This window comes from Heterodontus francisci, chromosome 42 (assembly GCF_036365525.1).
Source record: "Heterodontus francisci isolate sHetFra1 chromosome 42, sHetFra1.hap1, whole genome shotgun sequence".
NCBI lineage: Eukaryota > Metazoa > Chordata > Chondrichthyes > Heterodontiformes > Heterodontidae > Heterodontus > Heterodontus francisci.
In genome coordinates, this window is record NC_090412.1 from 15633823 (window position 1) to 15755718 (window position 121896).

A 121896-nucleotide genomic window follows, 5' to 3' on the forward strand; every position below is an offset into this window, starting at 1 on the left:
TTATTACATTAAAGGTGCTATATAAATATAAGTTGTTGTTGGATTTCTGGAGATCCCCTTAACTTGGTGCCTGATTCAGATTCATGTCAGGAAAGGTGAAATTCACATCAGAGATTGCTTGGTCTTTGTGGGCAACCTTCATCGAGGTCAGCAAAGCATGCCATTCGCTTTGCCACTGACTGTAAAATCTACCAAGATTCAGTAGCTTTTTGTCTCATTAAAACGCTGGTGTCTAATTATAACATACACTGTATTGAAATATTAACAAATAGATAAATTATTCCACTTTTCGCCTTGCAATCTTCAGATATTTAATGCAAATTTCTCCTTTTCCAATCCTTCCAACTTTCACATCCTGGACCAACTAAAAATGATGGAAGAGAGAAAGGTCGAATTGATTGGGAAGCCAATCAGGTTCGGTAGTTGGTATCCAGAGCAGATAATATAGGCAATTTGTTAGCTAGGGAAAGGCAGGATAATTATTTAACTAAACAGGTAATTCAAGTTTAAATAAGGAAGTTGTCAAAAGTGTGCTATGATGGATGCTTTTTAAGAACATTATTTATCACTTATTTCCTGGTTAGGTGCACACAACCTCCACATATTGCAACTTGTACACGTTGCAAATTGTCTGAGTTTAAGGTTCCTGTGGCAGTCACCTGACAACTGTTCCAATCAAGTGACTGTAACAATGTAGTCTTTAATCAGGTTGTTATCACTGCCTTTGTATGCAATCTTAGATTGTTTCTTGTAGTTTCTCATTAAAGCAGAATATGACAAGTCAGTCTTAAACTAAGCATTATAGGCCAGCAAGTATTTGTAGCTAAGCATGTTATTTCATTTAGAGAATTTAAATCTGTGTAGGAATATAAAGTAAGTTTTGAATGTTCCACATCCTTCTCCAACCTGAACCAGTCTACAACTTATCAAACAAGTTGCAATTATGACTTAGTATGCTTGGGAGAACCAGAACTCAACCTCAAGGCGATTAAGAAACTTGGATTTAAGATGATTATTGTGGATGTGTTTTGAAGGATGATACTTAAAATAATTAGTCCCCATTTTGCCAGCGACCTTTAAAGATTACAAATTAAACAAGATTTGCTCGTGGCACAAACAAGTTGATATCACACATCTACAATGTTATGAAGTATTTTGAATAACTGAAGAAAACTGAACCAAGTTAGATCAGACTATTTTTCCTGTCCAGGTTGTTCTGAACCTTGTTCTACCTTTTTAATTCAATTCAGGATTCAGAGAACTTGATGGGGTAGATGCTGAGAGGCTGCTTCCCTGGCTGGAGAGTCCAGAACTCTGGAGCATAGTCTCAAGATAAGTGGTCAGCCATTTAGAATTGAGTTGAGAAATTTCTTTACTCAGAGGGTTGTGAATCTTTGGAATTCTCTACCCAGAGGGCTATAGATGCTCAAGGCTGAAATTGATAGATTTTGGATTGCAAGGGAATCAAGGGATATGGGGATCACACAAGAAAGTGGAGTTGATGGCGAAGATCAGCCATGATCTTACTGAATTGGGGGAGCAGGCTTGAGGGGCTGTATGGCTTACTCCTGCTCCTATTTCTTATGTTCTTATAACTTTTTCCCAATGCAGGTAGCTGCAGACTGCTTTAAAACAATGCAAACACAATTTGTGTTAATCATCATGAAAGTTTGAGAACTTTTGTATAAATGCTGATGATTTTTCACGCGCGCGCTCTCCTCGCACCCACTGTGATCATGCCCTACTCACATTTGTTGTGACAATTGTGTTCTTAAAACCTTTTTTTTGTATTCATCTTGGGTGAATTTTCATATTCCTCTTAAAATATAATTTTTGCACATACTGGAAGAATATTATAATTTTTTTTAATCAGAAAATAATTCAAATATGTGCTTGCTGTGACCATAGGGAATGTGTTATTAATGATGGGGATAACATTAGCAATTGCGTATTTTTTTCAGCAGTTGATAATAGAGGTTCACAAGCCATCTAACCAATACAGCAGTTCTGAAGTGGGAAGGGGACAAGTAGCGTTAAAAAGACGAGCCTTAAGGCTTTGTGCCTTAACACGCGGAGCATTCGCAATAAAGTGGATGAATTAATTGCGCAAATACATGTAAACGGGTATGATATAGTCGGGATTACGGAGATATGGCTGCAAGGTGACAAGGGATGGGAAATGAACATTTAGGGATATTCAGTATTTAGGAAGGACAGACAAAAAGCAAAAGGCGGTGGAGTTGCATTGCTGGTTAAAGAGGAAATTAACGCAATAGTGAGGAAGGATATTAGCTCTGACGATGTGGAATCTGTATGAGTAGAGCTGAGAAACACTAAGGGGCAAAAACATTAGTGGGGGTTGTATATAGACTCCCAAACTGTAGTGGTGATGTTGGGAATGGCATTAAACAGGAAGTTAGAGATGCATGCGATAAAGGAACATCTGTAATTATGGGTGACTTTCATCTGCATATAGATTGGGCAAATCAAATTAGTCACAATACCGTAGAGGAGGAATTCTTGGAGTGTATACGGGATGGTTTTCTGGACCAATACGTTGAGGAACCAACTGGAGAACAGGCCATCCTAGACTGGGTATTGTGTAATGAGAGAGGAATAATTGACAATGTAGTGGTGCGAGACCCCTTGGGGACGAGCGACCATAATATGATAGAATTCTACATCAAGTTGGAGAGTGGTGTAGTTGATTCTGAGACTAGGGTCCTGAATCTTAGTAAAGGAAACTACCGAAGGTATGGGGCGCGAGTTGTCTATGACGGATTGGGAGACGTTACTTAAAGGGATGACGGTGGATAGGCAATGGCAAACATTTAAAGAGCGCATGGATGAACTGCAACAATTGTTTATCCCTGTCTGGCGCAAAAGTAAAAGGGGAAAGGTAGCCAAACTATGGCTTACAAGGGAAATTAGAGACAGCATTAGATCCAAGGAAGAGGCATATAAATTTGCCAGGAAAAACAACAGACCTGAGGATTGGGAGCAGTTTAGAATTCAGCAAAGGAAGACCAAGGGATTGATTAAGAAGGGGAAAATAGAGTACGAGAGCAAGCTTGCGGGGAACATAAAAACTGACTGTAAAAGTTTCTATAGGTATGTGAAGAGAAAAAGATTGGTGAAGACAAATATAGATCCCTTACAGTCAGAAACAGGGGCGTTTATTATGGGGAACAAAGAAATGGTTGACCAACTAAATGCATACTTTTGTGTTCTCTTCACAAAGGAGGACACAAATATCATACCAGAAATGTTGAGGAACACAGGGCTTAGTGAGAGAGAGGAACTGAAGGAAATCAGTATTAGTAGCGAAAAGGTGTTGGGGAAATTGATGGGATTGAAGACCGATAAATCCTCAGGACCTGATGGTATGCATCCCAGGGTACTTAAGGAAGTGGCCCTAGAAATAGTGGATGCATTGGGGTCATCTTCCAAGATTCTATAGACCCTGGAACAGTTCCTACAGATTGGAGGGTAGCTACTGTAACCCCACTATTTAAAAAGGGAGGTAGAGAGACAGCAGGGAATTATAGACCAGTCAGCCTGACGTCGGTAGTGGGGAAAATTCTAGAGTCCATTATCAAAGATTTTATAGCAGAGCACTTAGAGAACAGTAGTAGAATTGGGCAGAGTCAGCATGGATTTACGAAAGGGAAATCATGCTTGACAAATTTACTAGAATTCTTCGAGGATGTAACTAGTAGAGTTGATGAGGGGGAGCCAGTGGTTGTGGTTTATTTGGACTTTCAGAAGGCTTTCGACAAAGTCCCACATAAGAGATTAGCATGTAAAATTAAAGCGCATGGGATTGGGGGTAGTGTATTGCGATGGATAGAAAATTGGTTGGCAGACAGGAAGCAAAGAGTAGGGATAAATGGGTCTTTTTCCGAATGGCAGGCAGTGACTAGTGGGGTACCGCAGGGATCGGTGCTAGGACCCCAGCTATTCACTATATACATTAATGATTTAGATGAGGGAACTAAATGTAATGTCTCCAAATTTGCAGGTGACACAAAACTGGGTGGGAGGGTGAGTTGTGAGGAGGATGCAGAGAGGCTTCAGGGTGATTTGGACAAGTTGAGTGAGTGGGCTGATGCATGGCAGATGCAGTATAATGTGGATAAATGTGAGGTTATCCACTTTGGTAGCAAAAACAGGAAGGCAGATTATTATCTGAACGGCTATAAACTGAGAGAGGGGAATACGCAGCGAGACCTGGGTGTGCTTATACACCAGTCGCTGAAGGTAAGCATGCAGGTGCAACAGGTGGTTTAAAAAACGGTAAATGGTATGTTGGCCTTCATAGCGAGAGGATTCAAGTACAGGAGCAGGGATGTCTTGCTGCAATTATACAGGGCCTTAGTGAGGCCACACCTGGAATATTGTGTGCAGTTTTTGTCTCCTTGTTTGAGGAAGGCTGTTCTTGCTATAGAGGGAGTGCAGCGAAGGTTCACCAGACTGATTCCTGGGCTGGCGGGACTGACGTATGAGCAAAGATTGAGTCAATTAGGATTATATTCGCTGGAGTTCAGAAGAGTGAGGGAGGATCTCCTAGAAACCTATAAAATTCTAACAGGACTTGACAGGGTAGATGCAGGAAGGATGTCCCCGATGGTGGGGGAGTGCAGAACCAGGGGTCATAATCTTAGGATATGGGGTAAACCTTTCAGGACTGAGATGAGGAGAAATTTCTTCACCCAGAGAGTGGTGAGCCTATGGAATTCGCTACCACAGAAAGCAGTTGAGGCCAAAATATTGTATGTTTTCAAGAAGGTTAGATATAGCTCTTGGCTCTAAAGGGATCAAAGGGTATGGGGCAAAAGCGGGAACAGGTTACTGAGTTGGATGATCAGCCAAGATCATAATGAATGGTGGAGCAGGCTCAAAGGGCCAAATGGCCTACTCCTCCTATTTTCTATGTTTCTATGAAACCAAGATGTAAGTGATGACTTTAGTAGAACTTTTCACCTCCACCCCATTTAATACTGGGATTTATGGTGATCCCGATATACAAATTCTCTGCAGTAGAAGAGTTGAAGTTAGATATGCATATATCAGCTGAAGATATGGGCTTGGAATTGTTGGTGACTGCCCATATGCCCTGTGTTTCACCAGAGTATCATGCGTGGAGCATTTGCTCTAAGAAATGGAATAGATTAATAGTAATCCTTATTGTGACAGTGATAGGAACAGCATTACCAACTTCTTCATATCCTGGAACAGATATTTATGTGTGTATTTCCTCTCTGATTCCCAGGATTATCATTTGATACATTTGCCCTTTCAGGTGGACGCGAAAGATCCCATGGCACTATTTTGAAGAAGAGCAGGGGAGTTCACCTCAGTGTCCGGCCAATATTTATCTTTCAACCAACATTACTAAGTTCGATTATCTGGTCAATTTCTCATTGCTGTTTGTGGGACCTTGCTTTGTGCAAATTAGCTGCAGAATTTCCTACATTATAACAGTAACAGTGAAGAACACTTCAAAAATTGTTCATTGGCTATAAAGCACTTTGGGATATTCTGAGGTCATAAAAAAAACACTGCAAGTTGTTCTTTCTTTACTAAAATTCCACATGTCTAAGGTCTACTATTATAAGTGATTACATGAAATTTTAAACCTGATTCCAGAAAAGAGGATAAGATATTCTGCATTCGTAGAACTGCCAGTCATGATCGTATCCTTCATAGCTAGTGTCATAGCCATACTGGTAATTAATTATTAATTCAGTAAGGATCAACTGGGAAACCTTTGGTTAAAAATATAATTTGAGATATAATTTCAGAAATAAAGTTCTAGATTTGAGAAGGGTTGTGTAAAATAGGCCTGCACCTAATGTAAGATTGCTGCTAAAAACCTGAATTAGACTTAAGTCTCATGTTGCTCGAGCTGAAATACTAGATAATGTACACTCTCTCCTGGGCCTGAGACTAAGTTTGTAATGTAGCTCTTAACGTGGAAAACTGTCATTCTGATTGCAGTTACATCAGCAGTTTGATTGAATTGACTGTATGTATGGTGGCTGATCTCCATTATCTCATTTAACATGAGAACAACATTGGACCAAGTCCAGTATTTCTGCTTAAGATGATACCTGAACTAAATGTGCTCCAATAGATCATAGTCATCAGATATAATTCTGAATTGGAATGCCAGGAGAGTTTTCTGTATGTCACTAAAATAACAAAAAAAATCAGGTAATTCATTGAAGTGTTGGCACCCTCTGGGCATAAAACTTGATGAGAGAAGAAAAGACTTGCATTTATATAGTGCCTTTCATGACCTAAGGGTGGTCCAAAACGCTTGTCAAGCAATTTTGAAGCGTAGACACTGTTGTATTAAAGGAAGTGTGGTAGCCAATTTGCATACAGCAATGTCCCACAAACAACAGTACAATAATGATCAGATAATCTGTTTTTCGTCATGTTGGATTATTATTGGCCAAGACACTGGGAGAACTCCCTTCCTCTTCTTTGAATAGTGCCATAGGATCTTTTACGTCCACCTGGAAAGGGGAACAGGGCTTCGGTTTAATATCTCATCCAGAAAACAGCACGTCAGATAGTGTAGCGCACTCTCAGTGATAAACAGACTCAGAAGCGAGAGTACTACCACTGAACCAAGGCTGGACATCTACATTGGTACTAGAAAAAAATCCTGTTGACAATGTTAAATAGCATTCCATTTCTGCAGTAGCTACAGTGCAGGGTAATTTCAACTATATTACACTAGCATTTTCACAAACTCTATCTGAAATAATTCGCACTTCATTAAAATTGTGCTATACAATTTGACAGCTATAGCTTTAATTGAAGGCAGAGGAGTCTCCCTCTTCCTTACTTTGTGGCATTATCCTCCACAAGCCATAGATAAATAAAGAAGTGTTTTTTTTATTAATTTTTCTTTCCCCATTGATGTTTTGAATTTTGAAAGTTTTTGCTTTCATGTGCCCTTAGTTAGGCCAAGTGCAAGTTGAGGCCAGCAGGTTTCCTTGTTTAATTGTCTACATTTGACTCTTTATAAAACAAATGTCTGAAGGTAACATTGCTGGGTGTCATATGCAGTGCAACCAAAGGGTTGCATGTTCAAGAACTAGGGATTCCTAGTGATTTTCCTGTGGATAAGTTGACCTTACCCATATCAAGTGGATGTTAATTTAATTTGCAAAACGAAGACTGCACATAAAAGGTACGTAATCTTTCCTTCCACCTTTTGGTGCAAGTGTAACAAAGTCTGCTTGTTTTGTAAAACATTTATTATTTGAATCCGTCTAATAAAGTGGAGTGCAATTCATGTAGCACCAAGGTGCAATAATTCTCTGCTGTACATTGATCATAAGCAAAATATGTTAAATGGTTTTAAATTTTAAATTACTCTGCTGCACTGTGTTTAAATTTTGCTTATTTCTAGAGCAGCACAACATTTACACCTTAAATTGATCTCACTAACTATTGGATGTTAGTTTGAATTTTACCTTCATTTATGTCTTGTACAAAATATAACCCCTTAAACATTTGTAAATGTTAAACATGCCTGAGGTGCATTTCAGAGGAGGCTGCTATGCACACCACGCTTTTCTAAGGAGTGTGTTCTTAGATTGCTGTATTGAAAAATTAACTTGAATGGATTTTATGACCTGGATAAACCTTGTGCATTAACAGTTTGTCAAAGAGCAGAGATGACAACTTTGGTTTGATTGAAAACAACAGTAACAGATTGTCATATATCATTGTTATTAACAATCAGCGTTTGCCTAGATTAGTGTGACATTTTGCAAGGACAGTGGTAGGTGACATGTGTTGTCTGCATCAGCAGTGCACTGACAAACTAGGTCTATTTCTCCTTCCCTCAGGAAAAGCTTTGCCAACAGAAGTACAATGTCTCCTGCATAATGATTATGCCCCAGTACCAAAGGCAAGGCTTTGGAAGGTTCCTGATTGATTTCAGTAAGTGTTCTGTTTTGTTTGAAGTCGTGTTTCAATGATCTTTGTCAGAGAGTTGGGGGTGTTCTTGTAAGTAATGGGCTACAGAAATTGGTAAATGCATGCATTGTAAACTTGATGAGAATGCTTTGATTTGTGCATCATTAAGTAATAGAATATTGTCACTTATTTTAGGGCTTGATACTCATTCAGGTATGAAATTTTACCCTTCTGATTCCTCTCAGCTTGAATTAAGAATACAACTGTCAGAGCATGTGCCAGCACACAAAGCCAGTAGGCTGAAACAAATTGTTAAAGGTTGAAATGAAACAGAATGTAGTCAGTTTAATCAGTATATTCTGTAGATCAAGCAGTTGGGAACAAGAAAAATGCAAAATATTTCAAAAGCTTTTGCAAATATGATTATATTCAAACAATAGGAAATTAAATGAAGCACAGATGATGCATTTTGAAAATTACTTTTGATACGTTCAGGAAGTGATCATTGATCTCTTTCAAAGTCTTAATGAAAGAACGTCCCTTGCGTTATACACAAAGCAGTCTCAAGTTCTGTAAGATTGAAACAATGGCATTAAAGATGCAGTGTATACTGGCCATCTTCCCAGGCTGCCTTTTCTGTGTCCTAGGAACACATAACTCAGCATGCAAATATGTATGCCCATTACAAAGTAATGGGGAGTGAAAAAACTTGCTTTATGAGATCCTCTGTTATGAGCTCCAGGGTTGTTCTCATGGGCCTCTGAAGGGCTGCAGGAGGTCTCAAAACATTTGAGTAGAAACATTCCAACTCTGACCTCTTCATTGCTGTCACTTGACTTGCATTCACAGCAACCAAGCCACTATCGGTCTCTTAGAATATCAGTTTAGTAATGAGACTGGCAAAATTTAACTGTTCATATCACATCATGCATAAAATAAAATATGAAGGCTGGGATTTTGCTTTGCACGATAAATTTGTACTGTTCGTTTTTGCCAAAATATAGCCCCTCCGTTGCAGCAGGGAGGGCCCACAGTGCTCTGAGAGATTTGCATTAGATAAGCTGTTTCCAAGTTTTTGCAGAATTTGGTTTAATTGTAACTTTTTCTGTAGAGGGCTTTCAACAGGGTGCCAGGATGTAGAATCTCATAGGGCATTTAACTGTCTCGTTGTAACAAATCATTTTGGAAGAATGCTGGGATTCTATTAATATTAAGACCTGTGTAAGAATTTCCCATGTTCTCTGTTTTGTTTCAAATTTACAACAGAAGGAGTATAAAGCTTTGGGTAGCTCAGGTCAACTAGTCTGCATTGCTTGATTCTATTTTATTTTTTGTGTGCTTTTTCTTCTATATAGTTATTGGGAGTAGTATGTTCAATGTTTGCATAATGGTCTTTTCATAAAGGCCATTATAAGGGTTTGGATGCAGTCTTACTAGATTGAGTGTGTATTTATAATGTGTACAGTGCATTGTAACATAAGCTGATTTAAGTACAGCTATATTTGGTACAGGGAAAAGTGCTTTGACACTGCAAAAATTGGTGCGTTATTTTGTTTATTAAAAAATTGGCAGATTCCTATAGGGTATTTATATTCCCTCAACAGACTTGTACTTACATTTTCTGTACAGTTTGAAATGGTTGTTTCAAAAAAGCATTATTACAGGTCTTTAAAAATCATATGTTGTGTGAATATTAACAACTCTAATATTTTAAAGTCACTGCAGCTAATTGCTTGTTCCCAAAAAGAGAGGTTTCAGAACTGAATCTGGCTGATACAATTGTGCAATCAGTGATATAATGCTGCCTCATTCAAAATGGTTGCAGCATTTTGTCAGCATTTCATAGTTTACTGGTTGTTCTCTCAATTTCTGCTTGCTAACAGTTGCATTGCTTTTTTTGCTCATTATCTTGTTCTGTTTATCCCATAGCAACATTTTCAGTTAAGATGTTAAGATATGATCAAAATATTTCTGCTTCTTCACCTGTATCCTTTCATTCTGCATTCCCATCCCCAAAATATGTTTCCATTTCCACTCCAATGTTTTTACCCAGTTTCTTGCTATAATTCAATTGCGAACGGAAAAAGAAAGCTAAAGAGCATAAAAAAAGAGTAAGTTAATACAATGGAGAGTAAAAATGTTAAATAAATGGAAAGGAAAAGGAAAAATAGTCACAAAGTGAAATGAATGGAAAGAGAAAATTGACTTGAAAGCAGGAGAGAGGCTTCTTCAGCACCTCCCAAACCCCACGACCTCCACCACCTAGAAGGATAAGTGCAGCAGGTGCATGGGAACAGCATCAACTTCAAGTTCTCCTATTCACACACCATTTTAATTTAGACATATGTCCCCTTTCCTTTATTGCCACTGAGTCAAAATCCTGGAACATCATATCTAACAGAATTATGGGAGTACCTTCACCATGCAGACTGCAGTGGGTCAAGAAGAAGGCTCACCACCACCTTCACAAGGACAACTAGGGATATGCAATAAATGCCAGCCTTTCCTGCAACACCCATGTGTCTCTTACATGTGAACGCTACGAAAAGATTAAATCATGCCTTGTGTTAGAAGTTCTGAGCATGTTGATTTTAACCTGGTGTGGTAATTGTATTGATGTGCACAGAAAACAATAAAACATATGTCTTTAGCTAAATGTTAGTAAACATCTTCCAGCCAATTTCTTATTATTTCCTCTAAAATTTTACCATTTATATTTCTCTCTGCTTCCTCCTGTATCCTTCAGCTGGGACACTCTTGGATGGTGCTTCACTTTCAGCAGTGTTTAATAGGAGTGTTTTTTTTTTTGCTCATCCCCAACACGCTCTAATTGCAATCTTTCCTCTAGCTGAGACCGTAGAGTGGTTTGTTTTACTGCGCTCCACAAATTTATTTAATGCCACTGAATGATTAGTCATTAGGATGACTGATTTACTTGAAGTTCAGCTGTATTTCATACACAACAATGAGTGTAGTTGATAGTAAAACTGGAAAATACATTGTTCTACAACATTTAGAATTATTGTAAAAAGAGTAGTTCTGTTTCTTTCTCCCCCATCCCATTTTTAAAATCTTTTCTCCCATCTTTTTCGGACATGCAATATTCTGTTGGAAAAGGGCCAAGAAACTTACTCGAGTTTGCAATTTCATTGAAAGGCGCTGACCGAAATTTCTCCCACCCCCCCCAAAAGGTGTTAAATTCAACATCTGGTTTATGTGGATTACCTCAGACTATGAGAAAATAGTCTGAGTTGCTCCAATATATGAATCAAAGTGATACAATGACTTAAATTGGCTAAATGTTCTTTTGTTTCTGTGGCATTTTCTGTGGTGTATATAGGCTACTTACTTTCAAGACAAGAGGGACAGGCAGGATCACCTGAAAAGCCCCTGTCTGACCTGGGACGGCTTTCGTACCTGGCATACTGGAAGAGTGTAATTCTAGAATACCTGCAGCGACATCAGGACAAGCATATCAGTATAAAGGGTATTAGCAGGGAAACGGGAATGTGTCCACATGACATTGCAATGACTCTACAGCAGCTAAAGATGATTGACAAACAACATTGCAAGTAGGTATAATATGTAAGGTATAAACAAATTCAAGGCCTTAGTTTCAACAAACTGTACATGATTGCATCATTTCACTAGAATCATTCTTCAGATGCCATAATTAACATCATCTCTGTAAATTACATATCGTTCAATTGCGATCCTTTCAGTAAAGCCTGCAGCCTTTAACATCTTAGTCAGGTTTCATATGGAACTTGCCCCGTTTTGCACTGTTCCCTAATGAGATGTTAAAGAGTATTCCCGACTACCTATTCTGGTGGTTCAAATCGGTGCTGTGAATTGTATGGTGGTTAAAAACTGACCTTAGTGAATCCTGGCAATTTTCTTTCTGGCTACAGCATGATACCTGGGCAACATGAGCCTGCACTACAAGTATGCTCTGAGTGCAGTATAAAAACATTATCTGTGAAGTGCGTTGAGGTGTTTCAGAAAGAACTGACCAGTCAATTTCCCACTTGCCCAGTAATGTACTTTTTAAGGAAGCAACTAGATATTCCTTGTGAACTGTCATAACCAGATGTGAAGGCTCTTCACACCTGATGGAGATCTGATAAAAGGTCATCAACCTGAAACATTAACTATATGTACATACAAATTAGGAGCTGGAGTAGGCCACTCAAGCCTGCTCCGCCATTCAGTAAGTTCATAGCTGAACTGATTACTCCACATTTCCACCTACCCCCGATAACCTTCCGCCCACTTGCTTATCAAGAATCTATCTACCTCTGCCTTAAAAATATTCAAAGATTCTGCTTCCACTGCCTTTTGAGGAAGAAAATTCCAAAGACTCACAACCCTTGGAGAGAAAAAATTTCTCCTCATCTCTGTCTTAAATGGGCGACCCCTTATTTTTAAACTGTGATCCCTAGTTCAAGATTCTCCCACAAGACGAAACATCCTTTCCACATCCACCCTGTCAAGACCCCTCAGGATCTTATATGATTCAATCAAGTCACCTCTTGCTCTTCTAAATTTCTAGCCTGTCCAATCTTTCCTCGTAAGACAGCCCACCCATTCCAGGTATCAATCTAGTAAACCTTCTCTGTACTGCCTCCAACACATTTGCATCCTTCCTTAAATAAGGAGACCAGTACTGTACACAGTACTCCAGATGTGGTCTCACTAGTGCCCTGTATAGCTGAAGCATAACCTCCCTACTTTTGTATTCCCAATTCCCCTCGCGATAAACGATAACATTCTATTAGCTTTCCTAATTACATGCTGTACCTGCATACTAACCTTTTGCGATTCATGCACTAGGACACTCCGATCCCTCTGCATCTTCGAGCTCTGCAATCTCTCATCATTTAGATAATATGCTTTTTTATTCTTCCTGCCAAAGTGGACAATTTCACACTTTCCCACATTATACTCCATTTGCCAGGTGTTTGCCCCCTCACTTAACCTATCTATATCCCTTTGTAGCCTCCTTATATCCTCTTCACAAGTTATTTTCCTGCCTATCTTTGTGTCATCAGCAAATTTAGCAACCATACCTAAATTGTAAAAAGTTGAGGCTCCAGCACAGATCCCTGTGGCATATCACTCATTACATCTTGCCAGCTATGTTGCTCTCTCCAGAGATGTTGCCTGACCAGCTGAGTGTTTCCAGCATTTTCTGTTTTTATTACCCTTGATAGTGCCCATTTATTATTATAAAATTAAATTTCAGATATTAAGTCATTTATATGTTACAATCAGTTATTGGATTAAATGGTTGTCTTTAATGGAAAGCTTATTTCACGGATCATCATGAATAGTCGTTATTATTAATTTTTTTAAGGAAAGAAAAGTAGAATTACAATTGGTTAGGCACTTAAACTTTCAATTTTTAAACATTACTAGACTGCAAAGTTGTATTGCAGCTCATCACAAAAGCATTTATAGTCGAGGACATTTTCTTAAGAATGAGCTAAGGAATCTGCATAATTGCAATAATGCTGTTGTTTGTCTCACAGATTGCTATTTTAGTAATGGAGCGAAATGCTCACCACTAAGTATTTTTACAAAAGCAGTCCCCGATCAGATGAGGACTTTCCTGACAACAAAATGAGACACTTATTTGGTGAATCCTCTGAAGAGTCAAAGCAAAATTAAGATCAATGATACAAAATGCATTTTGTCTTGTAGATTTGTTATAATTCGAAGGCATAAACTAATTCAGGAACACGTAGGAAAGTTGCATTCCAATCCACGTGTTAATGATGTGGACCAAGAAAGCCTACGGTGGACTCCATTGGTAGTGTCCAGTGCTGCTGTTTCAGAAGAGGAGATGGAGGCCGAAAAAGAGGTAAGTTTTTTTTTCAAACCGTTTGGATGCTGTCACTGAATTAGATTTGGTTGCTACTCTTGTCTAGTTGTATTTTGAAAGATTTTATTTTACTTTGTACTTGGGATTTTCAATGACTATAGTTATTTTGCCTGACCTCTAACATGCTGTAGTGATATAAATATGAATTTTAAATATAAACATTTTTTTTAAATCACAGAATAAATAAAATTTTGTTAACAGCGAGCAATCATGGATGTAAAATTTATGGTTGAGTGCAGCATCAAGCTCTGGATACAAACATGAAGAGGCTAATAAAAGCAGAAAAAGCCTAAGATCAGGTCAGGCAGCATGTGTGGAAAGAGAAAGAGTTAGCAGGCCTGATTTTAACCCATTCAAAACCCAGCCACTTGCACAGTTAAAATCGAGCCCATTGTTTCACGTTGATGACTTTTCATCAGAAAGAGGCTATGCTCCTTATTTAATAGGGGGAGAGGAAGTAAAATATCCTCTGTCTTTATCTCCACCCAAGAGACCAGAATAACTAAATGCACAGGCAAAAGATACCAAGATAGGTTTAAAAAAACACAAGATCGTGCCAGTGTCCAGTCTTAGCAGTCATAAGGTACGATCAATGGATGTAAGGTGCATTCTAGGTGGGAAGGAGGAAACAAGATTCTTGGATTGAATGTATCCCACTCACAGTCCTGACAGTGAGACACCAGCAGGGCTTGTGTGACAAAAGCAGGTGTCACATGGGAAAACATTTTGATGCATTATAAGCTGACACTTTAGACAGTCCAAAATATTATGAATGTAAAAATGGCTTGAGTTTGCTGTATTCTTAAAAGATTTCCTTTGTATTTGTTGGTAAAAGACACAATATACAAATACTGTCCAAGATATATATCTATTTTTATGGGGCTTATGTTACTCCAAGAAAAGTAATTACATATAGTTATTGTATCAGAAATTCTGTTCGGTCTTTGAAAGATTAAATTCATGTAAAACTTGTGGATGTCTGTCAGACTCTGATTGCTCTCAGAGCCAAGCTGTTTGATTTACAAATAATGTGTCACAAGTAATCATGACCCACCAGAATGACCAAACACTTATGATATTTGCAAGAATGTCAACATTAATACTATGATTACATGTGTAGTGATAAAGGACTGCTTTTATATGGAGTTTGAAAGCCCACTTAGAACAGAATAAGCTATTATTTTTGAACCAGTTGAACTATTGTATAAGTCAAGCACTCGTATTTGCTGTATTCTCTTGCTTATGTGTCATTATTATTCTTGTAAATAAATTTCACTAGTGTTACGACCAAAGTGGGAGGAGTGCACTGTTAATTCAGTCCCACTTCTCCACAGGTCACAGCATATCAATAAATTTTCCCACTTACCAAAACAGCCAATTAGATAGTCTGTTTGTTCCCACAATAAAGCACACCAACCAGGTTTCTTTAATTAACGAAAAAATTAATCGTTTATTATAAAACTAAATCTTAACCAATAATGAAGTAAATTTATATACGAATTGAGATATTAAAGCTCCTTACTTTTTCCTAGCCCTCATGCGCGCGCACACACAGATGCAAAAACCGGTTAACCGGGAAAAAAAGGGAATTTGGTTTACAACTGTTTCATAGGAATAAAAGGAATAAAAAAACTTAGACTGCCATGATTTTGGAAGGAAGTTCTTCGGATTGGCGAGGTGTCCCAAAGTCGAATATTTGGATGCCACCCGAAGTCTTTCCAGGCGAGGTTGATGAACAGTGTGTGATGGGTATGTGTTCAAAGAACTTTCAGCGGTAGAAGGCTTTATATAGGTCTTCCATCAGGGGTGTAGCAACAGGTGTCAGTTCTCACCTTCGATGCAAAAGTCCTTTTTAAAGATGCAAGATTTCTGCAAATTAAGGGTTTCATCGAAAATGCAGGAGGCAACAGTACCACATCATACAAGCTTTTGCTTTTCAACAGCAAGGATTCTTTACAGAGAGGTAATACTTTTCTGGTTCTTCTTATCTCCAGGCAGGTCAAAATCAAATTCCAATTGCCTGCTTTAGTCCAAACCCACTAGCTTTTAAACAGTTCAAAAATGAAACCAAAACCTTCCAGAAACAAGTCACATGCCAAGTCATAAATTCTCTCTTGTCACTCAATTGGTAGCTCTGAGGTAAATCTCTTGCTGGTTTCCTTGAAATTCCTGGTTTCCAGTATTTGTTTACTGGTCAAAATAGGAACCTCTCGTTGACCCTATATTACAACCAGGTGAGAAAGTTGTCTAGGGGTCTTTTGCTGTCTTAGAACATAGAACATTACAGCGCAGTACAGGCCCTTCGGCCTTCGATGTTGCGCCGACCTGTGAAACCATCTGACCTAAACTATTCCATTTTCATCCATATGTCTATCCATTGACCACTTAAATGCCCTTAAAGTTGGCGAGTCTACTACTGTTGCAGGCAGGGCGTTCCACGCCTCGACTACTCTCTGAGTAAAGAAACTACCTCTCACATCTGTCCTATATCTATCACCCTTCAACTTAAAGCTATGTCCCCTCGTGTTTGCCATCACCATCCGAGGAAAAAGACTCTCACTATCCACCCTATCTAACCCTCTGATTATCTTATATGTCTCTATTAAGTCACCTCTCCTCCTCCTCTCCAACGAAAACAACCTCAAGTCCCTCAGCCTTTCCTCGTAAGACCTTCCCTCCATACCAGGCAACATCCTAGTAAATCTCCTCTGCACCCTTTCCAAAGCTTCCACATCCTTCCTATAATGCGGTGACCAGAACTGCACGCAATACTCCAGGTGCGGCCGCACCAGAGTTTTGTACAGCTGCAGCATAACCTCGTGGCTCCGAAACTCGATCCCCCTACTAATAAAAGCTAACACACCATATGCCTTCTTAACAGCCCTATTAACCTGGGTGGCAACTTTCAGGGATTTATGTACCTGGACACCAAGATCTCTCTGCTCATCTACACTACCAAGAATCTTCCCATTAGCCCAGTACTCTGCATTCCTGTTACTCCTTCCAAAGTGAATCACCTCATACTTTTCCGCATTAAACTCCATTTGCCATCTCTCAGCCCAGCTATGCAGCCTATCTATGTCCCTCTGTAACCTACAACATCCTTCGGCACTATCCACAACTCCACCGACCTTCGTGTCATCCGCAAATTTACTAACCCACCCTTCTACACCCTCATCCAGGTCATTTATAAAAATGACAAACAGCAGTGGCCCCAAAACAGATCCTTGCGGTACACCACTAGTAAAATTGCTAACACTTTCTCCTTGTGAACCTCAATCCCATCTAGCCTAGTAGTCTGTATCTCAGTATTCTCCTCGACAACATTTTCTTTCTCTACTGTAAATACTAATGAAAAATATTCATTTAACGCTTCCCCTATCTCCTCTGATTCCACACACAACTTCCCACTACTATCCTTGATTGGCCCTAATCTAACTCTAGTCATTCTTTTATTCCTGATATACCTATAGAAAGCCTTAGGGTTTTCCTTGATCCTATCCGCCAATGACTTCTCGTGTCCTCTCCTCGCTCTTCTAAGCTCTCCCTTTAGATCCTTCCTGGCTAGCTTGTAACTCTCAAGCGCCCTAACTGAGCCTTCACGTCTCATCCTAACATAAGCCGCCTTCTACCTCTTGACAAGCGCTTCAACTTCTTTAGTAAACCACGGCTCCCTCGCTCGACAACTTCCTGCCTGCCTGACAGGTACATACTTATCAAGAACACGCAGTAGCTGCTCCTTGAATAAGCCCCACATTTCGATTGTGCACATCCCCTGCAGTTTCCTTCCCCATCCTACGCATCCTACATCTTGCCTAATCACATCATAATTTCCTTTCCCCCAGCTATAATTCTTGCCCTGCGGTATATACCTGTCCCTGCCCATCACTAAGGTAAACCTAACCGAATTGTGATCACTATCACCAAAGTGCTCACCTACATCTAAATCTAACACCTGGCCGGGTTCATTACCCAGTACCAAATCCAATGTGGCATCGCCCCTGGTTGGCCTGTCTACATACTGTGTCAGAAAACCCTCCTGCACACACTGGACAAAACCTGACCCATCTAAAGTACTCGAACTATAGTATTTCCAGTCAATATTTGGAAAGTTAAAGTCCCCCATAACAACTACCCTGTTACTCTCGCTCCTGTCGAGAATCATCTTCGCTATCCTTTCCTCTACATCTCTGGAACTATTCGGAGGTCTATAGAAAACTCCCAACAGGGTGACCTCTCCTCTCCTGTTTCTAACCTCTGCCCATACTACCTCAGTAGACGAGTCCTCAAACGTCCTTTCTGCCGCCGTAATACTCTCCTTGATTAACAATGCCACACCCCTCCCCTCTTTTACCATCTTCCCTGTTCTTACTGAAACATCTAAATCCCGGAACCTGCAACATCCATTCCTGCCCCTGCTCTACCCATGTCTCCGAAATGGCCACAACATCGAGATCCCAGGTACCAACCATGCTGCAAGCTCACCCACCTTATTCCGGATGCTCCTGGCGTTGAGGTAGACACACTTTAAACCAAGTTCTTGCTTGCCAGTGCCCTCTTGCGTCCTTGTAACCTTATCCCTGACCTCACTACTCTCAACATCCTGTACACTGGAACTACAATTTAGGTTCCCATCCCCCTGCTGAATTAGTTTAAACCCCCCCCCCGAAGAGCACTAGCAAATCTCCCCCCCCCAGGATATTGGTACCCCTCTGGTCCAGGTGAAGACCATCCTGTTTGTAGAGGTCCCACCTACCCCAGAAAAAGCCCCAATTATCCAGGAAACCAGAACCCTCCCTCCTACACCATCCCTGCAGCCACGTGTTCAACTCCTCTCTCTCCCTATTCCTCGCTTCGCTAGCACGTGGCACGGGCAACAACCCAGAGATAACAACTCTGTTTGTTCTTGCTCTAAGCTTCCACCCCAGCTCCCTGAATTTCTGCCTTAAATCCCCATCTCTCTTCCTTCTCTTCCTACCTATGTCGTTGGTGCCTATGTGGACCACGACTTGGGGCTGCTCCCCCTCCCCCTTAAGGATCCCAAAAACACTATCCGAGACATCACGAAACCTGGCACCTGGGAGGCAACATACCAACCGTGAGTCTCTCGTTCCCACAGAACCTCCTATCTGTTCCCCTAACTATGGAGTCCCCAATGACTAATGCTCTACTCCTCTTCCCCCTTCCCTTCTGAGCAACAGGGTCAGACTCTGTGCCAGAGACCTGTACCCCATTGCTTACCCCTGGTAAGTCGTCCCCCCCCCAACAGTATCCAAAACAGTATACCTGTTGTTGAGGGAAACGGTCACAGGGGATCCCTGCACTGCCTGCTGGTTCCCTCTCCTTCCCCTGACGGTAACCCATCTACCTACTTCTTTTACCTGAGGTGTGACTACCTCCCTATAACTCCTCTCAATAACCCCCTCCGCCTCCCGAATGATCCAAAGTTCATCCAGCTCCAGTTCTCTAACGCGGTTCTCGAGGAGCTGGGGTTGGGTGGTTTTCCCGCAGATGCAGTCAGCAGGGACACTCTTGGCGACCACTACCTCCCACATTCTGCAGTAGGAACATTCAACTGCCTTAACCTCCGTTCCCACTATTCTAAATTCCCAACAAATCTACTGAAAACCAAAAGAAAAGTCAAAACTTGTTAGCTTCGCAATCCGACGGACAGAACTTTTTTTTGGTTAGAGGAGGAGGATGGGTGGGAGTCACTACCCGAGTAGTGTTTCGGGTAAAGCAACTGCCCAAATATGTAACCTCACTTACCCAGTAGTCCCGCGTGCGCTCTGCCTATACACGAGAAATGGCTTCCGATTTCTTGGCGCACTTTTCAAAGTTCTGCTCCCGCTGTTCTCTCTCTCTCTCTCTGTAACAGGGTTTAATTTCTAAACACACTGGGCTGGATTTTATCTTAGGCGGACGGGAATTTATCACCGACGTAAAAATAGGTGGCGCTTCCGCCTAACCCAGGGATCTGTCCTGCATTTCACGGGTCCCCGGGCTTTAATTGTCCCGAGGTGGGACTTCCACCTGCTTGAGGGAGGAGATTCCGCCTCAGTGAGTTTCCGGTCAATCAGCGGGCTGGCAGCTCTTAGTCCTAGCAGCGCCACTGGGAGCGGTGGCCACTGCTGGGACTGCAGCCCAGCTGACACCATGGAGCCAGGTCGGAAGGTAAGTTGGGCATGCCTCACCAGTGAGATCGGTCGTGCCCTGGTGAGGCTAGAGTGGTCGCTTGGGGGGAGGGGCGGCATCTTGCTCCCAGGGGCGGCCCTCAATCAGGCACTCTATGCCCGACTGCCATGTCCCCCCCCACCCCCACCAGCGCGCGGAAAGATCGGCAGTTATCGCTGGGCGGCCTTTCACATCCCCAGCCTGCCCACGTGCCACATGAAATACCTGTGAGGTGGGTAAGGGCCCTTAAGTGACTACTTAAGGGCCTTGATTGGTCTCAGGTGGGACATTCCCCTCCCCCCCCGCCTGACCACTGTAAAGTTGACCGGAGGTGGGAGTAGGGCGGGTATGCCTCCCGGAGCCTCCTGCTCAATTTTACGCCACCCCCATCCTCCCCCACTCAACCACCCAACTCGCTGGGGCGGCAGAAAATTCAGCCAACTGTGTTTTGAACTCCCCCTTTGTGAATCCTTGTTCCAATTATAAGGCAAAGAAATGAGCTTAAACAGGCTTCCTTAGCTTTAAAGAAAGAAAGTGAAATTTCTTAAACCTTAAACTTAAACTCTAATATGGTTCACACGTACAGATATACGATGTGCCCACACTAGCATGCACACGCGATACACATATGCAAATAGGAACAGAAAAGAGCAAAAGACAAATAAAATGGAGAGGTTTCAGGCAGCCTCTAGAGGAGGTTTCTTTTTACTGTTTCTGTGTTTCCAGCTCACCATAGAGTCCTTGATTGTAGACAGTTCTTGCTTTTCGTTGGGTCCCAGTATTCTTCTTAAACCTTGTTCACTGTAGGAGACTTTTCTCTCTTGGTGTTCATCTATCTTCAGTTGTTTCTGAAGCTGGTGAGAGCGAGATGAGAGCAGACAGAAGAGAGGTGTTCTCAGTCCAGGAGCAAAGTGCCTTCTGATTTCTTTTCCTGTTGGAAGCTCAAATGCAAAAAAAACTCGATCAGTCAGTCATGTGACTAAAACTGACCTGACCAATTCTTATGTCAATTGGGGGAAGCAATGACTGGGTACCCTTGTTCCAACACTGTCTGTTACTGTGAAAATGTCTTTCCAGTCAGGGGCTTGCAATTTTAAGTTTTAATGTTCATGTGGCGAAATAATGTGTGCCTCAGTCTTGGCAGGTGAGGGCCTTGCCTGACACCTGCCTTCCTTCCAAAAGCATCCATAAAGTTCAGCTATCTCCAAATGTCTCAATGTCCACTGAAATTCTTTTCAGTTTTTAAAATTATAGAATCCCAAGTTTTAATACAAAAAATAGAAATCCTCGTAACACTAGTTTTAGCCCAAATGCTATGGTCTAGCAATGTGGTGTTTTCTGTATTTTGGAGTGGGCAGTGACATGTGGTAGGCAACTTGGATGTCTTTCTTTACTTAACACTGTAAAAAGGCTAATTTCTGGTCCTCTGGCAAGCTGTTCCATTTACAGCACATATAAAATCTATGACTGGTTCTGCACAGCATGAATTGGCCAAATGGTTGGGCGAATTGTTACAACCAGTTTTGAGCAAGTTCTCCACATACACGGTGAAGGATTCCTTCTCATTTGCGAAGACCATACAGGACTTGCATATCGATAGCAATGCTGTGACCATGTGCTCATTTGACATTACTAGCCTATTAACCAATGTACCGTTTAAAGAAGCCATCAATATTTGCGCTGCAGCACTATATCATGGCGATCTTGACCCGCCACCATTGCATGAATTAGTTTTCATTGAACTTATGAACTCGCAACTCGCGCAGTTGAGTTCAGTTTTAATGACACCATATATGCCCAAATAGATGTGTTGCCACGGGATCCTCTCTCGGCCCAGCTCTCACAAACATCTTCGTTGAGTTCCATGCGAAACGTGTCTTGACGGGAATGACACCTAACTTCCTAACTCTTGCATACTTCTGATATGTAGATGATACATTTGCTATATTTGAATCCGCAGCTGCATATGATAATTTCCATACATGTCTTAATGGCCTCCATCCTGCGCTCAAATTCACCTTTGAAATAGAGCAGTCAAATGAGCTCCCTTTCCTTGATGTACTAATTGAAAAATCTTTTAAGGGGTTCTCTACCACAAGCCTACCTTCGCTGGTCAGTATACACATTGGGATTCTTACAGTTCCATGCGCTATAAGATTGGTCTTATCGGCAACCTCGTAAATAGGGCCCAAGCCATTTGCTCACCATGCAAGCTTGATGCTGAAATAGGGTGAATCAAAGGCATCCTGCGTGACCACGGATACCCTGATGAGCTCATTTTTCGCTGTATATCGCGCAAAATTATGAACGGGCCTAAGGCTGTCATTTTCGGCCCTGAAAAGTGCCCAGTCTACCTCAGATTACCCTGAAAGGGTAATGAATCCCAAATATTAGAGCAACAGGTGAAGCTAGCTGTTTCACGCTGCTTCTATGCAGTAGCATCACGTGTGGTGTTTGCCACTAACAGGGTGCTGCCGTCAAGCCAAAAAGACCTTCTGCCTATCACACAAATGACTAATGTGATATATGAATTTCAATGCCAGTGTGATGCTAGGTATATAAGCTATACGTCCCAAAGACTGGCGGATCATATCAAACAACATGTCCCTTCTGCTGTTGGTAATGGGCAAAGTACAGGCCGTACCCAACCAGCCCGTGCTTGCAAAACTCAAAACATAGTGTCCAGCATTAGATGTGATTTCACGATTGGACAATATTTGCTAAATAATCCTCAGTGTGCTAAGAATTACGCTGACAACAATTTAAGATTGTCAGTCAGGGTCGCATTGTGGCACATTTACGCATACTGGAAGTTACATATATTAATACACAGGGCCCTGTTCTTTGCAGACAGAAAGAACATGTGCACACATTATGCCTGTTTCAGCTAAACATGCCATGTAACCAGGATGCATCATTGTACATTATAAAGTGAGAGGCTAATAAGATAGCCATCTTCCAAGATCTGTTGGCTGTCTACTGGAAGTAGTAAGTGACAATGAAAGGATTGGGATGCTATTACCAGGCCTAGTCACTGTCAGCATCATTGCCTCATGTGGTTGAAGGTGAGAGTAGATCCAAGATATGTGAAAAGACTGATGGCTTTTTTTTGTAACTTCCCAACTTCCTCAGAGTTCCAGTCAACCAATGCCTTGATTTTTTTTAAAAATCACCTTTTGTTTCCAAATTATTCTATGGTCACCCCTCCCTATCTCTGTAATCTCCACCAGCCCTACAACTCCCCCCCAGATGTATGTGCTCCACCAATTCTGGCCTCTTGTGCAGTCCTGATTTTAATTACTGCACCATTGGCGGTCATGTCTTCAGCTGCCTAGACCCTAAGCTCTGGAATTCCCTCCCCAAACTCCTCCGCCTCTTTCCTCTCTTCCCTCCTTTAAGACAATCCTTAAAACCTACTTATATCATCAGGTTTTTGGCGATCTGGTCTGTTAGCTCCTTACGTGGCTTGGTGACAGATGTTCCATAACATTCCTATAAAGCGTCTTGGGATAGTTTATTACGTTAAAGATGCTATATTAATGCAAGTTGTTGTAGTATTGCAAAATTGAAGGCATACTGTAAGCTGTGTTAAGAAAGTGCTTCTATTAATATTTTTTGAGGACTCGTGTTTTAGAATTGTGGAGATGGATTCATTGGAGGACTGAGGGCGGCACAGTGGCGCTGTAGTTAGCACTGCAGCCTCACAGCTCAAGTGACCCGGGTTCAATTCTGGGTACTGCCTGTGTGGAGTTTGCAAGTTCTCCCTGTGTCTGCATGGGTTTTCGCCAGGTGCTCCGGTTTCCTCCCACCACCAAAAGACTTGCAGGTTGATAGGTAAATTGGCCATTATAAATTGCCCCTAGTACAGGTAGGTGGTAGGGGAATAAAGGGACAGGTGGGGATGTAGTAGGAATATAGGATTAGAGTAGGATTAGTATAAATGGGTGGTTGATGGTCGGCGCAGACTCGGTGGGCCGAAGGGCCTGTTTCAGTGCTGTATCTCTAAATAAATAAAAATCTAAAAAAAAATAAAGTAATTGTTGGACTTTTTTTTAAAGGGTCATTGAAAGGACTCTGTTTAAAAACATTTACTGGATGTCACATGTCTTCAGCTAAGTAAACAACAGGTGCCTTCTGACTATGGAAGTTGTTTACAAGAGAAGTGACATGTCAGGATTGATGGTGCTCAAGAATGGGTTTCATTTTTGAATACTATTTTGAGTCAGTTGGTTTTGTAGCCTGCTGAAAGAAAAACCCAGCTCATCTTTTCTCCACCTCTCTGAGAAACCCTCCAAAAAAAATGCAGTGTGCGATAGCTGTAATGCTTGATGCCGCATTTCTCCTGAGAAGCTTTTGGAAGACTTCCTCTCAATAGCTCCTGAACAAACTGCTTCTGAAAAGATCCCAGTGACCCTTCTACGTGTACTCGGATGCCAGACAGTATGCCATCTGGAATATAACATTTTATTCTTTTTCTTCAAGAATTACCAAGTACTTTGGCCAAAGCATCGTTATTTTTTCCCCTAACCAGTGTGTGTGTGTGTTGGTTATTTAGAAGACAATATATATTCTTCTTCTTCTTTGTCCTCCTTATCTCGAGAGACAATGGGTAAGCGCCTGGAGGTGCTCAGTGGTGTGTGGAGCAGCGCCTGGAGTGGCTATAAAGGCCAATTCTAGAGTGACCGGCTCTTCCACAGGTGCTGCAGAAAAATTTGATTGTCGGGGCTGTTACACAGTTGGCTCTTCCCTTGCGCCTCTGTCTTTTTTCCTGCCAACTGCTAAGTATCTTCGACTCGCCACACTTTAGCCCCGCCTTTATGGCTGTCCGCCAGCTCTGGCGAACGCTGGCAACTGACTCCCACGACTTGTGATCAATGTCACAGGATTTCATGTCGCGTTTGCAGACGTCTTTAAAGCAGAGACATGGACGACCGATGGCTCTGATACCAGTGGCGAGCTCGCTGTACAATGTGTCTTTGGGGATCCTGCTGTCTTCCATGCGGCTCACATGGCCAAGCCATCTCAAGCGCCGCTAACTCAGTAGTGTGTATAAGCTGGGGATGTTGGCTGCCTCGAGGACTTCTGTGTTGGAGATACGGTCCTGCCACCTGATGCCAAGTATTCTCCGGAGGCAGCGAAGATGGAATGAATTGAGACTTCGCTCTTGGCTGACATACGTTGTCCAGGCCTCGCTGCCATAGAGCAAGGTACTGAGGACACAGGCTTGATACACTCGGACTTTTGTGTTCCCTGTCAGTGCGCCATTTTCCCACACTCTCTTGGCCAGTCTGGACATAGCAGTGGAAGCCTTTCCCATGTGCTTGTTGATTTCTGCATCTAGAGACAGGTTACTGGTGATAGTTGAGCCTAGGTAGGTGAACTCTTGAACCACTTCCAGAGCGTGGTCGCCAATATTGATGGATGGAGCATATCTGACGTCCTGCCCCATGATATTGGTTTTCTTGAGGCTGATGGTTAGGCCAAATTCATTGCAGGCAGCTGCAAACCTGTCGATGAGACTCTGCAGGCACTCTTCCGTGTGAGATGTTAAAGCAGCATCGTCAGCAAAGAGGAGTTCCCTGATGAGGACTTTCCGTACTTTGGACTTCGCTCTTAGACGGGCAAGGTTGAACAACCTGCCCCCTGATCTTGTGTGGAGGAAAATTCCTTCTTCAGAGGACTTGAACGCATGTGAAAGCAGCAGGGAGAAGAAAATCCCAAAAAGTGTGGGTGCGAGAACACAGCCCTGTTTCACGCCACTCAGGATAGGAAAGGGGTCTGATGAGGAGCCACCATGTTGAATTGTGCCTTTCATATTGTCATGGAATGAGGTGATGATACTTAGTAGCTTTGGTGGGCATCCAATCTTTTCTAGTAGTCTGAAGAGACCACGTCTGCTGACGAGGTCAAAGGCTTTGGTGAGATCAATGAAAGCAATGTAGAGGGGCATCTGTTGTTCGCGGCATTTCTCCTGTATCTGACAAAGGGAGAACAGCATGTCAACGGTCGATCTCTCTGCACGAAAGCCACACTGTGCCTCAGGGTCGACGCGCTCGGCCAGCTTCTGGAGCCTGTTTAGAGCGACTCAAGCAAAGATCTTCCCCACTCTGCTGAGCAGGGAGATTCCACGGTAGTTGTTGCAGTCACCTCGGTCACCTCTGTTTTTATAGAGGGTGATGATATTGGCATCGCGCAAGTCCTGAGGTACTGCTCCCTCGTCCCAGCACAGGCATAGCAGTTCATGTAGTGCTGAGAGTATAGCAGGCTTGGCACTCTTGATTATTTCAGGGGTAATGCTGTCCTTCAACAGGGGCTTTTCCGCTGGCTAGAGAATCAATGGCATCACTGAGTTCCGATTTGGTTGGCTGTATGTCCAGCTCATCCATGACTGGTAGAGGCTGGGCTGCATTGAGGGCAGTCTCAGTGACAACATTCTCCCTGGAGTACTGTTCTAGGTCGTGCTCAACCCAGCGGTCCATTTGTTTGCGTTGGTCAGTGATTATGTCCCCTGATTTAGATTTGAGGGGGGCGATCTTCTTGATGGTTGGCCCAAGAGCTCTCTTAATGGCATCATACATTCCTCTGATGTTTCCGGTGACTGAGACCAGCTGAATATGACTGCATAGGTGTTGCCAGTAGTCGTTTGTGCAGCGCCTGGCTGTTCTTTGTGCAGTGCTTCTGGCAGCTTTAAGTGCTACGGATGTTAACTTGCTGGGGGCTTTCTTGTAGTTCAACAGTGCAATGCGCTTTGCGGCTATGACAGGTTCTAGCTCTTCATATATTTATTTACTGTCATATTTCAAACTGTGTTAAAGCTTTGCATCTTTATTGACTATGTGATATTTTATAATTTTATATTTTTGTTGTTTATTTAAGAAACCTGGTTGGTGGATTTTATTCTGAAATAAAAATAGCGTATATAATTGTCCGTATCAGTAACTGGGTAAACGTTTAAATATATGTTGTAACCCCTGAAGAAGTGGAACTAGAGAAAGACAGTGCACTCCTCCAGCCTCGGTCGTAACAGCTGTATGATTTTTGAATCATCCCCCTTCAGGCAGCTGTTAATAGAAATGTTAAGGAAATAGAGCAAATATGTTCGCTACTTTGGAGGTTATTTACCAATAGATTAGCTCTCTAGCTGACAGTTAGTTGTATGACTCAAGCACTGTTGATACTTACCTGCTATTACTCTGTTCTGCTGCTGCAGTTTCAGCCAGAACAACCTTTTTAAAGGATGCACTCTAATTTCCATACAATTCAGCAGATTGCACTCATTTCACACAGGATTTACTAATCCTATGGATATGCAAATGAACTGAGCTGGATCCCTTGTTTAAATGCCTCTCAAGACCACTGATGGGCACAAATTATTTTATATTGGTCTAAGAGTGGTGCAACTCACTGGTGCAGAAATTCTCCCCATTCCACCGCCCCTCCCCCCCCACTCCCCATATGTGAATGAAAGAATGTTGACCTGCATATATATCATTGTTCAAAGTCAAGCAGAACCTTGATTTTAAAATTTTCTTTGTTTTCAAGTCTCTCCATGGCCTGTTCCTTCCCTACCTCTGTAGTTTCCTTCAGTCCTACAACCCACCCCCCCCCGCCCGCCCGCCCGCCCGCCCGCCCGCCCGCCACTAGACTTCTGTGCTCTTCCAGTTCTGGCCTCTTGAGCATTCCTGATTTTAATCACTCCACCAGTGGAGGAGGCTATGCCTTCAGCTGCCTGGGTCCTAAGCTCTAAAATTCCCTCCCTATTTATCTCTGCCTTTCTTCCTCTCTTTCCTCCTTTAAGACACACCTTAAAACCAACCTCTTTGACCAACCTATTGGTCATCTAGCCTAAATCTCCTTATGTAGCTTGGTGTCAAATTTTGTTCCATAATGCTTCTGTATGGCACCTTGTTTTTTTTAATTATTATGTTAAAGGTGCTAGATAAATGCAAGTTGCTGTTGATCATATACTAACTGCTTGATAGCAAGAGCAAATGCAGGAATTTTCTAAGACACATTGCAAACCCATAGAATACAGAGACACGTCCACGTGCTGTTTAAACAGACATGTTATGCACAGCCCTAATCTGTCTCCGACTAATAAAATGTATTATTATACCAAACAGCAATAGGAAGAGTGAAGGGGGTGCAAAAGAAACTAAAGGCAGAACTCCTGATTTATGGTGACAACTCAAATTCCATTTTTATTATGAGATTTAAGGATTTTTACTAATGTTTTGTGATAAGGTTCTGCAGTTCTGTCAGTTTATAATTAGAGTTATTGGTATATAGTAATTGAACAAGTTAAATTCCATATTATATTGGATATTTTTGCTGCTAATTTGTTGATTGATTGATTGATTTAGTCCATTTTTCTGTGAAAACCACAAATCGGTGGCCTTACTTATAGATGAAGATTGAGGTGAATAATTGTTGCCAAGATAGGTTCATATGAAGGTACTTTAGCCAATTTGATCTGCTGCTACACCACCAGCCATATCATCATCCCATTACAGCAGCTGGGTGTATAATATCCACCCTCACCAGTGATTCCAGCTGTTGAGCACCTTCTATGTATATACATATTTTATGACCAACAAATAAGATATTTCTGTCCTTATTTCATACAGTTCTTAAGATAACTAGATTTAAGATAGAATCTGTTATCCCTGATTGAAACTGAAAATGTAGGACTGCAGCCAGTGTCTGTGGAAAGCAGCAATTCTTTGTTCAAAAACCAATCAAGCTGAAAGTTGCTTTGGTGGCTAGAATTGCTTTTTTGAAACACTTAATATATGCAGAATGACGGTGACATGGTAGACCATTCTGTTATGTCAGAATACTGAACCATTTGGGGAATATTATCGGAGCAAAATGTCATCTGGGGCAATGACAATATCCAGACATTAACACATCACCTCACAAAGTGACAGATCTGTTAATCATTCAATGTGTTTACTTGAAAAGAAATGGGTTTAACATGAAAGAAATCTCATTACATAAATCACAGTTCAGTTGCTAAGCTTTAATTCTGGCAAAGGTATCTGCAAGCCACTGATGAATTAGAATTCACATCGTCCAAGTCCATCAACAGACAAAACTGTTTCATCCAAACCTCTGGTTGCTTATTGGGTTCTGCATGATTTGTTGTACTTTTAGCCTGTACACGGTGGTCTATTGACAAATGAGCTTTTGCCTGCATAAGGAGTGGGATAATGTACACATTTCATGTGTTCTCTAGTAAAGTATAAACAATTAAGGGTTGTTGTTAAACCTGAGCATGCTAATCATACACATCATGTGTAAATAATTGCATGTTTCATTTCATTGGTGTATTATTCTGCTTAAGAAAATCACTGTTTATCGATGAACAAAACAAAATGTTCGGGAAATGCCCAAACTTTAACACTGTCACCTGTTCTAAATTTGCCCTTCATAACTCTTAAGCTTTGCTTCTTTGTCCAGCTGCTCCAACAGCACTGAAAGTATTGTTTCAAGTTCACTTGCTCTGTCCTGTTATGTGTCTTATATAGTTCGAGTCCTTCTGAGACCTCTCTCTTAGTCTTGCAAAGCTGTAACTTACCAAGTAATTCCTCACAGACCTTTTCTCTAACAGTAGAGGTCAGCTTCCTTTGCACTCCTGAGGACAGGATGGTCCTCTTATGTGCAATACTCCCATGTATGTAATGGCCTGAGCATGATGCAGTTTTGGCACATCTTTCACAAATTTTAGCTCCAACTGATTTGGCAATATAACCAACCCAACATCCTATTTCCATTTTTAATTGTTTCCTGACACTGTTTTGGGCTCAGTGAGCCAAAGCTAACTGTCCTAGGTCTCAACTTCCCCACTGGCAAGTTCTAGTTCCTATTTTTAATTCCGTTATGCAATACCTCGTGTTTTTCTGTGTTAAAGTTTTTGTCATTGATACCTTCTGTTGAAAAATCGTTTAAGGTTATCTCAGATTTTAAGAAAGTTTTAGAGTTTAAACTATATTTTTCCTAGTTTAGTAGTGATCGTTGATGCTCTCCTTCCTCCCACCGCACATTCTTAATGGAAGAAAGCATTTCAAAGAGGTATTGAGAAGTTATTACACACTATCAACTCTCAAAATAGGATCAATATCGTAGGGCTAAGCTACAGTACAGTCTCTTAGATTTTAAGCAGGGATTCTGACATGGTGATCTTCACACCCAATTTGGAGGCTGAACTGATAACCAATACCTTTTTCAAATACCATACAAATGCATGGTAATTGGTCTCATGCTGATTTGTTTTTCTTTCGTTCTTGGGATGTGGGCATTGCTGGCTAGGCCAGATTTGTTGTCCATCCCTAATTGCCATTCAGAAGGTGGTGGTCAGCCACCTTCTTGAACCACTACAGTCCAAGGGGTGTAGGAACACCAACAATGCTGTTAGGAAGGGAGTTCCAGGATTTTGACCCAGTGACGGTGAAGGAACAGCAATATAGTTGCAAGTCAGGATGGTGTGTGGCTTGGAGGGGAACTGACAGGTGATGGTGTTCCCATGCATCTGTTGCCCTTGTCCTTCTAGGCAGTAGAGGTCACTGGTTTGGAAGATGCTGTCAAAGGAGGTGTGGTAAGTTGAAGATGGTACACACTGCTGCCACTGTGCGTCGGTGGGGAAGGAAATGAATGTTGAAGGTGGTGGATAGTAAGCCAGTCAAGTGGATTGCTTTGTCCTGGATGGTGGTATTGTGGGAAATTTTTGAACCACTCTTGAGTCCAGAGAATTCAAGCAAGTAAAGATTTTATTCGAGCATATGCATGGGAGAAGATCTCAGTTACCCCAAGAGCCTTCTCAATGATACAGTTTACAGCACACATTTATAGGTCACAATAGTCATTGATCATGCTATCCCCAGCACATACAAGGTTTAAACTTGATTAATAAACTAGATTGTTTAGGCCCAGCAGATGTTTCCTGGTATCTCAGCCTCCAACCTTGAGTCTGTTAATTTCTATGGTACATTGTTGTCTGTCTGGCCTGCAGTTCCCCTTATCTCTCACCTTTCTGTGGCAAGGACCAGTATGTTTACACAGGCAACAGTTGAGCTAAACATTCCCACAGCAGTGGTCAAGTATCCCATTATCCAAAGGGTCCCTCACAACTGCAGTGTTTATTCTAAGATTATTAATGCATTCTAATGCTAACTGCTAAATTTTGAATGCTGACCCTTTTGGTCCCACTTCAGTGTCGAACTTCTTAAGTTATGTCGGAGCTGCACCCATCCAGGCAAGTGGAGAGTATTCCATCGCACTCCTGACTTGTGCCTTGTAGATGGTGGACAGGCATTGGGGAGACAGGAGGTGAGTTACTCGCCGTAGAATTCCTAGCCTCTGATCTGCTCTTGCAGCCACAGTATTTATGTGGCTGCTCTTGTTCAGTTTCTAGTCAATGGTAACCCCCAGGATTCAGCGATGGTAATGCCATTGAAATTAATGGAGGATGGTTAAATTCTCTCTCGTTTGAGATGGTCATTGTCTGGCACTTGTGTGGCGTGAATGTTACCTGCCACTTATCAGCCCAAGCCTGGATGTTGTCCAGGTCTTGCTACATTTGGACTCAGGCTGCTTCAGTATCTGAGGAGTTGCAAATGGTGCTGAACATTGTGCATCATCAGCGAACATCCCCACTTCTGACCTTATGATGGAGGGAAGGTCATTGATGAAGCAGCTCAAGATGGTTGGACTTAGGACACTACCCTGAGAAACTCCTGCAGTGATGTCCTGGCACTGAGAAGATCGACCTCCGATTCCCATTGACTCCAGTTTTCCTGGGGCTCCTTGATGCCATACCTGGTCAAATGCTGCTTTGATGTTAAGGGCAATCACTCTCACCTCACCTCTGGATTTCAGCTCTTTTGTCCATGTTTGGATCAAGGCTGTAATGAGGTCGGGAACAGAGTGGCCCTGGCAGAACACAAGCTGAGCATCAGTGAGCAGGTTATTGCTGAGCAAGTGCAGCTTGATAGCACTGTCAATGACCCCTTCCATCATTTGCTGATGATCGAGAGTAGACTGATAGGGTAATTGGTTGGGTTGGATTTGTCCTGCTTTTTTTTGTGCACAGGACATACTTGGGCAGTTTTCCACATTGCTGGGTAGATGCCAGTGTTGTAGCTGTACTGGAACAGCTTCACTAGGGGCACGGGCTAGTTCTGGAGCATTAATCTTCAGTGCTACTGCCGGAATGTTTGCAATATCCACTGCCTTCAGCTGTTTCTTTATTACGTGGAGTGAATCAGATTGGCTAAAGACTGGCATCTGTGATTCTGGGGACCTTAGGAGGAGGCCAAGATGGATCATCCACTTGGCACTTCTGGCTGAAGATGGATGCAAATGCTTCAGCCTTGTCTTTTGCACTGATGTGCTGGGCTCCCCCATCATTGAGGATGGGGATATTTTTGGAACCTCCGTCTTCTGTTAGTTGTTTAATTGTTCAACACCATTGATGATTGGATTTGGAAGAGACTTTGTTTCCCATATTGCTGCTTGCCCATATAAAATGGTTCTAAGTTTGTCTGGATGACTTAGCTTCATGTTGGGTCAAATGTTTGTTTACTTTTCTCACTGTATTCGCTTTCTCTGTATTTTCATTGTAATATTTTTTGTTGCTGTTTAGACTTGATTTTTTTGCATTGTAAAACTTTTGTTTTACAATTCTTTTTCCGAGAATAGTTTTGTTTCCACTTGCAGCAAGTGAAGTGGCCAGTATGTAAATGTTCAGTATCCACTTTTCCCCCCTTGTAAAGCACTCTGAGATAGTGATAATTTGCTTGAGGCAAGAATGAACAAAATAACAGAAGAGGGAAGGGATGGGGTATGAGTAAATTTTATTGAGTCTAGCAAAGGATTTTACAGATTTAGTTTGATCTTGTCTTGTATATGATGATAACTATACAGGTGCTGTTTTTCATGTCTTGGGTTGAAACCTACTGGCTTCAACACAGGATCGAATTATTTAATCCTTTCCCTATTATTTTTGCCGAGTCTTGTTAGTGCACTTTATGCACTTTTTTTTAACTTGTTCCAAATGTGGATGTCTCCCCCATATGGGAACAGTCCACTGTACCTAAAGGATTAATGTTTTCTTAGAATACTGCTTCCAACATTACTTCCAGTCTGATGGAGTTGAACGACTTCTTTAAATTAATTAAATGATCCTTCTGTCATTCTTGATGACAAACAGCCATTCTCAATGTATATCTTTCAAAATGTGATGTTACGTATGGGAAATGTGAACCTCAAATACCCATGACTTAGCAGAACAAAAGACTGGTATTCAGAAATAAGCTATTAATCCTCTGAATCCTCTTTGATGTAAAGACTTTTCATTGAAGGAGTCAAGGAAGCGAAATCTAAAGCTTCCTCAAATCTCCAGGCAATGGGATAATAGTCCACAACAGTTGTTTTTCTTGTCTACTATTTTCACCAAACTATTTTCGCACGTGACCACAACCAGAAGTTATTTATCAGTCCGATGAATGTTCCATGCATTAACATCTTAATTAGCTATCAGCTAACTTTTAGACAACAACAGCTTTGTTCATGTAGATAGGTGTCCCTGGAAAATTGTTTTGGACATAATGAAAAGAACAACTTCCATTTCAAATCTTAGCTATTTGAATTCTCCAGAAATTTTCACTTTTGTCAGCTTTATTGAAATAAAATCAAGCTACTAATAAACTGAAGTGCCCACGATGCATTCCTTGGAATATGATATTAAAACTAAATCTCACTCACCCAGTCATTCTGCAGTTTGATCAGTTTAGTCAAGTTCCACAATGTTCCAAACCACTTCAAAGCTAGTGATGTGCTTTTAAAGTCACTGTTGTCACGTTAAGAAAAACGGCAGCGTCCTAGCGGGGTCATGGGGCCCTCCTTTGTGGGCAATCCAGGGCCCTGGAGGGCCCCTTGGCAGCGATTGTTGACCCCCCCCCCCACCCCACTCATCACACCTGTCACCTGGGCCTGCCTGTATGGTCCCAGCGTCCCCAACCCCACTCACCTTTCCCGAGGTCTCCAGATTCTTTGGTACTGCAGGGCCTCCTTAAAGGGACTGAGTCCCTGACAGGCAATTAATTGCCTGCCTGTTGTGGAATTGCAGTGGGGGTCCGATGGAAGGCTGAGGCGGAGTGCCTGTCCCCCACCATCAGGGCCAGCACCGGCACTCCCATCTTAAGAACAAAATCTAGCCCCTCACTTCAGAAATGACACCTCCAACAGGGAGGCACTGCCTCACCATCCAGAACAAAGCAGCCCACTTGATCGGCACCCGTCCACCACCTTAAACATTTACTCCCTCCACCACCAACACATCATAATAGCAGTGTGTACTATCTACAAGATGCACTGCAGTAACTCACCAAGGCTCCTTTGACAGCACCTTCCAAACCCGTGACCTCTTTCACCTAGAAGAACAAGGGCAACAGACGCATGGAAACACCACCACCTCCAAGTCACACACCATCCTGACTTGGAAATATATTGCTATTTCTTCACTATCACTGAATCAAAATCCTGGAACTCCATTCCTAACAGCACTGTGGGTGTACCCACACCAGATGGACTGCAGCGGTTCAAGAAGGCGGCTCATCACCTTCTCGAGGGTGATTAGGGATGGGCAACAAATGCTGGCCAAGCCAGCAACACCCACATACCATGAAAGAATGAAAAAAAAGTATTTCACTTGTTTTAAGTGTCAGCCTAGCTTATGTGATCAAATCTCTGGATTGGAACTTGAACATACAGCCTTCTGTCTCCCTTGTAATGTGCCTTTACTTATATGAGCTATGAAAAGAAGAACAACAAACTGCTTTTAATTGAATGTGTTTGAGGAGTCCTACAAGATTGGTCCATGTCAATGAACATGTACTACAGTGCAAAACAACCTAAAACAATTCACTTTATAATGAATAGTTCTAAACGTTCCATAAAAAGTTCTCTAGTTGCACATTGTATCTATTATGAACAAGCTACTACTTGATTCAGCTTGGAACAATTTCATTAGATAGTAAATAATGGTATTTGACTAAACTGTCAATTTATAAGCAGCTGATGTAGGTTAATAATTGCTGAATTTATGTAGTGTTTGTCTGCTTCCAATTTTAGGCTGAGCAACTGATGGAACAAGCTATTTGCTGGGAAAAAGAGCAAGAGCAGTATGCTGAAATGCAAGCTAGTATGCACTCAGTTGCTAATGCACCATGTAAAAATAGATTAATGCAATCTGAGTGTCTACCTGCCAATAGTGAATCGATAATGGAACATTCAAATGAAACCAGTGAAGAAGAGAATGAGGATGAGAATGATGAAACCCAACCCAGCTTATCACCAGGCATAGCAAAGTCACTATTAAGAGGGGCTAAGAGGAAGGTGAGTTAATATGGAGAAGCTAGTTTTCCATTAATCTGAATTGAATTGAACTTTATTGTACCTGTCAGAATGTTTATTTTGAGATTGGAAACTGATCAAATAAATTAGTGTCAACCAAGCAATGTTTTAGAAGCTTAAATCAAAAAATGACAACGTGACTCATTTGTTACTTTTGTGCCATGAGTCAGAAGGTTGTGAATTTGAACATGTAATCTGGCAAATGCTCCCTTGCATCACCCAGAGGTGTCATCCTTTATTTGTGAGGTTAAACCAAAACCTGTTCAGGTAGACATTATAGATTACATGGCACTCCACTAGGAGTATCAAAAATGCATTAATTGAAAACTTCGCTCACTGTGGTTTATGGAAGCCTTCTGTCTGCCAATTGGCAGCAGTATTTACTGACAAAGCAACAGACTGCACTTCAGAGTAATTGTATAAGAAGCACTTTGAGACATTTTTGAAAATCACATTAAGGTTCCAAAAGAGCTCAGTATTATTTGTGGCCTTATTGAAGTGCCTTAGATCAATATGAGGTCATTATTCTCAGTTTTCAAAACTAGAAATAAATTTTAAACTATATTACTAGGGCATGCTCCAGTTAGAATTAAATGCAATTTACTTTTCTTTTGCAAGTCATTTCAAGAAATAGAATTTTATTGACTCTCAAATGTTAAATAATATTTCTGATGAGGCCACTTTTCACATGGTGCATATATTTTAAAAAAGACTTGAAAATGGAGGAGTCAGTCATGAAGTGACAGTTTGATGGTGCTAATGTTGATTATAGAGTGTACAAATTGTATCATTACTACAACGACAACTTATATTTATAAAGCGCCTTTAGCACAGGAGCATTATAAAGCAAAATTAGACACCAAGTCACATAATACTGTTGAATAATCACAAGAAACTACACACCACCACTGTTCATCCATTCTTTATTTGCATGTTTTCTACATTCCATTATTTCAATGACTGCTAAAACTCATTAGCAAATCATGTCCTCTGAATTTTGTCTAAGAATAATTGACATTATACTTCTTGTTCTCTTGAAGCCAGTGCAATACTGCCCTCTGGTGTATTTTTCTCCTCAATTTGAGTATAGTTATAGTAAAAACCGAACATTCCTCACCAAAAAATGTCTCTTTCTCAAACAACAAAGTAACAAATTCACCTTCTCAGAAGTCGCACTTTAGAAACCATCACATTTCCGTGATTTAGTTTGCAGGCTTTAATTTGGGAAAACATCAAGAATTCTCACATTTGCCCCATCCACCTGCCTCTCAGGTGGACATAAAAGATCTAATGACTCTATTTTGAAGAATTCCATATTTTTAATTTTAAAAATTCAATCTTTATGAAAGTTTCAAATCATCCAGCATCCCACAGCCTTTTGTGAGAGAGTGTACAGATTTCTGTTATCCTTTGTATGAATAACCTGACTCTAATTTTAAGATTATGCCCACTTGTTCTGAATTCCTGCTGCAGAGGAAATAGTTTCTCTGTACGTACTTTATCAAATCCTTTTATCACATTAACACTTCGATTAGATCATCCCTCAATCTCCTATACTCAAGAGAATACAAGCCAAGTTTATGCAATCTGTATTCATAAATTAACCTTTTAATCTGTGGTATGATTCTGGTGAATTTGCCCTTCAAGGCCAGTACATCCTTTTTGTGATGCAGTGCCCACAACACAACACATTAGTCCAGGTGGGGTCTGACCAAGGTTTTGAAGCATAACTTCCTCCCCTGTATATTCCAGTCCTTGACATAAAGACCAACATTCCATTTGCCTTTTGATTGCTTTTTCTACCTGTCCACGAGCTTTTACTGATTAGTGTGCATGGACATCCAAATCTCTTGCTCCTCCACAATTTACAAAATACTTTGTTTTGTCTTCCTTGAATCCAAAGTGGATGACCTCACACTTCCCCACATTGAATTTCATTTTCCACAGTTTTCCTCACTCACTTAATTTGTTTATGCCAACCAATCTGGTTGTAAACACGCCAGTCACATTATAATGTGGCCTGGGAGCTAAAATACCCTGGGCCTGTTCTCAGCAGGAACAGGTGCGTTTTAAACTTGCCTCATTTCTGACTACGCAAAACCCACCCAGAGTTGAGTTCCCAGCCATTGATGTTTCCCGTATTTGTTTTCCATGCTCTTTTGTTATGAAAATGTGAAAAGGCCGCAAATGAAATTATTTTAATAGTTTATTTTGTTTTACTCTTTCAGAGGCCACTCATACACAGAAAGAAGAGGGGCCGCAAGCGCCGGAGACATAACAGCAGTGTTACCACCGAGACTATTTCTGAAACAACTGAGGTACTGCACGAAGCCTTTGAGGACTCTGATAACGAGGGTCAAATGCCCTGTTTGGAACCTACTTGTGAAGAAGAGGAGAACGATGAATATGATGATGAAATAAAGAATTATTTCAAGCATCACTGCAGCAGTTTGGACTTAAAGAAGAATCAATCAGATGAGGGAGACGATTTCTGCAAAAGTGCAGATGAAACTCCTGAGAAAGAACAGCATACAGGTACAAAACTATCATGACTATGTGTTAACATAATTCTCCATAATCGGATTATTAATAAAGACTTTAGATTAATCAAAAGATTTAAAAGCTTTGAAGTAGCTTGCGGCAGTGAGGGACAGGGCTGGGAAGGTCAGACTGTATCTGGCACTTGGGACTTAAATGAAAAGGAAAGTGATCACTTTCCCCTATTTATTTCATGTTTATAAAGCAAACTTCTGCAAGACATTCTAACTTTTCACTTCTGTTTTTGAACTGTATAGAAGCCTACTATTTTGGGTCTCTTTGTTTAGCTGATGTCAGCAAGCAGCTGTATATGGAATTCTACGTATCAACATCCAAGCCAGTCCTGGTAAATTGGGAAACAATCCAATGAAAATCAATGCCAACTGAATGCATAGGAAATCTTGGTGTACATTTGGTGTTAGGAAAAGCACCCTTCATACTTACTTTATACATACACACATATATCTATACATACATACATAGACACACAATATATAGTAGCTTTCCTTAACCATTAATAATCTATTACTATTTCCATCTGCAGCAAATTAAAATCAACCTCTGGACATACCATACCCCTTGCTGCCAGCACAAATATGACCTTGAACCCTCTGCAGTTTGCTAAAGAGATTGCAGTTTGGTGGGGCGGGGGTGCAATTTTTCACATTTTCTGATGGTGCACAAAAATCTAGCCCTATTGGAATCTAAAAGATCATCCAACAGTCATTTGAAGCGAGGCTAAATACACTGTCTGTTGTGCCATAGTGGTCTTCCTGGAACCAGATATCGTCAACATCTCCATGAAATAAAACTTGATGCACCATAGCACAGGCAATATACACGAGGAACATGCCCCAACCCACTTCCTCATGGAAATTCACAAACTAAAACGATACAGGCAAGATCCAATGATCTTTAATGTAGCTGCCAGAGAAGTATACCCCTAAAGCAACACCATTCAACAGAACGAGCCCCCTGGGCCACCCATAAGCCACCATGTTAGGCTCACTCCCCACTTCTGTGCATCTTAGCGTGCACAGTGTATACTGTACAAACAATGTATATATGAAATGCAGTGTACACTGTACTCAATGTATAGATGTATGACAGTGCACACTGAGTGTTAAATGTGTGACCATGTACATTGTACTAACATGTATAAATGTATAATCATGTACACTGTGCTAACAATGTAGAGATGTATGGAAGTGTGTACTGTGCTAACAATGTATAAATGTATGTATGACTGAATTGCAACTGAGAGTAGTTACAATGTTAAAAAATAATGGAATTTGTAAAGGCCAAAATGATGGTCTGGAGAACAGTGCAGAACTGCAAGAAATGCAGTCAGGTACATTGTTTTAAAAAAAATCTGCAAAAATATTTTTTATAGAATTGATTTTTACATGCCATAATTTTGTTCTTTTATTGGGTTTTTCCCTTTTTTTCTCTACCTCTGGCAGTTTTGTGTTGGTGTTTTTAGAGATCAAGTACATGGTGGAGCCGATTGCAGTGCACTGCCAGTGATAGGACATGACTTTTTTATGTGGTTCCCTCACTATCTGCATTCTAACTCTTAGTTTTGCCACTGTGGAAAGGTGCTAAGCAGAGACAAAGTGCTTCCCCAGTGAGAAAGGAAAAATTGAAGCAAGAATCATTCTGGGCCACCATTGTCCACTTTCAAGCCAGTTAAAAGAGGCATTAGAGACCTTCTGTTTCATACAGGGATGGTATGATGTGGGAGAAAGTGAAGAAAATACCTTTCTTTTAAAAAAGGTATTTTCTTCAACTAAATAAATATGCATCCATATCCAAATATGTACAGTTTGAAATATCTTGTTTAGTTTAGTGGCATTGTCTGTGCCTTGTCCTTATCCACAGCAGGTGTATGGATCCCTGGAGCCCAGAGGAATCAAAAGAAAATAGAGGAATTCATACGTTTTCCAAATGATTATTTTGATAGCTTAAATTTAACAAAGAATATAGAAGGAATGGACCAAGAAATACTATCAAAATGTATCAGAAATAAACTCATGGCTGTTATTTAGTCAGAGAAGACAAAATAATAGTGACTGAACATATGATTTTGTACATTCTTTATATAAAGAAATTGGTACAAACGTCAACTCCTGTTGGATGATATTCTTGGATGCTTTTAAAATGTTTATTAGAGCTTGCATAATTGGCTACATGTGCATCTTAAAAGAGAATTATTGTACACATTGTAACAAGTCAAGCATCTGCAATCATTAGGTGGTGTTATTTTTATCTTGTCCTACTTAACAAAATAGACTAATTTGCAGCTGCATTGTATAGTACAGCACTGTTAATTATATGTAAGTATTCACCTCAGCAAAATAAGACCTTGAGAAACCCAGGCAGAATAATTACATTTGCATGTAATGCCAATGAGCAAAAATATTTTTCTGCTTTCTTTTTCCCCTACCCTGCATCTCTCACAAAGGTTTTGATCTGTTGTTGAGGTATGGTTTCTTGGGCACTGAGCAGCCTCTGATACCTCATCCAAGTGAGCCTAGATGATATCTATCGACAGGCTACCTAAGCACAGCGGAGGGCATCACAACCAAGTGAATCCTGTCTTAACCCACGTCCACACCACACTTCCAGTAGAAGTCACTAGTGACCAGAAGCAGGACCATGGCGAGTCTTTTTTACCTTCCCTAAGTTGGGGGTCCTGAGCATAGAATTGGTGGTCCCATGATGTGGTCAACAAAACAGATATTGAACAACCAAAATGGACAAATTCTTTGTAACTGATTTCAAAAGGTCTGAATGGAGAGATTGCCGTATTTAGTTTACTCCTAACCTAAATCAATGAAATCATTTAGCAATAGCAGAAGCACAAAGAATTTAGTGAGCTGTTTGTTAAACTTGTACTCCATTAGGTTAAACTGTTAGTCCAATTTTATGTAAGCCATATATAAAAATTTATTCCTACGTGAAGCATAAGACTTCACAAACAGTTATGGTATACTTTCAACTGAGCATGAAGTACTTTTTCTGACAGTGGATTGTGGATTGTCTTTGTTGTTTCTACAAGTAATGCTTTATTTTAACTTCTTATGTTAACATGAACTGTAGATATTTTAAGCACCAATGTTATTCAACTGGATAGCAGTAAACACTTAAAACAAGTTTCTTTTTTTCTTGCCCAGATAAAGCAAATACAGATCTCTCTTCAAAAGAGAACACTGAGGAAAACTCTGTTGATTCTGAGCCTATAGCAAGAGTTGTGAAACGCAAAAAAGGTTGGCCAAAAGGAGTGAAGCGTGGTCCAGCTAAATGGAGACGCAAAGCCGAGAATAAAACTGGTTTTAAACTCAACCTGTACACGCCACCAGAAACTCCCCTGGAGCCTGACCAACCAGTCACAACAGAGGAGAGGCAAGTTGTGACTGAGCAGCAGGTTATAGTTGAGAAGCACAATAATGAAGCCCCAGCAATAACTGAGGAGGATGAATTTGAAAATGAGGAAAGGCCAGAATCCCCAGATAAATCTACCTGCAGATTGAGTGAGGAGAAGGAACCTTTGGAAGAACCAACTGAAAAACAGTATGACCATGTCAGTGGAGTTCCTGAAGATGAAACTGGTAATCGTGAACATGAGGAAGAAGATGATGATGAAGCAAATCAAAATGAGGATCATGATGCAGATGATGAAGACGACAGTCACATGGAGTGTACTGAGGTAGAAAAAGAAAATCAACAGGAAGTATTCAAGGAAGAATCCCAAAGCCAAGAACCATTCTTAGAGTTAAATGTTCCAAGCAATAATACCGAGCAGAAAGATGAGATAGATCACAGTGATGACCCTGTGCCTGATTCTAATGAAGACCAAAACAATGATCATGAAAGGAATTCAGAAAATCCACCAGATTCCGATGAAGATCACACCAGTAACCAGGATCATAAGGACAATGGCAAGCAGACCCTAGAATTTAGAGAGGAAAATGTCAATGCAGAACCTGATACAGAGACTGTGCAAGCTGTTCAATCATTAACACAAGAAAATAGTGAACAAGAAAATAGTGAGCAAGTAAATACATACCAGGACTGTGCAGAAACCATGGAGGCCTGTAGGAACTTACAGAGTTACACTCATACAGAACAGAGCCCACAAATGAATGACTGCCATCAGTCAGACCATAGCAGTCCTCTTTCATCTGTTCATTCTCATCCTAGCCAATCAGTTCGTTCTGTAAACAGCCCCAGTGTGCCTCCCATTGAGAACAATTATACTCAGATCAGCCCTGATCAGAGTGGTATTTCTGCACCATCTTTACAGAATGTAGAGACCAGTCCAATAATGGATGTCCCTTCAGTTTCTGACCATTCACAACAAGTTGTGGACAGTGGCTTCAGTGACCTAGGCAGCATTGAGAGCACAACTGAAAACTATGAGAATCCAAGCAGCTATGATTCGACTATGGGAAGCAGCATTTGTGGCAACAACTCAACACAGAATAGTTGCTCTTACAATAACATATCTTCCAGTAGCCTTACTCAGAGTAGTTGTGCAGTGACTCAGCAGATGACTAACATTAATGGTAGTTGCAGTATGATGCAGCAAAATATCAGCTCTCCACCAAACTGCAGTGTTAAATCTCCCCAAAACTGTATAATTGAAAGATCTCCCAGCAACAATCAACAGCAGCAACTGTCACAATGCAGCATGACCACCAGTTTCACACCAGCAATACAAATGACGGACATTCCAGAAACTGGAAACTCAACCATCAGCATCTATGAAAGGATGGGCCAGGGTGACTTTGGAACTGGGGGTTATCCCCAGCCATCTGCCAATTTCAGCTTAGCCAAACTACAACAGCTAACTAATACTATCATGGATCATCCATTGCCTTATAATCATTCAGCTGCTGTTACTTCCTATGCAACTAGTGTCTCCCTGTCCACCCCCCACACGGGCCTTGTCCAACTTCCGCAGTCGCCTCATTCCTTATCTGGGGGAGTCCAAGCACAACCTACAATGACTCCCCCACCTAATCTTACCCCTCCACCAATGAATCTGGCATCACCACTTCTACAGCGCAATATGGCAGCCCCAAATATTGGAATCCCTCATACCCAAAGATTGCCAACACAAATGGCAGCCAAAGGCCATGTTGCCATACGTTCCAAGTCTGTGTCCGTACCACCTGTTGCTGCTCACCAGCAGCAGATCTATAGCCGTGCCTCACCATCTGTCGCCATGCAGCCAGCACCTCGACCTCTGACCATGCAGCGGGGCATGAACATGGGTCTAATGCCAGCACCAACTTATAATGTCAATTCTATGAACATGAATATGAATACATTGAATGCTATGAATGGGTACAGGATGACTCAATCCATGATGAACAGTGGTTACCATGGAAATCCTGCTTACATGAATCAAACTGCCCAGTACCCCATGCAAATGCAAATGAGCATGATGGGAAGTCAGCCATACACCCAGCAGCCAATGCAAAGTAGTCCACATGGTAACATGATGTACACACCACCAGCTCACTACAGTCACATGAACGCTGGCATGTCTAAACAGCCTTTGAATGGCTCCTATATGAGGAGGTAGATTTTGCTGAGCATATAAGGTACTAAAAGGAAAACCTGCATACCCAGAAGCAAATCCAACATATAAATAACAGGGTGTAGGGTGATCTACTTTGAAGACCAGCTATTTGGCTGAACTGTCATGATAAAATAATAATGAAGAAATGGCACTTTGCATTCAATCTGTTGACAGAAGGAAGCCTTATTTATTTATTTTTTTTTAAGTCCAGTTGGGTGGGGATTGTTTTCATCTTTGTACATTCATATTTTTCCTTTCTGAGTCTGGCTTGGACAGAGCACATCTTCGAAAGAAGTATGGAAACTGAGGTAGTACAGCCATGCAATAGAAACTTTAAATGTGCCTATTTGCCCATGGAAAGGATTTTGCAAGTTAGAACATAGCGAAGATAAAAGCCCAAGCGGCAGTCAGCTTAACCACACCTGGGGCTGGAGCTGGGGATTCTTTTGTTCCTTGGACTTCTGTTGTTATCAATACATGTATATTTGATTTTGTGAAGCTGATGCCTAATTCAGCATGCAGCAGAACATCATTGGAGAGTTGTTTGTGACAGTGTGCCCTTTAGTAAAACAAATATGTGTTGTGTTTAACAGCAAGCCATTTGTTATGTTTTGCCTTTATTAGGTTTTACTAGCTTTGAAGTAAAATGAAAACTATATTTTTGTTAATTCTGAGACTGTAAAAAAACAAAATGTAAAAGCGAGACCTTGAGTTCATTTGGCAGTTTTGAAAGGGTTACTTGTGTATAATTGAAACATTTCTTTTTGTAACTAATTTCTTTCCTTCGGTGAGGCAGCTTTCTGTTTTATAAATGCAAAGTATTCTGTTTGACAAATGAAGATGCGTTCTGTTAACAGCGTATCAGAATATTTGTACCTGTCAATTTCATATAAAGCGTAGCTTTTTCTCATAATATCAGTCAGCAGCAAAAGTGCTGTCTATGAGTAACTGTTCAGTTATGTTGGCCCAATGATAAACACCTTTAACTATTCACTGGCATTCCATCAGTAGACTTTTCTATCTTTAGAGAATATTGAAGTTATATTTTAAAAAAACCTTAGAACTGTAGTGTGTGAATAGACCAACATAAGCTTAAAGAACGCATGTAAAAAGTATTTGTGTCTGTTTATATTGCTTACTTTTTGTAGCTTTGTACTTGTACATGGTGACTGTAAGGACTGAGAGGAAAAAGCTGGATACATGTATAAAATAGGACACAAACAAGTGAGAGAACCACTTGTATTTATCCATTATCCTTCTAGTCAGTCACTTCAAAGGACGCTGTACATTTTAACATGGAATAAATTATGTTGAGCCATTTCCAGATTTCCTGTGCTCTGAAATTTTGGCGAGTTACTGGTAATAACTTCATTTTTTTGATTCTTATTGATAGATAACATCAGTTTTGGGGAAATAGCACTGAATGTATTAATTGATTAGTGCAGGTTCAATCCTGATTCTTTTTTGGGAACTGCTGTTTATCTGAATTGCACCTCATGGAAGACATGTTGAAGTATTTTACTAGGTGGTAACATAGGGCATTAAGCAGGATGAAACAAGAAAGCAAAAAATAACTTGGAGCAGGGCCAAATCGTTATTTTTTTATGAGACTTTTAAAAGCAGGGAAGGAAGTAGCTGACAAGCTCAGAGGATTTTAGGAGAAAGTTGGAGAAAACAGCAACTCAGTGCTGAGAGCAGTAACTGATGGTATTGAAATGGGAGAGAGGAAAATTGTGTTGGAGAAGGGAGAATGCATGCAATAATGTCTAAATGGAGGAGCAGAGATTGGGTGAGGCAAAACCTTGGAGGGATTTGAAAGAAAGGATCTTGAAATCAGTTTGCCATGGCATGTTAAACAAGTAGAGCTTGGCAAGGTCTGTAATGCTGGAAATGCAGGCAAGACGTGGGCTGCAGAATTCTGAATGACCTGTAATTTGTGGAAAGTGAAAGCAGAGGTGCTGGCTCAAGAACTATGAAGAAATCAGCAGCAGTGGGACACGGAGCTGATGCCAGTGTTATTTTAAAACCCGTTTGTGAAACAAGAGCCGTTTATCTCTTGTATATGTTGCATTAGTGCTGCTGGATAATTATGAAGGTAGAATTGAGATATTAGGACTATTTCCATTAGAGCAGAGAAGGCTAAGAGGAGATTTAATACCGAGGTTTAAAATTACTGAGGGTTTTGATGAGTGAATAGTGAAAGATTATTTCCTCTGGTTGAAGAGTCAGCAAGAGCTCATCAATTTAAAATCTCTACACAAAAGCACTGAATGCTTTGCCACAGCGAATGGTTTAGAATGAGACCATTGCAAATTTTAGGCAAAAATTGGAAAATATTTGAAGCAAGGTGATCTGGAGAGCTATGAGATAAAGCAGGACAGCGGGATTAGATTTAATTGTTATAGCATGTGGTTGACACAACCATGAGTTACTTGGCCACCTATGCTGTGAACTTCTGTGGTTCTGTAAATGTGGGGAAGAAAACTTGAGGTTAAGCAAGTTAACTAGGTTCCTACATCTCCACACTTAACCAAGAAGATGGTGAATGGAGTCAAGGTCAGCTACATGCAAATGCTGGTGGAAGTTGATGAGAATTTTGCCTAATACCTGGAAGAAATTTCAGTTCATCTAGGTGTTAATACTGGTCAGGCAGTTTAGAAAGTATAACAACAGCTGGTGATCGATGGAGAAGGCAGAAAATAGACCCATTATTTTCAGATGATGTTGCCAAGAGATTTTATATGAAGAGAGAGGACCAAAAATGGAACACTATGGCATATTAGAAGTAACTGCGAATGCAGCCATTGGAGGTGTAGTATGCCTTCATTGCAGTTGGTATGACTGGGACTCATTGAGAATAGTGTCACTGAGATGAACTGTGGAGGAAAGATGTTGAAAGAGGGTGAGGTGGTCAGTGATACCAAAGACAGTGGAAAAATTAAGGAGGTTGGGGGAGAACTATGATCTTATAATCAAGACATAGGACTTTATTTCTTTCATCAGTGCAGTCTCTGTGTTGTGGATAGGGCTGGATAATAGGGACAAGTGGGAGTATAGCTACTGTATAATCATTAAACTTCAATTGAAATAAGCAGTAGATAACTAACTCCCAAATAAGCAGCTGAACACTTCAACTTTCCTCTGCATACTGTAAGTATAAGGTATGTAACCAACACATTTATTTGGATTATCGTTTCTTTAAGAAAATTCCTGGTTTTGCAAACACCACACTTCCAACAATTCCTCCTCCTCTCTGCCTCAGTCATTGACACTTCTCTTCCTGTATGAATGACACATAATCTATAGCATTGCATTTGATTGTTTCATGAAAAGAAACTTTCATTTCATTCATTACCTTACTAAAGAACAAAGATTGATCTGAAGATTTATGTACAAACGCTTAATTTGGCTAAACATGAGCTCAATAACATATTTAACAAAGAGGCAAAAATATGCCTTTTTCTTAATAGGCAACAATGTAAAACATGCCGTTTTGTGTAGCAGTCCAATATTGTTGATTATTTAGAATATACCTTTAGTTTAAATTGTAGATCAATCAAAATTCTGAGTCTATAATATTTGTACTGTGTTTTTCCATTGCCATTGATAATTACCTAAAAGTCGTACTTTGTGTTTCACAAATGCAGTTTAAAATATCATTTATTTCTCTTGTGATTGCTTGGTGTATGTTATATCAGTGCTGCTGGATAATTGTTCAACGGCAGTATTTTTAGGTATTTGAATAATCCAGGGAAATAACTAGTCATATGCACTTAGGTTGGATGTACGTAACATATACAAACCCTAAGTAGTATTTGGCATCGTTAGTAAGGGATGAGTGTATTACTCAGCAGTTTACTTGGAATAGGGACGGTTCAATTTGCAGAGCATGTCCATTTATTATTCTTTTAAGCTGAGTTGATAGCATCATTTTAGGCTGCCAAACAAGTTATACATTTCTTTGTAGGCTTTTTTTCCTATTTTTGCAGAAAAGGATGTACTTTGGTAAATACTTGTACAAAAATGATGAGAAAATCCAGAATTAATTCAAAGATATTCAAATACCGTATCAAACCAGGTTTACTTCAATAAATGTAATGAATTATGTAATTGGGTGAGTATATTACTGCATGTGAAATATTTGCATGTGTTATAAGTTCACTCTTTTGTATCTTGCAGCTGCTGTGGATATTAACGTGACTTTATTGTGGAACATATTCACGTTCCTCTCCACTTCTAACCAATAAAGATGCATATATTAGAAAGGGGATCGACTTTCTGCCAGAATTTTTCAATGTAGCTCATGTTGGCTCAGGTGAGCAACGGCTAAGGATACTTTGAGACCTATGCAGTATAAACTGGGCAACATGAGCAAAAAGTTTGAAAGATTTAAACATTTATGGTCAAATCCATGCTGAGCACTAGTGAATAGAAGAACGATTTGTTTTTTTTTGTATGCTGTACATCTCAGTTCAGAGGTTTTGTCAGCAGTTCTTCATGTTCATTGGAATTCAAATGGCAAAACCTGCAGCAAAATATGATTGAACTACATGAGCAGTGTTTCAGAGTAGAAGGCAAATATTGCATTTTAGGAAATCTGCCCTCTCTAATTTTGTTTCCATCATTCCTGCAATAGCATCTCTGTAAACTGAGGACATGATCTCATTTAGACCTGGAATGATGTTTTTGGAAAGATAAAGGCATGTGGATAAATGGGCATTTTCTGCATTTCCCACAGAGCTATTTTCTGCACATTTTGCTTGAAGACACTTTTGCCAATTTCCTGATAAGTGGCCAATTGAGAAACAGAACAGTAGCATTATTACAAGAAGATCCTGATTGGTTGTTTTTGTTAATGCCAGTTCCCTGAGACTTTGTAAGTAAAATTGACTGCATTAAAGCATCTTGATTTGGGTTAGTTATTTTCTACAGTATAAGGCCAATTGGTGATTATTTTGTGATAAAAGGAATATTATACCTTTCATCTTCATTCAGGCATTCCTCACAAATGGTAGGAACTTTTCCAATCTTCATTTGATTGAGAATTTCACTTTTTTTTGTGTCCCCCATGTAACCCTTGCTTTTTCTTTGTGTCAAGACCCAGGACCTGCACCATAGTTTTCCCCTCTCTTCCACACCTCATATTTTAAGGATGTTCTCCAAGCTTTCAGGGTCACTTATAACGACTTCCAGAACCAGGCCCTGCAATTTTTAGTGAGTTTTAGGAGTTAAAAGTGTTAAGTGCCTGCTATACTTTTAGCCTGTTTCTCCTGATTGATTCCTTGTGTGTAAACTCCTTGGGAACCAATGCTATCATTTTATGCCTTAAATTTCTGCGGAAGTTTCTGCTGACAATCCCAGTCATTTACACCATTTCTCTGGGATTTCCAGTGGTCAGCAGAACCCCCATAGGACTTCATCCCATTGTTTTTTAAATCTGATCTGTTTGAAAACTGAAGACTGCTATGTCGTTATGCATTCAATATGGCTCTGATCCATTGGACAGCTATTTATCATGGATGCTTGAACTGGTTATGAAATAAAATATATTCAGTTTCAATGTGGAAACCTAATTGATTCAAATCAAATCTTATCCAGGTATCCTAACCATGTGAGAACCAAATTCAAGTTAATATATTACTGAATCAAAAATGTAACAGTGTGCGTACATTTAATCAAATAGGTGGTGAATTTGAATCCTTTTGGTTGCTGGGAGCATGGAAGGATTTGAAGGAATTGTACTGAGGCACCAATGGGCAAGAAGAGATTTTCCACATTCTCATAACCTGTTCCAGAAACTTAATGGGCTTGAACAGCTCTTATCAATTTTATATTTTCTAAGATCACCATAAGCGCAATTGAGTGTGTCTGGTCTGTAGAACTTTATGAATTATATCTATCCATGTGTTAGTATGAGAAAGGAATATTATTCAAAAGGAAGTGTTCAGTACAAGTCCTCGATCAGTATTTCACTGTGAACAAGAAGATTCAAAGGAACTTATTTTTCAAATGAATCATTCACACAAAAAGCACATGCACAAGGCACCAAGTGATGGTATTGTTTATTTGGAATAGATGTAGATTCATATTGCAGTAAAACAAATTGCTGTTACCTTTTCGGACTAAAACATTCAAATTAATAACTACAAATCATTACAAAACATTTTAGTTTGTGTAAGAAATGGGAAATTGTAACTAATTTTATAAATCTTTGTGTCACATGTAACTAATCAAAAGCAGCTTTTTAATGATGTCTGATAGTGGTGTTAGATCATTGCTGTACACTGGCCTAGGTTCTTCCCCGGCACAATATTTCACACATCTGTGGTAGGTGGGGAGTGACTCAACTACAAGCTGGTCCCATCAGAGCACACTGCATCTTATAATGTCTATGCCTCTGCCATCCTTCCCAGCATTTGTGTTCTTTGAATGCAGGGGTCCACAAATTAGGCCTCTCTGTCCAGCATTCAAATTTCTGCGAGAGGATTTAGTCCAGGAAGATGAGAGGTTTGTGCAAAAGCTCTTAAGCATGGTCATATACTGGCTCAACCAAGAAAGGGTAACATTTTCAGATAAATGTTTTTCCTCCCACTGACACCATACTGGCTACCTGTTATACCCTCTGGGACCTGTGACAGTGATTTTCCATCCCACCTGGCACTATTCCTTGGCGGAGGCTGGTAAACCCACTTCCTGTAAGTGGAAATATGGCTAGGGGCAAGTGGTTATATCTAGAAGTAACAGAATTCCACCCCTGCCAGAGATGTGCTCCAAATAAGAGGGGTCGGAATGCCTAAATTACTGTATCTGTAAAGTGTTAGCAGTTAGTGGCACTTTGTTGAAGTTGATCTCACCCGGTAACAGTTAACCACAGGTACTGTTCCCAGTGTATAGACAGTATCTGGGTTCAGCATGGCAGTATCACACAATTTCTCTTATGTTGTTATCAGCCAGGTTGCTGGTTGTGGTGAGAGCATGGCCAATGACACAGAGATCTTGGCTGTAGACAGTGTGTAATGCAGATAGAAGGCAGGTATGCTCTCCATACAGAGGGACAGCATCAGATACACGGTTGGAGTTGGAGCTCGGCTTCCTCTCCACTGGCTTAGTGGTAAATGCTCGCCGGGCCAGCCTCCCATCTTGCACCTGCCATAAACTTCAGCTCATCCAAAACTCTGCTACCTGTATCCTGACTCACACCAAGTCCTGTTCACCCACCACCCCTGTGCTTGCAGACCTACATTGGCGCCTCATCTGGCAATGTTTTGATTTTAAAATTCTCATTCTTGTTTTCAAATCGCTCCATGGCCTTACCCCACCCTACGTCTGCAACCTCCTTCTGACCCTTTGCACAATCTGCTTCATTGCCTTATTAAAGCACAAGATGTCTACTTTTAAGCCCTTCGAGTTAAACGGTATTCAGCAATTAGTGCTGTTGTTTTGTCAATACTGTTTTAAATTAAGTTTAGCGTTTCAGTTGGAAATACTGTATTGGGAGTGTAGTCCCAAGATTTTTTTACATTTGTTTTTATGGTATGTGGGCGTTGCTGGCAAGGCCGGCATTTATTACCCATCCCTAAATGCACTGAGTGGCTTGCTAGGCCATTTCAGAGGGCATTTTAAGAGTCAACCAAATTGTTGTGGGTCTGGAGTCACACGTAGACCAGACCAGGTAAGGACAGCAGATTTCCTTTCCTAAAGAGTATTGGTGAACCAGATGGGTTTTTACAACAGTCAACAATGGTTTCATGGTCACCATTAGACTAGCTTTTTCATTCCAGATTTATTAATTGAATTCAAATTTCACCTTCAGCTATGGTGGGATTTGAACCCTTGTCCCCAGAGCAGTAGCCTGGGCTCTGGATTACAAATCCACTGACAATACCACTGCACCACCACCTCCCTATTGTGCAATGGAATCAGGAAATGTTAGCCAAACAGGTATAGGAGGAGGTGAGGAGCTAAATTCTCAGCTGATTTTATCACATTCTATACACTTTCTTTTGTAACTTTAAGCGGGACACAATTAGACCAAGTGTGACGCAATTTTCAGTACTTACAACCTGATGCACGTTTTTATGTAACTCTTTGCAGACAGAAAGAACATGTATACACATTGTGCCTGATTCAGCCAAACAAAATAAGTGACAGTCATTTGCTGGTTCATTCCTCGGGGCAATGCCTTGACCAATCAGAGCCAAGCTGCCTGGTTTAAATTTCAAACAAAGCTTGGCAATTACCTGTCAGTCACCATAAACTGGTGCATTCTCCATGGCAACACCTCTACCAATCAGAATCCACTTGCCAACCAATCAGCACTCTCTTTTACAGTATAAATGTGTTGTTTCCCTTACATTGGTATTCTTGCAGATTGTCCTGATAAGTGCAAGACGAAAAGCTTCAACAAAATGTCTCTTTTCAGCAATACTCAAGTTTTGTTCTACCAAACAACTATTCTTTCATATTATAAAATTGTGTGCATCTTTGGGACAATGGGATGCCATATCAGGAACTATTAATCTGCTTAACTTGCATAACAGAAAGTAACTATGTATTTTATATTTACAGCTGAATCCACTTTCTTCAAGAGTTTGTAAGTAAACGTATGTTAGCCTTTATTACAAAGATTGGAGTATTAGAGTGAAGAATTCTTACTGCAATTATTTAGGGCCTTGGTGAGACCACATCTGGAGTACAATGTACAGTTTTGATCTCCTTGCCTAAGGAAGGATATACTTTCTTTGGAGGCAAGTATATTAAAAAAAAGTTATATTGTATATGCATAATAGAATCGTTAACAGATTTCTTTTTCATCACCATTTGTGCTGATGCCATTCTTTGCAATACTTCTCTGTATTGCCAGCTCTATATCAAGTGCTCTCAGTTGCTTCAGGAAGCCACGATTTGGTAAAATGCACCGGTGTTTAATTACTTGTTGAATTGCATCCACCACTGTCATATTCTTGTAGATCATCAGATAAGCCAGGACAAGTGAGGACGACCGGCTCCGCCCCCTTGCACAATGGACTAAGAGCTTAGCTGGAAAAGCAAAACAATATATATTACTTATAGGACAAAGTGTTTCTAGTTATTACAAGCAAACTTCTGTAATATCAGAGCCACTGGGCCCACATGCACCAAACAGATCCAAGCAACCAGCAAGAATTACAGAGCAAATTCATGTGAACATAATACAGAACTTTCAGGCCTGTTTTTTAAACATTAAAATTTAAACTTAACATAAAACTACTGTATTGGCTACCTCTGATCAAGCAGCTTGCATAGCTAATATTCCAGGTTTACATATGATGAATAACCACTTGATTGAGATCCTAATGGCTGCCCGTACCTAGAACTACCATAGTATCTGACACATCTGGTGCATCATTCAGAAGATGAGTTTATTAAGAGCAAGACAGATTGGTAAAAAGCAAAAAAACGCAGAACCAGTTCTGTTGAAAGGTCACCAAACTGAAATGTTAACTGTTAACTCTCCACATATGCTGCTTGACCTGCTGAGTGTTTCCAGTATTTTCTGTTTTATTTCAAATTGATAATATCTGCAATATTTTGCTCTGGTACAAAGCATTTGGGATCCTAGATAATTAGAATCTGTCCCGACCCCAGGCAAAAATTAAGCTTTCTGAGGGATTTTGGATAGATAGTTATCTAAAACACACATCCAAGGAAGGGGAAGCACTTGATTTAAATAAGCAGACAGCACAATGCAATGAAATGTTGCAGGTAGCAACATTGCAAGTTTCTTTAAGTGTACCTATCAAATGCTGGTAAGACTAATCTTGAGATAAACTTAAAGCTTAATCTAAACAAAAATGCTACACAAAAATTAATTTGAAACCCAGTGAACTGGAGGGAAATACAACATAAAGAAATTTAAATACATGTTCATGACCTTAAAATTTCAATCTGCATGTAGGCTGCTAATGAAAGTTATTGCTAGTACCTTACATTATCAATGATAAAGCTACCATTGTAACTTGGAACTGAAGACCTTTTGAAATGTCTTTCACTGGGGATGACAGTGATGTCCTCAACAGTTTACTACTGCTATTAATAATCTAGTTATGCTTCTTTTGGCCCTTGGTCATCTGTGTGGACTTCACGTTTTTTAAATGGGTTGCCAACAGGACTCGCCTCTGGGGCAGTATCATTTGCTAATGGAAGCTGTTTTTTTTTAAAAAACCGTGAATGATCAGTATTTATGGATTGTTTAATTCTGTGGCCCACAGTGGAGTAATGTTACATTAGCATTGAAGATTACTACAATGCACATCAAATAAAACTGCCACTTTATTGTAGGTTTCGGGTCATGATGAACTTAACTACTTGAGAAGGTGGCTAAAGATTTCAGTCCAGGATAACTGATGCCTCAACTTGCATAACTCTGGCATAATGTTGCATCTAATTTTAGGAACAATTTAAAACCACTTTAATGCAAACAGCCCAAGTTGCTATCATTGGCTCCTGAGCCCAGCATGTGTGACTTGTGAACCAGAAACTTGAAACACTGTCATAAAGCACAGAAGGAGGTGATTTGGCCCATCGTGCCTGTGCTGGCTCTTTGAAAGAGCTATCTAATTGGTCCCACTCCCTTGCTCTTATTCCATAGCCCTACAAATCTTTCCTTTTCAAGTACCCATCCAATTCTCATGTGAAGTTACTATTGAATCTGCTTCCACCACCCTATGAAACAGCGGGCTGGATATTATTAGCGCGATATGCTCTGCGGCAGAGCACTTTGAACTCGGTGGCCTTCCCACATGGAAGTCTGCTGCACAGCCGCAGTGATATTATGCATGGGGGCTGATTTAAATAGAGAGGGCAGCCGCCACGTCCCCGGCGGCAGCGTCCAGCGTGTTTTTAAGGGACTACAAGCCCTGACAGTTTATTTAAAATTTTAAAGGGGACCAGCACTTTAAATGTCAATAAAACCATTAAACATAAAAGCGCTACTTCCACTGCCCCAATGATCACACAATAAATTTATTTCCTTCTCTCCCCCCATCGCCCCAAAAACATTTTTGACAGTCCCAACCTTTAAACCCCAAACTTTGCACTCTTTGCCCTTCAAGCCCTGCCCACCATCCCCATAGCCAATAAAAAATGTTTTCCCTGCTCCTCCACCCCTCCCTCCCCACCAGGTTCTTGCCTCCGTATGGAGTTCCGTGTGTTTTCCAGATCAGAAGAACTCACTACATTAAAAATAACTCTGGTCTTCCCTTATGGTTTTTTTTTTTGCCAATTTCCTTAAATCTGTGTCCTCTACTGCCTTTGGAAACAATTTCTCCTCATATACTCTATCAAAAACCTTCATCATGTTGAACGCCTCTATTAAGTCTCCCCTTAACCTTCTCTGTTCCAAGGAGAACAATTCCAGTTTCTGTAATCTCTTCACAATAAATAAAAGAAAGGCAAATGAAAGATAGTAACACTGATTTCTGCCAGTAAAAAAAAAAATTAGCATTCCTCTTGGCAAAATATAATTTCTGAAAGAGAATTCTGAAAATAGAGAATGTATAAAAATGATAGAATGTTTTTAGGGAACAGAAGGAAATGGGCAGAATTTTTGATTTGTTCAGAGCAATATCTTTCACAAATCGAATTTTAGGCCATGTTAGACTTATCCATCAAATTTTTTAAAAATAACTTGTTTGAAAATATCAATTTTTATCATTTGTTACTTTTGATCCTTGTTCCTTTATGGAGTTGGAAAGGTGGAGTTGTTGAGGTCAATTTTTGGAAGGATCTCCAACATATGTGGGGATTTTAGCCTATAGTGATTGTGGTCAAAGATGTCAGACATCACTTACATCCTGATGTGCTTAGTGCTCTGTCAATGTATTGGGCAGCTGGATAGAAGAATTCGCTTAGATTAAACGTTGGCATGTCTTCAGCCTCCACACCATAGTAATCAATAGACATATCCCTATAGTATTCATCGCCTGTGTCCACATTCCAGCGACCATGGGCTGCATTTAGTATGTGAGTGAAACCCATCTTTTCAATTGTATACCGGTCTAATGCTGTCACTCTGTGATAAAATATACAGGATATATTAGTATTGTAGACTTGAAATATATTTACTTAGTGGAAAATGTTCAGGAATATAAAACAAAACACTTTTCTCTCTGCACTCCAACACTTTTACAAATAAAAGTCTGTTCCTCTTTCTTAACCATTTCTTCAGGATGTACCATCTGGACATGAGTGTGGCTGCTCTCAGACCTTTGCTAATGTCATTCCATAATTAATCAATCAAAAGTGCAGCAGAACAAACAAACTTGACTTTTCCAATTCCCCTCCTCAAATCAGGAGCTGCCTCACCGACATTCTGCGCCTGCCTTCCTGGCCCAGCTAAAATGGAGAAAATCAAGACATTTTTATGACCACAATTAATTTTTTTGAGAGAATAAAGTAACATTTTGGAAAGAAAAACCTGTGTACTTTATAGAAAGGAATAAATAACTGTCAGGGGAGTGGCACTAACTGGATATCTTTTTCAAAGAGCTGGCACAGATACAATGGGATGAACGGCCTCCTGTGCTGTGTGATTCAATGAGATGTAATGGATGGTATTATTCTGATTTAATTTCAGTCAGCAAAGTACAGGTCTTCGAATTAATAACCAGGAATGTTCCTAAATAGATTTGGTGTTCTGCATTTTACTTACTATTTCCTCTGAATGTTTTAACAATGTGAAGGGTTAATTTTAATCTGCCAGGATCATCCACTGTAAAGAGCCGAACCAATTTTTTCCCCCAAAAGTCCAGCTTGTGATCATTTTGACACTGATTTATACTTTGAGAAACAACTTAACACACCGTAGACAACAAACAGAGGTGCACTGCATTAGCAAGAGACAACTTTAACCTGCGTAAGTAGCCCTTTGCAATAAAGACAGAGCTAATTGCAATCATTAATGCCGTATTTGTGCTTATCCAGGTATGAGAGCAACATCAGAAAATGCTGGAGGAAGGTTTTGCTGTCTGGAGCCAGAGAGTTGGGATATGTGCTTCCCCACACCCTGGCTTTCAGCTATCAGACCAGGTACAGAGGATGGGAGAAGTGAAAGTCCAGTCATTCTGGGCTGTTCACTCACTCACTGCTAGCAGCGGGCCATACTGTGGAATACTGGGACCTGGGAGCAAGGGTTGGGAGCAAATGGTAAACTGTCATTGTTATCATACTAAAACAGTACTTCAGGCTTGACCCAGTTGTTTCATATTATGTGCCCATTACCCTTCATATGTTTCCATTACCCCTTAACATCAACTATTGCTGCTTCCCGGAATGCAGCTACAATGACGGTACATGAAGTCAACCTGGAATCATATCTCCCAAGCAAGAAAGTAGCTCTTTTAAATGATTATTTTATATGTGAAATTGTCATGAGCATCCCAAAAATATTAAATCATACCTAAATAAATTACCAATTCTGAGTGGGGAATCAAAACTGTTCAATGGGAATGACTAATTTCAGTCAGCATTTCTGTGCAGGCCTGAGAACTGAGCTCTGCTGGTAGGACAGAGCAGTGACTGCATACTTTTGTAATGTGTTATGCATGTTGACTGTCAGCTGGCAGGACAAGACAATCTATACTGAAGTAAAAAGTGGGCTGCGTGCAGTTAGTGTGTTGTAAGCAAGTAGATAGTGCTGGGCAGGATGTGTCTAGCTAAAGATCAGTACCCTTGGAGAGCAAGGAATGGGTTCCCATTGGGGAAAAAAATGTAGAAAGTCAAAAAAGAGATGGTGCACATGAAGAAGAAAGATAACAGACAACCTTGAGAAGTGGCAGTGAGGATAGCATTGGCAAGCTTTGCAGCTGCCTCTAGCCAGCCTAGATATGACTTTTGACGAACTGTCGATAGGGACTAACAATTTTGCCATGTACACATTTTTACTCGTTTTTAGGATAATATGTAGAACCACAGAAACAAGCCATTGGCCCTCAAGTCTGTGCCAGTATTTTTCTCCATGAGGTAACCAGTTTATGCCCACTCCCCATACCTTTTAATATTCCTTTTTTAGAACATTAGAACATTACAGCGCAGTACAGGCCCTTCGGCCCTCGATGTTGCGCCGACCTGTGAAACCATCTGACCTACACTATTCCATTTTCATCCATATGTCTATCCAATGACCACTTAAATGCCCTTAAAGTTGGCGAGTCTACTACTGTTGCAGGCAGGGCGTTCCACGCCCCTACTACTCTCTGAGTAAAGAAACTACCTCTAACATCTGTCCTATATCTATCACCCCTCAACTTAAAGCTATGTCCCCTCGTGTTTGCCATCACCATCCGAGGAAAAAGACTCTCACTATCCACCCTAACTAACCCACTGATTATCTTATATGTCTCTATTAAGTCACCTCTCCTCCTCCTCCTCTCCAACGAAAACAACCTCAAGTCCCTCAGCCTTTCCTCGTAAGACCTTCCCTCTATACCAGACAACATCCTAGTAAATCTCCTCTGCACCCTTTCCAAAGCTTCCACATCCTTCCTATAATGCGGTGACCAGAACTGCACGCAATACTCCAGGTGCTCTTTTTGAACAACTCTGTAATTCCCTTTTAAAATAATTTACAGATTTTGCGACAACAGTGCTTTATGATACTAAATTCCACATTCTAACCATCTGCTGAGTGAAGAATTTTTTTTTCTAATCTCTACTTTAGTTCTTTCTATGTATCTTTATTTCTGATTGTTATGTCTATAGTGATCACACCAGCCCATTCAAATGGATGACAAACTCCAATGATTTAAGTAATTTGATATACAGTGATTCAAAATATTAAAGGTTAGTTTTATTTTACTGCATGGTACGAGGCAGATATATGATTTATATACTATATGTTATACAGCCTTATCTGGTTAAATACCAATGGGTTTTGCAGTTTAATCTGGACTTACTCATCTCCTATGTAAATGTCTGGCCAGACTTCATTGACATGAGCGAATTTTACAGAGCATTTCCAGAAGAGTCGTTCCAGTTCAAATGCCCCTGGTGTGACATAATCATCGTTCGGATCCACTTTCACTGCCGAGTAGGCATTTGTCTTCTTGTGGATCCCTGTATCTGCAGAGAACATCCTGCTACTGCAGTGTTCCTGTACTGGAGAGCTTCTCCAAGTACCACTGACCTGTGTGTTTGGTACAAAAAAACTACTTGTAAATCTTTACACACAGAGTTGGGATCAAAACTCTGGCCGCTTGGAAGGTCCAGCTGCCTCCAAACTCACAGACATTATTTAAGATATCCATAACTACAGTACTGATTATAAAGAAGGCTCATAACAGGATTACATAATGTGTTTGGGTAAACAATCCCAGGCAAGATTTCTTCTGCACTCTGTGAAATAAGATTATGAAGAACATGTTGAATATTTCATTATATAAAGAGCACAGAGGAAATTTTTCCCTGCAATTCACAGGTCTAAAATGTTTACATCTTGTTTAAAGCAATCTGTGAAACATTCTCATAATCCTTGAAGCAGTTACAGTAATGTTTGAGCACCAAAAAAGAGATGTTATATATTCCCCTTCTGTTTATTTAGCTCCTTTTATTTATCTATATACCTATGAGGTCATCTAGATAGATAATAATTCTGCAAGCACTATGGTCCAACAGGAAGTGCAGCCAGATGACCTGACCTTTTCTATTGCTTCATTTGGTCACTAGGAGTCGAGAGACAATGACTTGGGGTGAATGCACTTCACACCAAGCAGAGAAGAGCCAGGCTTCCATTCAGATCTTCCTATTGATGACACAGCAGCTGAACTGAGATCAGAGTACATGAACCGTGTCGGCCTTGGCTCAGCAGTAACACGTCCATCTTTGAGTCAGAATTTGAGAACATAGTCTAGGTTTACACTTCATTTCAATATTGAGGGAGTGTTGAATTGTCAAAAGTGCTGCCTTTTGAATGTGGCATTAAATCAAAGCCCCAACTGCCTTTCCAACTGGATGCAAGAGATCCTGAGGCACAGTGTGTCCTGGTCAACATTTATCCCTTGACCAACACCTATAAAACAGTTATCTCAGTGCTGTTTGTGAATCCTTGTTCACAAATTGTCTTCTGCATTTGCCTATATCATAACAGTGACTATACTTCAGAAGTACTTCAATGGCTGCCAAGTGGTTTGGAACATCCTGTGAGTGCAAGGTCTTTGTTTTTTTTTCTATTCTTCTACTCTGTGCTCAGTGCCTCTATACTAGCTTTGTTCTACTTTCCATTGCTCAAATTGAAGCAAATATTCATTTTTAAGTAGAAGCTTTGTATTTTTCATTATGTATGCAGAAATTTAATCTTCAAAGGCTAATAAACATTGAATTCTGAATAATTCCTTGCAATTTAACAAGCTAGATTACTCTTCCAAAAATTCCTTTAGTTTTAAAAAAAAATTGTTCTGTGAACACAATTACTAGAGTTTTTGTGCTTCAAAGATATTTTGCCACCTTTATCTGTTGCAGGAAAGCAGATTAATTTTTGAGATCATTATTATTTGTTTGTCCCTTTGCTGTAGTGTCAACTGTGGTTTAATGAAAGTGCTCTTGCCTCTGAGTTAGGTTGTGGGTTCAAATCCCACTCCACGGCTTGAACACAAAAATCAAGGTTGACACTCTGCTGTAGTATTGAGGGAGTGCTGCATTGTTGGAAGTGTCGTCTTTTGGATGCAACATTAAACCAAAGCTCCATCTGCCCCCTCAGCTGGATGTAAAAGATCCCATGGCACTATTTTGAAGAAGAATGCGGGAGTTATCCCAGGCATCCTGGTCAATATTTATCCCGCTATGAACATCACAAAAACAAATTATTTGGTCATTATCTCATTGCCTTTTGTGAGAACTTGCTGTGCACAAATTGGCTGCTGCATTTCCTACATTACAACAATGAGTTCAAAAATATTTCATTGGCTGTAAAGTGCTTAGGGATATTCTGTGGTCATGAAAGCCCACCATATATATATCCGCAAGTCTTTTTCTTTTTTGTATGTCCAAAGTGAATTTTTGTCCCCATCAGAGCAGCCATGTTGCTGAAAAATTGAATATTTTTCCCTATTTTGTGGACCCAATACCAGCATCCAATGCTCCCAGAGTACAGCTCTCTTCACCATGCCCTCAACAATGCATCTTAATGTAATTTCCAGATCACTCACAGCTACAAATAACACCCTCCCCATACAAGTTTAACAAACAACAAATATTTGAGGTGTCACACAGGAGGCTTGTTGCAAAAATTAGGGCATACAGGATTAGAAGGATTGTGGCAGCATGGAATCAAAGTTGATTAAAGGATGGAAAAGAGATAGTGGTTAATGGATATTTTTTGGACAGGAGTAATATAAACATTGGTGTCATCCGGAGGTCTGTCTTGTCTGTCTTCTGCACCCATGGCCACTCCCATTAAGTGGACCCTGTGCTCTATTGCTATAACTAACACGTATATAAAGCAAGCAACTTCAATAAAATATTATATACTGATACATTGAAAGACACAATATTTGTTTAAAATTAAACCTGAAATTAATACTCAACTGTAATTAAAAGGCTTATTGTGATAATTCTTTTTCATTAAAAAAACACAGATCCATTGCCAGAAAAGAGAATGTGCAGCCACTAGTGAGTTAATGGGTTATTATTTCCTTATTGCTGCATATTACAGTTTCAACAAAATACTACATATTATAAAATAGTCAAACAGAAAATCTGCCACTGTTACTTACAGAGAGTGCTGGACTTAGTGAGTGTGGACAAACATGAGGTAAAGGGCAAGACCAGCATCAGGATCAGAGTTCTTTTCTCTTTCCATCTGTTCCATTCTCTGTTCCTCAATCTCTCGCGTCTCTGTATATTTAGGATGGGAGCTGCTAACCTTGACCTTCGCTGAGGCTGGTGTCTAATCCAAGGCAGGATCATCATTGCACAGGTGCTTGGACTATTTTTAACCAGAGCCTGAAATCCTAACCTCGAGCCTGAATTCTGGTTCCTGCTGGCACTGCAAAAATTCACATGTAAGACAGCCTGAGGCGTGTCGGGGAGGGGTTGATATATAATACACCCTGAGGAATCATAGAAACTACCATACAAATGGCAACTGTTCATCCCATCATGTCTGTGCTGGCTTTTTGAAAAAGCTACCTAATTAGTCCCACTATCCTGCCCTTTCTCCAGAGCTGTGCACATGTTTCCTTTTCAAGTATTTATTCCCTTTTGAAAGTGACTATTGAATTTTTTACCACCATCCTTTCAGGCGGAGCAATAAACATCATAATAAATTGCTGCATAACAAAGATTCCCCTCATATCACCTCTGGTTCTTTTACCAATTATCTTTAAATCTGTGTCTTCTGATTACCAACCTTCCTGCCAATGGAAACAGTTTTTCCATATTTACTCTAACTAAACACTTTGTAATTTTGAACACTCTTAAATCTCTACTTAACCTTTTCTGCTCTAAGGAGAACAATCCCAGCTTCTCTCATCTTTCCACATAACTGAGATCCCACATCTCTGGTATCATTCTAGCAAAATCCCTCAACATCATCATCCTTCAAGGCCTTGGCATACTTCTTAAGTGCGATGCTCAGAACTGGACACAATCTCATGAGACACAATACAGCCTGGGGTAAGTTGAGATGGGTTCTGCCTATAATACATCTTACTGACTCTGATCCATGACACTTGAATGCATTGATATTTGTTACTTGTTTATGAATGACCAATTTATAAAAATACTACCAAGTGATTTAAAAAACTATAACATAACCACTGGTTTACAAAATTCAGTCACTTGATGGTATCGTTTTATTCCTGAAGTAGACGACCCATTGATTATTGATTTATCAGGATACAAAGTATGTCTAACAATGAAGAGAAATTGCTCAATGCTGATTCATTCTTCTATTCAGATCATAACAGGAATTTGGCACCATGTCAGGACATTACAATGTGCAGAGTTGGCAAATGGTATCTGTTTCCACAGCGACTGCATACTATCATGCAGTTTTTATAATGATGTAACCGATATTCCAGGAGCCATGCAGTAAGTGACATTCCTGGAGCTTTGCAAACAGTCATGTTTAGTGATGTGTCATTATTCCAAAGAAAATCCCAACTGCTAATTAAGTGTCTTGGCAGTGGTGATGGCGGGTTGAGCTGACCAAAAACTACTCTATATATCAATTCTGCAAGCTGAAAGATCTTCACATCGCTTTCTCTTCACATTCCCTTTTCAAAAATGATTCTGTCATTTATTTCATGATAGAGTCATAGTCATAGAGTTTTGCAGCACAGAAACAAGCTCTTCGGCCCAATGCGCCTGCGCCGACCATCAAGCACCCATCCAATCTAATCCCATTTTCCCGCACTTGGCCCATAGCCTTGTATGCTATGGCATTTCAAGTGTTCTTCTAAATACTACTAAAATTTTGTGAGGGTTCCTGCCTCTACCACCTCTTCAGGCAGTGTGTTCCAGATTCCAACCACCCTCTGGGTGAAAAAATTTTTCTTCAACTCCCCTCTAAACCTCCTGCCCCTTACCTTAAATCTGATAAGATGGTTAAGTAGAGAAATTAAAGAAAACATCGGAAATCAAACAAATAGTTGTCGTATTTGGTGCAGAGTTATGACATCTCCAGTCTTGAGAACAAGATCGTTCCATCTCTATATAGTGATGCTCATTTTGATTATTACAAAAACACAACTTGGCTTTCTTTCACTTGGAATCATTTTTTAAAATTGCAGCATTTGGCTGAGTTTCAATTGGACTGTAAAGGGTGAAGCTGAACTGAGTGGAAACCAACAAAGCAGGCTGGATTGTTACATTATACTGTTGTCGTCTAGTGCAGACTGTGGTGAATAAAAATATTGCTGAAATGTTCAGTCTACTCACACTCTTTTAACAGATGTTAAATTGCCCAAAGTTTCAGGTTTTGAAACTGCAGAAAAACACCTGAGAAACTTTAGTGCAATCGACCGAGAAAACTAAACTCGTACTGAAACCGTGTACCTTTCTGGACATAGTTGAGACTGTGCCTGAGGGAATAATCCACTTGACCTCAGATGGAGAAATCCACATGGCCTTGCTCTAACTAACCTACCTTCCAGAAAAGCCCATTGACAGGAGTGACCACTGCACTGTAATTGTGAAAATAAAATCTTGTCTTCACAGTGAGAATCCAATATTCAGTGTGGAACTACCTTAACCGTGCTAAATGGGACAGGCTAAGGACAAATCTAGCAGCCAAAAACTCAACATACATGAGCTACCCTAAGCCATCAACTGCAGAACTGTAAATAACAAATATCTGTAACGTTATGGGCTAGCATATCCAGCCTCACTTCTCCCTCACCATTCAACAGGGAGGCCAACTTTGGTTCTAGGGGGATTTAAAAGGAGATGCCAGGAGCAGCATGAGGTCCACCTTAGAATGAGGCACCAACCTAGTGAAGCTACGATGCACAAAAAAGCAGAAAGGTGAAAACAGTTCTAACTGGTCCCATAACAAATAGATCAGAGTAAGTTCTGTAGCCCTACCTCATCCATTCATGAATGGTGCTGGACCATCAGGCAACTAACAGGAGGGAGAAGCAGGTCCTAGAACATTCCCATCCTCAATCAGCATTTCAGTGAAAGAGACAAGGCTGAAGTAGTTGCAAATATCTTTGACAAGAATCAGAAAAGGAACGATCCTACTTGACCCTCTTCTGTGCTCTCTGCCATGATAGATGATGGTATCCAGCCAAATTGCCACTTCAATTCACTCCACATGACATTAAGAAGCAGTTGCATCCACTGAACATTGAGGGTTATAGGCATGACAACATCTTGCCTGTAGTGTCAAAGACCCTTTGCATCACAGAGCCCCTTCCCAACACTGCCCCCTAGTTAGACTAGTCCGTGCAGTTATGACATAGGCATCTATCTGTCAATGTGGAAAATTGTCCAGTTTTTTCCTATGCACAACAAAGGACAAATCTAACCCTGCCAATTGCTACCATAGATCAACCTCACAGCTCCAGATCTCACTGTGAAGACAAGATTTTATTTTCACAATGACAGTGCAGTGGTCATTCCTGTCAATGGGCTTTTCTGGAAGGTAGGTTAGTTAGAGCAAGGCCATGTGGCTTTCTCCATCTGAGGTCAAGTGGATTATTCCCTCAGGCACAGTCTCAACTATGTCCAGAAAGGTTTCATTTTGAGTTTAGTTTTCTTGGTCGATTGCACCAAAGTTTGAATGCCAGAGGAGAGGTGAAAGTTACTGCCCTCCACATCAAGATAGCAAAATCAATGGTGGTCAGGGGGAAATCCCTGCAGTAGTTAAATCATACTGGATACAAAAGAAGATGATTGTGCTTATCAGAGGATGATTGCCACAGCTACAGGGAAACACTCCAGGTGTTACTTCGGGAAGTTTTCTCAGCCCAACCATCTTCAGCTGCTTCATCAGTGACCTTCTCTCCAACATAAGGTGAGAAATGGGGATGTGCATTGACAATTCTGTCATTTTGAACTCCATGCACAACTTCTGCAAATCATGGGAATATTACCATTCTTTTATCTTTGGCTCAAGGTCCTGATTCTCTATCTAACATTTTTGTGGGAGAGCCATCACATCTGTTCAAGGAGTCACAACACCACACTCTTGGGAAGACCAGAGAGGGCATTAAATGCAGCCTTGCCACATCACCCACATCCCAAGGGCAAAAAACCCATTTCAAAGTAATAACAAATACAACATTTTGAAATTGTACAATAAATTGGAACTCCTGAACCTTTGACAGTTCTTTATAACTCATTGCAATTTATTAATAATTTGATGGATAAATTCACAATGCAGGTAAAATGCTGCAAGCCAGTTAGAAATATTGAGAGAAATACAAATTGTATTTTGGACATCCTGATATTTACTTTTCCTCCATAAGACACCAGAAAAACCTTCAAACTTCTGCGACTCTTAGTGTAATATCTACTAGTTGACATTCCTGTTGTATTTACAGAAACGCAGTTCTCTCTTGGAATGCTGAGTTGGGTTTCCTCACATCTCCAATCTATTCAACATTAATTTAAAACAAATGTGTCTGTTCCCAGAACATTCCTGTTGCATTGGGTCAGTTGTGGCTCAGTTGGTAGCACTCTAGCCTCTAAATCACACCAGCATCGAACATCAAGCGACTGTCCACAGGACTGTCATTGACCTCATCTCCTCTGGAGATCTTACCCCTACAGCTTCCAACCTCACAGTCCCGCAACCGCGGACAGCCGGTTTCTACCTCCTTCCCAAAATCCACAAACAGGACTGTCCCAGCAGACTCATTGTTTCAGCCTGCTCCTGCCCCACTGAAATTATTTCTTCCTATCTTGACTCTATCTTTTCTCCACTGGTCCAGTCTCTTCCCACCTACATTCGTGACTCTTCTGATGTCCTAAGTCATTTTGACAGCTTCCAGTTTCCCGGCCCCCAACCGCCTCCTCTTCACTATGGACGTCCAATCTTTCTACACCTCCATCCCTCACCAGGATGGTTTGCGGGCTCTCTGCTTCTTCCTTGAACAGAGGCCCAACCAGTCCCCATCCACCACCACCCTCCTCCGCCTGGCTGAACTTATTCTCACATTGAACAACTTCTCCTTCAACTCCACTCACTTCCTTCAAGTAAAAGGTGTTGCCATGGATCCTAGTTATGCCTGTCTTTTTGTGGAATATGTCGAACATTCCTTGTTCCAGTCCTACTCAGGCCCCCTGCCCCAACTCTTTTTCCGGTACATTGATGACTGTTTTGGTGCCGTTTCCTGCTCCCGCCCCGAACTGGAAAACTTTATCAACTTTGCTTCTAATTTCCACCCTTCTCTCACCTTTACATGGTCCATCTCTGACACTTCCCTTCCCTTCCTCGACTTCTCTGTCTCCATCTCTGGGGATAGGCTGTCCACTAATATTCAGTATAAGCCCACCAACTCCTACAGCTACCTCGACTACACCTCTTCACACCCTGCCTCCTGTAAGGACTCCATTCCATTCTCCCAGTTTCTCTGTCTCCGATGCATCTGCTCTGATGATGCTACCTTCCATGACAGCGTTTCTGATATGTCTTCCTTTTTCCACAACCGAGGATTCCCCCCTACTGTGGTTGACAGGACCCTCAACCGTGCCCATCCCATTTCCTGCAACTCTACCCTCACCCCTTCCCCTCCCTCCCAGAACCGTGACAGGGTTCCCCTTGTCCTCACTTTCCACCCCATCAGCCTCCATATCCAAAGGATCGTCCTCCGCCATTTCCGCCATCTCCAGCGTGATGCCACTACCAAAGGTATCTTCTCCTCCTCTCCCCTATCAGCATTCCGAAGGGATCGTTCCCTCCGCGACACCCTGGTCCACTCCTCCATTACCCCCACCACCTTGTCCTCTTTCCCCTCCTGCAATTGCAGGAGGTGTAATACCTGCCCATTTACCTCCTCTCTCCTCACTATCCCAGGCCCCAAACACTCCTTTCAGGTGAAGCAGCGATTTACTTGTACTTCTTTCAATGTAGTATACTGTATTCGCTGCTCACAATGTGGTCTCCTCTACATTGGGGAGAGCAAACGCAGACTGGGTGACTGCTTTGCAGAACATCTCTGCTCAGTCCGAAAGCATAACCCTGAGCTTCCGGTTGCTTGCCATTTCAACACTCCCCACTGCTCACATCTCTGTCCTGGGATTGCTGCAGTGTTCCAGTGAACATCAACGCAAGCTCGAGGAACAGCATCTCATTTACCAATTAGGCACACTACAGCCTGCCGGACTGAACATTGAGTTCAATAATTTCAGAGCATGACGGGCCCCCCATTTTACTTTTATTTTTTATTATTTTTTTATATTTTTTGGTGTTTATTTTATTTTATCTTAGTTTGCTCAGTTTGTCTACCCACCTTTTCATGTTTGTGCTTGTGGCTGTTCAGTTTTCAGTCCATTAACACCCTATCTGTACTAATGCTTTGTCTTTCAAAGCACCATTAACATATTGTTTGCCTTTGCTCCATGACCTTCTGGTTGGTTATTCTCTGTGACCTTGTCCAATCTACACCTCTTTTGTTATCTCTTGCCCCACCCGCGCTTTACATGCTTAAAACCTTTCACATTTCTAATATCTGCTAGTTCTGATGAAGGGTCACCAACCTGGAACATTAACTCTGCTTCTCTCTCCACAGATGCTGCCAGACCTGCTGAGTATTTCCAGCATTTCTTGTTTTTATTTCAGATTTCCAGCATCCGCAGTATTTTGTTTTTATCTAATCACAAGGTCCTGGGTTCCAGGACTTGAGCACAACAATCTAGGCTAACCCTCCAGTGCAGTACTGAGGGAGTACTGTAGTGTTGGAGGTGTGTCTTTCAGCTGAAGCATGAAATTGAGGCCTTGCCTGCTCTCTCAGTTGGATGTAAAAGATCCTATGGCATTATTTTGCAGGAGAGTTAGTCCGGGTGTCCTGGCCAACATTTATCCCTCATCAACATATTACAAACAGATTACCTGTTCATTATCACATTGCTGTTTGTGGGAGCTTGCTGTGAGAAAATTGGCTGCTATGTTTCCTACATTACAACAGTGACGACACTTCATTGGCTATGAAACGCTTTGAGATGTCCGTTGGTCATGAAAGATGCTACAGAAATGCAAGTTTTTCTTTCTTTATTAACTCTTCAAACCCTTATAAACAACAAAGACTTTCTTGGATGCATCATATCAAAGCATCACTCTCAACTATTTATTCCACTACATGTGTTCAGAAATTCTGATTGAATTCACAGAATTGTTGTTACTGCATTTCCTCTACCAACCCAAGTGATAAACAAAATTGCAAGCTTTGGTGCCAATGAAGCCACATTAACGTGATAAACAACTGTTTAGCAATTCTCAGGTACCCAAGAAGGTGTTGAACTAAATTGAAAGTCTAAACTTCATAAATCTCCACTATTTTAGGTGTGTAGAATTCCTTTCTATAGAGATACTTTGTAAATCAGTGAGGTAACCACATGTTTAACATTCAAGGTGCAGTCATCTTTTCCTTTCTCTCATTAGGGCTCTGTCAAGCTCTCGGAGTTGACTGAGGAAGCCGTTGTTAGGTGAGATATTCCGATGAACACTCACGGTTTTTATAGCTTCGACCAGAGTCATCTTTTCACAGATCATTAAAAACGCAAGGACCAAAGTTGCTGCTCGACTGATTCCCATAGCACAATGAACAAACACTTTACCTGTAAAGGAAGATAAATATCCATATCAACAAACATTGTGCACAGAACCATATGTATAGGAATGACTGATTTTCTGACATTAGATTTATGTATAATGTGAGATGGTTACTTTGCCAATTTACTCACGATATCTCATAATAGTAGCTCTTTAGTGGATCCAATTGAAATCTCTCTTTAAATTACTTTTACATCATTAAATAGACGTAGGGGATCTCAGTGTTATAATGGGTTAGCTATGTTGTCCTTTCACTGATATGATCTGGGTTTGAATCCAGCCCAGACTGAGGCATTACTGTTCCAATTTCTCTGCTGGCTGTAAGGGTCCTGCATGAAATTAGTTTGGGCCGTCTCAATCCAGTTGTAATTTGTCATCGGCCCAAATCTACCCCGAATTCGGCAGTGACTTGATAACTTCACTCACAAAGATCACCAGAATGGCTGCAGTGAAAAATGGAAGGCTTACAATGGTGTAATAATGGACACTTTTAGCTTGGGTGTGTTTGCATTTAGGTTTACAATTACAGAAAAGAAATGAATATTAGGCTACTGGTTCCAAACACACTTTCAAACAGATACAGCATTGCAGAATCCTGTGGATGATATTCATATAGTTGTCTATATGCCTGCAGGAGAGCAAATAAGAGAATGCAAAGCACAAGAGCAGGGTGATAGTTTGGATAAAAAGGTAGCTTTAAGGAGATACTATCAGTCGCCATTCCTAATCCTTCCTTCTCGGCTCAGTATCTGTTTTCCTCATACCTCTGTGAAGCAACTTGGGATATTTTTCTATGTAAAAGGCGCTATATAAATGCAAATTATTGATGCAAGGAGTTCCAGGTGACACTCCAAGGGAGGTCAAGAGCTTGTAATTTCTTAAGTATCCTTCCAGTTCTCCTTTATTAGATGCTTTTTCGTCAAGAAAACAAAGAAGTAATATTGTAATGTGTTGTAAATAGAAGAACTGCGCACACAATGTCGGACATTGAGCTGAGCTTCAAGTCCCTCCTGTGTCCCACATGTCTGTGGGCTAACGTTTTGTATTGTAAGTTTGTAATTGTATGTGTGCATTATTGAAGGATGGCTCTGCATCGTAAGCAATGAAAGAGCTGTAGGATTGTGTGAGAGCACTGTGTGGACCAGCACTAAATTAGGTTGCCAAGTAACACAGTTATTATTTTTTTTAAAAGAGATACAGCACTGAAACAGGCCCTTCGGCCCACCAAGTCTGTGCCGACCATCAACCACCCATTTATACTAATCCTACACTAATTCCATATTCCTACCACATCCCCACCAGTCCCTATATTTCCCTACCACCTACCTATACTAGGGGTAATTTATAATGGCCAATTAACCTATCAACCTGCAAGTCTTTGGCATGTGGGAGGAAACCCCTTCTCGCTAGTAAATAATACTCTGGTGTACCCGTACCTGGGGAAGTTTCTGTAAGGGGGGGGGGGTCATCATCTTCTGCACCTGTTCCCAGGTCCTTTGGATAGTGGGCACATCATTCAACCTGTCTTCTGCTTCTTGCCAGACAAGTGGCACTACTGTTCTCTGGGCAGGCCGCCCTGGTTGCTAAACAAGAAAACTGACTTTGCAACCCGACTTCAAGAACAATTACACAATGACCTTGGATGCTGTACATCTCAAGTTCTGTCTCCTATCACCATGTTAATTCGGCTGCTCACTGCTTTTCCCTGACAACTGTCTTTGCCTCATTATAGCCTTTGGCTTATTAAAAACCAAAAGTTTCCCATTGCCTTACAGAGCTGCATTTATTTTGTAACACCCTGGTCCAGTTTGTCACTTTCTGACTTAAATATGTGAAATGGGTAACAGGCAGTCTAGTAGTTGTGCCTGATATTTGTATGATGGTGTCAGCTCTGCCGCAGTTGGTATCACACTCGCCTCTGCGTTAGAAGAACGGGGAGTCTTGAGCACAAAATCTAGGCTGACACTCCGCTGCCTGTACTCAGGGAGTGCTGCACTGTCAGTGGTGCTGCCTTTCGGATGAAACGTTAAAACAAGGTCCTGTCTGCCCCCTCAGGTGGATACAGAAGAACTTATGGCACTATTTTGAAGAAGACCAGTGACCTGGCCAATATTTATCCCTCAACTAGCACCTAAAACAGATTATATGGTCATTATCACATTGCTATTTTTGGGATTATGCTGTGTGCAAATTGCCTGTTGCGTTTTGTACATTACAACAGTGGCTACATTTCAGAAAGTACTTCATTGGCTAGAAAGCATTTTGGGACATCCTGAGATTGTTAAAGGTGCTGTAGAACTAGAGGTCTTTCTTTACAGACTATCTGGGGAGATACTGCAATTATTGAAGAAACCCATATGGTCGATAGCTCAATAGCAGAACATGGAACACTTTGATGGTCACGCCATATTGTCCTAACCCTTCTACAGTAAAGGGTCTCGACTCCACCCTGACTCCATCTGCCTGGCATTCCCTGGACTCCTGTGGATCACACTCAGTCACTCACACTGTTGCCTCGTCCTGGCCTCACATCCTCTGATTCATCCACTCCTACCATGTGTCTCTCCCAGGTTTTAGATTTATGGAGTCATTTACGGCACAGAAGGAGGCCATTCGGCCCATTGAGTCTATGCCGGCTCTCCACGGAGCAATCCAGTCAGTCCCACTCCCCCGCTCAATCCCTGTATGCCTGAAACTTTGTTTCCTTCAAGTGGCCCTCCAATTTCCTTTTGAAATCAATGATTGTCTCCACTTCCATCACCCTTGTGGGCAGCGAGTTCCAGGTCATTACAGATTGGAATCAGTCTCTCAGTAAATCTGTATAGAACTTACTAAAAGATGACACTGCATCAGTCAAGGGGTAACATTGTCCTTGATAAAACTTACCTTGCTGGTTTTGGCCGTGTTTTCCAGACTGCAGCTGCTACTGGCAGCCTCGATCCATCCAATCTTGCAATAGCAGCCTCAAATGGGCCACAGGCCCCTAATTTGCATATGCAATGGGGCCAACACCTGCTTCAGGTGTGGACACTGCACACTGATTCTTTGGCCATTATAAATAAAGCATATGGCATCCTTCCAACTCATAACCAGCATTTGCCCATCATATTGGAGAGTTAGGTGTCCGTTTAGTGCCCGTAAACTGAGTGCTGCCTGGCCGAATTTCCAGGCCTGTGACCCCTGTCAGCATGTAAGCGCTGAAAGCAGAATAGTACAATTACTCATTCCACATTTCATAACCCTTCAAGTTCAAGGATACTTCATAAATTAACAAATAAACAATTATTGCCGACTATCTGTGTAGACAGGGACACCAGGCTTGCATTTCATACTTGGCCTAGTCTTAAACAGGACTCTGTTACACATCAGCAACATCCAGATTCAGATAAAAGTGGCTTTTATCTCCATCATGTCTCTTTATGTCAATGCAACAATTTGAGTCTGCGTTGCTCAGAGTGGACGGTTCACCCTATTTCAGGCCCCAAGAGCTGTATTACCTGCCACTGGGACAGAAAGAAGGGTTAAAGTAGCACGGTTAATAGAACTGCTTCAATATGTTTGTGCCAGATGCGATTCCAATTTGTTCTTATGTGTTAAGAAGGACCATTTCTGCTGAGGGGCACAAGGTATTTCCTAATTATTTATTCCACTGCAGATGGAAATGGGATGAAAATAGTAAGGCAGACCAGGAAGCAAGCATGTAAGAAGATAGCTTTCTGACCTTACTTCCAAATTACATTGGACATCTATTATCACAGAGCATCCCAGCTACTCACCACCAAGTGTGTTTAGTCCAGCTCTGATGAATTTTGCAGCTGGGTAAAAAAAGGCACTAAGATTGAAATCTGGGGCATCAAACGCCTCTACTCCATAGTAATGTATTCCCATGTCCTTGTAATATATGGCTCCAGTGTTAATATTGAACTTTCCATCAGCAGCATTGAGGATGTGTGTAATCCTCATTCTCTTTAAAGTCATCTTGTCTCGAGCTGTCCACCTGGAGAACATTAAATGATCATTTTACTCTTATATAAAAGATAAATAGCTTACAGCGCCTTGTTGAATTGTAACGATTGGCAATTTCATTGCCCAGAGTCTCAATACTTCATGCATGCAGACAAAAACATTGACCCAGAATTTGCTGAAGTGGGGCATCTTGTGTCGTGCCCTGTTAGTCTTTTCCCTCACTCTACAGTACAAATGTTTTGCCCTGCAAGTTGCTGATTACTGCACGGTGGGAGTTGGGGTGGGCAGGAAGTGCGGGACTACTGGGACCTTGGTGAATGTCAGGACCACCAACAACAACACTAACTTGTATTCATATAGCACCTTTACTGTAGTAAGATGTTTCAAAGGCATTTCACAGGAGCGTTATCAAACAAAATTTGACACCAAGGCATAAAATGAGATTTTAGGACAAATGATCAAAAACTTGGTCAAAGAGATAGATTTAAGGAGCGTCTTAAAAGGAGGAAAGAACAGTAGAATGGCAGAGAGATTTAGGGAGAGAATTCAGAGCTTAGGAACTTAGACATGGCCACCAATGGTGGAGCAACTAAAATTGGGGATTGTCAAGAGGCCAAATTTAGAGGTGCCCTGATATCTCCTGTCGATCTCAACAGTCTAGCTTGTTAGTTAATGAGATTCAAAAATTGAGAAAGGAACAGAGGAACAACTTAGAAAGAAATCGGGTGAACTAGATTCAAATCAGGTCAGAAAGTGAAATAAAGAGAGGGAAAGAAGACTGAATTAAGAGAGTGAAAAAAAAGACAGAATTGAAAAGTAAGAATTTTTCTTTTAAAAATTAATTTTAAACTTTAAAGATCTCTAAGAACAGTTACTAAGAATGAGACCTGTTGGAATGAGACTTCACAGATTCAATTGTTCCCTTTCTAGGCTGGAGAAGTTGCGTGGCATTGCAGGAACATGAATCTCCTCATTAAAAAGGTACCTAGATTAGATTAGATTAGAGATACAGCACTGAAACAGGCCCTTCGGCCCACCGAGTCTGTGCCGAACATCAACCACCCATTTATACTAATCCTACACTAATCCCATATTCCTACCAAACATCCCCACCTGTCCCTATATTTCCCTACCACCTACCTATACTAGTGACAATTTATAATGGCCAATTTACCTATCAACCTGCAAGTCTTTTGGCTTGTGGGAGGAAACCGGAGCACCCGGAGAAAACCCACGCAGACACAGGGAGAACTTGCAAACTCCACACAGGCAGTACCCGGAATCGAACCCGGGTCCCTGGAGCTGTGAGGCTGCGGTGCTAACCACTGCAGTTAATGACCAGCCCTAACTTTCTGTGGTGAGTTTAATTGACAATGAATGTGCAAATGCAGCAATTTCATGAAACACACAGGGAGGTTGTGGGCAAAATACCATTTTCAAGAAGCTAACGGCAGACCAGACCAAATCGTCCAGCAACCTGTGTCAATTTGCAATTCACGGGTTACCACCTCCTCGATACAAGTTACTGGCCTATTTAGGCATTAAAAACGGTGAGAACCATTAGATTCTCTGTTATTTTGGGATAACATTCGGGGTCATTAATGAATCTTCTGAGCTTCCATTCTTGATTGTTCTGTAGGGAGGAGTTCAACTGCTGCTGTGAAGGTTGGTGGTGGGGGTGGGGTGGGGGGGGGGGGGGGGGGGGAAGGAAGTTCAATTGGCCTCACCCTTGTGCCTCTAATTCACATTGATAGAAGCATTGATAGAAGCCAGGGAATGGGTCCCCTGATATCTTGGCCAGAGTTAGTGCAAGACCTGAGGTGACATGAAAAACAAAGAGAAAATAATGCAGCAAAAATAGGGCAGTAAGCATCTCAGCAAAAAAAAAGTGCAGCCAATAATTCATGTGTGAAGGGACAGTTAACAAGCGGAAATCAATTTTGGGAGCATTATTGAGCTGATGATTGGCTAATCAGCCACTTTATGGACTGTTGCACTAAAAAAGATCTGCAGTTTCATTTTGAACAAAGCCTGAGTGTCGCAGCTAAGGTGATTTCCGCTTGAACTGTAGAAAGCCTGGTTGTGCTAACAGAGCAGACACAGCAGAGTGGACATTTTTGGACATATTAGGATTGACCATTGAAGGGAAAGGGTTGTCTGCACTGTGCCTGCAACAAGCACTCAAGTCCATAGCATGGTGCCATATCAGCAATGTAGTCTGGACAGCACAGGTCCCATCCCTCATATTTTTCAGTCCCAAACTATCATGGCTGGAATTTAATGGTCCCCACCACCCCCCCCCCACCCACCTCAGGAGCAGGCTAGGAAGCCGGCTAGGTGGGGGTGGGGGGGGGGGGAATAAAATCATGTGGGAGGCTGGGGGGTGCTCTGCCCTTCGCCTACCTGCCCCCGCTGATATTTTACCTGTGGCGGACGGGCACTTCAACTGAGGAGGCTGCCTAGTAATGCTTGGTCTCCTTGGCTGGGAGTGGGAGCCCTCCTGATCAGGCATCCTGTGCCCTATGGAGCGCCTGCCACCCCACCCCCCGCCCCCCCCCCAGCAGCATGGGCCCAACAAGGTCATTTTTCTCTTTACCTTCTCCGTGCTCATCGTTGAAACTCCCTCAGTGAGTCAGAACTGGGCACATCTGCCCAATAGCCAAATCACTGTTTTGACTTCAACACATTAACACATATTCCCTTCCTTCTTGTGTAGGGGGCTCCAAAGAAGATGTGCCTGGCACTTGGGATGAGCAGGAGGTTGTCCCATTGCATGAACATCTGTCAAACACTCCTCAACACACAAGAAGCAGCTCAGAAATGAGCACGGTGCAGGAATCAGATAGAGAGCCTAGTGAATCCCCAGCACCTGTGAAGAAGAGCAAGTGGAAGTGGCTGCAGTTGGTTAGTAACCAGAGGAAGAGAGGGTTAGAGCCTTCCTGGTCTTTAAAAATAGTGCTGTTGCTGCAATTTGGCACAAGATGAAGGAAGGCGGTACAGTGGTTAGCACCGCAGCCTCACAGCTCCAGTGACCCGGGTTCAATTCTGGGTGCTGCCTGTGTGGAGTTTGCAAGTTCTCCCTGTGACTGCGTGGGTTTCCGCCGGGTGCTCCGGTTTCCTCCCACAGCCAAAGACTTGCAGGTTGATAGGTAAATTGGCCATTGTAAATTGCCCCTAGTATAGGTAGGTGGTAGGGGAATATAGGGAAGGTGGGGATGTGGTAAGAGTATGGGATTAGTGTAGGATTAGTATAAATGGGTGGTTGATGGTTGGCACAGACGCGGTGGGCCGAAGGGCCTGTTTCAGTGCTGTATCTCTATAATAATAATAATAAAAGGCACTGTAGTTTCTGATGATGTTTCACACACTCCACTGCCCTCCTTTTCCTGTAGAATGAACTCCTTTCCTATACATATAAACCATGGGGTAAGAGTCTTCTTGGCTACACATTGCTATCAATGTAGTCCGGCACTTTAGGGAAATTTGCCACCTGATAATATGACAGTGATTGTCCCAGCAAACAAGGTTTCTGTGACCTGGTTGATGCATTCATGCTTCGGACTCTGATGAATGTGGCAAATGTCACCAGTAGTGTCTTGAAAGGGTTTGGCACCCTAAAAGTTCAATACTTTTGAGCCAACAACCAGGATTGTCAGCTCTTAGTTTCCCAAACATTGCTACAAGCAATTGGAAGAAAATTCATTGGAACATTAAGAAAAATTGTGTTCTTTTTCCATATTCTTTTGTTTATTCGTTAGCAAAATATTGAAGATGGCAAGAATGGCTGTTTGACTGTCAAGAATGATCCAATCAAGTAATGAAGAGACTGTTCACTTTCCAATTGGCTTGGGAAGGCAGTACATCCAATCAAAGTTGGCAACCCTAACTGCAATGTACGCCCAAAGAAGTTGGCCTGAGGATCAACTTAAATTGGCAGGGACAGGTATATACCGCAGGGCAAGAATTAAAGCTGGGGGAAAGGAAATTATGATGCGATTAGGCAAGATTTAGGATGCGTAGGATGGGGAAGGAAACTGCAGGGGATGGGAACAATCGAAATGTGGAGCTTATTCAAGGAGCAGCTACTGCGTGTCCTTGATAAGTATGTACCTGTCAGGCAGGCAGGAAGTTGTCGAGCGAGGGAGCCGTGGTTTACTAAAGAAGTTGAAGCGCTTAGAAGAAGAAGGCTTATGTTAGGATGCGATGTGAAGGCTCAGTTAGGGCGCTTGAGAGTTGCAAGCTAGCCAGGAAGGATCGAAAGGGAGAGCTAAGAAGAGCAAGGAGAGGACACGAGAAGTCATTGGCAGATAGGATCAGGGAAAACCCTAAGGCTTTCTATAGGTATATCAGGAATAAAAGAATGACTAGAGTTAGATTAGGGCCAATCAAGGATAGTAGTGGGAAGTTGTGTGTGGAATCAGAGGAGATAGGGGAAGCGTTAAATGAATATTTTTCATCAGTATTTACAGTAGAGAAAGAAAATGTTGTCGAGGAGAATACTGAGATTCAGGCTACTAGGCTAGATGGGATTGAGGTTCACAAGGAGGAGGTGTTAGCAATTTTGGAAAGTGTGAAAATAGATAAGTCCCCTGGGCCAGATGGGATTTATCCTAGGATTCTCTGGGAAGCTAGGGAGGAGATTGCAGAGCCTTTGTCCTTGATCTTTATGTCGTCGTCGTCGACAGGAATAGTGCCGGAAGACTGGAGGATAGCAAATGTTGTCCCCTTGTTCAAGAAGGGGAGTAGAGACAGCCCTGGTAATTATAGACCTGTGAGCCTTACTTCGGTTGTGGGTAAAATGTTGGAAAAGGTTATAAGAGACAGGATTTATAATCATCTTGAAAAGAATAAGTTCATTAGTGATAGTCAACACGGTTTTGTGAAGGGTAGGTCGTGCCTCACAAACCTTATTGAGTTTTTCGAGAAGGTGACCAAACAGGTGGATGAGGGTAAAGCAGTGGATGTGGTGTATATGGATTTCAGTAAGGCGTTTGATAAGGTTCCCCACGGTAGGCTATTGCAGAAAATACAGAAGTATGGGGTTGAAGGTGATTTAGAGCTTTGGATCAGAAATTGGCTAGCTGAAAGAAGACAGAGGGTGGTGGTTGATGGCAAATGTTCATCCTGGAGTTTAGTTACTAGTGGTGTACTGCAAGGATCTGTTTTGGGGCCACTGCTGTTTGTCATTTTTATAAATGACCTGGAAGAGGGTGTAGAAGGGTGGGTTAGTAAATTTGCGGATGACAGTAAGGTCGGTGGAGTTGTGGATAGTGCCGAAGGATGTTGTAGGGTACAGAGGGACATAGATAGGCTGCAGAGCTGGGCTGAGAGATGGCAAATGGAGTTTAATGCGGAAAAGTGTGAGGTGATTCACCTTGGAAGGAGTAACAGGAATGCAGAGTACTGGGCTAATGGGAAGATTCTTGGTAGTGTAGATGAACAGAGAGATCTTGGTGTCCAGGTACATAAATCCCTGAAAGTTGCTACCCAGGTTAATAGGGCTGTTAAGAAGGCATATGGTGTGTTATCTTTTATTAGTAGGGGGATCGAGTTTTGGAGCCACGAGGTCATGCTGCAGCTGTACAAAACTCAGGTGAGACCGCACCTGGAGTATTGCGTGCAGTTCTGGTCACCGCATTATAGGAAGGATGTGGAAGCTTTGGAAAGGGTGCAGAGGAGATTTACTAGGATGTTGCCTGGTATGGAGGGAAGGTCTTACGAGGAAAGGCTGAGGGACTTGAGGTTGTTTTCGTTGGAGAGAAGGAGGAGGAGAGGTGACTTAATAGAGACATATAAGATAATCAGAGGGTTAGATAGGGTGGATAGTGAGAGTCTTTTTCCTCGGATGGTGATGGCAAACACGAGGGGACATAGCTTTAAGTTGAGGAGTGATAGATATAGGACAGATGTTAGAGGTAGTTTCTTTACTCAGAGAGTAGTAGGGGCGTGGAACGCCCTGCCTGCAACAGTAGTAGACTCTCCAACTTTAAGGGCATTTAAGTGGTCATTGGATAGATATATGGATGAAAATGGAATAGTGCAGGTCAGATGGTTTCACAGGTCGGCGCAACATCGAGGGCCGAAGGGCCTGTACTGCGCTGTAATGTTCTAAATTCTAAAAATTCTAAATTGGTCCTCAGTCCTCATTACCGTGAAATCTGTGAGCTGCAGGGGTCATTCTTGTGATGCAATGTAGCTGGCCAGTTGGGTCCAAAGCATAGTCATCTGGCTCTGATGCTGGGAGTGGTTTTTAGGTAAGTCCTTGGAGTTGAGGTTGTGGGGACATGGACCAACAGCGGCCTACACAAATGCTGTGGAGCCAGCGGATCACTCCCACTTCTCCTTGCTCCACATTAAGATAAGTGGCAAAAAACAATACTTGCCTTGCCTTCCGCTGGATAGGCTGCTGTGAAGCTTGAAAAATGAATCTACTTTATCATCAATTTCAGAGGAGGGTCTTTAAACAGGTGCTAGACTCTCAGTACCATATGCAAGGGGCCTAACACCCATTTAAGGCAGCCCTGAATATTGCCTGAGCAAATATGGCATCAGACGTATTTCAAACACATTAGTATTGGCAAAACATGGCATTAACTCTAAGGACCTGAAACAAAAATGAACAAATGAAGTCATGGATTGAAAATGATATGTCAAATATAAATAATTCTTAAAGAATTAATTGAAACTATCTAACATTTCAATGAACATTTCTAGGGGTCCTAGAAACTGGGCAGGTGCATAGTTAAAATCGAGCAGATTACTTACCTGCTCAGATCCTGACCATTTCCAATTTTAACATGCAAGGTTTTGCAGGCAAATGAGATGGCCAAATAAAGCTGGCGAGAGCCTGATGAATGTATGCATCATTAACCTGGCCTGAGAGGCAAAGCTGTCATAAGGCGAGAGACATGGAAGGAAAGTTTTTAACTTTTCTTTGTGGGTCCCACAGGGTATGTCACCTGCCCCAGACACTCTCCTCTCCTTTCTGTCCTCCCAAACTCGCAGCCATCACTTACCTGGAGGCTGTTGAGCAGCCTTGGCCACGCAATTATCCCCTGCTGGCAGCATAATGTAAATGAAGCCCAGCAGTTAAAATCACATGCTGCTGCCTCTGCCGGCTGGGAAATTAACTCGTCGGAGCTGTTTCCCACTGGAAAACTGCTCCGTGTTAAAATACGCCCCCTAGATTTCACGTAACAAAGGCTGGATAATAGACAATCTTTTTTAGGCTGTGCTCTTACGCATCTCCCAGGTGTAGGTTTGGCCAAACGTGATCCACATGTCCACAGCCTGCTTTAGTCCACAGAAGGCGCTGGAGCTCTGATATACTTGGAGGCTCATAATCCTCACTTCTCCTCTTCAAAACAGACTGTGATACAAAGTCTTTGTTTAATGTTTCCATTCTGAAATGCAAGACATATTATTATTCCTTTACAAGTTGTATTTCTCTGCTTCTGTAGACTGTTCTTTACCTTTTTTAAACCAAAACGACTAAAATTATGGTATACATGAGGATAGAAACTGGATGTGCGGTTGAATCAGTTTGAGACTCCTTGGTTTTTCTCTTAGTACAATTCAGTTATAAATTTGTAGAGCAAATTCTCTACTTGATACATTACTGTACATGAATAAGACTGCCAGTTTTCCTATTGATACATACCCTTTGATGGTAAGGTTAAATAGTAAGGTTGTTGAATGCTTTCTTTAACTAAAAGTATTTGGTTTTTTTTGGTCTCAAACTGTGGATATTTACTGTTTGGTCTTTTTAATTTTTCATTCTGTGTAAACATTATAAGACTGTGGTATACTTGGATTCAGTTTTTGGCCTTTGATGTCCCATCCCATTTTGTTATTGTTTCAGGTATAAGTTGCTTCTTTCTTGCTCCAGTACAATACATCCTGTAGGAGATCTAACCCCTTCTGAAATTGATATCTTCTAATTAATAGCTATCTCTAGTGTCTTATCGGTTATCCTGTCTTTAGTCTTGGTAATGTGCTATTGATGAACACGCGGTCATAGTTCATCCTGAGATACATTATTCTTCTCTGAGCTAACAAAAAGACTAAAAGTTAATTGTTGGCAACTTTCCCATTTAAACTTCATTTCTTTCTATAGGTTACCCTAACAGGACCACAAGGGCTGAGTTTAGTGAATAAATCTATTCTAAAATGACATTACTATTACTGGCTACTCTCTCTCTTGATCTTCTTGATGAAGAATAGAGAGTTTTCCTGGTGACCTGGCCCAACTTACATCACCAAAAATTGATAGATAAATTCACCAAACATAAAATCTATTGTTAATGCATCTATTTACATTTTAGCATCACAAAGCATAACAATGGAGGGTATCACCTTCCCCCACCTCCTCTGAGCCCTTCATTATGCTGCACAGGGAGGTATTAATCAGAGAACAGACCCACCCCACTCCCTCTGCCACCATCCAGCTGGACAAAGAAGCAGGAGAAGAAAGTCTCTGCCAGGCTACCCTTATGTGCATCCTGGTCAAGATCAGCATCGGTGGCAGTTGAAGAGGTGATGTGTTGCATTAGGAGTGATCGGTGGTGAGAAAAAATGGGATAAGCAGTTATGGGTCCTTATTGATGGTGACATAACCTCAAAGAAGGAAACGTCAGTCACCAACAACTAATATTAGGTAGATACCAATTAACTGTGAAGTCCTTTCAGATGTAATTATTGTTCAGCTACAGTTATTTTAAAAATGAATTAGTCGGAAAGGACTATCAATGAATATAATTTATTCTGTCTTTCAAAAGCATTGGATGAAGATCTTGTCAAAATATACTTAGTGAGTTACTGCAGTGTATCCTGTAGCTAGTATACAACGTTGCTGTAGTATGGATTAGCCACAAGATGCAATGTAACAACACACCAAGACTACTTTGACAATATCTCCCAGCCCACTGGCCTTTACTGCCAAGAAGGACAAAAGCTACAAGATCATGGGAACACTTCCCCTTCCAAGTCGCACACCATCCAGACCTGGTCCTTCATTGTCGCTAGGTCAAAATCCAGGAATTCCCAATGACTATTGTGGGTGCATCAGCAGACAAGGACTGCAGCAGTTGGAGGAAAGGCTCACTACCACTGTCATGGGACAGTAAATGTGCCTTTGTCAGCATTGCCCACATCCTGAGAACAGATATAAACAAGAGACTGTACTGCCTCTTACCTGCCATCATAATGTCTCCATTAGGCTATGTCTAGTGGTGACAGTATACCATTGTTCATTCAATTTATGCAAGGGAGAAGTGTCAAAGAAATGGCTTTAACGAGAAACTAAAGAACAGTGCAACCTGGAAATGTTTCTATTGATATGGGGGCAATTTAGCCTTTCTTAATTTTGGTTACTGAATCCAGCAAGAACATAATTTAAAGCTAAAGGTAGCTCCATAAAGAGTACTAGGAGCTTCCCAATTTAACATTTCCATCTGAAATGTTGATACTTTGATGATTTAAAATGAAAATTGTTTACATCAACTCTCCTGAGTTAAAGACTGTGTGACTGTAGAAAGTGTGAATCCAAGCACAGCTAAGGCTTTCTCTGGGTATCTATTGAAGCAAACGTGTGAAGAGGCTCTCTTGGTGTAATCAGAGTACAATCAGAGAGCTTGCCCAGACTTGGCAGTCTTTCTAAATGACAAAGACATGTGTTTTGTATTCAAGCCCCCATCCTGTCTCACTTTTATAATGTCATCTTGAAATGGAGACTTCACACGTGTACAGTCACTGGGAATCTCTCAATTGAGACAATAATGAACAGCAGCATGTGATTTAGCACAAAATGTGGACAGAACAAAGCCAAATGGTAAAAACTGAACTGGACATTTTTTCCAAGCAAACTATTTTGGATTGGAAGTAGCATAGTGTACTGGACCATTAATAATCTGCAACAGAGTGAAGGGAATGGATTAGAGGCTATGAGTCATTACTTAATGATTATCCAGTCTGAGCTGGATCATCATTTGGGTGTAATAATTGGAGTCAATCTAATTGTTCCCCACAGTATGCAACAGTGAGTTGCCCTAGGCTGCTGTTTTATACATCCCTGCAGTGAGTTTTGGAATAACATTGGTCAAGATCGAGGAGCCTGGTACACAGTGCAAGTTGACCGTGAGATAGAGGTACAAATATGTAAACAGATTATGGAAAGATGTAGGAGCAACAGGGTGGTGGTGATAGGAGATTTTAATTTTCCCAACATTGACTGTGATTCACTTAATGTTCGAGGTCTGGATGGAGCAGAATTTGTAAGGAGCATCCAGGAGGGTTTTCTAGAGTAGTATGTAAATAGTCCAACTAGGGAAGGGGCCATACTGGACCTGGTGTTGGGGAATGAGCCCGGCCAGGTGGTTGAAGTTTCAGTAGGGGACTACTTTGGGAATAGTGATCGCAATTCCGTAAGTTTTAGAATACTCATGGACAAAGACGAGAGTGGTCCTAAAGGAAGAGTGCTAAATTGGGGGAAGGCCAACTATACCAAAATTCGGCAGGAGCTGGGGAATGTAGATTGGGAGCAGCTGTTTGAAGGTAAATCCACATTTGATATGTGGGAGGCTTTTAAAGAGAGGTTGATTAGCGTGCAGGAGAGACATGTTCCTGTGAAAATGAGGGATAGAAATGGCAAGATTAGGGAACCATGGATGACAGGTGAAATTGTGAGACTAGCTAAGAGGAAAAAGGAAGCATACATAAGGTCTAGGTGGCTGAAGAAAGACGAAGCTTTGGAAGAATATCGGGAATGGAGGACCAATCTGAAATGAGGAATTAAGAGGGCTAAAAGGGGTCATGAAATAGCTTTAGCAAACAGGGTTAAGGGAAATCCCAAAGCCTTTTATTCATATATAAGGAGCAAGAGGGTAACTAGAGAAAGGATTGGCCCACTCAAGGACAAAGGAGGAAAGTTATACGTGGAGTCAGAGAAAATGGGTGAGATTCTAAACGAGTACTTTGCATCGGTATTCACCGAGGAGAGGGACATGACGGATGTTGAGGTTAGGGACAGATGTTTGATTACTCTAGGTCAAGTCGGCATAAGGAGGGAGGAAGTGTTGGGTATTCTAAAAGGCATTAAGGTGGACAAGTCCCCAGGTCTGGATGGGATCTATCCCAGCTTACTGAGGGAAGCGAGAGAGGAAATAGCTGGGGCCTTAACAGATATCTTTGCAGCATCCTTAAACACGGGTGAGGTCCCGGAGGACTGGAGAATTGCTAATGTTGTCCCCTTGTTTAAGAAGGGTAGCAGGGATAATCCAGGTAATTATAGACCGGTGAGCCTGACGTCAGTGGTAGGGAAGCTGCTGGAGAAGATACTGAGGGATAGGATCTATTCCCATTTGGAAGAAAATGGGCTTATCAGTGATAGGCAACATGGTTTTGTGCAGGGAAGGTCATGTCTTACCAACTTAATAGAATTCTTTGAGGAAGTGACAAAGTTGATTGACGAGGGAAGGGCTGTAGATGTCATATACATGGACTTCAGTAAGGCGTTTGATAAGGTTCCCCATGGTAGGCTGATGGAGCAAGTGAAGTCGCATGGGATCCAGGGTGTACTAGCTAGATGGATAAAGAACTGGCTGGGCAACAGGGGACAGAGAGTAGCAGTGGAAGGGAGTTTCTCAAAATGGAGACGTGTGACCAGTGGTGTTCCACAGGGATCCGTGCTGGGACCACTGTTGTTTGTGATGTACATCAATGATTTGGAGGAAAGTATAGGTGGTCTGATTAGCAAGTTTGCAGACGACACTAAGATTGGTGGAGTAGCAGATAGTGAAGGGGACTGTCAGAGAATACAGCAGAATATAGATAGATTGGAGAGTTGGGCAGAGAAATGGCAGATGGAGTTCAATCAGGGTAAATGCGAGGTGATGCATTTTGGAAGATCCAATTCAAGAGTGAACTATACAGTAAATGGAAAAGTCCTGGGGAAAATTGATGTACAGAGAGATTTGGGTGTTCAGGTCCATTGTTCCCTGAAGGTGGCAATAGAGTGGTCAAGAAGGCATACGGCATGCTTTCCTTCATCGGATGGGGTATTGAGTACAAGAGTTGGCAGGTCATGTTACAGTTGTATAGGACTTTGGTTCGGCCACATTTGGAATACTGCGTGCAGTTCTGGTCGCCACATTACCAAAAGGATGTGGATGCTTTGGAGAGGGTGCAGAGGAGGTTCACCAGGATGTTGCCTGGTATGGAAGGCGCTAGCTATGAAGAGAGGTTGAGTAGATTAGGATTATTTTCATTAGAAAGACGGAGGTTGAGGGGGGACCTGATTGAGGTGTACAAAATCATGAGAGGTATAGACAGGGTGGATAGCAAGAAGCTTTTTCCCAGAGTGGAGGATTCAAATACTAGGGTTCACGAGTTCAAAGTGAGAGGGGAAAAGTTTAGGGGGGATATGCGTGGAAAGTTCTTTACGCAGAGGGTGGTGGGTGCCTGGAACGCGTTGCCAGTGGAGGTGGTAGATGCGAACACGATAGCGTCTTTTAAAATGTATCTAGACAGATACATGAATGGGCAGGAAGCAAAGAGATACAGACCCTTAGAAAATAGGCGACATGTTTAGGTAGAGGATCTGGATCGGCGCAGGCTTGGAGGGCCGAAGTGCCTGGTCCTGTGCTGTAATTTTCTTTGTTCTTTGTTCTTGACCATTAGAAACAGGAAGGGAAGAAAAGAGAATGGCCTCAAATATGTGAGTTCCAACTTCATAATAAAAACCTATGATATGTGAAGAGGGCAATTCATGTCCCATTGCACATTTGTGTGGTCAGTGTCAATCAGAGTGTCATGTAACCAAAATGAAACTTATCCTGGTTTTAATTGATTTTGCTTATTAGCAAGCATACAGGTACAACATTTTTATTTGAACTCTTATAAGTTTGCAAAGACTCACCATGTCTCCTTTGTCAATCCTCTGACTCTATCAAATCTGACTCTCAAAGAGGGAGTGGTTAGTAATGGGAAAGAACATAAGGACAGGAACTGGCCATTCAGCCCCTTGAACGTGTTCTGTCATTTTCTGTTAAATTAGGGCTGATTTGAACCTCAACACCATTTCCACATCTTTGCTCCATATCTCTTGATACCCTTACCTAACAAAAATCGGTCATGCTAAATCTTGTAAATTTCAGTTCACTTAGCATCCCTAGCCTTTTGGGGGACAGAGTTCCAGATTTCCACTATCTTCTGTATGAAAAATTGCTTTCTAATTTCACTGCTAAGTAGCCTAGCTCTAATTTTGAGATTGTATCACCTTGTTCTGGTTTCCCAACCAGAGGAAATAATTTCTCAATATCTCAGCCTATAATGTTCTCACCACACAGAGGTTTCTCTCTCCACTGGTACATGGTTCACAAGCCTTGGACCAAAGCCCCATAACAAAAGTAGTTTTTCAAACTGTTTTGTTGCCTGGCGTCATTGTGCCTTATTAGGGTTGAGGAGGGTCCAAATCCTGGAAGAATATCTGATTCCCATGTGGCTTTTGGAAAAATCTGCATTGAATCCCTTTGATTTACCGCTACCTCTATTTTTTTCTCTTTCTGATTTTTCTCTCATTTTTCCCCTTTATCTGTCACTCACACCCATAGACAGTGAAGAGGACAGACAGGGATACAAGGTATTGCACCATGTCTACCATTGCTACCCTGCTGCTGGGTAGCAGTAATAGTAATTAAAGCAGCATGTGATAGAATTCATTTGTCTTGCCCTTTTACTGCTGTGAAGATCAATGAGGACATTAACCTATGTCCTTATGTCTAGACCTCTGCCTGAGCAAGACTACGCCAGTACTTAATGGACCAAAATATCAATATCAGATCATTCAGTTTATGCAGCTTTTATTATATAAAAAAATAATTGTGTGACTCATTGCACAGACTTTAATGTTGATTGTTACCAAAGAACTGTCTGTTATTGGATAAGGCATTCCATTAGTTGAAGTTACTCTAGATGCAGATGTTAATCCCCTTGAAGAAATGCTGGGCAGGTACTTACTGTAACAGAACATCTACCTAGCCACAAAGAGTTTCAGAAAAGAGCAAAGCCCCAAAAGTGACTGAATGCTAAATTTGTATTGTGTTTCACAACAGTGTGACTAAACCTAAACTTCAGAGAAACACACTCAAACTACATCATAGTGTGAAACTTTTCATTTCTCACACCACCCATTCCTATGGGTACCTCACCCACTCCAGGCTGACTCTGCAATGCAGTACTGAGGGAGTACTGTGTTGGAGGTGTCGCCTTTCTGATGAAAAGTTAAAGCAAGGCCCCATCTTCCCTCTCAATTGGACACAAAACTGACACTATTTGGAGAAGAGCAGGGGCGTTCTCCTGGCATCCTGTCCACATTTATCCCTCAATTAACGCTTAAAACAGATTATCTGGTCATTTATTTCATTGGTGTCTGTGGGAGCTTGCTGTGCACAATTTGGCTGCTGCGTTTCCTGCTTTGCAACAGTGACTACACTTCAAAAAGTATTTCATTGGCTGTAAAGCACTTGGGACATCGTGAAATTGTGCCAGGTTCTATATAAATGAAAGGCTTTTTTTTGGAAAGAGAGCAACAGTATTGTATCAAATTATGGACATTCTTGTACCCAAGTTTGGTCTGTGCTGAGCTTGGTGATCTCAATTGATGCCGTGGTTGGGGCCTACAACTGGCTTCTATTTATTGCGTGTGGAACCTTAGAAGCTAGATCAGAGATGCAGTAAGTGTAATTGTAGCCAATTGCAGCATTCCTACCCTGACTTTAATTACCACATGCATAAAAATAAACCTGCTTTAAGAAATCAATGTTCATTTCTCCAGGCCTTTCTGTTGAGTAAGGTTGAGGCAATATTTTAAAATTTGCCGAAGAATAACTTGTGGAAACTGTGCCAGATATTTGTTTGTGAATAACATTTACTAGACTGAATATTTTGCATACATTAGGCATTTTCTTTGACAAATGTACCTTGTTGTGCACCAAGGGTGGTTAAATGACAATTAAAGTCATTGAGATGTGGGAGTAATTTTATTTTATGGCTAAGGGAGATACCCACAGGTGCTTTTGTTCTGATTTCTTTGTTGGTTGTATCTCAGGACATTAAGTTCTAATTTACTTCTCCTTCAGTTAGCATCTGTTGACACCCCTATTTACAACAGGACTTCCATGTAGATGTGAATCTGCATTCTAATGTCCTGTCACAGTATGATGGTCCATCAAAGCACCCAATCATGGGCCACTCAGCAATTACTAACAAAATGCTTCCTTTATTCATTTGCTTTTATGGGATATGCTGGGCTCATGTTTGCTGCCATGTTTGACCATATAATACCAATGACTGTATAAAAATGGCTACAAAGGACTTTGAGATGTGATAACAAAGATCAGTCTTTGGCCAAAGTTGGTCAAACCAACCACATTTAGCTTTCTAGCCGCAAAACATCAAATACTTGTTCCACTAGACACAACTAGCAGCTGCTGAAATGTAGAACTGTTTCCGTCAACAGGCAAAAAGGGTTAAGCTGACATGAACATGGTTGTATCCCCATTACAGAGAGAAGTCATTTGTGAACTTACCAACTTCCGTTCATAAGTTAAGGCTGTGAATTTGCTTTACGGGCTCTTCTTGCCTGTTACTTCTCCGTTCCTCAGTTAATGAGCAATGCAATGTGTACTCCTCCCCTATCAGTTTACTGAGCAAAACATGTGACACTGTGCCTGTGGTGTGATATCATCTTCCAATCTGCACAACATCTCGGGTAGCTGTCAGATTTCAGCCCAGGTTACTGCCAGAAAGCAGAGTGTAACTAACAGCTGATTAAACCAGGCAGATACCGTGGTAATTTAACAATTCCTTCCATTCCATTTCTTAAAAGTTCCACTAATTTGGAAGATCACTTATGGAGAACAAAAAGTGTTGGAATAACTTCCTTTTTGGTTCAGAGAAGTCAAAGGAGACATTTCATTTTCATCACAAAGACATTACAAGCAATTGATATAATGATGTGCTTTATTCCATTATCATGTGAGTTGCAAACAACATTAACAAAAAGGTCAAACATATAGAAGGCACTGAATATTCCAAGTGATATCAGCTGCCACGAAAAATCTCAGTCTAAGCATTAACTATACTTCAGGTGGAAGATCCCATAAATAATCCATAAATAGGGTCATTGCAGTACAATACAATTTGCTGTGTGATTATTCCCTCATTGTTCTACAAGATTCTGACATGTTCTTTAATATTGTAATGTCACTACACATTGAATCATTCAGAATAAATTGTACTTCAATTTTGATCATTTGAAAAAACAGCATCTCTTAATTCCTTATCCCAGATGGACTACATGGGGAGGTTCAGAGGAGAGACAGGCAAGAGAAAACAATCAGTCAAGTTGCCTCCAGTGATTGCTGTCGAATATCACTTTGGATTGGCCTGGGATCAGATTACAAATGCTGCCTACTTAGCTGCAGAGTTGTGTGACTTTGAGAGGAATACTGCTGGGCAGACTGGGAGGGAATAGGAAATGAGAGCTCCTGTCATTGCAAAGCAATGTACTTTTACAAAAATCAGAAGAGCTGGCTAGGTTAAAGAGACTGTATGGTCCTTCTCTAGGGTGTATGGATGATTTGGGATGCAAAGGGATGCAGATGATACTTTTTTTGGAGTAAGCCATTGCAGTAACTCAGCCTGCCTATAACCCTCTGAAAGGATTGCATTGTCCCTTTTAACAAGTAATGTGACCAGACTGTCTTTGGACTTCTGCGGTTAAGAAACATTTAAAATCTTGAGCAAGAGGCAGTGGCACTGCATCAGGCTGTTGTCTCTCAGCAATCCGAGCAATATGTGGCACCTTTTGTGCACTGCCATTTCTTCTTTTCATTTAGCTGTATGTCCAAGTTACGTAGCTGTTCCAGAAATCCCCAATTGGGTGAAATAGGCCTGTATAAAATGACCCGGTTTACTGCACTGAGCAGAGAGCGATTGTGATAAATCATAAGATAGGCCAGTACCAGGGAGGCTGATCTGCTCATCCCAAGAATACAATGCACCAGTAGCTTTGCTGCAAGAGAAAGATACAATGGCTGAGAGTTTGGATTCTTTATTTACAGGCAATCGGAATAGTGTCACATAAATGCTGCATTCTAAACACCAAACATGGAAGAGAACTGTACTGAGTGCTCCAATCACTAAGTGGGTAAGGGCACTGGCTGGATTGGCATGGAGCTGTAGCCAATAGGGAAGGCCGAGTCTGTGCTGAGTTAGTTGATTTTGGTCAATGTGGTACAGTTTACCCACGGCGCCCCAGGACTGGGAGGGGATAGGTCAGTGAGGATTCTTGGCCTCAGTTGGTCCCATGTTGGCATGAAATGGGAACAGGATGAGATTTGACTGTGACACACTTCACAGTGGATCAACCTGCTGACACTCACTATCAGGCTTACACATGGAGAATAGGCTCTTGTGTGAGGTGCTAGGAGCCTATTGACATCTGTGATTGATGCTCATGAAGGACCCCATCCTCTGCAAATAAAACAGAAGAAAAGAGAGACAGAAAACAAGACTGCATCCAATATTATTTTGTGAATTTCTCATTATTCACCTTTTCAAAACCTGTCTGTTTAAACAGGGGTCAATCCATCGTTGTCTTCAGGGAGTTAATTATCCAGATTAATAAAAAAAACAGCAGACACCTACATTAACCTAGGGTTTTCCATTGTGTGCTAATTCAACTCCCTCAGCTTCATGTTAAGTAACTCCTCCAAATCCGGTTCATACTGAGTTCAAAACATAAATCAGAAGGATGTTAAAATTTGTCATAATTCTTTATCATTGATCTTTAAAGGGCTACTGATTGTGAAATCCTGAACCCAATAAAGGGAAACAGGAAAAAACCGATCACACTCAGAAAATCCCAGTGGAGCCTTAGCCTCGCACACCGGTAACTTAAAGGAGCCAATTGGTGCACAGCCTGTGCAGGATTGTTTGGGTTGCAGTGTGGCCACACAGCCTAGAGGGAACATTGATGTTGGGCCAAGCTGATGTTTGCTAGAAGTTCTGTGATTACAATATAAAACAATAATATTTGTCCATATCTCTCTTTTCCAACATACTGTATATTTATTGATCAATTTGAGGATCTAATTTATAGTGTGTGCAAGCATTGTGATGTCCTGTGCTGCTGTTGGGGCCTTGAATTCCACTGCATGAGGGATGATTGCAGGCTCACAGAATATTGTCAGGCCTCAACCAGTGCTGTAGCTAGTCATTAATAGGCACACAATAGTCACCAGGGTGACTTCCCCTTCCTCCTCCTCTCCCTAATTGTAGGGGAGCATCTAACTTTGCTTGGCACCTCCCATTGAAATTAGAAGCTTTGTCTACAGATGCAGGCTCTCTCTGCTGCCCTTTCTGCCACTCTGTGCCAGTCCATGATGTACTAATGGACCACACCACATGATTGTACCTTTTCAGAAGAGATTCAAGTGACTTACATGCCAAAAGGTTAATGTTTATATTTCACTAGCTATGGCATCCAACCATTCTATACTAATTGTGTAGCTCCATATTAGAAATAGATTTACCAACAGCAGCACTGCCTGTTTAGCTTATCTAAATGCCATGGACATCAAAACATGTCTTACCATCTGGAGTATTCAGTGTTTGATGTATCTGTTCAGCTGCAGTATAGAAATATATACTCAGGTCAAAGTCTGGGGAATCATCAGCTGCTATACCATAGTAGTTTATTTTCTTGCCATAGAAGATTTGATCTCCCACGCTACCCCATTTAGAATGTGCGGCATTTAACACATGAGTGATCCCCATCTTCCTTAATTGTTTTTTGTCATGGGCTATCACCCTATAATGAGAACAGAATGATCATGTAAGTTTTCAGTTTTGGAAGACAACACTGTAACATTAAACTACTTACTGTAACGATCAGGAAAGCCTTAGGCACATTCTCTGGTGTGCACTGAGTTAGTAATTGCTGAGCCAGTGACAGTACAAACTCTGCAATTGCGAGGCATTGGCCAATGTTCTTGTTCCTGATTGTAACCCCAGTGGAAAATATTATATCAGCTCAGGATTGGCTGAGGTGCCTCTCTCTGTCTAATAGTTTGCAGACATTCACTGTCTAAACTTATATACAAAATAATGATGACAAACAAAATATTGGAGAATTGACATTGCCTTTGGAATTTCCAGACAAGGAAGATTAAAAACATGGAACAAAAATATAATATTTTTTAGCAACAAATGCGTATGTTTGCATTTCAAATTTGTTGTTGATCCAGGAAATAGAAACCTCCATTTGAATCTTAACTGAGTAATTACAAGAGATTGTACATACAGGAGGCTGTTGAGATAAGGGCAAGTCTAGTCACGAGAATTGAAATGTGAAAGATTGAGGGTGAATCCCTGGTGGAACAATCCTGATGAAGCTATTGGGATATTGTTCTCTCATCCCACCATAGGGAACCTCCAGCACGGTCAGCCATGATTTCACTGAATGGTGAAAAAGCTCATGAGCTACTCCTCTTCCTATATTCTGATCCAGAATTGCCTATATAAGTGCCAGCTTTGATAGATTTAGTGAATGTTATTGGGAGAGCTGTGCTAGTTCTCATCTGGGCCACTAGATGGATTCTTACTTGAGAGTTCTTTGTCATTTCACAAGGAATAAAACACACATCAAAGGCTTCGCTCTCCTCACACCAAACAGGTCAGTGTGCTAGCACTCTCCCCCACCAATTACTTTAGATCACTGGAGACTAAATAAAAACATCCTTTCCCCCTCCCATTACTATAGATTACCAATTTAAAAAATAATAGACAAGCTATCTTATTGATTTCAGAAGCTGTTTTTAGTCCCAGCTGCAGTCAGCACCTGTGTGAACTGGGGGAGGTATAGAATTTCTTCTTAATTTGTTCTTTAACCTATCCATTATATCCTCCAGACAGAGCTACTACAACTGAGTATTTCCCATTATAGCAAGCAGCTTAAAAGAATGCACTAAAACTAATTTAATTTGTACTGATTTTTAGCACTAATGAATATGCTTAAATAAATTTGTACTGAATTACTTCCCCCCCCCCCCCATGCTGTTTGCTACAAGTGTACTATCTCCGTGGCATATATGCGAGTACTTACAAGTCTCCAATGTACAAGTTAGGCCATACTTCATCGACATGGTTTAACCGGGCACTGCTGCTCTCCAGAATGTTCTCTAGTTCTGTAATAGAAGGAGTTGTTGAATCACTGATTGTGTTACTAGTGGAGAGATCAGCGTTGTCTCCAGATAAAGATTCTGCTGCTGACATGTATGCAACTCAATTTCTTCGGAAATGTTGCTTTTGAAGGCTCGTCAGCCCTTCTCGGGCTGTTTAAATATTTATTACTGTGAATGCGATGATGCTGCATCTCCCTTTGACATTTGCAAACAGCTGTGATTTCCTGCTCCATTTCGCACCACCAAGTGTCTAATAAGAGCAAACTCCATTTTATGTTGTACAGCTTTTAAATTTCTGCTTTTAACACAAAGCATGACATTAGGAGACTTAAATAAATTCCACGTCAAGTTTACAGTTTCATTTCGAGCAGGTGAAAAATGATGTTGGCTGTAAGTTGTGTGGCTGGTCATGATAGGCAGGACTGTCTTGCACCAGTGGGTGCAACCTTCACCTGTGTATTGGTGGCACCTAAATTGGCTTCCAGAATAATAAGTGAAACTTTCAACTTTGCGGGAGCTATCGGCTCGGCTGTTCATTATAAACCCATGCCAAAGTTAAAAGTTCCTATGGGCAGCGAAATGGTAAAACCTGCTAACATGTGGGGCTGTGTACTGTCAATTTCCGATCTCTATCCACTTGTGCTGTCACTGGAATTTCATGTCTGACTGTCCAATGATATGCAGTCCATAATATCTCCTGTCTTACACTGTTGTAAATGGGGCCCAAATTTAGAAGCTTCTGGTTTCCTCACAGGATGAGCACAAGGAGGATTTTATCTTTTTAAAAAAAAAAGTAACCACCACCAAAGAACCATAGAATTTGCTTTACAGAAGGAGGCCATTTGGAAAATCGCGCCTTTGCTAAAACAATCCAAAATTAATCCCACTGCCCCGTGCTCATCCCTGTACTATTCATTGCTTCAAATATTGATCCAATTTTGTCTTAAAAGGTGCAATGGTCTCTGTTTCAACCATTCCCTGTTGCAAAGCTTTCAATGTATAAAGAACTGTTCCCCCAACCCAAAGAGACAAACATGTTGCTTATGCAGCCACTCAAGCCTCATGGTGACCTCTCCTCCAGACATATTGCTCAGGAATAAGTTTGGAACATTCTGTTGAGTGCAAAGGTGAACACAGATAGGGTTGAAGCAAGGAGATGGGATTATGTCTTTGGCTGCGATGTTTGCTTTGCTGCTTGCAATTTTTGATAAATTTATTAATTAATAGCTCCAAATGATAAGACATAGAAGTCAGTGAAAAAAGTGTCACTTTTATTTCAAAAATTAGATATTTCTGTATTGTTCAGACTAAACTGGCTGGTGTCAGGCCTATTCAAGAGTCTCCATACAATTATCACAAAGTTAGATGGATAACAACGGTCAATGAAGGAAGATTCAGCATTTGCTCACTATCTACATTTTCTCGGCTCCTATTCCTAACTCAAGCCACTGTAGCTGTGGTTTCTCAGGGTGTGACATGAGGGCCTCATCAGTTCAGAAATTCTGCAGTTATATGATGTCATTTCTTGCATATACCATGTACAGTTTGTCCATCCACGTTTAGATTAGCTCATTGGGAAGATGATTAACCACAGGTAATATTTCAAGAAGGTAATGCAGTCATGAAGCTGATATGTATGTTGGTTGTTCCAGAAGGTCTTCGATAAAAGTGCCACACAATAGACTTGTTGGTAAAATCAAAGGGCAGTGGCAGCGTGGATATGAAATTGACTACAAGTCAGAAATCAAAAGGAGTAATGGTGAATGGTTGTTTGTCAGACTGGAGGGAAGTATACTGTGGTGTCATTAAAGACTTGGACTTGGGGATAGCAGGAAAAATTTCAAAGTCTGCAGATGACACAAAACTCGCAAGTGTAGTAAACAGTGAAGAGGATAGCAGCAAATTTCAGGAGGACATAGACATACTGGTGAATGGGCAGACACATGAAATTTAATGCAGAGAAGTGTGATATGCTGTATTTTTTGGAATGAAGAATAAGGATATATAAGCTATATGGTAAAATTTTACAGGGGGTGCAGGAACAGAGACACCTTGGGGTTCATATATGTAAATCTTTGAAGTTAGCAGGGCAAGTCCACAATGGTGTTTAAAAAAAAAACATACAGGATCCTGGGCTTTTTAAACAGAGCATAGAGTACAAAAAGCAGGGAAGTTAGAATAAACCAATATGAAGCACTAGTTTTACCTCAACTGGATATTGTATCCTATCTAGGCACCACACTTTAGGAAGGATGTCATGGCCTTGGAGAGGGTGCAGAGGAGATTCACTTGAATGTTACCAAGGATGAGAGACTTCAGTTATGTGGAATGACTGGAGAAGCTGGGATTGTTCTCCTTAGAGCAGAGAAAGTTAAAGGAAAATTTAATAGAGATATCCAAAATTATGGAGGGTTTTGATAGAGTCAATTAGGAGAAACTCTTTCCACTGACAGGAAGGTTGATAACAATTATTTTATATTTGTGTCTTCTAGCTAAAAGAATCAGAGGGGAGGCGAGGAGAATTTTTTTATGCCGCAAGTTGTTACAATCTGGAATACATGACCTGAAAGCATGGTGGAAGCAGATTCAGTAGTAACTTTCAAAAGGGAATTGTATATATAGGAAAAAAAAAACTTGAAAGGCTGAGGGAAGAAAGCAGGACTGATTGGATAACTATTTCAAATGAGCTGGCATAGGCACAATGAACTGAATAGCCTCTTTCTGTGCTGTAATATTCAATGATTCTATGATAATACTTCTGAAATGTTTGCCTGATCCCTGAATAGAATCTCTTGAAACTCTCAGGTATCAATCTAGCATTGCATCAAACTAATATTTAATCTTGACCTTTGGCATTCTACAGATGGCACATTGATTGATTGAGCAACACAAATCCCGTTGTATACTACAAAGTATTTGAGCATCTGTGTCTATATTTATGTTACTAGCCCTCAATCCCATTTTTACTGGGTTCTAACGAAAGTCAGCTCTACCTCACTAGCACCTCTCAATCCATCTACTGCCTCTGATTTGTTATGCTGCTTGTCTGACATCCAGTATTGGATGACTGACCACCTCCAGGCGCGTATCCATTGTCTCTCGAGATAAGGAGGCCCAAAAGACAAAGTATTGGATGAGCAGAAATGTCCTCCAATTAAATATTGGGAAGACTGAAGCCATCATATTTGTTGCGTGCTACAATCTCATTTCTCTAGCTATTGCCTTCCTCCACCTCCCTGCCCCCTTTCTGAAGCTGAAGCAGTTTGCAGCCTTGGCATCCTATTTGATCTTGATCTGAGCTTGTGGGCACATATCTTCTCGATCACCAAGACGGCCTACTTCCACCTCAGCAACATCGCCCATCTCCGCCCCTGCCTCAAACCATTGGCTGCTGAAACCCTCATTCTTGCTTTTGCTACCTCTAGACAATTATTCCAACACTTTCCACCTCCACCCTTCCACGCTTATCCAAAATGCTGCTACCTGTATCCTAGCTCGAACCAAGTCCCATTTACCCATAACCCCTGTGCTTGCTGGCCTACATTGGCTCCTGGTCGAGCAACACCTCGAATTTAAAATTCTCATCCTTGTGTTCGGATCTTTCCAGTGATCTCATCCCTCCCTATCTCTGAACCCTCCTCCAGCCCCACAATCATCCAAGCTATCTGCACTCCTCCAATTCTGGCTTCTTGCACATCCCTGATTTTAATCATTCCACCAGTGGTGGGTGTGCTTTCAGCTGCCGAGGCCCTAAACTCTGGAATTCCCTCCCTAAACCTTTCTGCCTCTTCACCTCTCTCTTCTTTAACAGACTTCTTCAAACCTTCCTCTTTGACCAAGCTTTGGATCACCTGAACCAATACCTCTTTATGTAGCTTGGTGTCACATTTTGTTTCTGTCTGCTAACACTCCTGTGAAGTGCCTTGCGATGTTTTATTATTATTAAAGGTGACATAGAAATGCCAGTTATTGTTCTAAAATATGAATTGCGCTTTTAAAAATAAATATAATAACACACTTTTGATCGGGGCTGTCTATTTCATGGAATTACGAATCTGCCTGTGCGGAGGGGATTTTATAATCTGTCATCTGTTTTCATATTCGTGTTCTCTAGCTCTATGGTCAGAGTTTAAATAAAATAACCTGCAGATATCTACATTATTTTGCTTTGCAGCTTTTGGAAGACCTGTATTATACCGTTCCTGAACCTTTCATTCTCCAAAGGAAATGAGCTAAATTCCTTGAGTCTTCATATTACAGAATTCTGCGTCCTAGAATCATCCCTTTCACTTCTCTATGAGCAATCTCTGAAATAGTAGTGTCCTTTTCAAGGTGCTTTTCCCAAATTGCACTCATCTGAAGGTGGCTTCACCAATGGGTTATATAAGGTTATAATAATTTATTTCACTTATAAAGTCAATTTTTGTGCTTGATTAATTTTTTAAACGTTTGTTCTTGGGGTCATATGGGCAAGGCGGTATTTATTGCCCATCATTAGTTGTCCTGAGAAGCTGGTGCTGGGCATTTTGCTTGAAGGCAGTCCACTCCTTTATGGTGATGGTGTTAACTAGGGAATTCCAGGATACTGACCTAGCAGAAATGAGGGAATGGTAAGCTATGTTCAAATCAGGATGGTGTGTGACTTGGAGGTGCCAGTTTTCCCTTGACATTGTTTCTGCAGTCCCTCCTGATGGTATAGATCACAGGAGAGGAAGGTGCTACTGAAATCTTGCTGAGAGCACGTTCTCAGTGAATGATCTGAGATTGTATGGTACAGTGTGATATCTTGCTGCAACATATTATATGTCATTACATTATATTATTTGATACTGTATGAATGTGAATGTCAGGTAATATAATTGTTGGTATATGATTGAATATTGATGTCTCTTGATTGACAGGGCATAGCAAGAATGTAATAATCGGCACAGTGGCGCAGTGGTTAGCACCGCAGCCTCACAGCTCCAGCGACCCGGGTTCAATTCTGGGTACTGCCTGTGTGGAGTTTGCAAGTTCTCCCTGTGCCTGCGTGGGCTTCCTCCGGGTACTCCGGTTTCCTCCCACATGCCAAAGACTTGCAGGTTGATAGGTTAATTGGCCATTATAAATTGCCCCTAGTATAGGTAGGTGGTAGGGAAATATAGGGACAGGTGGGGATGTGGTAGGAATATGGGATTAGTGTAGGATTAGAACAAACAAAGAACAAAGAAAATTACAGCACAGGAACAGGCCCTTCAGTCCTCCAAGCCTGCGCCGATCCAGATCCTCTATCTAAACATGTCGCCTATTTTCTAAGGGTCTGTATCTCTTTGCTTCCTGCCCATTCATGTATCTGTCTAGATACATCTTAAAAGACGCAATCGTGCCCGCGTCTACCACCTCCGCTGGCAACGCATTCCAGGCACCCACCACCCTCTGCGTAAAGAACTTTCCACGCATATCCCCCCTAAACTTTTCCCCTCTCACTTTGAACTCGTGACCCCTAGTAATTGAATCCCCCACTCTGGGAAAAAGCTTCTTGCTATCCACCCTGTCTATACCTCTCATGATTTTGTACACCTCAATCAGGTCCCCCCTCAACCTCCGTCTTTCTAATGAAAATAATCCTAATCTGCTCAACCTCTCTTCATAGCTAGCGCCCTCCATACCAGGCAACATCCTGGTGAACCTCCTCTGCACCCTCTCCAAAGCATCTACATCCTTTTGGTAATGTGGCGACCAGAACTGCACGCAGTATTCCAAATGTGGCCGAACCAAAGTCTTATACAACTGTAACATGACCTGCCAACCCTTGTACTCAACACCCCGTCCGATGAAGGAAAGCATGCCGTTATCCTTCTTGACCACTCTATTGACCTGCGTTGCCACCTTCAGGGAACAATGGACCTGAACACCCAAATCTCTCTGTCCATCAATTTTCCCCAGGACTTTTCCATTTACTGTATAGTTCACTCTTGAATTGGATCTTCCAAAATGCATCACCTCGCATTTGCCCTGATTGAACTCCATCTGCCATTTCTCTGCCCAACTCTCCAATCTATCTATATTCTGCTGTATTCTCTGACAGTCCCCTTCACTATCTGCTACTCCACCAATCTTAGTGTTGTCTGCAAACTTGCTAATCAGACCACCTATACTTTCCTCCAAATCATTGATGTATATCACAAACAACAGTGGTCCCAGCACGGATCCCTGTGGAACACCACTGGTCACACGTCTCCATTTTGAGAAACTCCCTTCCACTGCTACTCTCTGTCTCCTGTTGCCCAGCCAGTTCTTTATCCATCTAGCTAGTACACCCTGGACCCCATGCGACTTCACTTTCTCCATCAGCCTACCATGGGGAACCTTATCAAACGCCTTACTGAAGTCCATGTATATGACATCTACAGCCCTTCCCTCATCAATCAACTTTGTCACTTCCTCAAAGAATTCTATTAAGTTGGTAAGACATGACCTTCCCTGCACAAAACCATGTTGCCTATCACTGATAAGCCCATTTTCTTCCAAATGGGAATAGATCCTATCCCTCAGTATCTTCTCCAGCAGCTTCCCTACTACTGACGTCAGGCTCACCGGTCTATAATTACCTGGATTTTCCCTGCTACCCTTCTTAAACAAGGGGACAACATTAGCAATTCTCCAGTCCTCCGGGACCTCACCCGTGTTTAAGGATGCTGCAAAGATATCTGTTAAGGCCCCAGCTATTTCCTCTCTCGCTTCCCTCAGTAAGCTGGGATAGATCCCATCCGGACCTGGGGACTTGTCCACCTTAATGCCTTTTAGAATACCCAACACTTCCTCCCTCCTTATGCCGACTTGACCTAGAGTAATCAAACATCTGTCCCTAACCTCAACATCCGTCCTGTCCCTCTCCTCGGTGAATACCGATGCAAAGTACTCATTTAGAATCTCACCCATTTTCTCTGACTCCACGCATAACTTTCCTCCTTTGTCCTTGAGTGGGCCAATCCTTTCTCTAGTTACCCTCTTGCTCCTTATATATGAATAGAAGGCTTTGGGATTTTCCTTAACCCTGTTTGCTAAAGATATTTCATGACCCCTTTTAGCCCTCTTAATTCCTCGTTTCAGATCGGTCCTACATACCCGATATTCTTTCAAAGCTTCATCTTTCTTCAGCCGCCTAGTCCTTATGTATGCTTCCTTTTTCCTCTTAGCTAGTCTCACAATTTCACCTGTCATCCATGGTTCCCGAATCTTGCCATTTCTATCCCTCATTAGTATAAAATGGGTGGTTGATGGTCGGCACAGACTCGGTGGGCCGAAGGGCCTGTTTCAGTGCTATATCTCTAAACTAAACTAAACTAATCAATAATTTTTGCATATAATTTGCATTTAAAGGTTTTGTGTTAAATTATTTGCTTCGGTATGATGGCCACTCTCTTCTGGCAAATAGTAGAACAGGCAAATTTTCAAAGTTATTCTTTGTGTTTTATAATATGTCTACGGAACTATTTTTGGAGAAAAAGATATGTCTGAGTCAGCCTAATTCAGAGGTGTTGTGTATTGATTTAGTATATTTCTGGGCCTTAGGCTATGCCATATATTGGTTTAAAAAATAGTCTCTGCTTCCTTTGTGTCTTAGAGGATGAAAGTAAACATTTCTATGGATTGGATTTGTCATCTGTCTCCCTCTATGTACTTGTCCTTGATAAGGTACAGGACATGAAATGTAACCTCAGTATAACATACAATAGAGAGATGCAATGGTTATAAACAAGGTTCAGTCGAAGGCTAGGCTGCATGACACTGAATCCTGGTGGCAGGAGGCCCAGTTTGCTGGTCATTATTCATTAAGGAGAAAAGCAATTTGAGTCGCAATTTTTTTTGAGTTGGTAACTGCCAGGTGCCCAAAGCAATGCCAGCAATTAGTTAATTTGGCAGTGGTGCTTTTAGAAAATGTTTTCCTTCATTATTGATTTAATATATAATGTGCAGTTTAATGAAACCCGATTGGAATGAGATATGGAGATTGCAGACTCTAGACAGAAGCTGCAGTCGTGCGAATAAATGATATTGCATCAACACAAAATGAGTGTGTCACAGCTAATAAACGTTGCCTTGAGTTATGTCAAATTAAAGTTCAGTGCCTCACAGATGTGTTGCGAGGATCTTGGAGGAGATCTTGGATGGGAGTTGAAGCTCTGGAGCCGCCTTGAATCTTGAACCAGCAAGTAACGATTGTATTGATCATTACAATCTGCCAGGTATTGGCAGAGGTAACATTGATGTGTGCTGAAGTCAGACTATCTATACAGCTAGTTGCTGAAGTGAGAGCTGAAGTGGAACAAAGGCATGTGCTTGATGGCAATGGTTCAATTGGACTGGTTTATTCAGAGTGGATGTCTCGGCTTCTAAATTAGTCAAAAAAACAATTGACAAAGAAAGAAAGAACATTAGAACAACATTACATTACAGCGCAGTACAGGCCCTTCGGCCCTCGATGTTGCGCCGACCTGTGAAACCATCTGACCTACACTATTCCATTTTCAGCCATATGTCTATCCAATGACCACTTAAACGCCCTTAAAGTTGGCGAGTCTACTACTGTTGCAGGCAGGGCGTTCCACGCCCCTACTACTCTCTGAGTAAAGAAACTACCTCTGACATCTGTCCCATACCTATCACCCCTCAACTTAAAGCTATGTCCCCTCGTGTTTGCCATCACCATCCGAGGAAAAAGACTCTCACTATCCACCCTATCTAACCCTCTGATTATCTTATATGTCTCTATTAAGTCTCTATTAATGGGAACTGTTTTTCCTTATCTAACTTATCTAGGCCTGTCATAATCTTGTACACTTATTTTTTGTGTCTTCTTCTCTGAAGACAGATACAAAATACTTGTTCAAAGTCCCTGTCATTTCCCATTATTAATTCACCACTATTCACTTCCTTTTTATATACTTGTTTACTCTGTCACGCTCACACAAGGAACAGTTATGAACTGAACTGGAGCAATTATGAATTAAATGAACTGATGGATTAAACTCCAAAGAATGGACACACTTTTACTGCAGACAAGATGGAGAAAGAGGTCAGGTGACCTCTCCTGTACTGCCAATATACATGGTGACTGTTAGAAACTAAACCAATCATTACATCTGGACTAAAACAAGAAATGCTGGAATCACTCAGCAGGTCCGGCAGCATCCGTGGAAAGAGAAGCAGAGCCAACGTTTCGGATCAAGAACTTTCCTTTATACAGTACCTTTCACAAATTCAGGGCATCCCAAAGTGCTTTACAGCCAATGGAGTTGGAATGTAGTTAATATTGTAAAGTAGGAAACGGGGCAGCCAATGTGTGCACAGCAAGCTCCCACAAACAGAAATGCGATAATGACCACATAATTCTTTTGAGTGATATTGGTTGAGGGATAAATATTAGTCAGAACTCACTGTTCTTCTTTGGGATCTTTTACACCCACCTGGGAGGGCAGAAAAGGCCTCAGTTTAAGGTTGCATCTGAAGGACAGTGCCTCTGGCAGTGCAGCACTCCCTCAGTACAGCAATGGAGGGTCAGTCCACGTTTTGTGCTCAAGTCTCTGGAATGGGATTTGAACTGACAGCTTTCAGAGTCCGAGGTGAGAGTGCTAACACTGAGCCATGGCTGTTGCAGAATTTCAGCTGAAGGCATGGAACAAGAAATGGCCTACACACCCTACTGATTATATACGATCTTCTTTGGCTATACTGTCCGAGAAAAAAATCTTCCGGTTTCTCTTGACTCTGCCCCTAAACAGGATCAGCAAAACTTATACATGTTATGTTATTCAGTTTTGATGTGTCAGCCTCAAACAGATCAGGAATCAATGTATTCCATACAGTGTTAATCATCTCGTTGGTTACTCATGTCTGTGGAATTGAGTCCTTCTGGCCCTTGGTCTGATCAGCAAGATAATCCCTCTCCATGGCAAAATCTGAGCAATACAAGAAGACTACTTGGACTGTAGAATTATACCTCTAATGGAGTTTTATGCATCAATACATAGGTCAGTCAGTACTACAAGTTTCCTCTGACAGCAGTCCATCGAAAGTGAAAAACTATCTTCTGCAACAATGGTGTGGTGGATCATCTAGCCATCACAACAAGGACTGGAACTCAAAACCTCCTAACTAATCTCAGCCATGCTCAGGGTTTAAGGGAAATTCGGATAACATATCGAAATAGACCAGTATTCCTGACTCAGTTCAGTCTTCAAAAGATTCCTTTCTGCTCTTGTTAGTTAATGATATGCTACTTTCCCTATTTCCTTTCACTCCTCACTGCTCCCTCTATTTATCAGGAAGATGGACCTTTACTAAGCCATGGGATTCTTTCAACAGCTGCCCTCACAGCTTCTTTGTGATTGGCTATTAGGAAAGACGACTGCAATCAGATGTAAACTCTCTCCGTTCTTTCCACTGCTGTTAGCTGGCACTGGTGAAGCTCTCCCAATGGGATCAATGAGTTTCAGGTTGTATTCACAACCCTTGGATTAGGAATCAAACATTCTGCCTCACTGCTATCAGTGATGAGCATTTTCCCAAATTGTAACATTTCCCTCGGCCAGTTTCTCAATGATAGTGCATGGGTGCTGGCAGCTTTCTGGTCCCATGCTGTTCTTCATGTGTGATTGCCAACGGATCAAGGGGGTGGGGAGAGGGGTTATACATAAAAGCTAGGGTTAGGGGTCATTATATTTGTAGAATGGGCTTCCGCTGGGATTTCCAACAGTAACTGGGAGCCCACCACCGCAGATTAACTAAAGGCCTGCTACCCGACCCGAACCTGACAGGACCCGATGAAATGGGTCGGGTCGGGTCACTCTTCCAGGTCCGGCTTTCGGGCTTGGGTCAGACACACACTGAATATTGCTTTTTTCTCTGCTGGTAAGTGTCAAAAGTTGAAAAACCTACCTGAGCTGCGTGTCCGGGACATCAAGGAGGGAAACACTAAGTCTGCGCAGTGAGCGTCTCGATGACGTCATCGCACTCATGCTGCAGCTTCCTGCAGATTCTGAGTCGGAAGGTAGGTAAAGTGGACATTCTGGTGGCCGGGTCAGGTTCGGGTTGGGCGCGGGAAAAAATGGAGGGGCTCGGGCCCGGCTCCGATGTGGTTCTGTTGCGTTCAGGTTGGGTTTTTTTTTTCCTGACCTGAGCAGGCCTTTAAGATAAACCCCAAAAATGAAAGAGGAACAGGTCCCAGCCAAGGCCTAAAAAGGTAAGAGTATGCAGCCAATAAGGAGAGATAAGATCTCACTGCAGGGCGCTCTTATCTCAGGAGGGGCTTCATTATTGTACTTGGACAAATGGGGGCGACCAATTTGCAGACAGCAAGATCCCACGTACAGCAAATGAGCAGATAATCAGATTGAACTCCAGTTTAATGTATCATGCAAAAAAATGGCACTCCCATAATTGCAGCCCTCCATCAGTACTGTACTGAAGTGTTAGCCTAGGTTATGTGCTGAAATCTGTAGAATGAGGGTTGAACCCACAACCTTCCAAGACAAATGGTAAAAATGCTGCCTTGGGTCTTTAAAAAAACTCTTCATTAAAACCAATGTTTGAGTCAACATGTGATAACAAACCATTGTGAATATGTGGCACTAGGTTAAACACAGAAAACATTTGCCAAGTAACTGAGCTTTATAAACATTGAATGACAATTTCCTAAATAGAATGTGACAGTTCATGTGATAAGCTGAATATTTATTCATCCTTTTTTGAGAGGCTGTACAAAATTACCAGTTACATTTAAATGGAATATTAAACAATCTGATCTAGTGACAGGCCTGTGTGGTTACTAAACTGAGGATATGATAATGTGATCATTGTTGCAAAATTGATGTCGACCGAGGCCATTTAGTGTCATGTTGCTCAGGTAGTAGTGAAATAAAAAGTAAAAACACTGACAAATAAGATAAAAGTTAATTTTGCTTGTGATAAGAATGAAAGTGAACCTGTATCTCTGTTGATATGCAATGGGCTTTTAACCTGTTTTAGCTGCAACCACACAGATGTGTGGTTGTAATAGTAAATACCAGCGATGCTGCACACAAGAATTAATAAGTACCGTCCAGCTACAGTGACAGTTCATACGCAGTAGAGGGAGAACATCAAGCAATCCTTTCTTGTTGTAATTTTCTGTCAAAGTTCAGTAATTGCTTTAAAAAACCACGATTGGGAAAAATGCGTCGGTGAGTGGTGACTGTTTTAACTGCATCAAGCAGGGAAAGGTGATGATAAGTCATCAGATAGGCCAGTACCAAGGAGGCTGATCGGCTGTATCCAAAAGCACAGTGCACAAAGATCTTCCCTGGGGGAAGAAAAAACAAATCATCATGTTTAACCATCTGGACATTTCCATTTTGCACATTGTACCACCTTTAGTCACTTGTAGCACTGTATTTACATGTCATTGCACAGCAGAACAGCACAAAACCTGTTAATAATAAGACATTGAAATAAAAACAGACAAGCCATGTTACCCAATCACAACAGATGAAATATGTCATATGATTTCACTTTGTTTTCCTCCATAAACTACAATGTATAAAATACAAGGAATCATGTCACAATGACATGGTGAACATTATATTATTCCTGTGGATTGACCCATTAACTTAAAGCAGAACGTTCCCCCAGTGGAACCCCCTTGTGAGTTGGCTATACATGCCAGGAAGGGCCTAGGTTTTATCGCCAATCTGGGATGAGATATGATCTCGACCAGGCCAGCAGTATAGGTGATTTCATCAGTGGAGATGACAAGGTGAATCGCCAGACCTTGCTTGGGAGTGCAGGGTCAGGCTTAACTTTGTTGTCCCCTCTCCTGCTCATTTTTGCGCATGAATTAGGGATGGGCAATAAATGCTGGCATAGCCAGCAATGCCCACATCTCATGAATGAACTTTTTAAAAAAAAATAGCCACTTGGGCAACATACCAGAAGGCAACCTGTGAGTGTGAAACTATCCCAGTCAGAGTTAAAATCTTCAGGAGACAAGGCATGGAGAGAAAATGAGTGGGGAAGAATGTTATCAGAAACTGATCTGTGAAAGCCTGTGAATGTTGCTCTAGAGCTCCCTCTGCTGACCTCAGCAGATTAAAAGCTGCATTGCAACAGCTTTAAACCAGTATCTCATGCATCAATATATATTTCAAAACTTTGGCCCTGAAAATCCATGGTCGTTCTGATATACAAGTGTGGTGGAATGGCCGTATCGAGGCGAGGATCCAGGCACACCAAGTCCAGATATAGTGCTGAATCTTCAGATAGCCCTGCATGGGGAATGGTCTCCATTCACGCATTACAAATCTCGGAGGGGGCAGAGCCTGGGGTTGGAACTCCCTTTGCCAGGAGTTCACTTCAGCCTTTGTTGCGACTCAGCATATGATTAGTGGAGGAACACCAAATGTGCACCAGGACATTGGGAGAACTTCCCTGGTGTCTTCAAATAGTGCACAGGATCTTTTACATCCACCTGAACAGGGAGGCGGGCCTCAGTTTAACATCTTACCTGAAGATGGCACCTCTGACACTGCAGTGCTCCATCACTACTGCACTGAAGTGTTAGCCAAGATTATGTGCTCAAATCTAGAGTGGAATCTATGATCTGCTGACTCAGAGGCAGGAATGCTCCTACTGAGCAATGGCTGACACTATATACTAATGGCACATCATCAAAAGTATACATCACATGTGTAAATGATTGATTGCCTCCAACATGATATGTAGGAAATATGTCAATCGTAAAAAGTACCAATCAAAAAGGCCTATAAATTCCAAAGCAAGAATCATCAGTTGACAAACAGCCACCAATAAAACAACTGGAACAAAATATTTTGAGGAATTTCATCTTTCAAGAGCTGTTTGGCCATCACCTTGTTGTGCCATTTACCTCAGAAGAGAAGAAGAATAAAGATTCATAACATTTGGGCGGCGCAGCGGTTAGCACTGCAGCCTCACAGCTCCAGCGACCCGGGTTCAATTCTGGGTTCTACCTGTGCGGAGTTTGCAAGTTCTCCCTGTGTCTGCGTGGGTTTCCTCCGGGTGCTCCGGTTTCCTCCCACATGCCAAAGACTTGCAGGTTGATAGGTAAATTGGCCATTAGCAATTGCCCCTAGTATAGGTAGGTGGTAGGGAAATATAGGGACAGGTGGGGATGTTTGGTAGGAATATGGAATTAGTGTAGGATTAGTATAAATGGGTGGTTGATGGTCGGCACAGACTCGGTGGGCCGAAATGCCTGTTTCAGTGCTGTATCTCTAAAACTAAAAAAACTAATTAAAAAAAATCTCTCATAGCATCAACATCCTGGGGGTTATCATTGACCAGAAACTGAAATGGAGTAGCCATATAAACACAATGGCTACAAGAGCAGGTCAGAGGCTGGGAATCCTGCAGTGAGTAACTCACCGCCTGACTCCCCAAAGCCTGTCCACCGTCTACAAGGCACAAGTATGATGGAAAACTCTCCACTTGCCTGGATGAGTGTGACTCCAGCAACACTGAAGAAGCTCAACACCATCCAAGACAAAGCAATGCATTCACTCCCTCCACCACTGACGCACAGTGGCAGCAGTGTGTACCATCTATAAAATGCACTGCAGCAACTCACCAAGGCTCCTTCAACAGTACCTTCCAAACCAGTGGCCACTACCACGTAGAAGGGGAACAACACCCCCTGAAAGTTCCCCTCCAAGCCTCACACCATCCTGACTTGGAACTATATCATTGTTCCTTCACTGTCGTTGGGTCAAAATCCAACAGCACTGTGGGTGCACCTACACCACATGAACTGCAACGGTTCAAGAACCACCTTTTCAAGGGCAATTTGGGGTGTGTAATAAATGCTGGCCTTGCTGTTCACAGCCCAAGAATGAATAAAAAAAACAAATCATTCAGTTTGGTGAGAAGTGCTTCTGTCTTTGTAAAGTCTTCACAAATGTTTCCATTTGGACCTCTCCCTTTGTGAGAAGTCTAGGGCCTGAGTTTTGCTGAATTCTCTGGGTCTCTTGAGTGAAGAGATTCAAATGTACAGCAGGCAACAAATCCCAGCACATAGCTTAAAGCTGCCTCACTCTATATCCTCTCAGTTTACTATAGCACATAGGAAAATAAGAACAGGAGGACCTGTTCCGTCATTCAATTAGATCATGGAGAGTAGGTTAGGCTTTGTAAACAGAAGTTCATGGCTCACTATCCCAGTGGCCATTTTTGGTGTTAAGATTAACACCCAGTCATTTAATTTTCTGGACTCTTCCTCCCTTCTTGCTGGGATCCACTCCACTTCCCTCCTACACACTACCCTTTGACCCTGCTGTGTGCCATTTTCTGGCCCAGAATGAGGCATTTTGTAAGCATCACAACTTCACTCCATGACAGATCAGCTAGTGTGAGTTTAATGACACGAGCGTTCATGCAGTCTGCTCCTGATGTGCTGGAGCGTGTAACTTGCGTGTCCATTTACGTCCACAACACATAATTGCTATCCCTTCCTGAGATCCATTCGATTCTGATTGTTCTGAACTAGATGCTCAGTTCCATTGGTGGTCAGGTCGGCTTTTCGGTTTAATTTGTTTTTAAGTATGATTGCTGAAATTGATTTGAAGCTGTAGCCTTTTGGTGAGGAACTTTCTAAACAGAATGGAAATAATTAGGATTTATTCCTTTTATTAATACTTTTTAAAAATGTGACAAAAATTTGCATGGGTAATAGTGTGACACCTGGAGTGAAAAGGACACATCCCAAAACCAAAGTCACACACCATCCTGACTTTGAACTATATCGCCGTTCCTTCATTGTCGCTGGATCAAAATCCTGGAACTCCCTCCCTAACAGCACTGTGGGTGTACCTACACCAGATAGACTGCAGCAGTTCAAGAAGGCAGCTCACCACCACCTTCCCAAGGGCAATTAGGGATGGGCAATAAATGCTGGCCTTGCCAGTGATGCCCACATTCCATGAAGAAAAAAAAGTATAATTATAAGGATGATAACAAATAGAACAGCAACAGATATCACAAAACTTAGATATTTAGATCTAAAGTTTTACCTGATAAAATTAAACACATCACCTTTTTATTCAGTGAGAGAGAGAAAATCATCGATTGGATCAACTCTTTGTTTCTGGTGGCCCCGCCACATGCATCATACAAAAAAAATTATTGTTTACAGAAGATACATTTATTTTTATAGAAGATAAATGTTGAAGCATTTCTTTTCTCTAATGTAAAAGTATTTCAGTTTGCTTTTTCACATGTTTTCAAAACAGTTTTAAAATGAATTTTCGAAGCTTGTTGGCAAAAGGAAGATTTAACTTCAAAATTATTAACAAATTAACCCATCCATTGTTCCATAAAGAATTTACCATTTGATTAGCTTTCGTTTAAAGAACTAAAATATTAAATTTCCAGTGAATTAAAAGTGATTAATCTCAGGCCCCACCACATCCATCATACAAAAAAAAATCCTGTGGAATTTACATTTCTGATCCATAAATGTGAATCATTCCCACTCTGCTCCTGTAACAGTGCAACCTCAACTTACCATGAGCATTGTCACAGATAATTTGTCAGTTCTCGTATCGAGCATTGTGTTGAAAAGTCTCACTGATTAACAATGGTTCAGTAGTTTCATAGAATCATACAGTCGTACAGCCCAGAAGAAGGACATTCGGCCCATCCAGTCTTCGCCAGCTCTTTTAAAAAGCAATCCAGTTAGTCACACTCCCCTGCGCTCTTTCCCCATATCCCTGCAATTTTTTCTGCTTCAAGTATTTTTCCAATTCCCTTTTGAAGGTGAGCATTGAATCTGTACTGCCCACCCTATCAGGCAGTGCATTCCAAATCCTAACCACTTGTTGTCTAAGTTGTTTTTCCACATGTTGCCTCTGGTTGTTTTGACAATCACTTGTGTACTCTGGTTATCAACACATCAGACCTGATCAACCCTTATCTCTTTATTTACTCTATCTAAACCCTTCATGTTTTTAAACACTCTAGTTTGTCTCCTATTGTCAAACTGTTCAATTTGTGTGATTATTCCTATTTCTCCTTTAGATGTATTGAATTACTACAGTGGTAAATTAACCTTTTGATGCACTACTGATGAATTTACACATCTGAATGCTCTCCGTCTCCAGAGATGAGGTCATTATTCACAAGAAGCACTTTGTTTTGACACATTTGTACACATCAGAGAACAACGAGCCTTCATTTGAGACAATGAAAGTCCATTTTTTTAAGCTTCTTCACGCCTACCCTCGCACCCGCCCGCCCGCCCACCACAACCCAACTGAGGTTTAATGGTGTTCTTTGGGAAATTAAAGAGATTAGGTAAAAAAAGAGACAGATAAAACAACAGTCTAATTTATAGAAATGATTGTGAACCATGGTGGATTTTAACCTCTGGGATTCAGATTTAAACCCAGGTAGTGGGTGAATTGATGGTTTATTTATTTTTGATGAAACCCAGTTCCAATGTCCATTTTATCAGCCACTTCAAAGGCCAAAGTCTGAAACTTGACATTGTTGTGTCACAGACATGACCAGGTCGATCTTTGATATATAAAGGCTGGTTAAACATAGAGGGATCTTGGATTTCGTAGTAGCACTTCCAGAAGGGATCACTGAACGTCGATCAGGAGATGGAGACCCTATCAATTTCCCGGTCTTAACTCAAGGTGGTAAGACCAAATATAGAACCCCCGATATATGTGCAAACTCAATACTGACTGACCAAGGCAGTAAGTATCTGGGCTATATAGATTGAGGATTGTACCTAGAACCTTTCCAGTTTGTATAGTTCAGTTCATCATTACCTTAATCAGCTGAGTTATTGGGAGAACATTATAAATATGGTCTTTTTCATTTGTAATGCAATTGAGAATCAAGACAGCTTATTTTTTTAAATGTCAGAATGGTTTCTTACCTCCCAATATGTCAACTGCCTGATGTATATATTCACTTGCAGAATGGAAATAGGCAGCAATGTCAAAATTTGGTAAGTCACGAGCTGCTATGCCATAATAATCCACACTGGTACCATAGAAATCTTGGCATCCACTGGATGCAACCTGTTTGTGTGCGGCATTTAACACATGAGTGATCCCCAACTTCCACAGGTGGAATCTGTCATGGGCTACTGTCCTAATAAGGCAAGAGATAGCAGAAAATATTACGATTGTACAGTCATGTTTACAATGCAATTTGCATCCGGTTTCTCATTATTATACTTGAAGGAGTGTCCATTTGTGCCAGATTCTTCAATGGTTTAGTGCAGCAGACCCACAGCCATAAGAAACTGAGCTCAAACTGTCAAACCATCACCGCATCTGCCTGACATGAATCAAGTCAGGACTTGGAGCTGAAATAACTGTGCTAGCTTATTCTGCCACCCAATCATCTGACACATGATTCAAAGTGTTTAGTGTATGTTTCAGATCTCTATAACCAATGACACTGCTACTTTGTTGAAACATAGGTTTGCAGGTTATGTTTCATTGGTTTAGCAACCAGCCAGGCAATTTCTATCTGTTGTTTTATTTATTGTTACTTACTCACTTTGACGTACACTGATTGCAAGAGATGCACTGGTAATTACTTAAAGAACCTCAGGGAATCACTCATCTGCTTATCTCTCAAATTCCTGCTGAAGAATTCCTGAATTCCATTGAAATGTTCCGTTCAGTGTAACACAACTGTACAGGTAATGTTGAAAGTCAGATGAAAATTATTTTTCAATTTCATCCTCACTCCATTGTTTCCTTCCTGTCAGCTTCAGCTGGGAATATATGTTGCTCTAATCTCTAGGCGGGGTGAGCAGCGTTTAACTCTCTTCACTCAGTGGAATGAAGCTGGTGGGCAGATATAATGAGCTGAAATTTATAGTCCCGCCACTAAGATGGGCAGCGGGCGATAACAATGGCGATCTGCCTGTGCAGACTACAGATCGCGGAGCTGCCACGATATTAAGCCCAGCAGCTCATTTAAATAGCCGGGGCAGACCGTCCACCCTGATGTCGTGGAGGGGACAGGCTGTCCATCCCCGGCAATGGTGTCAGCTGCCTGTGTGCAGACGCTGATGCCATTTTTAAAGGGCTTCAAGCCCTACATTTCAATTTAAATATTTAAAGAGAAATTTAAGGGAAAAAACTGAAAACATTTAATTTTCCCCTCTCCCACCCCCCTAAAAACCATAGAACTAATTACTTGCCCTCTCCCCCCCAAACACTTACCTTCTCCCCCTGCAAGTACATAAAGAACAAAGAACAGTACAGCACAGGAATAGGCCATTCGGCCCTCCAAGCCTGTACCGATCTTGATGCCTGCCTAAACTAACACCTTCTGCACTTCCGGGGCCCATATCCGTCTACTCCCATCCTATTCATGTAATTGTCAAGATGCCTCTTAAATGTCACGATCGTACCTGCTTCCACCACCTCCCCCAGCAGCAAGCTCCAGGCACTCACCACTCTCTGTGTAAAGAACTTGCCTCACACATCCCCTCTAAACTTTGCCCCTCTCACCTTAAACCTATGCCCCCTAGTAACTGACTCTTCCACCCTGGGAAAAAGCTTCTGACTATCCACTCTGTCCATGCCGCTCATAACTTTGTAAACCTCTATCATGTCGCCCCCTCCACCTCCGTCGTTCCAGTGAAAACAATCAGAGTTTATCCAACCTCTCCTCATAGCTAATGCCCTCCAGACCAGGCAACATCCTGGTAAACCTCTTCTGTACCCTCTCCAAAGCCTCCACGTCCTTCTGGTAGGGTGGCGACCAGAATTGCACGCAATATTCTAAGTGCGGCCTAACTAAAGTTCTGTACAGCTGCAGCATGACTTGCCAATTTTTATACTCTATGCCCCGACCGATGAAGGCAAGCATGCCGTATGCCTTCTTGACTACCTTATCCACCTGCGTTGCCACTTTCAGTGACCTGTGGACCTGTATGCCCAGATCTCTCTGCCTGTCAATACTCCTAAGGGTTCTGCCATTTACTGTATACTTCCCACCTGCATTAGACCTTCCAAAATGCATTACCTCACATTTGTACGGATTAAACTCCATCTGCCATTTCTCCGCCCAAGTCTCCAACCGATCTATATCCTGCTGTATCCTCTGACAATCCTCATCATTATCCGCAACTCCACCAACCTTTGTGTCGTCCGCAAACTTACTAATCAGACCAGCTACATTTTCCTCCAAATCATTTATATATACTACAAAGAGCAAAGGTCCCAGCACAGATCCCTACGGAACATCACTAGTCACATCCCTCCATTCAGAAGAGCACCCTTCCACTGCTACCTTCTGTCTTCTATGACTGAGCCAGTTCTGTATCCATCTTGCCAGCTCACCTCTGATCCCGTGTGACTTCACCTTTTGTACCAGTCTGCCATGAGGGATCTTGTCAAAGGCTTTCCTTCTTTGGCCTCCTTATCTCGAGAGACAATGGGTAAGCGCCTGGAGGAGGTCAGTGGTGTGTGGAGTAGCGCCTGGAGTGGCTATAAAGGCCAATTCTAGAGTGACAGGCTCTTCCACAGGTGCTGCAGAAAAATTTGTTTGTCGGGGCTGTTGCACAGTTGGCTCTCCCCTTGCGCCTCTGTCTTTTTTCCTGCCAACTGCTAAGTCTCTTCGACTCACCACACTTTAGCTCCGCCTTTATGGCTGTCCGCCAGCTCTGGCGAACGCTGGCAACTGACTCCCACGACTTGTGATCAATGTCACAGGATTTCATGTCGCGTTTGCAGACGTCTTTAAAGCGGAGACATGGACGGCTGATGGATCTGATACCAGTGGCGAGCTCGCTGTACAATGTGTCTTTGGGGATCCTGCCATCTTCCTTGTGGCTCACATGGCCAAGCCATCTCAAGCGCCGCTGACTCAGTAGTGTGTATAAGCTGGGGATGTTGGCCGCCTCGAGGACTTCTATGTTGGAGATACGGTCCTGCCACCTGATGCCAAGTATTCTCCGGAGGCAGCGAAGATGGAATGAATTGAGACGTCGCTCTTGGCTGACATACGTTGTCCAGGCCTCGCTGCCTGGACTTTACTGAAGCTTTACTGAAGTCCATATAGATAACATCCACTGCCCTGCCTTCATCAATCATCTTTGTCACTTCCTCAAAAAACTCAATCAAATTAGTGAGACACGACCACCCCTTCACAAAACCATGCTGCCTCTCGCTAATACGTTCATTTGTTTCCAAATGGGAGTAAATCCTGTCCTGAAGAATCCTCTCTAATAATTTCCCTACCACTGACGTAAGGCTCACCGGCCTATAATTTCCTGGATTATCCTTGTTACCCTTCTTAAACAAAGGAACAACATTGGCTCTTCTCCAGTCCTCTGGGACCTCACCTGTAGCCAATGAGGATGCAAAGATTTCTGTCAAGGCCCCAGCAATTTCTTCCCTTGCTTCCCTCAGTATTCTGGGGTAGATCCAATCAGGCCCTGGGGACGTATCTACCTTAATGCTTTGCAAGACACCCAACACCTCCTCCTTTTTGATAATGAGATGACTGAGACTATCTACACTCCCTTCCCTAGGCTCATCATCCACCAAGTCCTTCTCTTTGGTGAATACTGATGCAAAGTACTCATTTAGTACCTCGCCCATTTCCTCTGGCTCCACACATAGATTCCCTTCTCTGTCCTTGAGTGGGCCAACCCTTTCCCTAGTTACCCTCTTGCTCTTTATATATGTATAAAAAGCCTTGGGATTTTCCTTAATCCTGTTTGCCAATGACTTTTCATGACCCCTTTTAGCCTTCCTGACTCCATGCTTAAGTTCCTTCCTACTGTCTTTATATTCCTCAAGGGATTCGTCTGTTCCTAGCCTTCCAGCCCTTATGAATGCTTCCTTTTTCTTTTTGACTAGGCTCACAATAGCCCGCGTTATCCAAGGTTCCCGAAACTTGCCAAACTTATCCTTCTTCCTCACAGGAACATGCTGGTCCTGGATTCTAATCAACTGACGTTTGAAAGACTCCCACATGTCAGATGTTGATTTACCCTCAAACAGCCGCCCCCAATCTAAATCCTTCAGTTCCTGCCTAATATTGTTATAATTAGCCTTCCCCCAATTTAGCACCTTCACCCAAGGACTACTCTTATCCTTATCCACAAGTACCTTAAAACTTATGGAATTATGGTCACTGTTCCCGAAATGCTCACCTACTGAAATTCGACCACCTGGCCGGGCTCATTCCCCAATACCAGGTCCAGTACGGCCCCATCCCTAGTTGGACTATCCACATACTGTTTCAAGAAGCCCTCCTGGATGCTCCTCACAAATTCTGCCCCATCCAAGCCCCTAGCACTAAGTGAGTCCCAGTCAATATAGGGGAAGTTAAAATCACCCACCACTACAAACTGTTACCTTTACATCTTTCCAAAATCTGTCTACATATCTGCTCCTCTACCTCCCGCTGGCTGTTGGGAGGCCTGTAGAAAACCCCCAACATCGTGACTGCACCCTTCCTATTCCTGAGCTCCACCCATATTGCCTCGCTGCATGACCCCTCCGAGGTGTCCTCCCACAGTACAGCTGTGATATTCTCCTTAACCAGTAATGCAACTCCCCCACCCCTATTACATCCCCCTCTATCCTGCCTGAAGCTTCTAAATCCTGGAACATTTAGCTGCCAATCCTGTCCTTCCCTCAACCAAGTCTCTGTAATAGCAACAACATCATGTTTCCAAGTACTAATCCAAGCTCTAAGTTCATCTGCCTTACCTGTTATACTTCTCGCATTGAAACAAATGCACTTCAGACCACCAGTCCCGCTGTGCTCAGCAACATCTCCCTGCCTGCTCTCCCTCTTAGTCTTACTGGCCTTATTTACTATAAACTTTACACTATGACCCTTCCCACCATCTCCTACACCGATGATATTAATTTGACCCGGTTTCCCCCCTCTCCCATACTGAGAAACTTACCTGCTCCCCACCAGTGTTACGCCTCGGTTTCCCGGACGGGGATCCAAAGGCACGGGAGTGCCGGCCACTGGCACAAATATCGCACTGGGACAGACGGTGGGAACGTAAAAGTAATCAATTCATTAATGTACATTTATTTCAATATGTTAATGGCGGTCCCGTCACCGAGTGGTGGGGGCGGCTGCCACAAGGCCTTTCCACGGCTGCCAGTATCGGGCCGGGCCCTCACGGCGCAGGGAGCATGGCAGCCCTCTCCCGGAGGAATTTTCCGTCCCTCCCCGCCACAACCCCCGATGTCAGGGACTTTGTAAAATTCAGACCAATGGAATGGTTTTGCTTCCTCCTCCATTCTACAAATCTCTAATTTTAAGGCTACTTGTTTTGCTGGCAGGTGAGTTGCCCAGCAGACTCTCAGACAATTGTCTCCGGCAGAAATGCCCATTGTGGTCCTGGAATGTTGGAAGGGCTCTGATTACATTGTAATTCAGGGGTTCCAAGTGGAGAAGCCACTACAGCCATCCCACCAAACTGAACCAGATTGGCATTTCATAGGAAAGATGATGCCTCCCTCCAAGGTCAGTGTGAAACTTGGCAACTGGCCACTAGGTGAGTGAGAGTGACAGACATTGACTCAACTTTCTGACTCTCCTCTTTTCTTTGAAAGCAAATGCCTGGTCTCTGCTCAGCTTCTTCACCCAGGACCCCCCAACTACACTTGGGAACACACCTCATGAGCAATGGTGGAGCAAAAACGAAAGCCCAAAGTGCTGCGCCATCTGTACTAGACATTGATCTGGATTTATTGTTTCTGTTTTTATTGTGTCGAAGAACATTCAAAGCTGCTATCTGTCTCATTGCTGAATTATCCCAATCATGACAATTTTCTCATCATCTTATAAACCAGTGAGGCTTTCTAGTAATGACTTTCCAGAGACATTTTTTGACTCTAGGTAATCATGACACCCACACAATTGCAGTCATCTCCCTGTGCTGCCTATGACCAAACTACTGCTGAAGTGCTGGTTGACTGTGACTTACAGACGCCCATTCCATAGATCCCCAAAGTGAGAAATCCTTACCCACAAATAAAGGCAAAGACTGATGCGGGTAAGGAGAATTAGCCCGGCCCCACTTGCATCACCACGGCTATTGCCCCTTTAGGCAGAACTCTAAACATCACATTCATAATTTCCGATTATTATGACTTAAATTACATTTATTCCTCCTTATTAGGAATCCTTTTATCAGTCATCAACTTGCTATTAGGTGTATAACTGGCACAGAGTTCCTTGCTTTGCTATTTTTTCTGCCCTTTTTTGCATCTATGTAAAAGAATAGTGCAAATCCTGTGATTTTGTGAAATGGTCCACATTTGGCATAAAACAGAGCTTAAAGTCCTTTATTTCCATTCTTTATTTCACAATACAGCTGCTAAAATGTTGTAAAAAGCACATATCAGGACTGGGCACTTTACACAAAGATTAAGCCAGGCTTGTTGTGAGATCTGAAGGCTCAATGGAAGTTTAACCAGCCCACACTGAACACAAGTTAACATCGAATGATTGATCAGACACTCTGAAGAGATTTTAGGTTCTTTATTTGTCCAACACCCTCCCACCCCACCCGCAACTCTCAGGTTATATCTAATCAGTGCTTCTCAAAACATACCAGCAGTGACCTTGCCATTCCTATTCCCACTGTTTGAAGGTGTACTTACAAGTCTCCTATATATAGATTAGGCCAGACTTCATCGATGCGGCTGAGTGGAACTCTGTTGTTGCGTAAGATTTCTTCCAACTCTGCAACTGTGGGAGTGTTGGCATCTGGGCTGGAGTTCTTGGAAAAAGTGGGATTGCCACTGGATTGAGTTATTTCATTTGACATGGTTACAATCTGGACTTGTTGTGCTTCAGAAGGACTGTTCACTGTGGACCGTGTGTAACTGTTCCCTGCAGCCTTCGGTCATCTCTACAACTATGTGATGATCATGAACAGCTGCAAACACTGATTCTGCCCGGCAACACTACATTTTAAATCAGTGTCTAAAAAGGTACTAAAGTAAAATGCACTTCAGGAAACAATGAAAATTAAAATGGAAGAATAATTTCGAACAAAAAGTTTGCCTTTTCAGTTCGGAAACTATGAGTGACAAAATAGTGGTGCAGAGCACTCTTGAAAAGTCTCGGTCTACCTCGTGGGATCATCATTTCTGTCGCTGTATGGAGCATAATGTTAAAGCAAGCTCCTTTAACCAGATTGCCTTGTACAGGCATAAGGTTACCACTTATTTAGAATGATCACTTTGTAATGAGTCAACTTACTTCTGTGAAATGGATCAATGACTGCAAGACAAGGGGCTCACAAGCAAAGTTCATTTATTCACAGCAGAATACCTTAAACAAAGTGAAGTATTTACAACCAAGCAAGCTTTGTTAGCAAAGAATGGGGTGAATTTTAACACCCAAGCATGGATGGGTTAGGATGTAATAAAGTTAAAAATCTCAAACCTGACCATCACTCGCCTCCAAACGGAATACTTCTGGGTTTAATGGAGTCGGCACAAGGCAGCGGGGACAGACAGGCGAGCCTCACTTTTAACTTCCCTTCAACTCTGGTGGGCAGGATTTCCCAGGCCTTGGGAAACAGGGCAGCTGAAGGGACAAGTAAGTGCCTTTGCAGTATTGCTTGTGGGCCAGGAGGAGCAGGGGTGCTTTACCCCAGCTTACCAACTTCCATAAGATTGGACCCCCACTTCACCCCATGAGAACCCCCATCCAAAGACTCCCCAGTGGGGATTGGACCATTTCTTCCCCGGGGTGAGGGATCAGACCCCGCAGGGATTGGACCATTTCTTCCCCTGGGTCAGGGATCGGAACACACCCCACCCCCCTCCCACCAAGGATTGGATTACCCCTCCCTCTGGGGAGAAGGGATCAGTTCCTCCCCAGCTCAGGGATTGGCTCCCCCCCAGGGATTGGACCCCCTCAGGGTTTGGGCTACCCCCTTCCCTGGGGTCAGGGAATGGACCCCCCCCCCCACCCCAGGAATTGGGGATCAGACACCCACCTCCCGCCATCCCCCCTCCCCGCCGGGTCGGGATTGCCCCCCTCCCATGCTCCCACTAGCAGCTTCAGGCTACAGCCTGCTGATGACTGCTCCCCGCCTGACTGGAAGGCAGGCTGACATCTGGTGGGTGGGGGGGGGGGGGGGGTGGGGATCCTGTCAGAAAAATAAGTCGCACACTGTGTAGTCAAAACTACACAGAATATGGGGAACCCGGACTTCCAGGTTTCTGGACTGAAACTCCACCCCACACCCCGGCTCAGAAAATCCACTCCTGTCAATCTCAGCCAATGTCTTTTGAATTACATTCCTGCATGACAGGATCCCACCTTGCTCACATGCACCTTTATGTACATTTCTGAGCTACAGTGTACATGATACCGTGGTCCTATTTATATGGATGAAGCTGGCTCAACCTTCAATCATCCAGTTATCCTCTTAACTGCCAAAGAAAGTGAGTTCCTCTTATCGTTCCTGTGCCGAGATATCCAGACCATTCCTTAATGAAGTTTTATTGGGGTTATTATCAGGCTGCACCAGACATGGATCTTCTCGAGATTCAGAGAATGAGAAGGGTGCCAGGTAGAATCAGCCTCTCCAGGTGATGATTCAGACAAAGAAATGAATCCTCTCTCTGCATTTGTGTGATTTTCCTTTATTTAACTGCAGTCTGCATTCTACATTTTACCCCTTGCAATCTAACAATATTGTAATGTAATGATACAGTCCCAACATCTGGTGGAAGCAAATTATTGTCTCTCTTGGACTATTTATTCATTTTCTAAGTGTTCATAAATTTGATCTTGGATTATGGATCCTAAAGACCTGATTTTAATTCACTTAAAACTCATTCAATTTGACAGAGCAGCAGAGGAAACTGAATGGATTGTCACATACTTAATGACAAAAACGTCCATGAGTGCCTCACATTTGTTGGAGGTGAGGCTGGAGGAGACAGCTGACAGGGGAGAAATGAAGCAGGGTTACCTTTGCTCTCCAGGATTATCCTGGACTACTGAGTGTTTTACGGACAGGTGGTAAGGGGTTTGTGTGGTTTCCACTGTTCACCTCTCAACTGACCGCAATCACTTTTGTTTAAAATCATGGGTTAGTCCCTGAGTGTTTTACTTGCCAAATAAACAGACAGTGACAGGTTTTCTTGTGGGTTTAAACCAGAAGATTAACTATTTATTGAACAATATTTGTTCCCTGAAATGTTCGCAACACCACTCAAGCACGCATTCACTCTCACATGCAGTCTCAAGAGAAGATAGATAGAAGGTAAAGGGTAAGATTTCAAGGTGTGGTAGATGTTCATGGTTTACGATAAACCTATTGAATCTTCGAAGGAGGACAAGCTCTTTTACAGATGCAGAATTTGATGTTTGTAGTCCTGAACTTGGGGTGTTGTAGATTTCTGGTGGTTAAGATTTCAGACTGGAGGTGGTGGTCTCTTTCCGTTCTCTGCTGCACCAGGTTGAAGTATTGAATCAGCAGCAGGGCTCCTTTAGCTTATTCAGGCTGGATCTTTCTATTGCCCCTGACTCGACTGACTTCTGTAATTTGTAACTGTGATCTCTCTTGCTCTCTTTCTTTCTCCAGAGGGTTACCTTTTAATATCACAATTCATCATATTAGTATTTCGGGTACCTGACACATGGTCTTCTCCCCTGATGTGACCACACAATGGACCAGGATGTGGACTCCATGGTCATCCATTAATGTTTGGATGAATATCATTCTGTTATGATATGGCTACTTCACACTTTCTTTTATCTCAGAAGACATTCATTCAATTCAGGGTTGTCTCTCGATGGCTTCAGGATGGGTGTAGTCGACATCTCTTAATCTGGAATATTTCCTTTTGTCCTTTTGAGACAGTGATCCAATTTTCGAATACACAGGCCAGGTCATTTGACTTCAGCAGCAATTTTGCAGCACATTTCAATGATTCCACATTGAATAAAGTTCATATCTTAAAAGTAGGAATATAATATGTCTTTACTGGGCCTGACAAGTGTTTTGTCAGATGAAAGTGAGGCCTGATAGTGCATGATGTGGTCCTGCCAGATTCGGTGATGGATTGTTAAACTAGTCAGTACACCTTGTATTTAAAATAAGACATGTGTCCTGCCTTGAAAGTCTGCCATTAAGTCAAGTAACTTCTCTGAATAATAACTTCCACTAACAGTTCTAGATTCAACTCTGGTCATTCTACAATTTTGATGTTCAGCTCTGTGAAAACTGAAGCAAAGTGTTTATTTAGGACCTCTGCCTTTCCCTCATTCTCCATGACATGCTTGTATATTTGCTCTTAGTTGCTCTATTCCTATCACAACTGTCCTTAACTACTAATGTGCCTATAAAAGTCTTTTTATTGCACTTATTTTTTGTTAATTGTCTCTCATACTCTCTCTTATCTTTCTAATCTCTCTTTTAGTAGCTATTCTACATTCTTTATATTTATTTTGACTTCTTGGTATTATCTGTTGGGTAAATACTAAACGCTTGTTTTTTTCATTTCAGACTTGATTTAATCATCCAGATCATCCATTGGAGCCCCAACATTCAATACACTCCCATTTTCCTTATTGGAATGACATGATTTTTGGTCTCTTTCTATCTTCTGCTTCAATGTCCCTCCATCCTGATCTATTGTTCTGTTGTGGACCTAAGTCTGTATTAATTACCTGTTGTGTTTATCTACATAATAACAGTGACTGCACTTCAGAAAAAAGTAATGAACTGGTTGAGGAGCATGTTCAGGTGTCCTGAGTAGTTATAAACAAAGTTTCTCCTTCGTCCTGTTTTGAGGGTCACCTGAGGTCCCAAACAGGGCAATCCCTCCTTTACTGCACTTCCTGCAGAAACAATGTT

The 121896-nt window shown here is 41.7% G+C and overlaps 4 protein-coding genes across 7 annotated transcripts in view; 1 reads left to right on the forward strand and 3 right to left on the reverse strand.

Moving 5' to 3' along the window:
* The window catches only part of kat6b (K(lysine) acetyltransferase 6B), a 240170-nt gene extending 195303 nt beyond the window's left edge, over positions 1-44867 (forward strand). For all 4 annotated transcript variants that reach the window (XM_068020618.1, XM_068020622.1, XM_068020623.1 and 1 more), the window contains exons 12-17: positions 7872-7965; positions 11282-11513; positions 13645-13804; positions 35132-35395; positions 37642-37948; positions 41128-44867. In XM_068020618.1, coding sequence (XP_067876719.1) covers positions 7872-7965; positions 11282-11513; positions 13645-13804; positions 35132-35395; positions 37642-37948; positions 41128-43544 — 3474 coding nt within the window. In that variant the 3' untranslated portion in view covers positions 43545-44867. The remainder of the gene's footprint in view (positions 1-7871; positions 7966-11281; positions 11514-13644; positions 13805-35131; positions 35396-37641; positions 37949-41127) is intronic.
* Positions 44868-52335: 7468 nt separating this feature from the next.
* On the reverse strand, positions 52336-58653 carry LOC137355359 (dual specificity phosphatase 29-like). Its single transcript, XM_068020352.1, has 3 exons — positions 58475-58653; positions 55373-55593; positions 52336-52580 (listed from the first exon to the last, which is right to left on the reverse strand). Exons 1-3 carry the CDS (start codon positions 58651-58653, stop codon positions 52336-52338), a joined length of 645 nt encoding a protein of 214 aa, XP_067876453.1.
* A 9945-nt stretch (positions 58654-68598) lies between these two features.
* On the reverse strand, positions 68599-88417 carry dusp13a (dual specificity phosphatase 13a). Its single transcript, XM_068020322.1, has 4 exons — positions 88344-88417; positions 80001-80162; positions 72570-72790; positions 68599-68798 (listed from the first exon to the last, which is right to left on the reverse strand). The coding sequence occupies exons 2-4, from the start codon at positions 80159-80161 to the stop codon at positions 68599-68601; spliced, it is 582 nt and encodes a 193-aa protein (XP_067876423.1). The 5' UTR covers position 80162; positions 88344-88417.
* Positions 88418-88837: 420 nt separating this feature from the next.
* LOC137355360 (uncharacterized) lies at positions 88838-117840 on the reverse strand. Its single transcript, XM_068020353.1, has 7 exons — positions 117674-117840; positions 110941-111158; positions 105131-105324; positions 103360-103495; positions 92924-93101; positions 91413-91630; positions 88838-89830 (listed from the first exon to the last, which is right to left on the reverse strand). Exons 1-7 carry the CDS (start codon positions 117838-117840, stop codon positions 89595-89597), a joined length of 1347 nt encoding a protein of 448 aa, XP_067876454.1. The 3' UTR covers positions 88838-89594.
* Positions 117841-121896: the final 4056 nt, after the last annotated feature.

Excerpts from the sequence above, each read along its gene's own strand:
- LOC137355359 (XM_068020352.1), bottom strand. The coding sequence starts at position 58,653 with ATGTTCTCTGCAGATACAGGGATCCACAAGAAGACAAATGCCTACTCG. Across the intron at positions 55,594-58,474 it reads GACATTTACATAGGAGATGA|AGTGACAGCATTAGACCGGT; the intron begins GTAAGTCCAGAT and ends ATTTTATCACAG. Across the intron at positions 52,581-55,372 it reads AGCACTAAGCACATCAGGAT|CTAAGCTCTTAGTCCATTGT; the intron begins GTAAGTGATGTC and ends TTGCTTTTCCAG.
- dusp13a (XM_068020322.1), bottom strand. The coding sequence starts at position 80,161 with ATGGAAACATTAAACAAAGACTTTGTATCACAGTCTGTTTTGAAGAGG. Across the intron at positions 72,791-80,000 it reads AACCTACACCTGGGAGATGC|GTGGACAGCTCGAGACAAGA; the intron begins GTAAGAGCACAG and ends AATGTTCTCCAG. Across the intron at positions 68,799-72,569 it reads TGGACTAAACACACTTGGTG|GTAAAGTGTTTGTTCATTGT; the intron begins GTGAGTAGCTGG and ends CTTCCTTTACAG.
- LOC137355360 (XM_068020353.1), bottom strand. The coding sequence starts at position 117,840 with ATGTCAAATGAAATAACTCAATCCAGTGGCAATCCCACTTTTTCCAAG. Across the intron at positions 111,159-117,673 it reads AATCTATATATAGGAGACTT|GACAGTAGCCCATGACAGAT; the intron begins GTAAGTACACCT and ends TTGCCTTATTAG. Across the intron at positions 105,325-110,940 it reads GGCAGTTGACATATTGGGAG|GGAAGATCTTTGTGCACTGT; the intron begins GTAAGAAACCAT and ends TTCTTCCCCCAG.